The 144,179-nt window shown below is 39.1% G+C and overlaps 3 protein-coding genes across 4 annotated transcripts; all 3 read right to left on the reverse strand.

The window, feature by feature from the left end:
• Window positions 1-1,854: 1,854 nt before the first annotated feature.
• On the reverse strand, window positions 1,855-96,703 carry st6galnac3 (ST6 (alpha-N-acetyl-neuraminyl-2,3-beta-galactosyl-1,3)-N-acetylgalactosaminide alpha-2,6-sialyltransferase 3). The gene is made up of 5 exons (XM_056264396.1): window positions 96,486-96,703; window positions 66,846-67,040; window positions 40,683-41,092; window positions 5,422-5,529; window positions 1,855-2,205 (listed from the first exon to the last, which is right to left on the reverse strand). Exons 1-5 carry the CDS (start codon window positions 96,501-96,503, stop codon window positions 2,016-2,018), a joined length of 921 nt encoding a protein of 306 aa, XP_056120371.1. The 5' UTR covers window positions 96,504-96,703; the 3' UTR covers window positions 1,855-2,015.
• A 27,493-nt stretch (window positions 96,704-124,196) lies between these two features.
• cope (COPI coat complex subunit epsilon) lies at window positions 124,197-128,570 on the reverse strand. Its single transcript, XM_056264404.1, has 10 exons — window positions 128,417-128,570; window positions 128,168-128,230; window positions 127,846-127,946; window positions 127,203-127,355; window positions 127,065-127,118; window positions 126,401-126,482; window positions 125,532-125,687; window positions 124,723-124,791; window positions 124,517-124,591; window positions 124,197-124,387 (listed from the first exon to the last, which is right to left on the reverse strand). Exons 1-10 carry the CDS (start codon window positions 128,516-128,518, stop codon window positions 124,340-124,342), a joined length of 903 nt encoding a protein of 300 aa, XP_056120379.1. The 5' UTR covers window positions 128,519-128,570; the 3' UTR covers window positions 124,197-124,339.
• A 1,866-nt stretch (window positions 128,571-130,436) lies between these two features.
• slc25a24l (solute carrier family 25 member 24, like) lies at window positions 130,437-141,557 on the reverse strand. 2 transcript variants are annotated; one of them, XM_056264334.1, is made up of 10 exons: window positions 141,256-141,557; window positions 140,996-141,122; window positions 139,420-139,507; window positions 139,018-139,129; window positions 138,469-138,627; window positions 135,461-135,598; window positions 135,274-135,381; window positions 133,674-133,841; window positions 133,390-133,528; window positions 130,437-130,642 (listed from the first exon to the last, which is right to left on the reverse strand). In XM_056264334.1, exons 1-10 carry the CDS (start codon window positions 141,370-141,372, stop codon window positions 130,458-130,460), a joined length of 1,341 nt encoding a protein of 446 aa, XP_056120309.1. In that variant the 5' UTR covers window positions 141,373-141,557; the 3' UTR covers window positions 130,437-130,457. The 2 variants fall into 2 exon arrangements, with proteins under 2 accessions (XP_056120309.1, XP_056120301.1); XM_056264326.1 differs by having other exon boundaries at window positions 141,250-141,556.
• Window positions 141,558-144,179: the final 2,622 nt, after the last annotated feature.

The following is a 144,179-nucleotide window of genomic DNA, read 5'->3' on the forward strand; positions in this document are numbered from 1 at the left end:
GGTCAAACATACACAGATTGGTGCATAAGAAGAAAGGCTGTCCGGGCTGAGCTGCCAGAAGATGTCAGAATCACAAGCTGATACGAAAACTTGTTACGTTACAGTACCGGCGACGATGAACGTTCTTGATACATGCACAAAAAAAAAAAGAGTGCATGCTGTGTTTGATGGGGAAAACACAACACGACAAGCTCAGAGGGAGTCTCAAAGCAGTAGGTGATCCCCAAGGGCGCTGCATTGTCTGCTGGTTTATATGATGCTACGACACTTAGCTACAGTAGCTGATCAAATTAACCTGCTGACCTGACAACAGGGACAGTGTACCTTCATCTCTCGGGAATACAGGATTCTGACGGGGTGGACAGGAGTGTCATTTTTAAATAAGCAAATAAGGCATAAAAATGAAGGATAGGTTGCTGAGTTGCACCGAAATGCTACACTTCATACAGGCACAGTCTTGACATCCACATTCACTCGCTCTGAATCGTTCCTCGTGTCTTTTGTCGACAGTAGTCCTGCATATCGTAAGCAACGGCTGCTTTCTTGTCATGGCACATAACAACAGAAAATCACTTTATATTCTACTGTCTCAGATCAACAACCACCTGGATTCTACTCAGGTATTCATTTGCACAAGTAAAAACAGGAGATAATAAGTTCTGAATGACCTATTAAGCGGTTTAAAGGAAGTTATGCGAGTCACTTTGGGAATTTTTAGGATTTGAGGCTAAAGGTTTTTATGGGTTTTGTACAGGGGTAAAATGTTTGACAAAAGAATGCCCTAAGATTGGTTTCAGTCCAGTACTTGTCTATGAGACGAAAATAAACTAGGGCTGGGAGATATATATCAAATTTTCACAATATATTCATAATTTAATGTGCTTTTAATTTAGCCATTGTGTTTCCTAAAGACTGTGTCATACTCGAGTATGACAGTGTTTATACAGAAATGTTTTAATAGCATATTTGATTTAGACTTTAGTGGCAAAAACTTCATTCGTTTCTGTAAATCGGTTGATTTAAAATTCTGATTCTGCAGTTTGTTTGCTATTTGTTTTGTTTTTATATATATATGGTTAAATATCGTTCTAATTTGGGTTTATTTGGTGAAAAATTTTGCACAGATTTTTACAGTATTTTACTTGCATTAATCATTTGAATCTAATTGCAGCAATGGCTGTCTATAAAAAAATATATATGTAGATAAATTGGTTCACATGAATTATTAACATCGTTAAATACCATTTTTCCTTAGGTTTTAGAAAAAATGTTTAACACAGATTTTTACTGTTATTTTGAGTCTAACTGGCTACAATCGCTGTTGAAATAGTTTGATATAACTGAAAAATAATAATAAAATAAATTCTCCCTTGAAAAGGGCTGTTCATACACGTTTCCAGGGCGTGTTTGGCCATTGTTCTTACGTCTTTTGCAGCGTCTCGCACGTGACACGATATTCTAAAAACAATTGAACAATTTCAATTTAAAAGTCCCGTTTTTTCTTCCACTGCCGTGTGCTTCAAATTTGTAAACTCAAAACATGATTTGAGTGGATGACCTCTAAGCCATTTCAGAGCACATATATGTATAGAAATGAATAGAGAATATCATCAAAAGGCTGAACAATTATTTTCTAATTTGTATGTATAATTTGGTATATCGGCCAGCCCTAATGTGAGGTGATTTAAGATAAAACAAGGACGTGATTTTCTACTGAGCCCATTCTTTCTGCAATAAGTGTATGTACTCTGAAAGAAATATACTACTTGATTGTGAACAACATGAGAACATGCTAAATCCACTATTCGATCACACCAGGATTAACACCAGGTTCATTAGAGACCTCTCCTCATGGTCACGATGGGACACTTGGACAGCTACCATTTGAAATCGCATTCGAATGTTTCGTTTAGACACTGCATGACAAGTTTCATGTGTGTTACTTTAAGATGGAGGGGGAAAGAGCCAACAAGGCCGTAGTGTTAAGGAATATTCTGAAGGAATGGGAGTCTTGGTCATGACAGCTGCCATTCCGGACTGAAAAACTTAATGGGGTGCGTCTTTGCCCACTTGGCAAAAACAGCCTTCTCTGTGATGAAGCGGTGCCCGCCGTAAGGAGCGCTCTCGTGCAAGAGGTATTCGGCACATTCGTCACGACTTCCTGCTTCATAGTAGTGGTAGGGGACCTTCCGGTAGCCTTCTGATCTAAAGTAAAAAAGAAAAGAATGGAAGAAATTGTTATTTTGTTATTTCATGACAATTAAAGTGCCATTTTCACTATCCTATATTTTAAAAGGCGTTAACAACTATTTTAAGTTACTCTTTATTTCGATGGTCCACTTTCGACGTTCTACTGACTATAAGTAACTTTGCCACTGTAAGGGCCTTTCACACTAAGCGTGACGCGACACGAATGTACGTTGCGATGACGCTCTTGAATCAAAACAATAGATCCCTATGGAGTTTTTCACAACTGGCGCGATCAATCGCAGCGCGACAAAGCACGACTTTTTTTCCGACCAGTGTGTCGATTTTTTCCCCCGTGGCCCTCGAGTAAACAAGCCGTCCAATTAGATTTGAGCTTCCCCGAGCCGCTACTGTTGCAAAAAAATGTTAGAGTGGTGGCACTGTTTTTAAATCCTGTGTAAACACAGAAGAAAAGAATTCCAGAAGAGAATGGATTTTGAGTTATTTTAATTATTGGTGTCTGAGAACAGATTCATGCTCACATGTTCTTTATACAGATGATCATTTTCTACTCAATTTTCCCCCGTATGATATTATATGAAGAGCTTGAAATGGTGTTTTCTTCTGCCCGTGTCTGTTATGAGTCAAAGAGCTCATTCGCTCTAGAGCTGTCAGTCGTATTATGTGCTCATAACTCCTGCCCTTCCGAATGACGACGTTGTGTTCATTTCCTCGTTCTGAGTTCCGCACATAAACAACTATAAGAGAAACATTTCTACAGATGAAATGTAAAGCCAAATAAATATATGAGTATGACGATATATGCTCTGTATGTGTTTTTCATGTATTTTCATGTCTTACATGAGAAATGCTAAGCAGGTGTAAACGTTCAGTTTATTATAAAAATAATAATGCACGTATGCCCATTATTTAACCAAAATCCACTTTAGATCGCAGTCTGAAGTTTTTACACGCACTCGATGATGGTTTCTGTGTAGTACCAAACTTTATTTATCTTAATTTACTGTTGTATGTTGTGCAGGTTAAAGCCAAATAGAAAAACCTACGAGATACACACATGAGGAAAAATGTATTCTCGGTGGGTAAACGGTCTATTGTTCAGGCGTGAATTAGCTGAAGGCAATCAATCGTTTCACATTCAGTGTGAATGTTCCGTTTGTCTGTGATTCGCTTAGCTTTATTGCGTCGTGCTCAGTGTGAAAGGGCCTTTACGTGTTTGATCAGTTTGGTTTTGTTTTCTCTGTGCTATGTTCCTATTTTGTGTGTTTTGTCTCTACAGCCAATTCACGTTACAGCAACTACAAGTCAGTGTATTCTACTAACCCGAACCCTGACCTAACAGCCTACTAATACTCTAATGAAAGTTAGTTGACATGTAGTTGACAAGTTATTTAGTGGAATGTTTAAAGTGGACCATCGGACAGCTTCACGTATCTCTTGAGTGAAACTGAAAAAACCATTAGGAAAAAAAAATATGAAAAAAGAAAAACAAGGACATTTTTTCCTGGAATGCACTGATGAATCACGCACAATAAAGTCTATGAAGCACGTACTGTAGCAGTTTTGATTTTGCGGAAGCTTTAACTCATTGCTACTTTTTAATTCAAAGACTGAGTCCATAAGGAGAATTCCCGCTGAGAAATGGTAGCTCTGAAGACTTTTTTTTTGCTCTCAAATAGATTCAATTTTTCTCTCCCAGTAGCACCTGTTGAATTTTAATTACAAGAGATCCAGCAAGGTCAATTGCAACAACAGCTCAGCACATTATGCTAAAATAGATACTTCCCAGCTGAACTGCCTTTCATGAAAATGACTTTGTTGGAGCCACTGTTTTCTCATTTGCCAGTCTTTACAGGTGACTGGGAGTTGCTTTGGAATGAAAATTGCTCATTGTTTTGAAAGGGAGAGCGAAATGAATAAATGGTTGGGAAAACAGACTATAATAGCTACTTTACAAACACTCTAATCCCATTATTGTGTGCTTTGCTTATGTCTATCTGCAGTAGGGGGGTTGTGAGGTTGTTAAGGACACTATCATCAAAATGGAATCATAGTGAGAGATTCATGATAAAAGGGCTTTTATGCTGCTAAAGAACTATTGAATAACAATGTCAGGACTCAGGAGACATGCAGGGGAATGTGTGAGAAAACAACAGAAGGAACATTTTGAACACCAAAAATGAGTGCAGTAAATAAATAAATAGTACTAAATAATGTGTTCAGACTTTGCTTTGGTGTTCAACATATTGCAACGTTACAATGGTCCTAAAGGGGGTCATGACATGAGAAATCAAATGTTGTACATACAAAAGGTCTTTGTACCATTACAATATCCTGCAATATAGTTTAAAATGTCCTCCACAGTACAAAAAGCCTTTATATAACCAAGGTCCAAAAATGGCTTGTTTGTTTGCGAGATTTGTAGAAGAGTTGGAAAGTTGCAAAGAAACTTCGGTCCCGCTTTATATTAAGTGTCTTTAACTACTATGCAGTAACATTTAAATGAATCATTTGATACATTGCACTTATTGTGTCCATACATTTTTACATTGTACTTATAGTTGAAAAAAATACCAGCATGTAATTACAGCTGTAATTCATACATCCATAATTACATTGTTGACCTTCTCTTACCCCTTAACCCACCCTTACCACCAAACCTTCATAAAATTGAGGCTAAACCACTGGAGTCACATGGATTACTTTAATAATGTCTTTACAATCTTTCTGGGGTTTGAAAAAGGTAGTCGCGTATGCTGTCAATGGAGGGATAGAAAGCTCTAGATTTCATTAAAAAGATCTTCATTTGTGTTCGGAAGATGAACGAAAGTCTTACGTGTCAGGAACAACACGAAGGTGAGTAATTAATGAATTTTTATTTTTGGGTGAACTAACTCTTTAAAGGAGCCACCCACTTGAAACAGATTATTTCAGACAGTGTCAGAATGAAAGTTAAAAATAATCTTTTTTTTGCAAATATTTGATCGTTTTTTTGTGCAAAAAACTTCTAAGTGAATCTATTGAACATATTAAGATAATTTAAAAAAAAATACACCTCATGACTCCAATTTTGAACCTAAGATATTGGTGTGTATGTTTGTATTATTACAGACAACTGCTCTTGTATTAGCTCTGCTGTCCTATTACACCCTGAAAACAGGCGAAACTGCTTTAAAGACCACTGTCAAGTGATAGATTGCATGTCAGTCTTACTTGCAGTATGTGTCATTGATCATGCCGTAGACTCGGATCTCCTTGCACATGTCCATGGCCAGAATGAGCGTGAACCAGCCGGTGCTCAGGTACGACCCCGACTGAATCCTGGCAACATAAAATCATGATGTCAGTACTCAAATGACCCTATTTACCCATGGGTAAATGTCTTTATTCCAAAAGAAGTGGTTGATAAAACATCCATTCAAATAATCCACATTATAGGTCCCCAAAAGCTAATATCTCTTTCAAAAAGGGAAATGAAGCACCTGTGTGTAGAACATAATCTGGGTGTAGATAGATAGTGAGAAAGACCAGGACTAACAACATAGAAGATGCTCTATATAGAACAGAAACAAGCTTTACAGGTAAGCAATGAATAGTTTGTGTGAAATGAAATCCCTAAATCAGAGATGAGTTTGAAGTAAATAAAGTCCCATCACAGTTTAAATGCACACATGCTCCCATGCCTTATATAAAAGCACCTCCACAGCCTCAGTACCGTCCTCCATCTCACAGTCCTGACGCTTTTATTCCCTGCAGCTTGAGCCTGTGAAACTCTCCCCTGCAGGGCTCAGGAAAGTGGTCAATCATCAAGACATATTAGAGCACGTGGCCATTTAGAGAAGCTATTGGCACCTGTGGAAAAATCCATTTTCCAGACGCTTTGTAAAGAACACCGGTTTCATCAGAAAGAGCAGACCCGCTTTCAAAGTGCAGGCATTAATTCCCAGCCATCTACCTTCCTCTGCTCTGTGCACCATTACATTACCATTCATAGAGTTTCTGAGACATTGTTCAGCTGAATATACTGTAACAACCCTTAATGATGACTTCTCTGCTGAGAAACCTAAAGGGATAGTTCACCGAGAAATGAAAACCCATATGCTTTTCTTTTTTTTTCAGTGGAAAACAAAAGAAGAAAATTTGAAGAATATTCATGCGGCTCTTTTCTACATCTTGAACATGACTGTCAAACTAAAATAGTCCTATAACCCGTGTGCTTCATTCCAGCTATCATTTGTGTGACAAACAGACTGAAATTTAAGCTGATATTAACTGAAAATTCTCTGCAATAGCCCACATTTCACTGTATTTGAATACAATGAATGAAGAATTCTAGTTAATAATTTATGGAAATTTAATTTAGTTTCTTTTCAGAAGACTTGGAAATACAGTTCAGCAGTCATTCTACTTTATAGAAATAGAACATGTATGGTCAGCGGTGGTCTATGGAAAAGAGTTGTCTTCAAAATGTCTTCTTTTGCGTTCCATGGAAAATATATCAGCATATGGCTTAATGACTTTATCTTTTTGTCTCATTTTATATACAGGTGGAGCTGGGGAAGGTGGAGGGCTTCTGAAAGTGTGCTGCACTGTTAAGGCAAATGCTAACTGAGCATTTGAAGGTTGAACAGAGAGCTCATTGGCTATTGATACAGCAGGAACCAATCATCTGTGCCCTACAGAGAATGATGTGGTTGCAAGCAGATTGAGTTAAGGACCCATCATCACAGAACATTGTTTATTTTGTTATACTGCAAAAAGCATATTTTCCACTTATTTTAAACTTGTTTATGCTTAAAACAAATGTGACAATGCTGTTATACACTTGCATTAGATACATTCAATGATAACTAGAGCCTCAATATGTAATGCTGTTTCTGCAGTAATTATAACTCTTTTCAAAGATTCTGAACTTGAAAATAAATCCACCCAAAAAAACGTAAATTCTGTCATCATTTACTCAACCTCATGTCATTACAAACCTGCAATGAAACACAACTATGATATTTTCAAGAACTGTTTTTGTCCATACAATGGAAGTCAATGGAGTGAGGAACAACACTGGACTGCAATGACTATCATTTTACTGTATAAAAACATTGTAGCATTCTTTAAAATATATTTGTTTGTTTTCTGAAAGTAAATGTGCAATTTTTATTATTATTATCCCTTTAAGAAGATCATTTTTGCAATGTTGGAACAACAAAAAAATATATATATTTTGGAGGACACAATTGTTATAGCTAAATATAAATATAAGCTCATCTGTGCTATAGAAAATAATTTCGAATTGTCTTTCATACATTAGTAAATGCAACCTAAAATCATGTTTACGATAATGCACTTACAATGGCAGTATATGAGGCAAGACACTGGAATAAACCTTCAAATAACACTATTTGGAATATATAGACTTGCCCAACATTATACAATGCCACAAGTGAGATAGAATAGCTTAGCAACTTGCGGAAATGGAGATGCACTGCTATTCTTTACCTAATTGATTTATCTAAACAGCTCATTTTTTATGGTGCGGTTCTGCTGACTAACACAACTGAACAGTGCTTCCCTAAGATGTTTTAAAATATTTCTTCCCCTGGGATGAGTTTTTCATTTAGCCAGAATGGTAGAGTTTCCTAGCGCTCTTAGGCTGTGCCAATTTATCTTTGTGAGGAAACTAAGTACAGCCATTATTACCTGGCACATTAAAGAAGACAGACAGTACCTCCAAGCTAAGGTTGTGTTTACTTTCATTTCGGCAAGATCTATTAATAACCCAGAGGCTGTCAGCAGTTGCTAGTAAATGATAGGCCTTTAGTAAGTGCACCAGCTCCTGTTTTTAAGTGGTTTTACCTGGTCAGCACAACTTCAATTTATCCACCAGCAGCTAATGGTGCCGTGTCTGGTTTCAGTCAAGCCAATATAAAGAGAGTTCGTCACTTCTTTTTTTCAACTTTTTACCTCAATCATTGCTAAACTCATTCTTGTGTGTGAGTAATAAAAGGTTTGAAATGACAGATAAATTCTGTATGCCAAGATGGGCAGATTTTTATTTTGCCACTTGTTATTGATGTACTTGTATTTGTACTTGTAAACAAAAACAAATACATATTTTAATTTGATTAAAAAATATATATATACACTCACCTAAAGGATTATTAGGAACACCTGTTCAATTTCTCATTAATGCAATTATCTAATCAACCAATCACATGGCAGTTGCTTCAATGCATTTAGGGGTGTGGTCCTGGTCAAGACAATCTCCTGAACTCCAAACTGAATGTCAGAATGGGAAAGATTTTCACGCACATCCGTTTCTAGGGTTTACAAAGAATGGTGTGAAAAGGGAAAAACATCCAGTATGCGGCAGTCCTGTGGGCGAAAATGCCTTGTTGATGCTAGAGGTCAGAGGAGAATGGGCCGACTGATTCAAGCTGATAGAAGAGTAACTTTGACTGAAATAACCACTCGTTGCAACCGAGGTATGCAGCAAAGCATTTGTGAAGCCACAACACGCACAACCTTGAGGCGGATGGGCTACAACAGCAGAAGACCCCACCGGGTACCACTCATCTCCACTACAAATAGGAAAAAGAGGCTACAATTTGCAAGAGCTCACCAAAATTGGACAGTTGAAGACTGGAAAAATGTTGCCTGGTCTGATTAGTCTCGATTTCTGTTGAGACATTCAGATGGTAGAGTCAGAATTTGGCGTAAACAGAATGAGAACATAGATCCATCATGCCTTGTTACCACTGTGCAGGCTGGTGGTGGTGGTGTAATGGTGTGGGGGATGTTTTCTTGGCACACTTTAGGCCCCTTAGTGCCAATTGGGCATTGTTTAAATGCCACGGCCTACCTGAGCATTGTTTCTGACCATGTCCATCCCTTTATGGCCACCATGTACCCATCCTCTGATGGCTACTTCCAGCAGGATAATGCACCATGTCACAAAGCTCGAATCATTTCAAGTTAGTTTCTTGAACATGACAATGAGTTCACTGTACTAAAATGGCCCCCACAGTCACCAGATCTCAACCCAATAGAGCATCTTTGGGATGTGGTGGAACGTATATATATATAAGTATATATATATATATTAGGGCTGTCAGTTAAACGCGTTATTAACGGCGTTAACGCAAACCCATTTTAACGGCGTTAATTTTTTTATCGCGCGATTAACGGCCTTTTTGGCCTAGCAAACTTTGTAGTTTTTTTTCACATGCTTTTTATCAGGACGCGGCATGTGCGGCGCGGCGCGGTGCTTTGAAACCCATTCATTTAAATGGCTTGCGCGACGTTTTGTTGCTTCGTCGACCAAAGCGCAAGCGTATCTAGCTAGACCGGAAACAAAACAACAGGCACGACGCCGCACACACTCGTTTGGGCTTGCGAGCCGGCCAAATAGTTGGTTAACGTTGCGTTTTAAGTGGATGACGAGCGCGAGACGCCGAAATGGATGCCAATAAGATTCTGAATTGAAAGTTTACTTTTAAAAAGTTGCCAAATGGTTCCATTGACAAGACCAAAGTGATCTGTGTGTTTTGTCGTTGTGAACTGAGCTATCATCATCGCAGCACGTCCAGTCTGAAACATCCCTTTTCTTTTTTTTTCAAAATTATATGACATAATACAGTTGATATAAATGTTTCACATATACTGTTCTAAATTATTACAAATCATCATAAGATATGAAGAGCATTATAGATAACATTCATATCAATGAAATTTAAGAACATTCGAATCACATATTAGAAACAAGAAAAAGAAAGAAAGAAAAAAACAATGGAAAGGAGGTATACATGTATAATTAAAATAAAGAAGAGGAATTTAATTATTTTGAAACACCACTTGATGGCCAAGCACACACACACACACAGCTGATGCGAATTCTCCGCCCCCTCGTCAATATCAGTACCTGTCAGTATTTCTTTCACCCTTTTATTGATGGACAGTGTTACATTGTGTGAGAGATTATTTGCTCCAAGTGAGAATGTTAGTGTGAAATTGAACACAGTATATGCCAATGTTGTTTTCAATAAAAAAAACATGAGGGCTTCAAATACTTAGGAATCAATATCTGTAGCACTTGTGACAAAATATATGAAGAAAATTACTCCTCATTGCTTAATAAATCAAAAAAATAGTTACTTAGATGGATGGCCCTCCCCCTATCCCTGATTGGAAGGATTAACACAATAAAAATGAATCTATTACCCAAATTTATTTACCTATTCCAGTGTTTACCACTGAAGGTCCCTATGCCATTTTTCAAGGAATTAGATAAATCACTTACTTCCTTCCTGTGGCACAACAAAACACAGAGAGTCAAACTCCTTACCTTACAGGCACCTTATTCTAAAGGTGGCTTGAATCTCCCAAATTTTAAAATGTATTATTTGGCTGCACAACTTCGTGCCTTGTGGGGTTTCATTGCAGAGTAGATGAAGTAAAATGGATGTCAATCGAACAATTTGAATTACAGGATAATACATTAACTATTATACCATTTTTGGAATCTAAAAAGAAACTAAAAACAATCACACAAAATTCAATAATTTCTGTTACATTTGACGCCTGGCAGCAATTACATGCATTAGTCGGACAAAACATAAAATTATCGGTTTATTCACCTCTTACAAATAATCCCAGCATTCCAGCAGCTCTAGCTGATGGAATTTTACAAAACTGGGAGAGAAAAGGAGTAAAAATTGTCAGTGATCTTTATATTAATAATGTCTTTTTAAGTTTCAGTCAAATGTCAGAAATTTATGATATAGATAAACATAACTTCTTCAAATATTTTCAAATTAGAAGCTGGATCAAGAGTCAAACTAAAGATATTTTTCCACACAGACCCGAGGAATCTTTGCTTGAAAAATGCATCTTTAATCCCAAGCACAACAGAATTAAAGGGTTAATATCTACAGTGTATAAAACTACAATTGAAAACTTGAGAATCTGATCTTGGGTGTACCTATACAGACGAGAATTGGAACAGATTATTGGAATTGGCACAAACAAAATTGGTGTCTACTAAACACAGACAAATTCAATTCAATATTTTTCATAGAACATATTTTACACCATACAGGTTAAGTAAATTTGGAAATGACATCTCCGATCAATGTCAAAGATGCACCATTTCTGTCGGAACTCTTGTCCATATGCTATGGAGTTGTTCCCGTTTGAAACTATACTGGGCTTACATCATATCAGTAATTTATCGGGTTTGTGGACAGCCTCTGGATGCTGATCCCAGGATTTGGTTACTGGGGGACATAACCCTATTGAAGCTGAACTCAAATATGAAGCATTTTGTGTTGTTGGCAGCAACGGCTGCCAAAAAGTGTATACTGAAGGATTGGAAGAGTGTCACCCCCCCCAGCCAAAAACACTGGGCCAATGAACTCCTGTCGTACTGCACACCAGCAAAAAAATTTCACTCTATCCGAGGAAAACTAGATGTCTTTGAACTGACTTGGACTCCTTTTCTGAACATCCTGACCCAACTTGATATGACCACAGACTAATTGTAAATCTATGTTTATTACTGCTTATTTTTGTTATTTTTTTTTGAATAGCCAATACCTTGCTTGTGGAGAGAGGGCTTTTTTTTTTATTTTATTTTTTTACTTTTTTTTGTAATAATGTAAAAAAATTATAAATAAAATGTATAAAAAAATAAAAATAAAAAATAAAAACATTTGCACAAAGCAAGCCGATCCACTTTTCCATGTTGATAAGAGCATTAAAATGAGAAAAAATAATGGGACAAAAAGAAATCAAGAGACATTTAGAATAGATAAAAATGTGCGATTAATTGCGATTAATCGCGAGTTAACTATGACATTAATGCGATTAATCGCGATTAAATATGTTAATCGTTTGACAGCACTAATATATATATATATATATATATATATATATACATACTTATAAAACAATCAAAGTTATTAAAAAAAAATTTGTTTTATTAATTTTTGATTTGGCATAGCACTTTCATATGTTGCCCTCTAGTTGATTTAATTTCTTCTACAGTTCTCATTTGTAAGTCAGTCGCTTTGGAAAAAAAGTATGTTAAATGATTAAATGTGAATAATACTAAATCAATTATAGCACCAACAATGTAACAAAATATATTCATGATTCATCACAACTTTTTTTCCCTTTTGTCAAATCAACTTATTTTCACTAATGTTGTTCAGAAAACATATTTTGAAATTCCACTGATTAAACTAATCTCTTTCTTTGTATTAACTAACATTTTTTGTTTCAGTGAAGTTTAGGCAACCAGGTTACTTACTTTTTAAACCAGCAATCATTTACAGTGAACTAAAATAAAAATTAATTAAAGTAGCACAGATGTAATAAGGCTTAGTTAAACAAACCTAATAAAATTAATTTGATCTTACTATACATTAACCTAATCGCATTGACCTAATCCAACTAAACATTGACCTACATTGACCTAATCCAACTAAAGTGTGTTGACCCAATGGAGCTGACTTAATCGGAATGAAATGAATTAAATTGTGTGGAAAAACGTTCTTTAATCAATTTTAAGTAGGGTTAATTATCATTTATTTATTTATGTATTTGAGTTTAGACAGCCTACAGCAGATAGTGGACTGGAAATGTGTTGAGAGAAAAAAGGAAATTATATCACGACTTGCTAAAAGCAAGAATCAAACTTGAAACTATTTTCCAAAATAACCATTGTTAAATGGCATAGTTGCCATTTACAATAGTAGCAGGAGAGACTATTCGCCTTGGCCAACTGAATACATCAACAACAAAAGCATCTCCAATTGCTTGGCAGGAGTTTCAGTTTGTTAGTGTGTGTTTTGAGAAGCAATCTTTGTCCAGTTTTATGTTTTTATGAGTGGTCGTTACAGTTGTCATCTGTGACGGAAAGCGACAGTGTTCTGTGCCGTGCACGACTCTTAGACACGCTCTCTGCTTCTCTGTTGCTTGTTTGTGTGCTTTAAAGTGAAATCAGATAGACATTCTGTGATGTGGAGCTACAATTTTATTTCATTAAAACAAAAACTGGTAACACTTTACAATAATGTTTAATTTGTTAACATTAGTTAACTACATTAGATAACATGAACTAACAATACTACTTATATAGCATTAATCTTAGTTAATGTCAAGCTCAATATGTTTTTAAGGTTTATAAAAGCTGTAAAAAAATATACTGATCAATGTTAGCTCATATTAAATTCCTGGTTGCATATGCAACCCCTGAAGGAGGGAATGGAGGACATAGTCGACGTCGACTGAATGAGGATCAAGCTTAGGGAGCCTATCTTCTTCGTACTACTATTTAATCAAGCCAATTCAACATTGGTGTGCGTGATTACACGTACCGCCCCACAGCGCGGGTATAAACGCGGAAGCACCAGTTGCTTTTTTCGCTGAGGAGTCGATCAGCCCCCAGAGTCAGAGGTGGTCCAGCAGAAGTGGCGAGGGGACTACGTCCTCCGTTCTCTCCTTCAGTCGAGAACGTCAGACGTAGTCGAAGTCGACTGAATGGGGATCTAATGAAAACGCCACTAGTGCTGCCACCCTCCAGTGCCTAGACAGAAGCCTCCTGATCCCCCTGCATTTTAAGGCGGAGAAGGGACAGGGCTTTAGGCCAGGGAAGTCACTGCTGTTCCTACAGGACCACTGAGAAAGCGTTCCCTGTACATGGAAGGAAGGGACGCAGCGGAAGCCAAATCCTGCCCAAAGGGAGGTAACATGTGTAGAATACACATATGAACTGGGTGGAAGACCGGGCAGTACAACATATGGAATGTCACTGGTGTGACTCCAGCCTGTGACAGGGGGAGACCCAACCGGACAGTGACTGCAGAGCAGGCTCCTGCCGAGGGAAGACACGAGCTCGCCGCAGGGAGCCGTACTGTGGAAGAATACACATGTGGGATCACCATAGGGATCGCAACATATGGACCCAGCCTAACACAGGTTCCACAAGGCCTGGCTTCGGATGCTCCGCCGCGTCCGTCGCCGGAGGGTGTGGAGGAACTCAACAGGGTTCGGTTAAGAGGGAACTCTACTGGAGCAAGAATTGTGCACGTATCCAGTCCATATGAGGGGAATGGTGCAGCAAGCCGACACTTCGAACCGGGCTCACGGTGAAACTGGCTTCATGAGAAGGGAGCCCACGGGAAGCAGCGGTTCAACTATGGGTGTCGCCCAGCCCCAGCCCCCAACTCTAGAATATCTGTTAGCGAAGCACTCTGTGTCAACGCCTAGGCGGGAGCACACACTCACTTCAGAGGAGCTCACCACCTAAGTGGACACGTGCATCTTGGGATTTTCACCAAGATGAAGGCAGCCACCATTCAGTGGGCCAACCTCGCTTGGAAACAGCCTTCCCTTTCTGCTTATTTCCTAAACAGACAAGAGATGGTCTGAGGTCCTAAGGCTTGCGTTCTGTGCACCTATAACCGCAATGAACGGACGGACAGAGTTCCAAGCTTGTACAGTCGCTTGGTCGCGCCTTATTGAGTTGCGCATTTTTATGTTCAAGGTTGACAATGTTGACAAGGCTATGGATCCAGAATGATTCCACACACATATCCGGAGTAAACCAGTTTTTCAAAATTGTTTTCTTTGCAGAGGTAAACCTGGCAAATACCATTTTGAACTGAATTCGCTTCATATCAGAATTATCATTAAGGAGACAGAAACCAGGATCAGGAACATAAAAAAATGTCAAGTATGTCCGTTCCAACTGAGTTTACATGCAACCAGAACTTAGAGATAACTGTACAATCCCAACACATGTGTAAAAACGTTCCAGGTGAAGCAGTGTTACATATATGACAGCTGTTAGTAGCTTGTAATTTCATCTGGAATCTCTTATAAGGTGTGATGTAGGCTCTACAGTATGTATGGTTTTGAAGTGAATTAGTTGGTGAGCTAGGTTCTTAGAAGTCATACTTAGATTGCACCATATTCTCTCCCAATCTAGGTTTATATTTAAACTCCCCAACTCCCTGTTCCATATGGATTCAATTGGTAGAGCCTTGGCACTGTGCTGAATTAGTGCACTATATAATAAAGAGACAGAAGATCTGCCCAGTAATTGTGCAATCCATTGTAACATGGGATGCGAGGGGAGAGGAGAATTCCAGGGAACTCCACAAGTTTTTAAGGCTGATCTTAGCTGAATGTAAACAAAATAGGAGGACACAGGAAGAGAAAAGTGTGTTCTTAAGTCTTGTATGGAACAAAGACATTGAGTGTCATATACAGTATATTACCTAAAGTATTCACTCCAAGAGATGACCAAGATGGTTGATTAAATGGTTGATTAGATGTTCTGACAGAATTTAGAAGGGCCGCCCATCCAATTTTCTGCTTTCTTCTACACTTGTATAGAGTTTGCAATGATGGGCCCAAAATTATTTTTAATTGTTTTATTTGTTACACTAGAGAATAGGATTTCTTGCAGCTTGTGTGGTAATATCTTAGATTCAATCAATCTCCATGCAGTGGTAGACTGTGGGTCAACCCATGTGCTGAGTGCTCTGATCTGAAATGACCAATAATAAAGTTCAAAGTTTGATACTGCCAAACCACCCAGCAATTAGGGTCGTTGCAGTGTATTCAAACGAACCCTAGGCCATCTCCCATCCCAAATAAAACCGTCATGGAGTGAATGTCTTTAAAGTAATTTGGAGGGGGGCAGAGTGGTAACATAAAGAAAAGGAAATTGAGACGGGGCAATATGTTCATTTTAACTGTATTAATTCTACCTTGAAGAGACGTCTTTAGATTCCTCCATCTATGAATGTCTAATTTTATTTTGCTTAGCATAGTGTTGAAGTTGTCTCTGTTAATTTTATGTATGTTTTTATAGATTGTAATGCCCAGATATGTAAAAGCGCTTTTGGTCTGGATATAGATGGGAATAGGAGCATTTGTGTGCATATTATTTAGAGGCATAAGTGCAGATTTTGTCCAATTAATTTTGTAGACTGACAGGCAAATTCCCTAATGACTGGGTGAATAGAGGTGTCAACGTTATCTAAGAACAAAATTATATCATCCGCATGCAGGGATATAATATGACTATGGTGACCAATTTTCATAGGGGAAGCTGAAGATTGCCTAATGGCTTGTGCTAGAGGTTCCAGAGAAAGACAAAATAAAAGTGCAGGTTAAAAGGAGAAGAGATTATGTCACCTGTTAGAACACTTGCTGAAGGTGAGTGGTATAGCGCCTTGATCATTGCTATAAAATGATGCCTGAAACCAAAACGTTACAATACTGCCAACATATATTTCCACTCTATCCTATCGGAGGCTTTATCTGCGTCAAGTGAAAATCCACCACAAGGATTTGGGTGTGTCTCTGCCACATCTATAATGTGTAGCAGTCTTCTCATTTTATCAGATGCATAGCGTCCCTTGATAAAGCCTGTTTGGTCTTCATTGACTAGAGATTGAATCACTTTTTCCAGGCGCAGAGCAAGTACTTTGGCATATATCTTAAGATCACTTGTAAGTGAGGATATTGGTCTAAAACTAGAGCACTCAAAGGGATCTTTTCACTTTTTCAAGAGTAAGGTGATGAGTGCTATTTTTTGGTCTCTATGAAATATCCCACTCTTGATTGCAAAATTAAATGAATCCAGCATGAGTGTGCCAACCATGTCCCAGAGTTCTACATAAAGCTCTGGTGGGAGACCATCCAATCCAGGCGATTTGCCTTTATTGAGACATTTCACAGCTCTATGTAGCTCACCCAGCCCTAATGCAACTTCCAGATCATCTTGGTCAGTTTGCTTGAGACAGGGAAGCTCCAATTTGTCAAGAAAATGTATACTGGTAGCATCGTCATAAGAAATCTCTGATTTGTATAGATTTTCATAAAATGTTAAGAATGTATTATTAATGGCCTGCGGATTAGTTGTGATTTTGCCATCAAGTGTATTTATTGCTGTCTAGTTCTATGCAGGATAAATTCCGCCTTTGATACGGCCACTATATTGTATTCATCTTTCAAAGATGCCAGTAGTTTAGACTGATCATCTGAGAAGCTATGTTTTTGTAAGTTCTCTAATGATTCTATTTTGTTTTCAAGATTTGTGATCTGGGAAGCTTTTGTTTTAGCTAAAGTTGAGGAGAATGAAATACAGAAACCACGAATAAAACACTTTGTGGCCTACCATAAAACTTGTGGATTAGAGCATTCCTTTCTGTTAAAGCAGCACTAAGTAGGAATTCCGTTTTTGTCAAACAGCGACCCCTAGAGTCGCTGTGGAGTACATGTACTGTCGTGAATAGCACTCACGCAGAGATGGCTCGCACTCACGGCCGGATCCCCTCTCCCTGTACACCGGTACCTGTTTAGTAGGATGGACGCTGTAACGAGTGGAAATAAGGTATGGCCCCTTTAAGAGCTGTGAGCGCCCTGCGCCTCGAACACCACATGTATACGGCGCCGGGTTGTTTCTGTTTGATGCTCATTTTATCAGAATTTTATCAGATCTGTTTTTTGCCGTAAAGCAATTCGTTACCTCGCGAGACCGGATATCACACGATACTTCCTAACAAAGAGGGCGGCGGCCCGCCGGCCCAAAGTTGCAAGGGTGGTTTTGCGGCTCACAGGCACCAGGGGGGTGCGAGACGACCACCATTCAACACGAAATCAGTTATATAAACATTACAATGACTCCAAAGCTGTTCGGTTAAGGTAAAAAAGTTACTTAGTTCACCTTTAATATCCAAAAAATCTTTTAATTGTCCTTTAGTGAACTAAGAAATCCAGAGTTAGTTAGTAAAGATGTGTTTAAACGCCACCTGGGGGCCTTTGTCTTAATGTTGGGCAGATCGATGTTGCATAATAGTGCAATCTGAGTGATCAGATAGTAGAATTGGTATGATAGTAATAGACGTATGTCCTGCAATTAGGGTTGGGCTAATTGGGCTAGTTTAAGATAAATATAGTCTATCCGGGAAAATGACTTATGTCTGTTGGAGAAAAATGTGTAATCTCTAGCAGAAGCATTCTGCATACGCCAAATATCAACAAGATTTAGATCTTTGAGAAGCGTATTCAATAATGTTAGATGAAGGAGTGGCTATTGCATCTGAATTAGATTTATCAAGAGATGGATTAAGGACTGCATTGAAATTACCCCCCACCACTAAAGAACAGTCATTTTGTTCTAACAGTTTGTTTCCAATGTAAGAAAAAAAGTCTCTGTCAGGCTCATTTGGCAGTATATGGATGTGAAAGCTAATTTATAATTGAGTATGCAAACTCGGGCAAAAGCAAGTCTTCCATTCTCATCATTTCCAGTGACATTTACATTGCAGGATGTTTTCCGGTTAAGAAGGATGCATACTCACTTGGTCTTATTTAGGGCGCACGATGATGCAATTAATCTGTAATGTTTATTTTGAAATCGTGCCACATTGGCTTGTTTTAGGTGTGTTTCTTGGATTAGGGCGATCTACCTTTCTACGATATAGATACTCAAGAACACAAGTGCGTTTGATAGCGGGATAGTGTCGAACATCTTTTTTCCGCCTTTATACTGCAGTGTAATCCGCGTGGGATAGATGAGGAATGGCTCCAGGCCAATGTCTTTAGCCTTCTTCATGGCAGAACTGAAGCTCTTTCATTTTGCTGTTGTCGCTGGACTGTATAGGGGAAGAACAGGATAATGCTATAGCTGTTGGTGCCGAAGCGGTCAGAGATCGGGTGGCTCCATTGGATGCGTACTTCACTGGATAAACTTGACGTGCCCCTTTAAGGATAGCTGATCTGTCTTGCCAACGCAGTAATCTGAAGATGAGGGCGCACGGCTTGTTGAAGTTAGCCTCTCCTCCATCATACACACGATGTGCCCTTTCAATGACAATGTCTCGGTCCACCAATGAAGGGATCCACTTAGGGAGATTATCTTTCAGGTAGCCGATTGCATCCGAACCCTCCACTGATTCTGGTAAGCCAACCAACCTACCAGAGGGAGATAACACAGTCGAGTCATCATCTCCAGAGGCCAGGTCACCCTCAGATGCTGCAATCGGCTTTCTGTCCTCTGAGGGAGCCCCTGGTAAAATGGCCGACCCACCCATTACAGATGGACTAGCACGCTCCACAGGGGACTTCAACGGCTACGGTGGAAGGGAGGAGTGAGGAGCCCACAGGGAATAGTTACCGGGCGAGACATCCAACACTATCCTCCTATCACCCACCCCACGCGGCACCCGAAAGCGGGGCATGGTAATGGGGACTCGCACCTCGCGGACGAAGGCGAGTCTCGACCTCAACACCGCGACAGTCATATTCCTGCAATGGGAACATGAACTGTCCACAAAAGCTGCTTCAGCGTGCTGTAAGCCCAAACACGTGATGCAACAATTGTGACCGTTTCAGAGAGACAGGGAACGAATGCATCCAGAAACGCACGGGTGGAATGACATCTTTTTTTTTTAAAAGAAGCAAACGCACCCGTGTTGCTCTTTTAGGAAATGGGACCGTCACCAGTGCTGGAGCACACAGGGAATGACCGCAGCAACACTGAACAGTGAACTGAAACAGTGAAGCACTCAATTCTTGCCCTCCAACCAACCATCAAACACATAAACAAATAGAAATGTGATGCTGTTAACAGCAGTTAAGAGCTTGAGAAGCTCGCGATCACCGCTGCACTCGCGCAGTAAACACCAACACTGGGAAGTCTTCCCGCAAGAACACCGACACTCTTGTTTAAACAATGGTACTCTTCAGAGACATACAATCAGCTCCGAAGCGAAAAGGCAACTGGTGCGTGCGTCCACTTCCATGTTTATACCCGCGCAGCGGGGCGGTGCATGTAATCACGCACACCAATGCAATGGCTTGATTAAAAAGTAGTACGAATAAGACAGACTCCCTAAGCGTGATCCCCATTCAGTCGACGTCGACTACGTCTGACGTTCTCGAGTGAAAGGGAACTAATGCATTAACATTTTAACACATGGACCTTACTGTAAAGTGTTACCCAAAAACTTGTATCAGGGCAGGTTAAAACCCTGAACTCCATACATTTTATTGCAAAAAGGTTATTTTTCATGCAGTCGTGCTCAATAATTCATGCATTTATGCATTCGCTTACAAAAGTTGGCCAATTGAATTGGTCAGCAAGAATGATTCCTGCCTAAAATCACTGTAATGAGAGCATTATAATTACACAAAATTGATGTTGAAATTTTTACTTTAATAATTGCATGTTGTTAATACATTGTTCACATTGCAGTTTTATCTTGGAAATAGCAAATACTTTACGGACCTGATCTCTGATCAACACATTTAAATAATAAACATAACTTCATTAATATTCATAGGTCAAGCCTTTGTCATCTTGAGAGATTGCAATGGCACATATGTAGCCGCTTGAGTAAATCCTGATGGATGTCTTGGCCCACTTTGCAAAAACATTTAAGTTAGCCATAAGGGATGCTTTCATGCAGGAGATACATTCATCAAAACATCATGCTTCATGCAATGGCATATTCCTGGATGCTTTGAACGCTCAACAAATTCTCAAAGGAAATCTAGGCAGACATAAGTTTTGTTTATGCATTCTGTAAATAGTGCTCCATAAAGTATCAAGAGCTAGAACTCTTTATGAGTCATAATAGCTCAGTCTGAGCAGTGAATGAATGGCCTCAAACGAAACAAGTGCACGAATAAGGTGAGCTCAAATAATACTGCAATTGACTAAGTTTCTGTGCATACATGAAAAATGGAGAATTTCAAAATATCTAATGTGATGAGTTGATGCATTAACTGATTTATCACCCTACTCAGTTGTTCTACTTTAGACTGCTTACGGAACAGATTTCATCTGCAGAAATATTCATTTATCTATAACAAGCTAAAGCCTTATGCTCTGATCTCTATCAGCTCAGAGAAACAGCATTGCATGATTTTACCATCTTTCACGGTTGGAAATAGATCTGATGTCTTTAACATCAGTTGCAGCTCATCTTGTGCATTTAAAGCAGGGAGAAACATTTCTGGATTTGATTTACTGTGAAGTTAAGCAGATTCATTTCATAAACGTGTGCAGATTTTTGCATCAAGGCATACTAAGATCATCTAAGATGTCAATGATTGCTTATTATTCTTTAAAAAAATCAAGCTATCTTCATTTACAGATAGAGATTAATATTGTAAATAGATTAAAATTGATTAAAGATTGATATTATAAACATGTCTTTTATGAATTTATATAGAACTCCGTATATCTCGTTGTAATTTACAGAAACATCTGGCAAATGAAATAATTATATCTAACTTAGCAGGTTTTGTCTGGTTCATCTCTTTGTAATTAATTTATCGGCACTTGAATAAACAAGGAAAAATTACACTTCAGTTCATTAATTTTTGCTTTTGAGTAGCTGATGCATAACAGTTAAAAATGCATCTATTGTACATAAATGCAAATTGTAGGTCATATAACAGGTCACCGTTTATTTTAGGTTTTCTAGGTATAAAATAAGTAAAATACTATTTAAACAGTTTTAGTTAATCTATCACACTGCAGGCTGTTACCAGTTTCTGTTACCAAAAGCATGCACAGTTTTTTATGTGTTAAACGCAAGCAAAATGTCTTCTTTCTATCATTTACACATCAAAACAGATAAAAAAAAAGTTACAGAGACAGCCGGAATTGACATTTTTTAGATCTAAAATCAATCTTCAAGGGCTAAATTGACTTTGTTGAACTACAAATCTAATCTAGGCATAGCTGCATTTGCTGCAGGGAAAGAATATGAGTGAGCAAGAGAATGAAAAATTTCAATATTTGAATTCTGCTCACATCCCATCTCGGTAATGTCTCTTTCAAAGGCTCCAGGATCTGTGATAATAGCCAATGAATGATGAGGCCTATTGCATGCATTAGGACTTTTATTCCCTCGCCCTATTCAGAGAGTTTTCCGGCAGCGTTTCGATTCATGGACTATAAAGCCATCTATCCCAACACTAGGTTGATTCAACAGAACTTTCCCAAGAATACACAAACGGCGGTGCCTCAGGAAACACTCTCTGGATAATGGTAGGTCATTTCTGTTATTTTGCTGACATTCAGCCAAATTTAATAAGGACCTGAAATTACAGTGGCTGCTAAAAAAAGAGGAAATGGATTTCCTAATACCATAAGCATGTAATATGTCAGATAGGTGCTAGCTAAGTCAATATAGAATATATTTATTAAAATTATGCAGAGCGACTTTGTGCAGCCGAGCAAAATAACAAATAAATGAAAAGATAAGCACATCTCAAAAATCCTCCGTGAGCATTCAGAATGGAAACAGTGAGCTGAAGAACTAATCAAAATAAATACCTTTGTGCCTTCAGTATGAAATAAAGGATTAGAGTTGAAATAGGGGTCAATGCTGTTGACATGGTAAATTTCAGACTTCAGAAGGTATTTTAAACCAAGGTGCAGTGCGACATATTCACACAGAGCCTTTCCAATACATTTCAACGTTTAATAAATCAACTAGAAACATACGCATCCGGATTCAGAGGAGTCAAAATGTGTTAATTACTCTATTATCTTTTATTACTTTTTTTGTTTTTTATCAGTGGAACTGTCATATTCTAATGAGCATATAAAAAACGACATATTTTCAAAAAAAAAAAAAAAAAAAACATTTTATACTTGCTGAGTACTAGTTAACTTCTCAATCCTAAAGTAGCCCTACACTCTTAAAAATAAAAGGTCCCAAAAAAAAGATGTTCGCAGTTGATAGCCATAGAGCCAGAAGAACCAATCTGTGTTCCCTAAATAATCTTTCAATGAACAGTTCTTAAAAGAACCATTTATTTTTCTTAAATTGAAGAATATTTTAATAATTAAAGAACCTTTTTCCACTATAAAGAACTCTTTATGCAATGGAATGGTTCCATTGATGTTAAAGTGTCTTCATGAAACCATAGATGGCAATAAAGATCCTTTATTTTTAGTGTATAATCACTGTAACCCGGTTTCGGGTTCACCCAAAGAGGTTTATATTGGAGCAGAACAATTACATCAACAAAGTTTGTCACAGCAACATAAAGCTGAATGGCCGTCAATGGGTGGTGCATTTACAACTACCACCAGGGGCTAATAGTGCCATGCTAAGTGCAAAACTGCTAGTATATATTCAGTTTAATATAGTTTTCATTTTGACCCTGTTTCCTAGCGTTCCCTTGATTGATTATTCCGTTCACCTGTTGTCTCATTAATAATTTCGTTAGCTCCTGTATTTATGCTCCCTGTTCTGTTCAGTTATTTGTCTTCAATTATTCAGTTCAGTTCAGTTATTTGTCAGTGGTTTGTTTCTCCTGTGATTCCCTGAGTTTTTCCTGCCTGTACTGTGAGTTTTGAATTAAAGACTGTTCCAGTGATATATGTGTCTTTGTGTGCTTCGTAACGTGATAGATGAATGGAGCTCAATGGAATAGACCAGAACTCATTTTTAAAAGAAGAACTAATTTTAACTTAACATGCTGTCTTAAAAATGCAACAATCATGGTGTAAGATGCTCAAAAAACAGCATGAGTCACATTGCAATAACCAAAAGAAAAATGTAATTAACCAGAAAGGAATTATCAAGATTAGAATGATGATATATGGCTTATCATCTCGGCTGTATTAAACAGCATTCAAAGAATGAAGCCTGATTTAATGCAGCACATTTCTGAATGCTCCTAAGCCAGCTGCGTTTTATTCTCATCCTCCATAAGTAAATAAGTCAAGCAAAGCCTGAAAGGACTATTTATAGTATCATTTTTAAAATGCCTCCAAGCTTCCAGTTCCAATTAAAACTACTATATGTACACTTTGAGTCATTAGGACCTGAAAGAGCACAATTGACTCTTACAACATGGTGTCTACAGTGTTTCAAATATGCTTTTGTTTTTTAGAGCTGCATCTTGGCAACTTGCTCATCGTGGCTACGTTTAAAGTCCACTCAGTGTGTTTGAACATAAAGTGTATTTAGCCTAATTATTTCAAACCAAACAGTCAGCAGATCTAATCATCTCTAATGCCATTATACTGTCACTTTATATTGTGTGATGTGCAGGTGCACTCATTAATATGGCGGGTAAAAGGGTCTGATTCAATTAGGCATAGAGCGGAAGCCGACCAATGATTTCCCGAGACAGAATTGTGACTACTTGACAACTGTTGATGAGAACAAGAGTCTTTCTAGGCAATTAAATGTAGCATTTAAACCTGCCTGTTAAATGATGATATAAAAATGGACAGTTTAGACTTCAAATTCTGATAGGACTATAGGTTAGCATTCTGTGAAGGTAAATTAATTATGTACTAATACGGCAAGTTTCTACATTGCTTGGTAACTAAAAAGCCAATAGACCAGTACATATCCACTGATGCGGAATGTGTAATTTCTCTTCATTAAGGGGCTTTAATTTCAGTCTTTTTGAACAATTGATAGCAATTACTGTTCATAATAAAACAGCCACCATGATGCATATTTTATAGACACACACAGAAAGTACAACTAAGTATTACAGTGTAATAAAGTTGTAATAAAGCAATTAAAAAGATGTAACAGGTAAAATGGTGGTGGCAAACAAAGTGAACAATCCACAAAATGGAGTCTCCGATTATCAGTAATATCTGCAGTGACTTAGCAACACAGAGGTCAACAGGACTATCATGGCAACAAGGTAATGTGACAGTGTGATTTAGTAGGACTGTCCTCTGTTATCTGCACATAGTTTACCGGGCCTGCCCCACACACAGCATGACAGTGAACCGGTAAATGTGCGACATTTAAGATAAAAGAACTCAGTCTGGAAGATTCTGCCTGGCCCAACGCACTGCAGGTACTGTTCAGATACAGAGATTAGGAAAAAAAGGTTTACACGTGGTCTGGGAGGAAACAAGGAAAGGTGAAAAGGCAAAAAAAAAAGGGTAGAAATAAAGGATAATGAAAGCAGAGAGGAAGAAAGATCAGAAGGAACTAGTGCTGGGCCGTTATCGGCGTTAACGTGCTGCGTTAACGTGAGACTCTTATCGGGCGATAAAAAAAATATCGCCGTTAATCAAAGTTGGGTTGGGATCATAAATAGCTTTTTCGAATATCGTTATATTTTCGCGCAATTCTAATGTGTAGTATGACGCCGCGCCTACTGTCACAGATCGCGCAGCAGGGTATTTTCCTGTCAGGGACACAAGGTGTACTTTTACTTTGTTACGTTGGGCGACGTTCCTCTCGTTACTTTATTTTAATGCAATACGTTGTTAAATGAGTTTATTCCAAGCGCGCTGTGTCCTTTGTATGGGCATGAGCGATGCTCATTTACAAATGAATCACTCTTTTGAGTCGATTCTGTTCAAAGACTTCATCAAACAATTCTGTGCTCATTGAGGATAAAATAAACGTTTGTGTTGCACCAGCAATTTAATCCGCGTCTCTCCCTGACAGATGGGGCTTAAGCCCTGAATGTTTTTAGTAATGTCCCGAATGTTTGGTTACTTTGTCTTTTTCATAGAGCTGAACAATTAATAACAAAAATAATTGTGAATACAATTACAGCTGCCACAATTAGCTAATTGTGAAAAGTGAAGATTATTGCATTATATGAGCCAAAACTCAGCACTGAGTGCATGCTTGACTAATATAGTTCTGACCAATAACTTTTTTCGTTTTCAAGATAAGTTCTATATACAAAAAAAAGGCACTGCCATTTGAAGTAAAATGGCTCCTAACTATGCCTGCTTATATATGGGTCTCTTTGAAAACCAATTTGTGCTGCACCAGAGAAACCCATTCCATCCTAAGATCTTATTCTACAAGCAGTTTATCGATGATATTTTTCTGATTATTGACTGCACAGTAGATTGATTAATGGGCTTCCATGCGTATCTTAACTCTTGTATGAACATTTGAAACTTACTTTGGAATACAATAAACATTGCATCAGTTTCCTGGATATTCAGGTATACAAAGATGGCACGACCATGAAAACTGATCTTTTTCGCAAGCCCCACGGATCGCAATACTATATTGCATGGGGATAGTTTTCATCCCATGCCGTTGGTCAAAAGTCTTCCGATCAGTACGTAGAATATGCAACGACAACACATCTTACTCAACGCAGGCTGCAGACTTGACAAAAAGATTTCTCAATAGAGGTTATAAACAAGATTGGGTTGATTCGGCCATAAAACGTTTTGATCAGATAACACAAGATGAGTGTCTTCCATCAAATAAGCGCACTAAAAATCCAAACACGTCCCCTTTATGTTGCGTAAAATATTCCCCACTTGTGTCAGAATTTATTAAATCTTTCTACAAGCATTGGCACATTATTGATTCAGACCCTAAACTAATGAGTTTTTCCAGAAAAACCTAAGCTTGTTTTTAAGCGTGCCCCTAACTTAAAAGACGACCTAGTTAAAAATTATACACATCCGCAACCTACGACGTCCTTTCTTAGTATGCCAGCTGGTAACTATAAATGTGGCAGTTGTGTCCAGTGCTCGTACACGCATAAATGCAAACATTTTAATCATCCACACACTGGCAAGACAACATCCATTCGCGGTGTCATTACATGTAGCACCACATATGTTATTTATTTAATTCGCTGCCCATGATGTGGCTTAGCATATGTGGGCAAAACAATGAGAGCGCTACGGATCAGAATCAGTGAGCACAGAAATAACCTTAGAACAGGGGATGAGCGCAGTCCTGTCGCCGCTTATTTAAAACTAGCCGGGCATAATGTTAGCGCCCACAGATATTTCGGGGTGGAGTGGGTCAACAAACCGTCTAGAGGGGGGAGATCATGATAAAAGGCTTCTCCAACGGGAAACTTTTTGGATTCATTATTTAAAAACAATGTCTCCCTGTGATCTTAATGAAGAGTTTGATATAAAACCATTCTTATAAATAAATATATTTCTGTACTGACTACATTGCAGCAGGTTTTATGAATATGTGTAGTAATGTTCTTTAATTGTTTGGGGTTGTATATATGGAACTGATTCTTCCACTTATTGTTTTTCCTTTTTACTCTTTTTTTTTTTTTTTTGTGAATAGCTCTGTTATGTACTACTTTGGGGATATTGAATTTTAAATGCCCCCTTTTGAGATGTATAAGTTTGTTAATACCCGTATGTAAGTGTTCCCTTAATTGAGTTATGTGTGGGGCTATTAGGCTTTTTAGACCTAATCAAACTAATTGAAATCACATGGTGGGTCAGTTGATTGTAAGGCCTTCATCAAATGTGTCCACCATTTTTTTCACTTTAGTAAGTTCCTTTTGTCCTGCACCTGCCAGAAGGTGGGATGTGCACACAATTACTTTTACAAATACTAATTGCAATGTGCCTTAGCAGTGTTGTGCAATGTAGCCAATACCAGACATGTCTTTTGAGACACAAGAGTCATTGTGCTGAAGATGTGTTTAGCACGTGCTCACTGAGTTCTACACTTTCGCAATCATGTCATTATAGCCTTTAGATGCAAATAAGAGATTTACCGCAAACTAGTCTTCTTTGATTGTAGAGTTTTCGAGAGAATGCAGGTCCCGTGAGCTCATACTGAAATGATTGACAGCTTCAGATTATAAACCAATCGCTTTCAATTCAAAATTCCCATAAAGGCTTTATTTTTCATCCTGCTAAGAGGACCAATGGCCATGTACACACTGCAAATTTTGTATCAGCTGCATGTAAATGCGGCAGTAAATCGACTTTATTGTTCCATATCACTGACAGGTTTAATAAGCAGCAAATATCACACATAAAGTGGAATATACACAACACAAGCTCTTCAATATCTTTGCAGTGTTATTAAGACATAACTCTGCGATCTTCGCAAACTTTAGTAATTCCAGCAACTATTTTTACTTTTACTTCTACTTCGGACTGACCTATTTAAACAGCTTAATAACTTAAACCTTTGAGTCAGTGGGTAGGCATTAAGGGGATTGTATTAAAGTGGATTTCATCATATTTACAGGGGAGAACCCTTGCTCCTCCCATTGTTTCTGGGGTCCCTCAAGGTTCGTGTCTCGACCCTGTCTTGTTTTCCTTATATATGCCCCCTCTAGGATTAATCTGTCAAAAGCATGGTGTAGCATACCATTTTTATGCAGATGATATCCAGTTGTATTTTCCATTGAAATCTAATGACATCTCGAAATGGTCAATTTTGCTTGCCTGTCTGGACGAAATAAAGCTGTGGATGGCATCAAGTTTCCCTCGACTGAACGAGTCTAAATACGAAGTGGTGATTTTTGGCCCATCAAAGGTAGCCAATCAGCTTTCACTTGATTTGGGCCCTTTAGCCTCTGATGTTAATACTCAGGATTGGAGCCTTTGTGTGATTTTCAATTCCGAATTGAAATTCGATAATCAAATAAATGCTGTGGTATAAGGGTAGCTTTTTTCAATTGAGGGGTATTGCCAAATTGAAAGGCTTCCAGTCTTTTAAAGAAATGGAAATTGTGATCCATGCATTCATTTCGTCCATATTGGATTACTGTAATTCTCTATATTTGGGGTTGTCTAAGAAGTTGCTTTCACAGCTGCAGCTGGTGCAGAATGCTGCAGCCAGACTGTTGACTGGCACCAGGAAATGTTCCAGTATCTCTCGAGTGTGGCTTCATACGAGTGTGGCTTCATTTGCGGTGGCAGCACTGCGTCTCCCTGCTTTGGAATAGTCTCCCTTTACACATTAAATCCAGTCATCTAATTGAGTGTTTTAAATCTATGTTGAAGACCTATCTCTTCTCTGCTGCTTTTAACTGTTGTTAGTTACAAGTGGTTAACTCGTGTTGTTTTTTTAAACGTGCTTTAGAAATAAAATGGGTGAGGGGGTAAAAAATATGTAAAAACATTTTGGTAAAAAACATATTAATGTCATAGAACCCTTGCAAAATTATTGTAAATAGATTAAGAAAACCACCGCTACTGGTAACATCTACGGTTAGATTGATTTGTTTAGATCCAGTGAAGTCGTGTCATAGGCGTAATTTGCGGGTGGGACGGATGGGTCATGTCCCCACCACTTTTTCTCAGGATCGATATTGTCCCCATCCACTTTTTGAGGCACGGTCGGATGTACCTAATACAAATAAATAAAACACCTCCAGTTACCTAGCAGAGCATTCATTTAGTTCGCTATTAAATAAGAGATCTAGCGCTTAAATCTGTTGTTTTTGAAATCAAGCTGAGCGCTCGCTCATCAGTTGCATGGGTTCAGTGTTCTCTTGTGGCTCGCGCACAGTCTTCACTCGGACGCGCTCTTCAATCTATCGCCATTGCGGAGACTCTCTATTCGTTCCGGTGAGATCACAAAATAAAATGCACACAAACGTGTCCCTGCTTGATATAGACTTAACCACTGATGAACATATTTGGTTTTGATGAGAGAGAAAAAAAAAACTATACGAGTGCGGATTAGAACCCGTAACCTCTGACACGCTTGGCAAAATATCTACCACTAGACCATTGAAGAACTCAAACAAGATTTGCGGATCGATGCATTTATTATCTACACAGTTTGACCAGCGGGCAGCAGCCGCACACCAGGCCGCCGGATGGTGTTTTGCTAAGAACTTGCAATGTATAACTATTATCAGACCGGCCCTCGCGAAACACTACCGGCCCACTGGGAAAAGCCCCGACTCTCCCGATTGCCACTCCGCCCCTGGGGATCTTAGGCTTCTGGACGGAGTGTAAGGATGAACAAGTACAGAGAGATAGGCAGGAGCTATGTTATGTAGAGATTTAAAAACAAAGAGCAGAATTTTAAAATCTATTCTCTGTCGAACTGGTAGCCAGTGTAGAGATTTGAGAATTGGAGAGATGTGATCATATTTGCGACACTTATGAATAAGTCTGGCCGTAGCATTTTGGACTAACTGAAGACGGGCAATTTGAGAACTTGATATACCGCAATATAAGAAATTGCAGTAATCTAGCCGACACGTAATAAATACATGAACAGCCATTTCCAGAGTTTTCGGAGTGAGAAAGCCTTTGATTTTAGACAGTAGACGAAGTTGGTAGAAACTGGAACTGATTACGGATGAAATGTGTTTGTCAAATTTTAAAGGCAGGTCAACAAGAACACCTAAGTTCCGCACTCCTGGGGATTTAAAATCAGAAAGACTCCCTAAATACACTGAGAGTTTTCGTTTGGCCCAAAAACGATGACCTCAAGTATCTCCAGAATCAGTAGAGAGATAAATATCGTTTAGCACTCTCAGGAGGGCGGACTCAGTGCTATAAGCAGTCCTAAAACCAGATTGAAAAACCTCATTGATACAATTATTTGACGAAGTGTTGGAGTTGATCCAGCACAATTTTCTCCAATAACTTAGAAATGAAAGGTAAGACAGAGATAGGCCAGTCATTTTTTAAAACAGAAGGATCCAGTGAAGGCTTCTTGGGCAGAGGAGTGACCGTAGCCACTTTAAGATTGGCAGGAACAGAGCCCATTTTGAGACACTTGTTGATAAAAGATACCATGGCCCAACCGAATCAATGATTCATTTTAAAAATCTCGGGTGAATGATATCAATGGGACAAAATGAAGGTTTGAGCTTGACAGTCACGTCCTTCAGTGTCTGGAGGTTGATAGGATCAAAAACCTCCCAAAAACCAGAAACAGGTGTCAAGATTGGGGGGACAGTTAAATTAGGGCAGACACTAAGTCTTAATTTAGTGATTTTGTTAATTAAAAATCTATGGAAGTCTTCACATAGAATTTAAATAAGTAAATACATAAATAAGCCTGTGGCTACAGACAATGTGTTAACAGATAGATTTACAACAGACTGAATGACTGAAAACAGAACCTTTGGGTGATTGGATTCAATTAAGTTAGAAAAATAAGCAGCTTTTGCAGACTTCAGCATTCTGGTATGATATACGAGAGTCTTTGAACATTTGAAATGAGACAAGTAGCCTGTCCCGTTTCCATTTGTGTTCAGCCTTTCTACAAATTTGTCTTTGCTGACGAGTGTCAGAGTTTTGCCACAGTTCAGATTTTGGTTTGCACTTGTGAGGCTTAAGGGGAGCAGTCACATTTGCTACCTTAAGCCAAGCAGAATTTGAAAGGCTAAAATGTTGATCCGCATCCAGGTCAGATAATGGTTGATCCAAGTGCAAGTGTGAGCATAGTTCAGCAAAGCACAGTTCGAAGTTTGTGCTAAACTGTGGAGAGTAGAACTGCGACAATGTAACAGGTGCAATAGTGAGTTGAGAAAGCTCCGGAAGAGACAGTGAGAATAAGGCCATGTTTACACGGAAACGATCTGAAGAGAAAACGCAAAAGTGGCGTTTCGTTTTCACTTTTTATTCTGCGTTTAGACTAGCGTTATGGGCGGGAAATCTGCGTGCATATGGAGACGCAAAAGTGTTAGAAATGCGATGTAGTATGCACTCCAGGCGGCTAGGTGGCAATGTGAAGCACTGCCACACAACAACAACAACAAGTCCGTGCGCCTGCGTACAACCTTCCTTCTACTTCTCTCCCTAGTAGCGCGAAATTGAAAAGACTCTTGGACGTTTATCAGAGCTGCTAGGGCAACTTGAAGGTCCGACGTATGGAAATAATCCGACATGTTGGTTGTTATTTTCCTGTACTGGCGCATGCCTGTGACGTAAATGCGTACGCGACGAGAGCCGCCATGAGCAGATTTGCGTTTTTACCCGTTTAGACGGAAACGCGACGGTGGAGCGTTTTTAAGATTTCCACTTTGGAGGGTGGTTTCACTTTTTGCGTTTTTAAGCCCCAAAAACGCCGTCGCCGTGTAAACGAAAGGCACATCCGATAAAATATTATTACGTTTTCACCCGGAATCATTTTGGTGTAAACAGGGCCTTAAATAGGCTTCCGGACAGAGAGCAGAAAATCTGAGAACACAATATCACTGACATCGATAAGATAGTACAAGATCCAACGTGTGGCCCTGAATATGAGTAGAGTTTTTGATCCACTGTGATAGATTAAAAGCATCTATTAAATTAAGAAACTCCTGCGACAAGGAATTTGAGAGACAGCAAACGTGAATATTAAAATCGCCCACCAGTAGGAAGCGATCATAGTTTGAGGCAATATTGCCGATAAGCTCAGTAAATTGCTGTATAAAATCCTTAGTCGAATGTGGAGGGTGGTATATCACCCCTAGACAGACAGGACCATTCCAGTCTAGGTGGAGAAGCTGAGCTTCAAAGCTGGGCAAGGCCGTTACAGGGACAAACTGGCAGTGTGAGGAGAGAGAGTTATTTAAAATTGTTATAATCCCACCCCCACGTCCATTAGGACGAGGAGAGTTAGGAGAGTTGGCTGGAACCAGTTCTGAGAAGGGAGTTAAATCACCAACCTTTATCCCGGATTCTGTGATAAACATTAAATCCAAGTTATGTGAAGAGTAGAAGTCATTTAATAAAAAGGTCTTATTCACCACAGAGCGGGCGTTTATTAATGCCATCTTAGGTGGAGGAATAGTAACGTGAGATGAAGACGCTTTTCTCAATGAGTGCAGATTTCCGTGATTAACTCCGTGCTACCGGAAGCAGAGGCCAACACTGTGGAGATCAGGCCCGAGTGACATGACTCAGCAAAACAGCATCCAGCGGGCACCGAAACGAAATGCCAGCTCTTAAATAAGCCTTCAGTTTTGCGATTAATCCTCCGCGGGTTCCTCGTTTCCTCCTTCGCTTTCTCCGCGAGGTGTTAAGTGGCCACTGGCGGATATCGTGCAGGATGACCGTTCGGAGTGGCTCGTGCAATTTGTAGAAGGGGCAGTCCACGTCCAAGGTGTGCGAGTTTGTGAATGAGTCCACAACAGAGAAACGGATGTCTAGGAGAGCTTGACGGGCGTAGACTAGTCGCGTACAGCAGTTTACAAACACAGCAAACAAGCAGAGAAGAAACAACGAGAGCAACAGACGGCAAGCCAACACACAGGCGCCATCTTGAAAGATCAAGAACACCATAATATTATAATAACGGTCACCTTTATAGCTATTTGTTCTACAGAAAGGCTGCAGGGACACACTTCTTGTGTTCTTTTTTTAAATAGCAAGAAAACGTTCAGGTATACCTGATGCTGATACAGTTTTTGTCTCCAGACTCCAGTGGTATTTTAAAGTATATGGCAAAATTTCCAACATTGAATCAAAGGAATGCTCCATTTGCATCCACAGAGGTCTGGGCTAAAGCCTTGAGTATCCAATGGCCATTGAACCCGTGGTGCTTGCATTGTATCAACAATATCCAAGAATCTTCTACATTCATATTACAAATTACATTTTCACAGCTGAAATCATTTTTCACTTTGACTTCCAATATTGCCTCATTGGCATTTGGCAATGCATGCCTCTACCTACGCATAACTCCAAAAACGTACCTATACAAAAAATTCACTGCAGAATTGAACACTATTGGCAGAAAAACACCAACAACTTTTATTCCATTTGCAGATGCGCAGTGCTTGGATTTGAGTCCCGCAAAACACTGATCACAATACAAGACTCCAAAGACTTGTAGAAGCAAGCAAATAGTGGCTTCAGTTATGTACTGTTATCTCACGTTTTCTTTCGTTAAAGGTGCCCTAGAATGTTGTTTTTTATTATTTTATAATGTTTCCTGGGTTACCCTTATAATGTTAGTATGTTTTTTAGATAAAAAATATTCATAATTTAGAAATAAATGGCATTTTTCCTAGCCTGCTTTTAGCCTCTGATTTGAACACTCTGTTTGAAGGGGCGTGTCTGCTGTGGGATTCAGTGTAACCGCGGCCACTGCTGTGATTGGCTGACATGCTTGCATATGAAATAGCAACGCATTACATGTGAAACTCTCTCCCGAATACTTTTACTACTGCTATTATACGTTTTTACTATAACAGCTATCGAGATGAACGAATCGTGAGATGTTTTTAAAGTATTTAGATCTATTCCCATCACATAAAATGTTGCCATGGTGAGCATTGAGCAGATGACAGTGTGTTGATCGCGAGAATGAAGATCTTATCATTGCAAAGCAGTTTCTGCACTCTCTCTGCTTTCACCAATGCAAACACGATGATGTAAATACAGTAAGAGCTTCGTTGTGCAGTAACGTGCATCATTGATTTCATAACGAGTTTGGCAAGTGTCCAGATAAACTCGCGCTGTGTGGAAAGATTGTTCTTTGATCGCTTTCTGTATATAATTTGTTCACAATTTAAATACGATTATTTTCATCCTACTAAAAGAAACGATGTGAAGCTGATATTTTAGTCACTGGCTTGACTTACTGATGCATAAACAGTATTGAACGATTTTGAGAGAAAGATTACCTGTCTGAACTTGAACAATTACACATCAGAAAGTGTTGCTTGGTAGCTCGATCCGAGGCCAGCTCTGTATTGGCCCAAGTTGAGGAAACACTCGGTGAAATGTTTGGAAATTTCCAGAGAAAATAAAATTGACCCATTGTTTGTTCAGAGGCTCAGATGAAGGAACTAAAAAATACTTTTGTGTTCATGTGTACATCCACACTGAGCAACTGCCATGCTTCGGCTGCGCAGTTCCGCCTGGCATTGACGGCTGGCATTATGCAAATATTTGGAGGCGTACATATTAATGATTCCGACTATTGCGTCACAGTCGGTATTGTGTGGAGAACCGACCGTTTTTCAGGGGTGTTTTTCATAAACGTGAATTAAATGAGAACGCCAAAACAGTCCAGTTTGAGATTCACTCTATGTCATGTCCATGCACTGAACTCTTGTTATTTGACTATACCAAGGTAAATTCGATTTTGAATTATAGGTCACCTTTAACACTATCGGTTAGGTTTCATGTAGGGTTTAGTGTAGGTGTACGTTATTTACGTGATAGAGCATTAAACTTTTAGCGCCATTCACTGGACATTTCTTTCACGAACTGCCACGATAAGTGCAACAGCTAACATAGTAATATGTTACAAGATTCACCTTCATCTGTTTAGCGATGCTCACAGGACATTTGTGTAAGCAGCAATGATATATTATTTCGCAAAAATGTCGCCACGTTTTCCCAATGAGCTGGGTTGTTTACTTCCTGTGTTAAGTCTGATTAAACAGTGATCTTACTATAGCACTTTTTTGTAATGTCTACTGTTAGAACTGACAATCAGCCTCAGATTGCTTCCACTTAGAACAGTAACGTATCAGGAGAGCTCGCAATTGCTCAAACTGAGTGCAATCATTCTCCTGGAACCTTAAGCTTACATTCATCATGTGCAACATTAGAGCTGCCATCACACATATCTGAAATGTCACTGCTGCTCACAATCAGATGGGTGGATGTCTGACACTCAAAATAATGGAGTGTCTGCCGCTCGCTTCCCCTGCTGCTGGTTCACACTGTTGGCCTGATTGATTGTTCACACTGGACTAATGAGACAGAAATGGATGTTCTGATGTACTCTTGGGATTTCATTCAGTGTTTGACAGGCATTCAAAACTGGAATTAGGTGCTGAACAATGTGAAAACTGATATTAATAATAAAGAGAGATTAATAATAAAGCACACAAATGTCCAAAGCATATAATGCAAGAGCAAACCATCAGTGTTTTACTAGAGTTTTACATTTTCTGAAGTCCAAAACTTGACACGATGATGCTAGAGTCTTATGGGTGGTTGCCAGGGTGTTGTTGCAAAGGGGTTTTGAGAGGCTTTTAGCATGTTGCTTTGCAGTTGCTAGGGTGTTCTGAGTTTGAGCTTGGCGTCACTTTTCTAGTCTTCCATCACAAATCATGTGAGAGAATCATTATTCTATCTATGCCTGAAGGGCAATGACAGATAAAAGTATCCATGTTAAAGAAGATGTATAAAAACGTTTTAAAATCTAGTTTAAAACACGTGTCAAGTTCCTATAATAGCACTCTTTGTATTTATTTTGGTTTTATACAGTTTAAAACATTTACACCATTAAATGTAATGACTCTAAAATTGCCATGTGACCAGAACTAACCTTGACTTCTCATAAAAAAAGGTCAATGATCTAATATTTTAACAGATTTGTTGACCTTGACGCTGTCACGAGTCACGACTGCACCGGGTCCTTTCTTACCACTGCACTGCCTCACTCAAAAGCAAAACTCATCTTAATACCAGGTGTTAACTCACTATTCAAGCCCAGCTTCTGCATTTGCCACAGAAACAGCTCCTGGTCCTTGTTACTGGGGATATCTCTGTTGTAAAAGACTCTAATGTGAAGAAAACCGGTTTTCTCTGTTTGGACTATTAACTTTAGTCTTGTTTTCAAGTACAGAGTGATTAGTTTTGCTTTTCTACATGCATGGAATTTCAGCACATGTGTGCATTAAGTTTTTTTATTGTGAAAAATAAACTCCTGCACAGGATTAGGGTCCATATTTCTTATTCTCCCTTGCATTATTGTTATCGTTACAGACGCACAGCCAGGAGGATAATTTTGAGGGGTTTTTTCCCCTGTATGTTGACTGGAACTCATGAATTTTATTCCATGGACAAAAGTGTTTCAAATATTAATTAGCATAAACGCAGCTTTGGATTTTTTCCCCCCTAAGAATTACACTACTGTTCAGAGGTATGGGGTCAGTAAGATTTTTTGTCATTTAAAATAATTATATAGTTTTTAGCAAAGATGCATTAAATTGATCAAAAAGCATTAAGGCATTTAGGCATTTGGAATGTTACAAAAGATAAATGCTGTTCTTTTGAACTTTATATTCATCGTAGAATCCTGAAAGAAAAAAGTATTATGGTTTCACGAAATTATAATAGCTATAAATCCCGATATGTGAGTGGAAAGGTTTATAGATCAGGCTTGTCTGTGCGGCACAAATGTATTTTGTGTTCCATGCATGAATTAAATTATGAAGAAAGATGGATTGAAGAGGCGTTGTAAGACTTCTGCATGCTAGTTTTTCAATAGCTTTCAAAAAGTAGCAGGGACAATATTGACTTTGGCAAAACTTGGTGGGGACGTACATTAAACATTTGACACTTAAAACTAGAGTAATGGCTGCTGAAAATTCAGCTTTGCCATCAGAGAAAAATAAAAATAAACAAGTAGCATAGAAAATAAAATTGTAATATTATTTCACAATATTTACTGTATTTTTGGTAACACTCTACAATAAGGTAGTTAGCATTAGTTGACAAACTAATAATTAACTGCAGCGTTTATTAATGTTAATGTTGATTTCAACACTTACTAATATATTTTTAAAATCAAAAGTTGTATTTGTTAACATTAGCTAATGCACTGTGAACTAACATGGACAAACAATAAACAACTGTATTTGTATTAACTAACGTTAAAACAAAGATGAACAAATACAGTAGCAAATGTGTTGCTCGTGGTTAGTTCACGTTAGTTAATACATTATGTTAACAAATGAAACCTTATTGTAAAGTGTTACCGTATTTTTGGTGAGACTTGAGCCTTGGTGAGCATAAGAGACTTCTTTCAAAAACAAACAAAAAAGATTAGCATCATGTCATTGACCCCTAAACCACAATCCTAAATCTGACATCAGTCTGTATGTGCAGAAATGAATCCAGTAAAGACATATACCGATACACCAAAAAGACAATCAATACTGTTTATTTCACACTCCCCCCAAAACCGAACAGCCATTAAATCCATTACCGTCTGAGTAGACCTCAAAAGGATTCAGAAGTGTGTGAAGTGACAGGTTGCAATCTCTCATGTCCATACCCTACTCTATATTGAAGTTCTCAGGAGAACCTAACCAGAGCGTGAAACTGGTCCCAAACCTTACCCGCATCCCACCTCAATACCAGCAAGTGTTTTACAATACAACATGAACACAATAAGTGCAAAATATAACATTATTTTATGCACGTACATAGTAGTTATTAAAGACACCTAATATAAAGTGGGATTCATGGTTGCCCTTTTTAACGGTTTAACTCTCAGTATCTGATATAACAAGTTCTTCTTTTGAATTCTCCCACAGTCCTCTGTGAATTTAGACTTTGTTAGCGATAATTCGCTGCCTCTCAACTACACAGTCCAGTCGCAGGTGTTGTCTGCGAGCGAGGTTGCTCCTAAAATGTGATTCAAAACAAAAGCTTCGCTGCCAACTGTTTCCTGACATGCCGATCTGCTCTATTAAGGCTGATTTATTACTGACATTACACACACATCTGCTCATGGCCACGCATTCACTCACACTCACGCTGTAAGTGGCTCTTCTCTATGCGATAAATGGCCGCATCTCACCTACCGGATGTACAAACCGCAGCACGCTGTTAGAGACATCACTATCTGCTTGCTTTTCTGCTAAAGGAATTGATGTAGGATAAAGGATAATCCTCTCCAGCCCTCCTTAGGAATATCTCTTATCTGTGCTATAACACAACAGCATTAGGACTATCATGTGGGGATTACTCTTGAAAGGCAGAACAATCTCAGCATTTCAGTCGGACTGATCAAATGCAATCTAAGCCTCTCCATGAAATAGAGATTTTTTGGCGACTTTTTAGAGAGTAACAGCGAACCTGCTGACTTTGTGAGCGCTCAACTTCAAATGAAACATTCATGAGGCTGTTATGTTATGGTCTGATGACTGTAATGAGTGATATCAACAGCTGATTAATTCCTGCGCTACGAGTGCACAGTGTGCCAGACTCATTAGCACACAGCGAGTGCTCTTCAGAACTCAAATAACCTTGAGAATCCATTGATTTCTTCTGACGGCATCTCACCTTTGGTACCGCGGGGATGTTGACGACAACACAAGGAAGATGTTTACCTACTCTGCCTTCCTGAGAACATTGAATTATTGAAGTGGCATTTTAGAGAAGGCTACAGATTTTACAGTTATTGCGTATCTAAAGAGGACAAAGAACACATCGGTTTCAGACGTGTGAAACGGTCGAATTAAATCACCGGGATTCATGTTGGTGCATAAGTCTGTCTCAATCAATTTATCCATGTCTGCCAGTAAGTCCTATAAAAAAAGAAGACTTTTTTTTCTTCAAACAAGGCTCTTAAGCCAATATATGAACTGACTTTTTAAAGTAAAAACACTTTCTAATCTTTGTATTCATGTTGGTTTCACATGGATTAAACAATTTAATAATTCAATTTAATAAATAAAATGTCATGCGGTGTAACCATCAAATTGTATTAATTAATAAATGTCAAGGCTGTCAAGCGTTGATTTTTTAAAAATGTAATTAATTACACGTTGTGGCGATTAATTAATTGCAAATTAATCACACATCAAATCTGGCTGATAAATTACCCCCAAAAGATAATTTAAAGTCATTATTGTGTTAAATTAGAAAAGCATCAAATAGACATTACAAAAAGTAGCTTTAGAAAAAAAATATATTTGATTTGATTCAATATAGAATTTATTACACACAATCTTTTAGGCTTCAACAGCCATGAGGGTGAGTAAATGTTGACAGAATTTAAATTTTGGGGTGAACTATACCTTTAATGGGTTTTTTTTATTAATATGGAAATTAATTAAATGATACTCTAAATAAGAAACTAAAACTGACAGTACGTGACGGTAAATGATTCACCCTGAACCAACTTTGCCATAAAAAAAAGTTAATACACTTATTGATTATTATTATTTCCTGTTGTATGTTTTTTGTTCATGTCTCAGCGTGTTAGTTGCACCACATGACTTTGAATTGGTGGACAAAAGCTTTCCAAATATTATTAAGCAGGTTTTTTTTATTACAGAAATTCGTAAACAAATGTAACCTTTTGTAAATTGTCACCAATTTATTTGCACTTCCTTAAATTTAAATAACAGATAAGAGCCACTGCCTGAAACCTCCTAATGTACAGTTATGCAATACGTTTTACGGTTTTAAGGCTACGTTTAAGCTGTCAGTGTTTGGGATTGACAACCGCATTTACTTACACATGTGTGTTTCGAGATGTCCCATTCACACAGCAATTTAGCCTCTCGAATACTGTCTATTTTCAAATCTATATTAACCGACAGCAGCTTTTATATCTGGGTGGAAAACGGAGCATTTGAGTCGCGCATAGAACACAAAACTGACAGGAGACGCTCGAGTGGAGAACAGAGACTGGATCTAAAACCTTCAGTAAGATACTAAAAGCAACACAAGGTAGATAGAGCATCTCTCTCACACTGTATGACGTGACGGATAACTAGTTGTCAAGTCCAGTTCTGTTAACACAGTGCAAGTTTTCAGAGAATGCGGGTTGTGAGTCCTGAAAATGTATGTGTGTGAGGTCGTCACTCCTGTAAATAGTTAACTGGTCTGTGTGTGAATGTAACCATATTAAGGACTCAAATACAGGACTCTGCTGCTATGTGAACGTGGCTTGATGTTTAGAATCCGGGCCAGATTTATTACCTCCTCCATACGCACAGTGCATCACAAACATGTCGCCGACTACAGGAGGTGGTTACAAAACTCTCACCTGTCTTTGCCTGTCTCCTTTTTGAAAACCGTGTCACAGTAATTCATGCGCTCTTCTGTGGTGACGTAGATGCGAGCCTGTGGGTAGTTTTCCACCGCTTGCCGCAGCATGTTGTACACAATGCCCTTGCCATCCTGCCTCATGTTGCGCAAGGGTCCCCAGACCACATAGACGGTCTCGTTCCCCTGGCCGAAGAAGTGCTGGGGCTTCTGGATTAGCAGAGGAACACTAGTGTGAGACACCACTCTCAGGTCCGTCCTGCGGCCCACGTCCCTCTCAAAGCCCCGGCTGGGTGCGTTGTTCATTCTCCATATGCAGGAGGACTGGTCGATCTCAGTCCCTGCCTCACGCCCCAACATCTGGCCAGAGCTGGACACGATACTGCAAACCTCACAGTGCAGCTTCAATGGCTAGAAGTAAAGAAGAGAAATGGGGTTAATTAGCATTAGAGGTTCATTTAAATCATGAATCGCAAGCTTTCATAGTCTATTTTACTAAATAATACAAAATAATTATATACAAAATTGTATATCATAAAACTTGAATTTGAACTTTTTTACTAAAACAATGTTAAAATTTGACCATCTGTCTTTTTTACTCAAACGTCTTTTTAGTAAAGCATAATGATTTAACATACAATTCACTTGTACATTCTGAGAATCTTTTTTATAACTAATTTAAAAAATATAATAAACAGTAAACTTAAAGTGGTGCAACATTAAAACAAGATAAGTAACCACAATACAAAAACGAACCATCTGTCTTTTTTAACTTTAAAAATGTCTGTATAGTAAGTTTGATCATTTAGATTTGATATAAAATTCACAAAAGAGTCCCCAGACCACATTATATAAATTATTCATGTTTTGTTAGAAAATAGTTTGAAAGCATATCAAAAAGGTCTCACAACAAAAAACATCTATGCCACTGGCTTTTAAAAAAGAGTAAAGACACAAAAGGTTTTTTTTCAGCAATAATGAGATATAACTTCCCATTGAATTGTTCACCTAAATCTCGGTCTTACAATCTATTGAGTGGCTCTATGGATACACGACGTTGAGGTGATGCAGTGTGTTTTCAAGTGCAGTCAAGTGTGGCATTATTGTGAATGTCGCAGCTATATTTGGTTCTTGTTAGTGTCATGCAAACCGTACTGGATGAGCATCCATTCTATGGTGGAAAGATCCACCTCTTTTTTTTTCTTTCTTTTTTTTTGAGAATCCACTTTAATGGCTCACAAATAGTCAGGTGGTCCATGGTGCATTTCTGAATTATGTGAACAAAAATCTTTTTGGAAAAACACGGAACGATTCCAATTAAGGCAAGTTTGATGAGAACCCATATGCAGTCTATTTACAAATATGTGAACAAATGTAAAAATAAACAAAGACGTGACTTGGCGATAAACATGAACAAACCATGACCTTGACCACGCCAAATAGCAGTAACAGGGAACAAAGCTGGACAAAAGAACAATGGGAACATGACATGGACTAATGACTTAAGACACACCAATGAAAGTAATCAACCAATGAACCAATTACAAAACAGAACAGAGAAACACATGAACCAAACAACCAATGAAAACATGACACATGAAACAAGGAGGCACATGACAGGGTCACATAAGGAGCAAGGGAAACACATGATAATGGGAAAAAGACATGAAAACATGGACATGAAACAAAACCACAACCAATTGTGATACACTATATGTTGGAGTGCTGCAGTGACCATCTATGAAGCATACTGGACCCCAGTAAAGCAAACAGCATGTGAGAAATAAAAATCTCAATCTGCATGATATTCAATTAACATTCGCAATTAAAACATTACCGATTTGTACAGATTACATTTTAGATCTGATTTGATTAAAGTGGTACTTATCCTGAAAAGTTTGAGAAGCACAGTAAAATATAACATCTGCTTAGTCTGCTTAAATATACAAAAAATTTGAAAAAGTGTGAAATGCATACGATGTGTTCAAATTTGACAGCGGCTGGATGTAACCGTTCAACGAGTCGGTGAAGAGCTGAAACCGGAGACGTGAAGTCGGACACTTTCTGCTTCCCGTAGTAACGCTCCTGCTGTGTTTGCATAATTTACCACAGCTGAAGTGAAATAAATGCAATATTTGTCAAATTCAAATACTTTGAAGACGTTTTCATTCAATACTTGTACTGCTTAATACAGCGTGTGTTTGTACAACATAAGCATACTTTTTAAATACCAATGTAGCAAGGTCTACGTTTTTTTTTTATCAGTTTCATTTTGATAAGCATGACACAATATAGCATCACGACCACATTAAAAGAGCTTACTGTTATAAAAATTCTGATTTGTGAGCATTAGTGGAACTGCAGGTTTCAGAATTGTGCAGCCGCTCTGGAAAAGCTGCGCCGGCTGATTCGGCCGACTGCTCTTGAATCGCTCTCGCTGTACTTTGATGCCATACGTCACAGTGACGTGGCGTCTGCGATGTATCAAGTCAGACAAAATTTCTAACCGGCATGCACTGCTTCAAGTCATGCGCCGATCGGTCTGCGCAGCGCTGTATGAAGTCAAACAAGCCTTTTGACAAGAGCCTTAAACATTTACTCCTTCTAACCAGCAGTGTAATGACTAATCATCAACACCATGGCATTAAATCTATCACCCTGGTCTTTCTATTTATCCACCTAGAATACCGAAGGGATGCTGAGTGCCATGAGATTGCCCTAACAAATTAGAGCATGTTTGCCCTGCTTGGCTGATCTGCAAATCTGAGAACAATTTACTATTGCTCAAGACAGGATAATGGTGGCAGGGGCCGATCAATAGCTTATGGCTGACCAGCAGATCAGTAACAATTAGTAAGTAATTTGAGTTACTCCTCCTTAAATGTAACATTACTTACATTATTCTATTGGGAACAAAGAACTGATAAGACAACCACTGAATCACTGTGACAGTGGAAAAAAAAACAGCAGTAAGCCTTCAGACACACTTAGTGCTTGGCAAATGATAGACATTTGGCTTCCAAAAATGGAAATGAGATTATGTGTATCATCAGACCAAATAAATGTATGGAAATTAAAGTAAAGAAGATGCACAAGTTATTTCTGGCATTTCTTCGATTTTCTAAAGCCCCTTTCACACAGCAAGTTGATCCCAGAAGATTGCCAGACAATTTCCAGAGTGCCTTCTGTGTGAACACAAACACGTCCCGGCATCTTGAGTCCGGCATCGATCCCGGGATCGGGACCTAGTAACATTGCAGGGACCAGTCCCAGAACCTGTGTGAACAAAAGGCAGGATCAATGCCGCAAAGGGCTGTGCCGTGGTGATGAAGCTGAGATCCTTCACCAGCTTAGTGAAATGGTACGTGATGCGCTAATTTATGATCGAATCAGAAAAGAATATGCACAAGCGTGGAGAGAAATCGCAGATCATAAGCAAACTTTAGACGCTGCAGAGACATTACACGTCACACAGATGTCACATGTCTTTACGGGATGTGTGAATGCAAGGCACGCACAGTTCCGGAAAATCACTGGCAGTGTGAATGAACCTAAATCAAATGATCCCTTGACAAATTCCGGGGCACATAATCAGTGTATTTTCCGGAATCTCTGTATGAAAGGGGCTTAATTTGCCTCAAATATAAAATAAATACTTTTATTAAGTATTTAAATAAAGGAGTAGAGAATATATTGGCTAAAGCCATACTGCATTGACTAATATAATAATTAAGTAAATTAAAGTAAAATAAAAAACAGTAGATAGTATATATCACTATATACAGTAGGTATTAGAGCATGACCCCTATTTAGAAAATCCAGTCATGTTCAAGAACAGTCAACTTCAGGTCTGTGGGGTAGAAAGATGACCGGAGCTACCTTGAGTCGTGCCTCATAAGATAGCCAAGGTTTCTTGCAGGACTGTCTAAATCACGTCAACTAACCACTGGGGTACCTCAGGGTTCAGTGCACAGCCCCCTTCTCTTATCAATATACACAATATCACTATGCCCAAATAATCTTTGTTTTGATTCCCACCTCGTGTCTTTTATTTTGAAAGTTACTGTCTCTCTTGTCTATGGTGGCTCAGTGGAGAGAACTGTTGCCTCACAGCAAGAAGGTCACCGGTTTGAGTCCCAACTGAGAAAGGAGGCCTTTCTGTGTGGAGTTTGCATGTTCTCCCTGTATCCACGTGGGTTTCCTCCAGGTGCTCTGGTTTCCCAACAGTCCAAAGACATGCAGGTTAGGATTGGATTGGTTGCTGTAAAATTGGTCATAAGAGTACGTGCATGTGTGTCCCAGCACTGGGATTGCATACGTTTACACTCAATGCTCGCTTGCATCAGGAAGCATATCACACAACACTGAAGTCTGATTAAACCCACCAGTCCTTATTATTACAGAAAACTGAAGGACAGCTATGCTCCAGCCAAAACTTTATCTTAAACATTAATAAATAAACATTAATATTTGATTGTTCCTTACAAAAATAAGCTAGATGTCAAGGAGGTTTTTAACACTCATGGGTATCATAGTGTTTTGCAAAAAGAAAATGGACCAATTTAAATTACTTTAAATTAACCAAGATTCAAACCAAACTAATAATATGCCCCCTGTGTTCCAAGACAGGATCTCTTGAGCACATCTTGAGCACCTGCCCCTGGGCCCTAAGCGATGGCCGTTATCGCTGAAGACACGATCAAGTCCTCAAGACCACAGCTGAGGCGATCAGTAAGGGGATCACGAGAGCAGATGCACCAACACTACAGCCAGGATGATTGCATTCATGAAGGAGGGAGAGCAGCCCATGAGGAAAAAACAACCCTGTTGGCTTACTCTACACAGCAAGAGACAGGGTGATGACAGTGGACGTGGATCGGCAGCTGACAATTCCAGCAAACATCCCCCAGACCAGGATGATGTCTGGTCTATGAAACAGCTTATCCTACTGGAGCTAACTGTGCCTTGGGAGGAGAGAATGAAAGAGGCGCAGGAGAGAAAGAAGGAGAAGTATGAGGGACTGGTGCATGGAGGCCTGCCGTTGTAATGGGTGGAAAACCAGGTGCATGCCAGTGGAGGTGGGTTGCAGAGGATTTGCAGGTTATTCCCTCAGCAAGTCTTTTGGACTGCTGGGAATAACTGGTGCAAGCCGGAGAAGAGCCAACAGCAACAGCATGGAGGCTTCAGAGTGGGCATCAAGATGGCTATGGTTGAAAAGGGGTAACGTGTGGGTCCGCAAAATGCCACTTGGGACACAGACAGAGGTTTGATCAACCTCGGTCAGGTCGCCTGGAAGAGGGTGTCTGTTGAAAGACCCGAAACACTCAATGACGCCATGAAACAACACTGATGATGTGTTTGTGCATCAGAGGTTGTATGAATAACTGGGAAAAAGAAGGGTCCTATAATACACCCGGAGCAAGAATTCAGTGCCAAGAATTTTTTGCTAATTTTAGCTAGTTTTACGTTGTTTAAATAGCAAATGCATTTGCGCCCATTTGTGCGCCCATGGGCGTGCTGGTCTGAAAACAAGGTGTGTTCAGGCGCATTGTTGGCGCGTTGCTATTTTGAGGTAACTGAAATAGACTGCGCCATTGACCAACAAAAACCTGGTCTAAAGTCAATGGTGATATATATATATATATATATATTCTTTTGTTATTTAAAGGGCGCAGTTTTTCCGCTTGCAAATTCCACCATGTAAATAGCGAATCCGCCATAGCACGGGAATGGGAGATGAGACTCCAATTGGTTTATTGCACGTTAAGCCCAATACACACCCATTACTCATTAAGAGAATAGGGACAACCCTTTTAGACCGTTGTTAAACTAGCAAAAGTGTCACAAAGCAATTTTTTCCCATTCTATATTTTTTAATTCAATGTGAGTTCAGTTTAAAACCTTGAATTAAAAAAAAAAAAAAAAAAAACATTCTAAACTTAATCCAAGTTGCCACATTAAATCCCTTTTGGACTCTCTCCAATAGTTATCAGTCAGCCTGCATCAAATTCAAGGGTCTCAGCCTTTATTCAGTAGCACGCCTGGAACACAACCAGCACAAAATCATTTTGGGGAGATTGAGGAACATTTCAGTGCAGCCATAGACTCTCACTTGTTCTTCTAAACCCAGTCTGTCTCAACCTCCTGCTGCTGGACTCACAACTCACACTGATGTACACATATTGATTGGTTGGTTGGAGCAGGAACACACCGTCACATCATAGTTAGTAGTCATTAAACCGTTCTGGAGCATCTGGACTGTGCCTAGTTTTTATTTGCCAATCTGGGCAGAATAACAAATAATATGCTCACATGGAAAAAAAACACAGGAGTGTGATTTGATGTAACAGATGAATTAATATGCACTGCTATTCAACATCATATTTTCATCTACAATAGGAAGTCTTGTGCAGCAATATACAGTATATTAAGCAATAGGTTATCATGTAAAATATAGGGTTACTTAATGTGCACCTAATAAAATATTAAGCTAAAAATATCAACAGCTAAGCCGCCCTTCAGAAGGAGATTATGCACGTTACACAAGCTTTTTCTGACAGTTACAATAAAACATGTTGATAAGTGAATAGCATAGTTTATGTGTAATGTTTATGCTATCACTTCATTGTTTTGTTTTATGACTAGGCTTCATGCATTAGGACTTTTGATCTAAAGCCTCATGCAGAGTTCCGCACCTCTGGATATGTTAAACCAGACTGAAAACAAGGTCATAACAAAGAGAGAGACATCAAATGCAAATAGCAATGACTAAGTAAGTGTGTTACAAAGCAGACCAGAGCTTTTATCATAAAAATAGTCCAGCTGATTAAAGACATACGCATATTTGTCCTAGATTTCTCAGTTCCAACCTCGGAGACAGTGTTGGGTAGTTTATTAATATGTAATAAAAGCAGTGTTAATTAATGCACTTAAAATTGACTTTGTTTTTTAGACTGCCACTTTGTCTTGATGCGGTTTATGGAAAATGTTCCTCTTTGCAATTTTTTTTTAAAATCAAAACATTACAGAAATCTTCTTGTGCAGGATTTCATGGGAGATTAAAGTAACAAGATTAAATTACCTAAATCTACCCAATCTAAATCTAATCTACCCAACATTGCTGGAAGACAGAAACAAATGGTTTGCATTGTGGGATCCTCAATTAGGGATGGATACACAAACACATACATTTTACTAAGAGAATGAATAATGGGCTTTTAAAAATATGCACACGTGTCAAGCCTGGAACCGTATTTGAATCAAATTTATTCATATACATACTCATTTAATTTTGTTCGGAAGAAATGGTGTTACTGTAATTACTGCAATATTCAATGCACACTGCTTATACAATGCTGATAGACAAATGAGAAAGAGAGAGAAGGGGGAGAGAGAGAGAGAAAGAATTAATTATTCATTTGGTATTCAAGAGATGGAAAACAATACTTCAGACCACTGCAAGCCTTGATAAACTCTTCAAGGTTTTTTTTTAGGTTTTTTTTTTTAATGTGTGGCATTTTAAGCACAGAATTAACGTTGTCTCCCACACTCAGCATCCTAACTCCAGTAAACATAATAAAACCAAAAACTAGTCCCGATTCACCTGTCAAAACAAACAGTCTCTGTGACGAGGTAGAAGAGATGATGCATACATTACTGGCTACAGGACTGCTGGATAACCTTTATTTCCCATAAGCTCTATTTGTCAAGACTAAAAAGCATAAACAACATTTACCAAACAAGTGAAAATAAAGATAAACTATGATGAATGGGCAATTACTAGCTAAGAATGTTACTTTTGCTAATTTAGTTCAGTTGGTCCATATGGTGAAGCATTATTTAGTTTTCCACGCTTGGAAAGGCAAATTTATTTTCCAAATTTAATTCCACTTTCCTTTAGAAGGCTTAATACATTTTATATCCATGTTTAATTAGTAAACATCTCGTTTAGAGTAAAAATGTGCATATTTTCTCAGCAATATTCTGACGGAATTGTGTAAAAAAAAGTTAAGCAAATGAATCTTTAATGAGAGAACTGCTGAAGACAAATGCTTATGCCAATCTGAGATCAAATTTTTGCTTCAGTTAACAAAATCATATTGATCTTATGACTGCTTGACTGCTGAATCAGATCGTCATCATTCATTTAAGGGATATAAATATTTTATTGGGTTTTACTCTAATCTCACATGTTCTTATATCTTACATGAATAGAGCATTATACATACATCCTTGAAGAAAGGGCTTCAAAATAAGCGTTAAAGACAATATGAACAGCATAGAACAGCATAAAGTCATACTAAGTGATAACGTACAACAATAATAATAAATCTTACGGGATTACATCTAACCCTGAAATTCATCAAGATGCTTCAGAACTGTTCTATAAATTATTCATAAAGAAAATTACATATCTATTTGTGCCAAACAGGGGCCTCCATGGGATTCTGTTCCACCACTTCATTTTAGGCAAAAAAAAAAAGTGATCTTGATATGCATATGTGAAGGTAATATTTTGCACAAAAGGTTGGATAAAATGTCCTCTGCCGGCAGAACCCAGTTTTTAAGAGTATAGTATGTCCTTGGCATGGCTATCAGCCCTAAACATCGCTCATTGTTAAAGGGCAAGTCGCATATTTCTGTCAAAATAAATGTCAGTGGAGGCACATTTATGGTCTTTGATAAGATTAAGTCATGTAGGAACATAATCCTGTGCTGATAATATACACTAATGACATACTCAATCAAACTCCCTGGGTTTCCTGCAAACAAGGAAAAAAATAGAATAGAAAGGGACAAAAAAAATAATAGTTACCAAAAACAGGCTCAACCCAGACAATAGACTAACACAACCTTTTCAAATGTATCATGCATCATGCGTGCCATGATGCCAACATAGGGGACTACAAAGGGAGAATAATCATTGCTGACCCCAAACCACTTCAAAGGGCACTTTGATATGAATGCTTTCATAGGTTTCAACTGATGGACACCTTGAGAAACTCTCTGCCTGCATCACTATGCTGTAAATCCCTTTGTGTTTCTAATAGAAAAGAAGTTTATACACTTTATTTTTGTCACGATTGTGTTCAGCTCTATGGACTCTTATTTTGATATCCTGTTCTGTTTCCCTTAGTTCCTGTTTCCTTGCACCCTTAGTTTCAGTTTCCTTGGTTTCTGAATATGTCCCTATGGTTACTTATAATTATCAGCTGGGTCGTATTTAGTTCCTTGTTATTCCCTACATATATACTCCCTGCTCAGTTTTGTACTCTATCGGGTGTTGTGTTATTTCTGTGTTCATCATTAAAGTCTAGTTTGTGTTTAAGTCTAGTTACAATTTTAAGGTGTTACAGTAACACTTTATTTTCCAGTGTCCTTGTTAGATATGTTACATGTACTTACCATAGTAATAACAGTAAATTATGCATAATTTAAAAATAAAAGTTTAAACCCTCATGAGTGTGCGTGTTTTGATTTCCACGTGTTATTGTTCAAGAAATTACAGAGGCTGTAACATTTCTGTCGTAAAGAAGTGACCAAATATTAAAGGGATGATCTTCCGTGGGTCTGCCAACTCGCATTTCCAGCGTGTTCACACATTACAATAATGCTTTTAACCAAAGACGACGAGCTTCTTGCAGGGCAGATCATAGGGTGCCCCACGTCCACATTCAGTTCTGGTGTGTGGATTATGGTCAAAACAAATATCTTGCATGTATTTTTTACGCTTGAAAAAGCTATTATGGCACACCCTAACTGTGCAAAGGACGCCGGTCTGTCTGTAGTCCACATTAAAAAGTAGCTAGCCAGTCAAAACTACACAGTCGACGCAAAACTACGGGTTCACAATACAACTACGATTAGCGGATGTGGCTTACTGGAAATCTAACACATTATATTTAAAAAATGGCGGCGCCCGCTCTTGTGTGAAAAATAAGGTGAATGGTAAGTACATGTTGTTAATTATTGCTACTCAGTACTTAAATGTATAATAACATTGTAACAATGACACCTTCAAATAAAGTGCAACCCTTTATTTTACAGTGTCCAAGTTACAATGTAATTATACATTTAAGTACTGAGTAATATTAATAATTAATTACATGCACTTACTATAGAGTTAGGGTAGGATTAGGATTTGGTTGAGGCACTTACTATAGGGTTAAGGTTAGGGTGTGGTTTAGGTTAGTTGCATGTAATTAAGCACAATTAATAGCAATTACTATAGTAACTACAAGTAAAGTGTGCAACAAAGACACTGTAAAATAAAGTGTTACCTAATTTTATTTTCACAACTGGTGTTATAGTTGCCCTTGACAGATTAAAGGGGTGATGAACTGAGAAATCAAAATTTCCTTGATCTTTTGACATATAAGAGGTCATTATACTATAAAAAAATATCCTGTTTCAGAACTCAAAACTTCCTTGTAAGCCTAAAAACAGCTTTTATTGAAAACAACTAATTTCGGATTGATGGTGTGACGTCATAGTGCAACGAAAGACCGCCTCTGCAGAAGATCAACGCCCACTTCTACATCATTGCCTCTTTAGCCCCGCCCACTGATTCACGCATGTAGCAGGAGGTGAGTAAATACGAGAGAGATGTGCAAACACAGGATTACTCCAGACACAACAATAGAGATGCCTCTGAGGATTACACGTGGTCTTAAAGTGCCAAGTGTTTGCCTTTGCCTTCCTTCTGATCCTACTCTAAGTTCGACGTAGGCTTTTTTAGAGAGACTGAAAATAAAAGAGGATTCAATGCTGAGGCTACTGGATCCGACAGTAACTTTAAATTCGAAAGCATTTTAATTTGAGACAGCAGAAGCAAAGTATTGAACAATGTTTTATACAAAATGTCTTCTCAGAAAAAGGGTCATCCCTTGTGCAACTGTCCTCTGTTACAGTCACCCCTGGTCTTCCTTAAGTAAGTCCATCATCCAGATGAAATGCACGCAAGAACGTGTGAGAACGATTATTGTGGAGTTACTGACAGCTTACACAGCAACCTGTCTGAAAGCACACAACCTGATAGAGGGCAACAATCTTAACCTTTCTGAACTCATGGGACACCATGAATGATTCATGGGACACACTGCAAAAACTTTGCTGACACTTGGTCTTATGTTACCTGCGGGTAGGAAAGAGATGTACTGATGTTGGACATTTTTCCAAGAGCTAAAAGCCTTCACTCGCTCCCTACGGCTTTGTGAGACAGATTGAATAAAAAGCGCTCTGAAGTCTGGGTTGCTTTTAGAACAGTGATTGTGTTGTTTGCGTGGCAGACGGGCCATTGTGGACCGGGTCCCTGTTGAGCCAGATCAGTTGCTTGTTACAGTTATTGTGCATATCGCCTTTTTCCACCTCTGTTGCCATTGGCTTGGCTTGCTTAGTTGGGGATAGACATGTGCCGGTATTTGGTAATGCGATAAATCGCGGTAATAAATATATGCACGATATTGTTATCGCGGGGACTTCAAAATACCGTGAAAAATAATAGATCCGAATTTAGATTTTTAGAACGCGCATCAGCTTATTTTCCATCAACCGCTTAAAAAACAATGCGTATATGCTGCGCAAAACACGTGCGCACTTTGATGTAAACAATCCCCACATGTATAAGCACTGTGTGCATGCAGTGCGCACTCTAGTCTAATGTAAACAATCCTCACATGGAGAAGAAGCATGGTGGAAGGAGGAACGCTGGCGACGATTTATCCCCCTTAAAAGCAGGGCTGTCAACTCTCATGCATTCAGCTTGAGACTCACGCAATTGACACTTTCACACGGTCTCGCGCCACACATCCATTTTCTCACGCAGAGAAAAATCGCGGAGCAAAGAGGACACTGACACCGACAGACTAGACAGAGCAGGTTACTTTTGATATGAAAAAAATATCAGCTCTCAGGTTCTGTCCATTTTATAACGAAATTCAGACAATAAATACTGTTTTGGTGCTTGTAAATGTGACGTGACAGATCGCTGCGCCTCAGTTCAAGTAAACCGATCATCTGTTACTTTTTATTAAAGATACAGTACAACCCACCGAAAGGTACGTAGGCCTACTTTCGATCAATCAGTGTTTTTCAACCACGGAAAGAGGTCAATAAAACTGCAGGAGAACAATTATGTCACAGAACGTTACATTTACCTCAGGAAAGCCATTTAATGTTAGTTGACTATAAAAAAATAGCTATAGAGAGGAGTATTTTGCTAAATATGTGCACTATATTACATATTTTAATATATGTTTACTTGTCATTATATAATTGTTATTATAATGAAAATTATATTACATTTTTATATTTATATTATTATTATATTTATATTGTATGCATTATATTTAATTTCTCTCTGTATGTTTACAGCATTATGTGAGATATATTTTTTCTTGAGAAAAATTTAAATGCAGGCTATTTACTGTAGCCTACCTAATATTAATCCAAATGAGTCAATATTGAATCAAGATTGAAATCAAATCCAAGAATTTAATTGAAATCGTGAAAATTGTGCAATAATACAAACAGTAGCCTCAGTAACTGTACCATGTAAACATTGTAACATGTTGTCACTAAAAAATAAAATTATTTTTAGTTACCCAATGTGGTAACACTTTACTTGAAAGGGTGTACATAAGACTGACATGACACCTTCATAACCATGACATGACATATGTCATGAATATGAAGTAGGGTTTATGCATGTTTATGACAACTGTCATAAAGTGTCTTTCGCTCAATAATGACATTTTGAATGCAAATATGACATTGTTTAAGATGTCTTTGTTATGACACCTTGACATAAACCATAACATCATAACCTGTCAGTGTCTTTGTCATGAAAACTTGACATTAAATTAAGTTAAACTGTCATGTGGTTGGTTTTGACAAAGAACATCTCATAACAAAGACATCTCAAACAATGTCATATTTGCATTGAAAATGTCATAATTGAGCGAATGACACTTAATGACAGTTGTCATAAACATGCATAAAACTTCCTTCATATTCATAACATGTGTCATGTCATGATTATGAAGGTGTCATGTTAGTCTTATGCACACCCCTTCAAGTAAAGTGTTACCCCAAAGGTTTTGACAATCACAATTACACATTGTGATGCAAGTTTTTGTTTTTTTAGATACCCCCAATCCATCTGTTTCTCTTGTGCAATTAAAATATCGTGATAATACCGTATACCGTGATAAAAGCTCAATCAATTAATCGCAGCATGAAAATTTGATACCGGCACATGCCTAGTTGGGGACATTAAATGTAACATTCAATTTAATAGTCAACAATAACATTGATCTGCCTGTATTGACACTATTACACAAGAACTGAACTGAGCTGGACGATGACATCACGGTTTAATCCAGAGCGGCTGTATAGATATATAAATGAACTAAATGAATAAAAAAAATTAAATCAAAAATTAAACATCACTGAACTTACTTAAGCTGGACTGTGATGCTATTTTCTTCTGGATACAAACTTTTTTGCATTATTTTCCTGTTATCACTGTAAAGCTGCTTTGAAACAATCTGTATTGTAAAAAGCGCTGTATAAATAAATGTGACGTGACTTGACTTGTGGTTCATGTATGTTTCTAAGGGCTAGAAAAGCAAAGTTGCTTGAAATGCAAATTGATATGGTTAGGCTCTGGGCAGCTGTTCAGACGGTTCGGATGTTAGAATACGTTAATGTTCATTGGCGCTGCTATTGTGAAACTCGGGAAAGAAAGTGAATGATACACCACATTAGTCCAACAGCCCAGAGAAAATAAGACAGCATTTTTTCATTAAAGCTGAGATGAGGAAAAACAAGAGGAATATGCTGCATCTCTGACTTCACTTTGTCAAGCTACACCAGGACTGCATGAGCATGCAAACAAACAATATTTGAAAAATACTGTGCTTTATTTCTGTGCCAAGAAAATGTTGAGGGAAAAAAAAGTTCTGGTCAGCAAGGTGCATTTTCATTTTGATATATCATGAATTTTTTTTGTTCTTGCAGTAATGTTTCTTAGATATTGTCATTTTTACTGATGAACCAAAATCTCGGCGACTAAAAATATTCAGCCGGAAAAGTTTATAGGACCGAAATAATAACTGACGATTAATTACTGCTTCTCCATATGTGTGTTTTGACTGTCAGTCTGACAGTCTATTTCAAGCACACAACGTGGATAAGCTGCCTACAACAATAACAAAACTTCACTAATCATTCCCAATTGTAAGCCTACCATCCAATAATCACAAGCTTTGATGTGATTATTGGATATGGATATCCAATAATGACACTGAATTTTGATGCCCTATCTACCATAATAATATTTCACCTGTTTTTTTTTTGGGGGGGGGGGGGGCTGTTCAAATTTGGGTAAAACGCAGTGCTTGTCACTGTCACTTTTCATCCAGCCGTCCAATCACAGTGGAGGAGGGGCTGAGCAAATACCTCACTGGCCAATCATCCAACTTGTACAACAACTGAACAACAATGGAGTTATTATTGCTGGGTACTGCATACCACATTACTGACTGGCATATTATGTATCGCCACCAGCTGGCCGTTTTGAGATGAGCGCCTGCCTTTTTTTTAGCTGGCTAAAAATGCTTTGGCAGACACACGTTAATTGAAAGTTTATTGTTAGGCATTTGGCCAATTAGTCTCTTTAGCATTATCCAATGTTCTGGAGCCAATCCTGAGAAGGGAGTCCTGAAGATTCCACGGCGTTCCCGGACACGTAAATTACGTTTTTGTAATTCATAGATGGGGATTATGCTAATTGCGAATGAGCGTTCACGCGCTCACTATTTACGAATGATTGGAATTCATTAACATACACACATTTAAATATCAAATCTGCTGTTTACGAAGCGTTTGCAAATCCATAGGAGAGTTTTCGGGAAGGTCCATTTTAGGCGCTAATTGCAAATTTACGAGAGTTTCATGAATGAGGCCCAATAAACTTTTTGATGCTCTTTAATGTGGCGTGACAGATCGCTGTAGCGCCTCAGTTTAGGCGAAGTGGATAGTCCTCTTTGCTACTAGTTATAACACAAAATAACGTGAATGATCATCGGAAGGTATATTGAATGAAACTGTACAACTTGTGTAAATGTATTGTGTCCTATACTCGTGTTTACACCTACAAAGTGTTTCAACTGCAGAAAGATGTCAATAAAAATGCTTGTAAACAATGTCACGTAATGTTACATTTACTGACCATAAACTGTATAGTTATCTAGAAAAAATTAAGAGATATAAATCTAGTGAAAAAAATATGTATAATATATGCACTTTATTACATATTTATTACTTCTTAACTTAACCTGTTGTCTTCATTATTTAATGTATGTTTGAATAAATATGTCATAAAACCCCATTTTTATTGCAGACACTGTTTATTTCAACAATGCTTTGAAGTAGAAACATAATTATATAATTAAAAAGTTGATGTGAAACTACATACAATTCAAATTCCATTTTAATTTGAGTGCTGATTAGTAAATTAATTTGATTATTATTATCGGTTTTCAGCATCACTAGTAATTTTAACTCTTTCCCTGCCAGCGTTTTAAAGTTGCCAGCCATCAGCAGCAATATGTCCCCCAGAATATTTTGTTGTATGAATATGTAAACAGTGAATATATACTGTTGAATTTTTGGTGATCACATTAGCATATTTGAGTGTAAGCAACTTCTATCCACCCTCTACTGTATAGCAGTGAAAACATGGATTGCCATTGTGATGGCCACAGCCATGGCCTCACAACCAGTCTAAGAGCGGTAACCTCATACACATTATACATTTGTTGCAGATATTTATTTAGTTACAAATAACTCACAGGACACTTAGTTCATTTCACACACATTATACTTTATTTAGTTGATCATATTTAAGTATCTTTTTGGGAGCACGCAACATTAGTTACTTTTGGATTGCCATTCTGTTTCTATAATTATTTTGTTTCTGAGCTTACCAGTGTTGGATTCCACACCCGGGAGAGATTCAGGAAGTCGGCTGGCTTAAAGGGGTGGCGTTTGGAGCAGGAGCAGCTTTATAGGGGAGGTGGCCTAATTGGACCCTACCACTGCTTGTTATGTCTGAGTGGGGTTGCTTTATTCTCTGTTTAGATATTATGGGGGTTAGATTTATATTATATTGAGTATTTTTGTTTAGTTGAGGATAAGTAAAAGCATATTTCTTTTGGAATAAGTTTTTAGGTAGGTTTTGTTGTTATTTGTAGTTTATGTAGTAGTGTTGTTGTTAGTCTTCCCTTGTGTGTCAATTGGTTTGGTCAGCCAATATATAAGTCCCCTTTGTTTCTTTTGTTGAAAGGTCAGTTGTGTTTTTTGAGTCTGTTACGTTCAAAGCTTTATTTACCGTCTGTTTATTTGACCTCTTTTATGGGCCCAAACCTTTATCTTTATTTTTGTTGTAATGATTTATGGGAAATAAAAACCCTTACTTTTGGAACTTCCCTTGTGACTCCTCTTGCTTAACTGCTTGGTCCCTGACATATGGTGGCAGCGGTGGGATTAGCCAGTTGAGGAGTGCAAGGTTTTTTTTTTTTTTAAGCATGCGAGGAGGGAGAGTGACAAGAGGCGGCCAGACAGAGAATAAGAAGACTGAGTCAACCCATATAGAAAGAGGACACCGGGCAGAAGGTGAGGACACAATGGAAGGTGAAGCACTAAAGGGAGCATCAAGTGGTGAGGGTGAAGATGGCAGAGAGCCAACGCTGAGTGACCTGGCCGGGATCATGCGGTCATTTATGGGTCAGCAGGAGACCAGGGAAGTAAAATTGAGAGAGGAAGCTAACCGCCAGGAGTACCAGTTCAAAGCACTACAGCATCAGTTTCGCCTTCTGCAGCAAGAGGTAGAGGTTCGCACATCTCCAGTACCAGAGCCTGCTTCCACAGTGCCAGATCCTTCTGGGGACTATGATTGGAATGTGGATCATCCAAAAGCCCAAGCCTCACCCTCTATAGAGTCAATCCACCCCACCATGTCTTCAGCAGGTCAGTCTCGATCTTTTCATGAGCCTAGACTGGAAAAATTAACAGAAAATGATGATGTTGAACATTTTCTAATTACCTTTGAGAGAATTGCAGTGGCATGTCGGTGGCCAAAAGTGGACTGGGTGTTTCGTCTCCTCCCACTGCTGACGGGTAAGGCCAGAGGAGCCTATGTGCATATGGATATAGATGATGCTCATGATTATGATAAAGTGAAAACAACAATTCTGCAAAAATATGATATTAACCCTGAGACCTACAGGCAGAGGTTCAGATCCCTCTACGTGGAACCTGAGGAAAGCCCCAAGGAGCTGTATGTGAGGCTAAAAGAGCTGTACGTAAAATGGATCCAACCGCAAGGTAAAACACTTCATGAAATTGGTGAAATCCTGATCATGGAACAATACTTGAGAATGCTGTCCCCTGAGCTTCAGGTTTGGGTAAAGGAGCATGGGCCGAAATCTGCTGCTGAAGCTGCCACACTTGCTGATGTGTTTGTTGCTGCCCGGAAAAAAGGCCAGCCATGGAGTAATATGGGTGGGAAGGCTGGTAACGATGGCCACCAGCCAATACCCCCTCAGTACCAACAGAGGGCGGCGCTAGGAGGAAGTAAACCTCCCATGAGGGAGAGCCAATATGCACCATCTAGAACTCCTAACAGAACGCCCATTTGCTACTTGTGTGGACAGGAAGGTCATATTAAACCAATGTGCCCGAAGAACCCAGCCAAGCTGACCCAAATGTGTTTTGTTCCACGCCAGAATGCTAACCCTGAACCCAAAGGTAACCACACCATGAAAATGGCTTGGGTTAAAATCAATGGGGAAAATCTCAGAGCCCTGATTGACACTGGCAGTACTCAGACCCTTGTACAGAGGAAATATGTACCAGCTAATGCTATCTGTACTATTGAGACTGTCCCTATTTGCTGTGTTCATGGTGATGAGAAGCATTACCCCACTGCTGATATTTATCTGGAGATAGAGGGACAGATGTATCTGTTAAATGTGGGAGTTGCGGATCACTTACCTTTCTCGGTAGTTTTGGGTGAAGATCTGCCAGTACTCTATGATTTGATAAAGCAGGTGCAAAGTTGTAATGTGGTCACTAGAGCACAAGCTAAGCAGGTAGACGCAGACTCCATAGCCCTCAGTGCCTTGCCCTTCTATAATGAAGAGTTTGAGACATGTCCCGGGAAAGCTCACAAGACTCGTAGTCAGAGGAGGCAAGACAAATTTCAGGGCACGGCTATACAACCATCAGCTGAGGCTACTCCAGACATGCCCCTGGGGTTTCAAATACCCACAGATATAATGCAAATGCAGGAAAATGATTCAACCTTGTCTACCCTTTTGCAGAGAGCACGAGGAAGGAAGCAGGAGACTAATACTAATGGTGAGCAAAAGGAGTATGTCCTACAGAACGGTGTTCTTTACCATCAGAGTGGCCAGGTGAAGCAGCTAGTGGTCCCACAGGTGGCCCGAGAAATAGTACTTACCTTGGGTCACTCCATTCCCTGGGCTGGCCACTTAGGGAAACACAAGACCACTGCTCGTATTAAGCGCCATTTCTACTGGCCAGGTTTGCAAACTGATGTCGCCCAGTTCTGTAGAAGCTGCTCTCAGTGCCAAAAGACATCAATGAAAAGTCCCTCCAAAGCTCCACTCCAACCTCTCCCAGTTACAAGTATCCCCTTTGAGCGTCTTGGGATGGACATTGTTGGTCCGGTGGAGAAAAGTAAAACAGGAAACCGTTTTATGTTGGTAGTAACTGACTATGCAACCAAATATCCAGAAGTCTTCCCATTGAAATCAATTAAAGCAAAAACTGTGGCTTTTTCCTTGGTGCATTTTTTCTCAAGAGTTGGTTTCCCTTGTGAAATTTTAACGGACCAAGGCACTAATTTCATGTCTGAACTTTTGAAACAGGTTTACCAACTCCTTGGCATAAAGAGGGTGCGCACTACACCGTACCACCCGCAAACAGATGGGCTGACAGAGCGGTTCAATCAGACCCTCAAGCAAATGCTCCGTAAGTTTGTGAATGAGACTGGATCTGACTGGGATCACTGGCTCCCCTACCTCCTCTTTGCATACAGGGAGGTACCTCAGGCGTCCACAGGTTTTTCCCCTTTTGAACTACTCTATGGTCATGAAGTGAGGGGTCCTCTGGCCTTATTGAGGGACACTTGGGGAGGAGATCAGCGGAAGGAAGGGACCATGAATGTAATCTCCTATGTTGTCCAGATGAGAGAGAAACTGCAGCGAATGGGGGAACTAGCCCAGACACACATGCTGGAGGCCCAAAAGCACCAAAAGACTTGGTATGACAAGTCAGCTCGACAGCGAGGCTTTCAACCGGGCCAGAAAGTCTTGGTTATGTTGCCTACCAGTGAGAGTAAGCTCCTTGCAAAATGGCAGGGGCCCTTTGAGGTGAAGAAAAAGTTGGGGCCCACCACCTATCAGGTCTCCACTCCAGGACATCAGCGTTCTAGCCGGGTGCTTCATGTGAACCTCCTTAAGGAGTGGGTCCCAAGAGCTGAGGTGTTCCTGATTCAGGCGGTAAAGGAAGAGGAGGAGGCAGATGACGAGTATCTGCCCTTGCCAGTGTCCACAGAGCTTGATGTAAGCCATCTGTCAAAGGAACAGCAGTCTCAGGTACTAACTCTACTTCACTCAGACATATTTCAAGAATATCCAGGGCGCACGAACCTGGTGGAACATGACATTGTATTAAAACCTGATGCAACAGTGAGACGTATGAGTTACAGGATACCAGAGCGCCTCCTGGTGTCCCTGAAGAAGGAAGTTGACCTCATGCTGTCTCTGGGGACAATTCAGCGATCTAAGAGTGAGTGGTGCAATCCTGTGGTGCTGGTTCCGAAGAAGGATGGGACAATAAGGTTTTGTATCGACTTCAGGTATCTAAACTCAATTTCAAAGTTTGACTCCTACCCCACCCCACGAATTGATGATCTCATTGACCGCCTTGGAGAAGCAAAGTATTTAACCACCATTGACCTCTGTAAGGGTTACTGGCAAGTGCCCCTAACCCAGCAGTCGCAGGAATTGACAGCCTTCCGAACTCCCTGGGGGCTTTTCCATTTTACGGTGTTACCATTTGGGCTGCATGGGGCTCCAGCCACGTTTCAAAGACTAATGGACCAGGTTCTCTATGGATTGTCTGAGTTTTCTTGTGCGTACCTTGATGATATTGTCATCTACAGCACAACATGGGAGGAACATGTGGAGCATCTCAAAGTGGTCTCTGACCGACTACATTCTGCTGGCTTGACAATCAATCCAGCTAAATGTTTCCTGGCCAAGAAGGAAACTGAATATCTGGGTTTCACCATTGGAGGTGGGTTAATTAAACCCCAGGTTCAAAAGATCCATGCAATTGAGTCATGTCCTCTCCCACAGACCAAAAAGCAGCTCAGATCTTTCCTGGGGATGGCTGGCTTCTACCATCGGTTCATCCCCAACTTCTCAGCCAGGGCTGCTCTACTAACGGATAAGACGGGCTCAAGATGTCCCAACCAGATCCAGTGGACGGGGGACGCAGTGGCAGCTTTTAAGGACATTCAAAAATCACTGAGTAAAAGCCCTGTTTTACATAGTCCAAACTTTGAGGAACTGTTCATATTACAAACCGATGCCTCTGAGAGGGGTGTGGGGGCGGTACTTCTACAGGGACCTAAGGAGGAACGACATCCTGTGGCATATATCAGTCGGAAACTTCTACCCAGAGAGGTCCGCTATTCAACAGTGGAAAAGGAGGCCTTGGCAGTCAAATGGGCCCTGGACTCTTTCAAGTATTACCTGATGGGCAGAGAGTTTACATTGGAGTCTGACCATAAGGCACTGCAGTGGCTGGAGAGGATGAAGTATACCAATGGGCGGATTACCAGGTGGTACCTTGCCATGCAGCCGTTCCGGTTTACAGTCCAGTACATCCCTGGCAAGGTCAACACCACTGCAGACTACCTCTCTCGCTGGCCCAGCAGCAGCTCTGAAGGGGGGGGGTGTGTGATGGCCACAGCCATGGCCTCACAACCAGTCTAAGAGCGGTAACCTCATACACATTATACATTTGTTGCAGATATTTATTTAGTTACAAATAACTCACAGGACACTTAGTTCATTTCACACACATTATACTTTATTTAGTTGATCATATTTAAGTATCTTTTTGGGAGCACGCAACATTAGTTACTTTTGGATTGCCATTCTGTTTCTATAATTATTTTGTTTCTGAGCTTACCAGTGTTGGATTCCACACCCGGGAGAGATTCAGGAAGTCGGCTGGCTTAAAGGGGTGGCGTTTGGAGCAGGAGCAGCTTTATAGGGGAGGTGGCCTAATTGGACCCTACCACTGCTTGTTATGTCTGGGGGGGTTGCTTTATTCTCTGTTTAGATATTATGGGGGTTAGATTTATATTATATTGAGTATTTTTGTTTAGTTGAGGATAAGTAAAAGCATATTTCTTTTGGAATAAGTTTTTAGGTAGGTTTTGTTGTTATTTGTAGTTTATGTAGTAGTGTTGTTGTTAGTCTTCCCTTGTGTGTCAATTGGTTTGGTCAGCCAATATATAAGTCCCCTTTGTTTCTTTTGTTGAAAGGTCAGTTGTGTTTTTTGAGTCTGTTACGTTCAAAGCTTTATTTACCGTCTGTTTATTTGACCTCTTTTATGGGCCCAAACCTTTATCTTTATTTTTGTTGTAATGATTTATGGGAAATAAAAACCCTTACTTTTGGAACTTCCCTTGTGACTCCTCTTGCTTAACTGCTTGGTCCCTGACAGCCATCAATGGTCAATGGTGGGAAAAAAGTTAAAGTTAAACCAAACTTAAATGATTATGTCCAAAGAGTAAAATCCTAAAGAGTATTAAAGGGACAGTTTGCACAAAAATAAAGATTTAGCAACATCATGAGGGTGAGTAAATTGTGACAATGTTGATATCCCTTTAGAAATACAGGAATTTAAACAATAGCTAAATATCATCTTAAAAATGTGCTCTGTGTCTCTGTTGATGTCAGAAGGTCCAATTTAACTTAAGCCAACAGACAGACATAGTCTGTCAGACACAGTCATGATCAAAGTTTAATGTAGCAAATCATTAAAAGAGAAATTAATTAAAAGAAACTATTGGCACATCAAACCAGGTGAAATTGAAATACCTCCTTAAACAGTCTGCTTCAATAAGTATTAAAACAGAGACACATTTTGCACATTTTTTAAATTTCACAGCCATTTTATAAAGTGGAAAAGTTTGAAAAATTTTAACACAGGATTAATGAAATTCAGTTTTTTTGCCAATATCCAGAATATGTTATCACCAAAATATTACAGGGAATAGAAAGTATAACATTAAAAAATAAAAGTGGAATTTGGGTTGCACACTTAATATGAAATTCTAACCTAGTGCTAGACTAATACTACAGCAGATGCCTTGATTTCAATGAATAATGATAGGAGTGCTGGAACAAACTTACCTACCTAATTTATTTCACTGTATGGCAGAAGTTCAGAGCAAAGTATTGACAATAACATCAGCAGGGAGATGAGAGGCATTCATCTCGCTCTGAGCTGACAGACAGACACTGATCTGACAGGTAAGCCTGCTCCACTGTGAATGTGAGACGCTTGACTACAACGCCCACACTCCATCATTTCAGACCAGAACATACAGCCGGTGTCTAAGTTCTATTTATGAGTACCAAAAAATGTCAAATACAAAAAAAAATCATAAGGATAAGGTGAAGGAACGTGTCGGTGAAGGAATGCCTTGAATATGTATTTTTTTTATGTCTGTTAGGGTGCCAGTTTTGTAAATGTAAAAAAAGGGGGGGGGCTACAGTAAAAGTATAAAGTACTAAAAGATCAAAAGATCAAGAAATGTTTAGCTTCACTATCTCTACCTATATACACTCACCTAAAGGATTATTAGGAACACCATACTAATACTGTGTTTGACCCCCTTTCGCCTTCAGAACTGCCTTAATTCTACGTGGCATTGATTCAATAAGGTGCTGAAAGCATTCTTTAGAAATGTTGGCCCATATTGATAGGATACCATATTGCAGTTGATGGAGATTTGTGGGATGCACATCCAGGGCACGAAGCTCCCGTTCCACCACATCCCAAAGATGCTCTATTGGGTTGAGATCTGGTGACTGTGGGGGCCATTTTAGTACAGTGAACTCATTGTCATGTTCAAGAAACCAATTTGAAATGATTCGAGCTTTGTGACATGGTGCATTATCCTGCTGGAAGTAGCCATCAGAGGATGGGTACATGGTGGCCATAAAGGGATGGACATGGTCAGAAACAATGCTCAGGTAGGCCGTGGCATTTAAACGATGCCCAATTGGCACTAAGGGGCCTAAAGTGTGCCAAGAAAACATCCCCCACACCATTACACCTCCACCACCAGCCTGCACAGTGGTAACTAGACATGATGGATCCATGTTCTCATTCTGTTTACGCCAAATTCTGACTCTACCATCTGAATGTCTCAACAGAAATCGAGACTCATCAGACCAGGCAACATTTTTCCAGTCTTCAACTGTCCAAGTTTGGTGAGCTCTTGCCAATTGTAGCCTCTTTTTCCTATTTGTAGTGGAGATGAGTGGTACCTGGTGGGGTCTTCTGCTGTTGTAGCCCATCCGCCTCAAGGTTGTGCGTGTTGTGGCTTCACAAATGCTTTGCTGCATACCTCGGTTGTAACGAGTGGTTATTTCAGTCAAAGTTGCTCTTCTATCAGCTTGAATCAGTCGGCCCATTCTCCTCTGACCTCTAGCATCAACAAGGCATTTTCGCCCACAGGACTGCCGCATACTGGATGTTTTTCCCTTTTCACACCATTCTTTGTAAACCCTAGAAATGGTTGTGTGTGAAAATCCCAGTAACTGAGCAGATTGTGAAATACTCAGACCGGCCCGTCTGGCACCAACGCTCAAAATTGCTTAAATCACCTTTCTTTCCCATTTTGACATTCAGTTTGGAGTTCAGGAGATTGTCTTGACCAGGACCACACCCCTAAATGCATTGAAGCAACTGCCATGTGATTGGTTGATTAGATAATTGCATTAATGAGAAATTGAACAGGTGTTCCTAATAATCCTTTAGGTGAGTGTATATATATATATATATATATATATATATATATATATACAGTATCTCACAAAAGTGAGTACACCCTTCACATTTCAGCAACCATTTTAGTATATCTTCTCAAGGGACAATACTATAGAAATGAAACTTGTATATATTTTAGAGTGGTCAGTGTGCTGCTTGTATAGCGGTATATATTTACTGTCCTCTGAAAATAACTCAACATACAGCCATTATTGTCAAAATAGCTAATAGTGTTGTGATGGTTTTCATGTTGCGATAATTGCTGAAGCTTTTATCACGCTATACGGTATTATCATGAACAGTGTTGGGGGAAAGTTACTTTGAAAAGTAATGCAGTATAAAATTGCGTTGCTCCCTAAAAAAGTACGTTGCGTTACTTTTTCTCACCTGGGCTGGGCTTGCTTGTTTTGTTTTTTTTACACATTATTACACACACACAAAGACAGGCAGAGAGAATTGTTCACTACACAAGTAACAATAAAAAAGTTGATGTGACACTTTAAAAACTATCAACATTCAAAAGTTTTCAAGATTATTATTTCAAAGAGTTATTTTCAAGAGAAAAGTAAGTTTAATTTAGAGCAGTCAAGGATAATAATAATAATAAAAAAACATTGTATAATAAAGCCCATTTCACTAAGATTTGATTCACTGAAGCGTTTCAAAATTGCCTTGTAGCAATCTGTGGTGAAATCGCAGGTGTTTTCTGTGAAATTACAGCGGTGTAGATTTCAAGCAGCTTTAGTTATTAATAATATTTTCATTCTGGTTTTCTATGGTCTAAAATAAACAGGGTTTTTTTGGGTGTGGAGAGTTGTGTGACTTGTGAAAGAGCTCAATTAGTTGGAGGTTAGAGAGGCTGCTCAGCAACTAAAAAATCTTTCATTCAGGCATGACTGTTGTAGCAGCACTTTGTAACCTTGACCAAAGTATTCAAACACAGCATTAGTATTAGGACCTTCTCTGCCCCTGTTTTTGTGCATAAATCAGCACAAAAGGACAAACAACTAAATAATTCCAACCCTCCTGATGCATTTCATGTATACTAAATTGCTTTCAAAAAGCTGGATGCTTTTAAGAGACCAGACAGGAACAATAAATTCAATTTATTAACTTCCTCTAATTTCTTTAGTAATTTTGTTTGTTCTTTTGTAAGTAGGAGAACAAGCCTGCCTCTCAGCGCTAATTGTGGCAGTAAATCACCTGAGCAGTTGAAACTACATGAACTTGGCAGTTATGAGTCAAAGCCTCATCTGTGCGTGGGGAAAACTCTTCAATGACCTTGAATATGGGATAGATGACTTGGCAAAACTTCACTTCTACAGATTCTTTCATCATCCACAGATCCTTGAAAACATCTTGAGGCAAAATAGACTAAAACTATTGTTAACCTCCTCATAAATATGTATGCTAGTACTAGAATTCAGTCTTAACAACCAACTCATTAGCACAAAAAAACATATATTTTTGGAAACCCTTTAAGTGGAAAAAGTCACCACCTATGAAAACTCTCAGCATGAGCAACTCATTACCTGCTATTCATTTACAAAGTATATTGAGAATTATATGACTGACCATAGTGCAATTAAATTAAATATTTATGAACCACAATATATATTTTTTTAAATCCACCTTCCAACTTTTGAAACAAAGTGACGGTCATTGCAACAAAACAAAATGAAATTCACGTTTCCACATTTCATTGCTTCAAGGCAAGCAGAATAGCACAAAGTCTCTTTCTACTTTAATAAACTGTTTAATGAAATGTTACTTGCCGTTTCTAATTAAATTTACAAGCTATTTCTGAGTGAAAATTGTTTCAAATCCAATTTAATTTTTCAGTGCAGTTGAATTGGTGAAATAAGTGAAATGTACAGTATTTTTATGCAGCTTTGACTGCAAGACAAGCCAGTTTGTACCATTTGAAATATAATGCAGCTCAAAAGTGTAAAGCAAGGACAAATCACTAAATATTTTAAGTGTGCTCTAGTCTCACCTCCTGGTTGGGGACGCTGAGGTAGCCGCGGTGGGGTTTGAAGGCTTTATGCGGTGGCCGAGAGAACATCCAGTTTCTACTGAAGCTCTGGCCGAAAACAGGCTGCAGCAGGAAGTAGGGTTTCTCTGAGTAATTAATCACCACCAAAAACAGAGACACCACCACAATCAGACTGGTCACTATCACTGACTTCTTCTGCGAGGAGGGAAAGAAGAACAGAAAACACGATCATTTAGCTTTTCTGATTCATGGGTAAAATTAAGCAATGAAACATTCAGGCAAATTAGTCATAATCACAGTCAAAAAGCCGTTGGTTTTCTTTTTGAAAAGAGGTGCTTAACCATCAAAAGAATCTCAAGAGGTCAAATTAAATAGATTATCAACTGTTTTCATTTCATTGAAGGTAATAAACCACCTTTTTTTTCAAAGTAATTAACATTAAATAAACATCAGAATTATTAAGTGGTATCGTGACATTCTGCTTTAAACATGCTGTGGTGCAACCTCTTCTAAAAATGAAAAATCTGGATCCGACAGTGCTAAATAATTATCGAACTGATCTCAAAACTGTCCTTTTTTTAATCAAAAATCCTAGAAAAGGTTGTTTATCATCTTTTAATTTTAATTGAAATGGCATTTTTGATAAATTGCAATCTGGGTTCAGAGCACTTCACAGCACAGAGTCAGAGTCGTGAGGTGTGTCACAACCTGTTGCTGGCTGATGAGTTAGGAAAGTGTGCAGTTCATGCAATTTTGCTGGTAAATTCATGACAATGGGCAGGAATTTAAGGAACTTTTTGATTGGTTTCCTTCCTATTTTAATGTAAGAACTTTCTCTGTAGAATTGGGAAATGGTTTCCTATTGAATCCTATTTCCCCTGAATCTATTACTTGAGGTGTTCCACAAGGCTATATGTTGGGCCCAGTTTATTTTCTTTATATATGCTTCCATTGGCTCACATTTGTCCAAAACACAATAAATCCTACCATATTTAGGCTGATGATATTCATCTTTATCTCCCTCTAAATCTATGGTAAATATGTTACTGTTTTAATGAAATTTAAAAAAAAAATGGATGGCAACAAAGCTTTTGAGACTAAATGTTGGTTGGTATATGATGGGAAATATTTTCCACAAATTAAAGACAAATAATGATAGGGTTAAAAGGTGCAATGTATAGTCAATGTTTAAATTTTTATTTAGAGAGGAAGTCATGAGGTAAAATGGTTGCATGCAAAATGTAGGATACATCTAAATATTATGTTGTTGGTCATACAAATTAAATACTGTATCAGTTCATATCAGATTGTTCTAATAAAATATAAAGTTGTATTATTTTAACTGTTGAATATATCATCGAAAAGTTCAATACCTCAGGTGTGAAAGAATGTATTTAAAACAACCTATTTATCATGCTCATTTATTTATATGTTAGATAATACTTTATACAACCATACAACGAAACAAGTGATATGATAAGCCAAATCAATAATATCTTAATAGAACAAAGCTCTTATTTCTCAGTGCATGTCCTAATGGTCTAAGCCAGTGTTTCCCAACCCTGCTCCTTGAGGCACACACCAACAGTGCACATTTTGGATGTCTCCCTTTTCTGACCCATATATTTCTGGTCTTGGAGTCTCTACTAACGAGCTGATAAGTTGATTCAGGTGTGATCGATTAGGAAGAGTTGGAAAATGTGTAGTGTTGGTGTCCCTCCAGGAACAGGGTTGGGAAACACTGGTCTAAGCTGTGCAAAAATTCAACCCTTGCAAACAGAAGTCAGAAGTACTGCAGAAATCTTTCTGTATTCCTTAAAGAGGATTAAACTTGACAGAAACTAAAGCTCTTTTCTCTGTTTTGCACTCGACTGATCAGAAGACAATTCACGCCAATGAATTGTTCAGTTTTTGCCCATTAAAACGGAATATTCTCCTCTTTCACGTTTATCTGATATGACACATTCTCCACAGAGTATTCAAAAGTCAGAAAGCTCTTCAAATTTGACTTTTTACATTCTCGGTTCTCTTTTCACAGTGAAAGATGGAAAACTTTCAAAGCTGTCTCTGCGTAATGATGTGCCCGCGGACATAATGCATATGGGAAATGTTTAAAACTCTGAGAAAAATTATTCAAAACATGCCTTTCTCGATTAGACTGAATGCATACAGTTCCTTGACAAGTACTTGGAATATTATGGACATCCCTATGCTAGACATGACATATTATGTAATATAAACAGGGTTGAGTCATTTCTCTTAGAAATAACACTTGTCTACACATCTTATACAATAAAAGTTTTAGCAATTCAACTTTTAAGAACCCTATGAAGTAAAAGAGAAATGACATTTGAACGTTTCATTTGCAACATTTTGAGGGCAAAAGTGTAGTGTAGTGATGTATGAAGCACAGCACGCAAGTCCATTTCAAACCAAAGTAGCCTGTCAATGTTACGAATTTTCATGACCAACTGAACCCGATCACCAACCTAAATCTGCATGGTGAAATCTTTCATGGACAATTCCAAATGCAGTGGATTCCTACTGAAATGACTTGGTTTTCCCAGAGAAAATTCACCAAACAACACTAGATACGACTGCATCTTTAAATGGGATTAAAATTATTGAATTATTGGTTTAAGTGCTTATCTTTGCATCATGCCTCAAGCAACTCGTGTGTTAAGCAATGAAACGGATGCATCTCCATGCAATTGGGACAAGTAAAAGCAAAAGCACCTTCTTTCACTGCTAAGGTGTGGATGTCTATGTTCTTTGATGTAGTTTGATGGCCCTGAAATTTGCCATCTAGAATAGAATCGTGTCTGGAATAATAAGGTGGCTGTCAGCAAATCTTTCTGAGCCAGTGGGGCTCAAATCTGGCACATCAAACATCTCAGGGAGGCTGTTTGGGTTTGCACTTCACAGGACGACATCAAACATGAAGAGTTGATTTAAAAAAATGACCATTTAAAGCTCAGACTAAAAAGATGGCATTGCATAGATTGCTTGAATGTTACATCATTATCAATGGTCTCACATTCACGTCGTGTCATTGAGATGAACAGTAAAGATTCAAAGGAAAGGATGCACCTTGGATAGAATCTAAATGTGTGTGTATATTTATTTTTTGGTACAGGGTTTCTCACTAAAGTGTTTTGAAATTATAAAAGAACACCATTTTAAAACACTTTCTAATATCCCTGTTTAATGCCCCTTCCACTAGATTTTTGCATATGTATTTGATTTGATTTTGACAATCATCCAAGCATCCAAGTCATAGAGCAAAACAGATGTACCCCCTAAAGCACTTCAATACTCAACCAACAGAGAGAGAAAGGAGATGAAAAAAAAACCATTTGCTTGACCACTCATCTCATCTGTTCTCATGGCAAGGGGGAATAAAAGGAAAATATCCCTCCACCTTGATTTGAATCTGTGGCCACAAATCTTGGCAAAGTGATGTGTCAGATTCGGGAAAAGGCTTATGGGAGAAGGGAGTAAGTCGAAGAACTTCCATCAGCAACAGCATATGACTCATCTCATCGTTGTACTATCCATCAGGATAATCATTGCACAGGCCTTGTGTTCTGCACAATTTCACCCATTTCGGCGGAGAGGAATTATTCAAAAGCAGGGACAAACAGAAAGAGATGAAAGAGAGAGAGAGAGAGAGAGAGAGAGAGAGAGAGAGAGAGAGAGAGAGAGAGAGAGAGAGAGAGAGAGAGAGAGAGAGAGAGAGAGAGAGAGAGAGAGAGAGAGAGAGAGAGAGAGAGAGAGAGAGAGAGAGAGAGAGAGGATAACAGCGCCATCATAGGACCATTATGATACTCAAAATAAAAGGGATCAATATGATCCAATTATGGACAACTGAGTGATCATTAATAGAAAAATCCTGAATGCTACAATGCTACCATTAGGGAGCAATTACAGACATATAAAAGAGGAGAAGAATATAGTGGTGAAGTGGTAAACTAGATTTTCATGTTTTCTGAAGAAAATGTGAGTGGTGACAATGTAAAAATGTGATTGAGAGGCTATGTGGTTCCCAGGGTATTGTGGCCGGCTGCTCCTGCTTTATAAAGTGGTTGCTAAGTGGAGTTAAATAAAAAAAAAAAAAAAAAAAAAAAAAAAAAAAAAAATTCTTTGGGGTAGCTATGGCATTCTGGGTTTATACAAGGGCATTCATATATGGTTACTAATATTTTTTTGAGGGCTTGCAATGTGGTTACAAGGTTATTCTGAGGGACTGCTGTGGTGTTTTGAGTGTTTTATTACATTGCTATATGACTGCTAATGTGTTGTGGGTGATTAGTGAGTAGCTATGCAGTTGCTAAGGTGTTCTGAGTGGTTGCTATGGTGTTGCTATGATGTTATTAATGTGTTCTGGGTGGTTGCTACAGTGTTGCTATGCAGTTGTTAAGGGGTTCTGGGTGATTTTTAGGACATTGGTATGCAGTTCTTAGGTGTTATATGCACATTGCAATGTGGTTGTTAGGTTCACTCGGCTGTTGTTGTTTTGTGTAGTTTCTTAGCACATTGCTTGTGGTTCCTAACAGTGTTCTGAGTGGTTGCTATGGCATTGCTATAAGCAATTTTAAAGTGTTTTGCATAATTCTTTAGCACAATGCTTGTGGTTGCTAAGCTGTTCTGAGTGGTTGCTGTGGTGTTGATATGCAGTTATTAAGGTGTTCTAGGTGGTTGCTATGATGTTGCTATGCAGTTGTTAAGGGGTTCTGGGTGTTTTTTAGGATATTGGTATGCAGTTCTTATGTTGTTCTATGCACATTGCAATGTGGTTGTTCGGTGTACTGGACTGTTGTTGTTTTGCATAGTTCCTTAGCACATTGCTAAGAAACTATGCGAACATTTCTGGGTGGTTTATAGGGCTTTACTATACAGTTATTAATGCACTTTGAGAGGTTGCTATGGTGGGGTTTTTTTTGTAGTTGTTAAGGTGTTCTAAGTAGTTGCCAGATTGTTTCCATGCAGTTTCTATGCAGTTCTATTGCTATGTGGTTGCAACGTGTATTGAGCTGTTGCTATGGTATTGCTATACAGCTGTTAACGTCTGCTAGGTTGTTGCAAGGACATTGCTATGCAGTTGCTAATATTTACTGTGAGGTTTGTGGTTGTAAAGTTGCTTTAAGTGTTTGCGGGTGCCATTGCATTTGCTAAGGTATTTTGGTTGGTTGCTAGGGTGTTGCTGTTTGACTGATAAGGTATTCTGTGTGAATTTGTAGTTACTAGAGCAACTGAATAACATTCACATACAATCAGCAATTTTTTTGCTATGAGGTTGCTATGCAATTCTGGGTTATTGATAGGGCATTGCTAGGGTGCTTTGGACGGTTTCTAAGTGGTTGGTTGCTTAAATCAAAAAAGCACATACCCCATTCACTCTTTTTAATAACCAGATTATTCAAATTAATGATTCATTGACTCACTCATAAATACTTCAATTGTTTCATTACTGGATAAATCAGCATTTTTAAACAAATCTCTTGAATGAATGATTCAATGACAAATGTATTCTTTTAACAGCCACTTGTCGCCACCTAATTGTGTAACAATGTAGTCAATACAATTGTTATTTTAAGCTCCACGATAAAAGGTGATTTGCTCCATCTTGATAATTTCCGTAGATATCAGGGATTATATCCGAACTATAAACTTTTATCCCAGCACTTCTGTGATAATATGAATTTTTGTGACACTGAAATAACGTAAATATGCGGTTGAAAAGACTGTTTGTGAAGTGGTTTCATACATGGCAACTGCTTTCTCTGGATCAGCAGCAGCGCCAACTCGGATTCGAATGTTCCAGTGTGATTTTGTCAAAGGTTTAATACACAGGCGAATCGTTGTCATTTAGGAATGAGATCAAGTGGGTGTTTGAATCGAGACCGCCATCTTTTAACGATTAATCGTGCAGCTTTAGTGTGAATGTGTAGATTTACATGACATGTTGACCTATAGAAGTATAAATACACACTGAAAGAAATAATTACTTATTTCGAGGGATATCCAATCACCAGACACCATAAAATTCAAGGTTCCACTACAGGGCTGGACCATCGGTTGGATATATTCTGTTTCTTTTTATGAAGCTTCTTTACGACTGGGTCTGACAGGGAGTTTTACAGTGCTGGAGATTGCAGCTGACACTGTGGCTAACAAAGCTTTCTCTGTGGAACATCTCTCTGCTGAGGGCTATTTCTAGAGCCACGACCAGACTCATTTCACCAAGTATTGATCTCCGTTCACAGACTGAGCACTAGGCGTCACAGCAATCCCATACACTGACTAGAATCATCCTGTCAGCCTGGTAAGTATGTGTGAGAAGAGAGAGAGAGAGAGAGAGAGAGAGAGAGAGAGAGAGAGAGAGAGAGAGAGAGAGAGAGAGAGAGAGAGAGAGAGAGAGAGAGAGAGAGAGAGAGAGAGAGAGAGAGAGAGAGAGAGAGAGAGAGAGAGAGAGAGAGAGAGAGAGAGAGAGAGAGAGAGAGAGATTGGATTTGGATTTCTCCCAGATATATAAGGTGGGAAATTAAACACAATTCTGGGGGAGCAAAAACATGGACGGCATGCTGAGATGCATGAGGAATTCTGATGGGTACATTTATATTTCTTTTATCATGTGTTTGAGAAATAGAGAAATATTTATGTACGAAATCTTAGAAATCACGAAAGTTCAAATCTTTCTAATAAAGCCGCTATAATGAGAATGAAAGGTGAACTTCAAACACAAAATGTGACGAAACAATGTACCGCTACAAATCACATTACTGATCAAATTAAAAGCACTGGCTCTAAACCAGTGGTTTATTCATAATTAATTAGGTATATTTATTACTTTGTTTAGGTTCTTTTACAGTTTTGCTCTGCTCATAATTAATAAAAAGTCTAAGCCTGTTGGATGCTTTTTGTATTTTTTATATTATTGTCATTTGCCATATTTATTCATTACTTTTCTTTATTCATGGAATACATCTGACTAACAGCTGATTTTAAATTAAATTAGCTGCTCGAGTAGGTTCATGGTGTTACATTAGATATCTAGACAAAGAAAGAGCACAAGCTTTACACAGAATCTATTTCCAGAACTCTTCACAGTGATAGTAAGAAATGCGATAGCAAGCATGGAAATTACATTTGCAATGCAAAGATGTTTCCCCCGGCAAACTGTTTCCACACCCATGGCAGAGTGAGCCATTAAAGTCCAATTTCAATTAATAATAGATTCTCAAAATATTTAGTGAGTGTTTTTGAACTATCCTCTCCTCCAGTCCCCAGCTAGTTCTCAAGAATCATTACTAGCCCTCAAAGGAAATGAGACGGCACAACTCGCAAACAAAAACCCGTCTTCTAATGAAGTGGATTTAATGACGTGATTTCATTACAGAGATTGATCGAATACACATTCTCATTTCATTACAAACCCATAAGATTTACTTTCTTCTGGACCACAAAATGAGATGTTAGGGAGGATGTTCACCCTGCTTTTTTATGCAATGAAAGTGAATATTAAGACTTTGAATACAGCGCACAAGAACAACTAAAGTAGGTCTTTAGCCCCACCATTACTAACAGGTATCTGTTTTTTTACTGTGTCTGTTTTGCCTATATGTTGGACAAGATGTCAGAAATAGTAGAGATTGAGAAATCTGCCCTGAAATACAGTTCTAAAGCTGTGTACAGTGCAGTAAATGCCCGAGTGCTGTACTGACAGTGATCAGCAGAGGGAACCCTGCTCTGCCTGTATGTCATGCTTTGCTAACCAGAGAACACAAGCAGTGTTCAGTTTTTATTCCATCTGAGACAAAAGAGGAGAATATCTATGCCTACTTTTGCTATTTAAGTTTAGTTTGTCATTTTTAGTAAAAGAGTCATGTGGATAAAGTAGAATGCTGGAAATTATTGCAAGATTGTGTTAAAGGACCTCAACTTTGGCGTTTACTTTCACAGAGCACACAATTAAAACGTTAACCGTACAAAAACTTAACTTTTCAAATTACAAATAATTACAAAGAAACAGCAACACATTGAATCAAACATGAAATGTTTAAAGTAGAAAGACTGAAATAGTTTTTTCTTGTATTAACATGTAACATGTTTGTTTGTCTGTCTTCCTTGTCATCTTGACCCAGTTTCTAGTTTGTTCCTTTGATTGTTGTAGTCCTTCATTTCACTTGGTGTTAATTAATCATCTCATTAGTTCCCTTTGTTTGGTCAATGGATTTATACCCCGAGTTCTCCCTTATTCTCTGTCCGTCTTCGCTTCCACTTGAGTTTGGTTGTTTTAAAAGCCTTGCGATTCCTTCTTGCAACCAACACGAGACAGAAAGACGGATCAAACTGTAAAATGGACTTAATAGACAGGAGAAGAATTCCCTTGAGACTCACAGCCATGCGTTTCTCGATCGGACCCTGACCAATTGCTGAGTGTCTTCTACCATTCAAGCCTCAACGCGAAGAAGACAAAGGCACGCCTGCATGGTGTGGGTCCAGGAGGGAATTTCCTTGAGTACGAGGAGTGGGTGCTTGTGAAGTGCGGTTTGGCATGCACCATTGGCCCGGCTGAAGATTACATCATCACCAACCCCACTCCAGCACCGCCAGAGACCAGCCATCCACCACAAGCGAGTGAAACTATAGAGATGTTGCATGAGCCCACCGCAGACCAGGGAGAGCAGCCTGCCATGATTGAGGATCCGAGATCAGGGAGAGGACGGGTGGAGACATCACCCCAGAGCCCGAGCCCCTCGAAGTGTTTGACCAGGTGCGCGAGCCGGCAACACCGTGGATCATTGAGGGAGTATTAGTGGAGTTTGAAGGGATGGAAGGAAGCCCCGCTTAATACCCCACCCCGGTGGACGTGATGGATAAGACCGTTGGAAGCTATTTAAAGGATTTTATGGACCAGTTTGAGGAGGTAATCCCAGTGAATCCCCTATTTCCTATGCTCCTGCCTAGTCCTAATTTGCCTGATTCTCCAGCATTTCCTGATGCCCCAGAATGCCCGCCCAGCCTCCCTCTCCTGCCTCCTCTAACTGCCAGTTCCTCATCCCGCCTCCGCTGTTTCCCTCTAACCCTTCTGCATCTCCTAAACCATCTTGTGCGGATCTGCCGCAGTGCTCCAGGTTACCAGCTACGCCTAGCCCAGAGGACCCCCTGGCTCCATCTCAGCCTCTGAACCCATCGCTCCACCTCGGCCTGTCGACACATCGGCTCCACCTTGGCTCCTCCCTTACTCGGCTTTACAGGAAACCATCGCCCTTACAGCTCCACCGGGCTTACTTGTCCCTCCGGCTCCGCCTTGGTCAGGCGTCGTCCTGCCTGTGCCTTCGGCTCCGCCTGGCTCTACCTTCCCACCGGCTCCGCCTCAGTCTTCTGGCTCCTCGGACACTTGTCTCCACCTCGGTATCCAGTGCCATTGGTGTTGTGTGAGCTCTGTGGCTCGTCAGCTCCGGCTGGGTCTCCATCAACAGTAGCTTTATCTCCAAAGGTCGTCCCAAGGTTTTTATCCATCAAGTCTCCACCCTCCCTCCCTGGATCACGACCTGGCTTCTCCCGCTCCTGGCTCCTCCCACCCTCCACTCCCCCATGGACTGAGTGGTTTGCCATGGACTCTCTCTGTTTCTCTCCAGTTTCTCGCCTTCCTCAAGAGCCCCTGCCCTCCCACCTCTGTTGGACTATTTACGGCGCAAGGATGCGCCTTTTTTGGACTGCGTTTGGACAAATGTTTACTTTGTCTGTCTTCCTTGTCATGTGACCCAGTTTCTAGTTTGTTCCTTTGATTGTTGTGTTCCTTTGATTGTTGTATTCAGTAGTCATTCAGATCATCTGGTGGTAATTAATTATCTCATTAGTTACCTTTGTTTGGTCAATGTATTTATACCCTGAGTTCTCCCTAAGTCTCTGTCCGTCTTCGCTTTCACTTGAGTTTAGTTGCTTTCTCATTGTTCTCGGAGTATATATCATTAAAGCCCTCGTGTGATTCCTTCTTGCCAACACACGTGACAATACTCAAATTATCTTTGTTTTATTTAGAACTTCAAAAAGATCTGCTCTACACTGAAAAAAACTTTTTCACTAACAATTTTCACTAGCAAATGTAACTATTATTTACACAGAAACAGCAAGTAACATATTGAATTAAATGTTTCCATTTTGAAGCATAAAGATTCAAATAGTATTTTCTTGTAAAACTTACTCCAATAATAACCTTATTTACGACTTTGTACCTTTTTTAATGCAATATCACAATATTAAGTTTTTTTACTTTGTGCTTTAGTTAATTGTGTCTCTTCAGTGTCAGTAGCTGAGTCTACATGCACTTATTTTATGCAAATTTTGGGATAAGGCATACAAATTCTGGTTTGAAACACCATGATGTGTATTCCAAGTTGTGCTTGCTTGAGATGGATGTATTTTTTATTCGATAAGGACATGTGCATAAACTTGAGAGATGTGCAAAATTACTCTGAATCCCTAGATGTGCATCAAAAAATCTCATTGCACAGCATATCAAAATGTTGCTCTGGTCCTTCAGATATGCCAGAGCCGAAGCTTGTCATATATATATATATATATATATATATATATATATATATATATATATATCAATGATAAAAAGAAACCCTACAATTATCAAAACTTAAATTGTAGTTACAAATATCTGGCATCATGAGTGAGATAAACTGAGGGGGATTCTGAGTAATTTGATCAGTAGCTCATCAGAGCATTTTGTCTGTGCACTATAAATGTATTAAATTTAATAAAAGAGACAATGACTATCACTTCTATGTCATGCCAACTTCCCTGGAAGTGGTGAGATGGAGATGCCGCTTTTCACATAAATTATATTAGCAAATTTGAAAACATTGTGTATTTGTGTAATTAATGGCCTAATGTGGTGTGTTCTGTAATAATTGAAAAATCAGGGCTGATCAACACATTGCATTGAGGCACAAAAAAGGTGTATATGAAAACTTTTAAATATTTTTGACCACAAAGGATTTCATTTGGTATTTTTTTACACCATGGTTCATAACAAGAAGGCTACAGGAAGACCTTAAATTTATTTAAATTAATGCATTGTTAGTAATTTATTCAAATAAACTCTATATTAAAATCTAAATTAAAATGTTAAATAAAATACATAAAATCACGCAAACATGTTTCTTTTTTAACTATTGTTCTTATTGAAGAACATACAGTTATTGATATTTTTGCAATCACAAAATCATAGTTAATTAAATAAATCAATACTTCCAGTTCTATTATATATATATATATATATAATATGGCTATGGCTATGATCCGCTCTTATTCAATAACACACACACAGTTATGCCAAAATGTCAGTTGTGTCGCGTATGCTCATAACATAACTTGGCTAAATAACTTTTGTAGCTTTAATAAGGATAAGTCTATATTTAATCTATAATTTATGCCGTGCAGACTGTTTTATAACTTTATTTAATTTCTTTATATTGTTCTGTATATGTTAGACAGGTAGCAAGTTAGTGACACTTTGTATGGGTTTATGTGAGGATTGTTTGAAGCTCACTTGTTCAAATGTTTAAAAAAAATTGATAGCTTTCAATTACACTGTAATGTTTAATGGCTAATTAATGTTTAAAATTGGGGGGGAAATCATTTTTTATCCAGACATCAATAGCAGTATTAGCATCAGTGATACTGAGCTTCGTTCATAAAAAGATGCCATTAAACAAGTATTTAAAATATACTGTCTTTATGTTGTCTCTACATTAATTTGTAGATTAACTGTGAAATGATTACACTATAAAATATACAAACTAAATATAAACCTATAAAATCGCGATTAATCACAGAATTATTTTTTGATTAATCGAGTAAATTTTTTTAATCGATTGACAGCACTAATAGATTAGAATAAATAGAATAGAATAAAGATTTGTCATAATTACAGCAGAAACACCGGAAATATCTTCCAACCTTTGAGTCCTGGCCATTTTTCTTTGCAAAACTGCTCAACTGCTTAGTCAGGTTGCATGATCCAAAGATCCAAATTTGTCCAAATTGTATTTTTCTGTAAGAATTTCTCTCGCAGAATTCCTTCTCCTACATGCATTCTAGCAAACTAGATGACATACAGATCCTCACCCGGGCAACAATTGTCTTCTTCAGAGAGGTCACTGGTTTATTGGTGGCTCCCTCAGTAGTATCTTTATCACACGGTCACTCAGTTTTTGAGGACGGTATGTGTTCTAGATATACAGCTGTGTCATACATTTTTACCTTTTGTTAATTATTTGTTTTAGATCACTTTATAAAGAAAAAAATCCAGTGATTTAAACAACAAAAGATGAAGTGAATACATTAATACTTTTATTTATAACCATATAGTCTCCAGTGACTGCATCAAAGAGTGTCTGTATCCCATGGACCACTAAACCCCTTTTAAACACCCCAGGAGGCCAAACTATAAAAGAAAAGACAGTCTATATTAAAAAGTTGTTATTTTATTTTACACTGTATTGTGGGTTTAATGGTAACATTACATTTACAATACTGTTAACAGGGATGTTAGCTATACCAATGTAAGTCTTTTAAGAAGTGACAAACCCCTGGTAAAGACTGCAAAACATTGTCAAACTGAAGACACCCAATGCATTTTTCTTCCTTTATTTAATTATTCATATCACATTCTTTCATAGACTGAATGCTCAGTATGACACCCATGAACTGTTTAGCATTTAAAGGGCTTTCATAAACGAGGTCACTGAAGATGTAATCCTGGTGACATGACACATCACTATAGAGCTCTGAGCCAGTCTGTCACAAATTCTCCACCAATCAGCCGAATTAAAACTTCATTGGGGGAGTGAAATTGAGAAAGACTAGAGTATGTGGCTTTAGGCTTTCAAAATATAAAACACTATAAACTATAGTTCATTGGTTACCGTTTCGTACGGATCATCACAGTAATTGACGTCAAAGCATAATCATTATAATAGAGATGCCTAAAAATAAACGTATTTAAAATTCCGATTATAGTGTGGAACAAGTTTAATGATTTATCTTCTTAGGTTCCAAGAATGTGTGATGGCTGGTTGCTGGCAAGACAGTATTCCCAGTCAATGACCTTGAGATGCTCTTTCAAAAGTTTAGTTGTCCTGTTGCCACAGTGGCGCCATATATCCATTTTGTATGTCTTCAATGCACGCTCTAAATGTTGTGTTGTGAATGTTGTGTATGATGTTGTTTATTAGGCATTATGCGTGCATTTTAACGCATTAAGAATACCCTTATGAGGCATCATAAATGCAGGCTTCAACTGGTGTTAAAATGCATTGTACTCTCTTAAAAGTTATTACCACAAAAAAGTTAAGAATTATAATGTATTGTAACTGTTAATATGATTACGTATCAAATTATACAACTTATAAGGTTGTTTATAAGGCATTATGCATGTATTAAAATGTACAATTATAATGCATTATAAATACAAGCTTCATAGAAAGTGGTTCCTATTGGACTATGTACTTACTATAGGGTTAGGGTTAGGAATAGAGCATAAAATAACTATAAAGAGCACGGTTATGGGGAGATGGCAAAAGTGGAAGAGATGCTTGCGAGCTATCTCTCCCCCGAAGCGGCATCTTCCCTAAAGGCACCGGCATTACCCACTAAGCCAGTCAGAACCACATCATCACTAGTGGGTAAAGCTTATTCAGCCGCTGGTCTGGCTGCAGCATGCCTTCAGAATTGTCTTATGGATGTGCCCCTGTCACCTTCTGGTCTCTTCGGCGATGCTGTTAATTCAGTCATCGAAAGAATGAGCCACAGAAAGGCTGGGGACAGCGAGGGCACTCTCATCCACAGCCTTCGAAGGGTAAGACGGATCTGAGGACCATCATTATCTCTAAGAAGGCTGTGGGGAAAAGGTCCTGATGCCCAAGGGCTCAGGCCAATGAGGGCAGTCCCCCCCGAAGCGGAACGGTCAACACCTCATTATACGGTGCCCGTCTCTCTTCTGTGCCCTCAGGGGACCGAGGAGGGCTCCAGAGCACTCAGTTCGGTCGTTCCCTGCCGGTTCGCCGTTACAGGGCGTCCGGCTGATTGCACAACAAAAACCGGAAGCCAGTCTCTAGGGCAGAGGTGCCCAACTCTACTCCTGCCGATCGACTGTCCTGCACAGTTCATCTCCAACCCTAATCAAACATACCTGCCTTTAATTTTCAAGTGATCCTGAAGACCTTAATTAGTTGCTTCAGGTGTGTTTGATTAGGGTTGGAGATAAACTATGCAGGACAGTCGATCGGCAGGAGCAGGGTTGGGCACCCCTGCTCTAGGGGCTGGTACCACTAGTAGAATTTTTGGCAGCGTGGAAGCTACTGCCAAATGTATCAAATGTATCAAAGGGTATCAAATACAGTTCGGGTCTCGCCCGCCCAGGTTTATGGGGTTCCTATCCACCATGGTGGGCCCCGAGCAGGTTCTAGAAATGGAACAAGAAGTGGAAACCCTGTTGGAGAAAGGGGCCATAGAATATGTACCTCCCTCCAACAGGAAAAACGGGTTCTACAGCCGGTATTTCATCGTTTCAGTGCTAAACGAGTCTGTCATGCAACTAAAGTTCAGAATGTTAACACTGAGACAAATCGTGCCACAGATCAGATCAGACCAGCCGATAGGGACAGGTCTCTCAACTGAGGTTGTAGAGACCATTCTACATTCCAGAGCTCCCTCCACAAGGAAACTTTATGCCCTGAAGTTTTCACTTCATGGTGTAGTTACCGTCAGTTGGACCCAGTTAACTGCTCGGTTGGTACAGTGCTGGAGTTCCTGCAGGAGCGGTTCACTGCAGGTCTATCCCTGTCCACTTTGAAGGTTTATATGGCGGCCATAGGTGCTTACCACATTATTTTGGGTGGAATGTCTTTGGCTAAAGATCCGTTGGTATCTTGTTTCCTCCATGGTACTCTGAGGCTAAGGTCTTCAGCTCGTACCAGGGTGCCAACATGGGATCTGGCCATTGTCCTTCAAGGCCTTTCCCTGGCTCCCTTCGAGCCACTGGAGGAGGTTCTGGCTAAGTTCCTGACCCTAAAAGGTTTGTTCCTCCTCCCTATCACGTCTCTTAAAAGGATAGGAGATTAGCAAGCACTGTCGGTTGCACCCTCGTGCTTGGAATTTTCACCTGGCATGGTTAAAGCGTTCCTTCATCCTAGACCAGGTTATGTTCCAAAGGTCCCCACTAATGTGGCCAGATCTATCATCCTGCAGGCATTTTGTCCTCCTCCCTTCCAGAACTCGGACCAGGAAAAGAATAATCTGCTATGCCCAGGCAGGGCGCTAGATGCCTATGTCCACAGAGCTGCCCTGTGACGTAAATCTGAACAGTTGTTTGTATGTTTTGGGCCCCTTAACAAAGGGTCTCCTGCATCTAAGCAGATAATGAGCAAGTGGGTGATTGAGGCTATCTCACTTGCTTATGAATCGGTTGGACAGCCTTCACCTATGGCTGTCCGTTCCCATTCTACTAGGAGTACGGCGGCCTCCAAGGCCCTTATAACAGGAGTTGCTCTCCAAGATGTTTGTGATGCGGCAGGTTGGTCCTCACCGCACACATTTGTAAGGTTCTACTCTTTGAACTTGGACTCTACACCAGGGTCCCAGGTGCCCAGGGTCGTCCTAGTGCTGCTCCTCCTAATTTCACACTGGACAGACACTTGTCACTCTGGTGGCGTTGGTATAGACGTTCCCTTACCGTCAATCGACGTAGCGCGAGTTCCATTGAAAGGGAACGCCTCGGTTATGAGGTGAACCGAGGGAAGGGAACGAGACACAGCGTCACCTTGCCATATCTCCTACGTGCCTGTCAGCGACTACTTCAGACTTTTACGAAGCTAGCTGGTTTGGGCAGGCATTATAGTTTCCTGGTACATGAGGTCAGCCGCCTCTGATGTTCCGTCACACCATTGTATTGATTTTACATTTGCTTCAAGACGTCATAAAGCGAATCGTTTCCTTAGTGTCAATCGACGCAGCATCTCGTTCCCTCTTCAGGGAACCGAGGTTACAGTCGTAACCGAGGCGATTTCCTTGCATAACATTTAATAATGAAAGATGCATTTAGTTTTTGACATATACACATATGTGTGTGTAAATTAGAGTTGTTCCGATTCCGATACTAGTATCGGAAATGCCGCCGATACCAATAAAAATGCTGGCATCGGTATCGGCGAGTACTTCTACCCATGTATCGATCCGATACCATTTTCTTAAACAATATCTAGTTATCCATGCTAGCTTTGCATAGGTAAAAACGATATAAATACTGTTCATTTTCTCACACAAACCGCTCGTTTCGTTTCTTAGGCCATCAATGTGTACTTACATTTACGAGTCATTAAATCATGTTTAATTTGGACTTCTTTGTGCATGCTCTTTGAGGTGGTGACCATAGACCTGCATTATATGACTGACAGACAAGAACGGTTTGACCTAAAAATATCAAAATTGAAACTACTGCGGAAACAAAGACACCTACATCTTGGATGCCCTTGAGGTAAGCTAAAACATATCAAAAATTAATTTCAAAGTGAACTATCCCTTTAAGAAAGATAAATAATATATTGCTGGGAAATGTATGTCAGATAATAAAAATACTCTAGTAGTTCACTGTATGTATTTGTTCATGTTTAATTAAGGGATAAGTCTGAAACACGCCATAAAATAATTCTATCAATTCATACAGTGCTAGTATGAATTGCAGCTGTATAGATACTGTACACACCCAGGTATCGGATCAGTACTCGGTATCGGCCGATACCCTGAGTCCAGGTATCGGAATCGGTATCGGGAAGGGAATCGGAACATCTCTAGTGTAAATCAATATTTTTTTATTGTATGTTTTGAAAACAGACACTCTACTCAATATATGATATTTTTAACAGAGGGATTAGAGGAGGAGGACAAAGTAATTGCTTCTAGAGAATGTTAACAGCCCATTTACACGAGACCGTTTTCAACTAAAAATGGAAAACTTTTTTATGCGCTTTGGACGTTCATTTACATGTCAACAGCAAAACGCTGTTGGGGGCCTGAAAACGCAAACTTTTGAAAAAGTTTCAAAGAGCAACATCATGACGCATGCCTATTACGTGTTCAACATAGGTGAGTAGTGTTTCTTTACAAAGTGACATCGCCAACTACTGGCCTGGCATGAATAATACAATGTTTTAGTTGTTTTCTCGGATCCGTGGTAACGGGGATCGCTTTGACAACATTGTCGTCTTTATGCGAAAAACGCAAAGAAAAAACGTTTCTGTTTTTAATACATCGTTGTAGTGTAAGCGTACCATAAGAATGTAAGGGGATAAACTGAAGGTCGCTGCACAACGGAGGATAAGGCATGCATGTAAGGTTTATATTCTGACTGATAAGTATGGAGATGTTGTAAGTTATCTGAGGCACTCAAATGCAAGATAACTACCAAACACAAGCCCCCTCCTTCCATCACACTCTTGGTAGAAGCCTCAGATATATTGCCCCTTTTATCTCTTTTTTTTCTCTCTCTCTCGTTTCAAGTTTTATTGCAAATGTTGCGAGAAACAACTTGTGAATAATGCTTCTTTCAGTAGTCAAGGTCAGTAGGCCTGGGAACAGTCTAGGGTGTCAGATAAAATGTTTTCTATTAAAAAATATTAATGTACAGTACGTTAGGTGGGCATATTATGGGATGTTGAGGAAGACCAATGTGGATGAAGATGAACTGCAGAGTGTACATATATGATAAAAGGAAGTAGGAGGCCTTATGAGAATATGTTAATTTGCTTTTCCAATCAACTTTGTTCAATGATAAATAAATATGTATGATTTTACTGAATAAATACTCTTTTTTGCTTAGAGCTCATTTTGTAGCTCGGAGAGATATGTTTCGGTTGTAAGAGAGACTACCCTTGATCTTGATTTAAGAAAAATACATTTTATTTCATTTTTACCATTGAGTGGGCTGACTTTAATTTTATTGGTGAATTTCCACCACAGTGTAGCAGGGCTCTCAAGTGTCACTCATTTCGGTCTTTTGTCACGCACTACCACCACACATTGTATTTCTTACGCTGAAAAACTATTTATAATATATTTAATATGCCGCAGCGCCCCAAATTTATCTGGCCGCGGCCGCGTCGCTCTCACTATATGGACCCGGCAGGAATCAAGCGCGTCTCCCCTGGAGTTCTTTGTCGAGCCTGCCAACTATCAGCCAATCAAAAAAAAAAGAGAAAGGGGCCACACAATAGCCAATCAGAAAATAGCACTATTGTATCTGGGTAAGATTCAAGATAAGTCATGGTCTCCTGTTTTAATGTTACAAAAAATTCACAACTTGTTTGACACAAACAATGACAACTTGACTGCTGTTAGAGAACGTTTCCCAGATAATTAGCATCAGTTTTTTAATGAGTGTCTGTAACTTAGCCAACAGTTTTACAGCCTGTTCACTAACAACACCTGCTCAGAACAAGTAGTCTAGGCCTAGTCATATTTTCGTTATCACACGATGACTGACATATTGTCACATTAAACATCTCTCTCCAAATACAAATAGGCTTAATAATTTTATAAGCACTACATAAAATAAAGTGTATTGCATAGTCGATGTTATAGGTCACTTTTAAAATCATGTCATATTTTATAATTATATCCGGGCCATGGATGCATTAATCATTGCATCTGTCTTTCAGAGATGTCAGGTATAAAGCAATTAAGCATCCTCTCATTCTGGGATGTCACTCTTGCCCGTCTTTAAAACTTGAGAGCCCTGGTGGTGTAGATTTGGTAAATATATTTCTACTGGAATATCTACTCTAATTATTACAATTCTGTTTGTTTTCAAACTTGTTTGGTATCAATTTATGATGGTCCCCTTTAGACATTCTGTTGACTTTAAGTAACTTTGCAACTACATGTCACTTTGCAACTTATTAGTAGTTGTATTAACTTATTAGAGTATTAGTAGACTGTCTGCTTAATATCTGCTAACTCTTTATTTTGATGCTCCCTCAACAGACAATCTACTGACTATAAGTATCTTTGCAATCGCATGTCATTGCCTATTCTACTAACTCTTAACCCCTTATTCTACTAACCCTTAAACCCCTTATTCTACTAACCCTAATCCTACCCCTAAAAGTCTACTCAACTAATACTCTAAGAAGAGTTAGTTGACATGTAGGTGCAATGGTATATGTATAGTCAACAGAATATCTAAAGGGGACCATCAAAATAAAGAGTAACCACTTGTTTTATTAACAGAAACTTAAAGTGTTGTTAATATATATAATCAATGATGAATAGTCATGGGGGGGGGGGGGGTGATGTGAAAAAAATGATAAAATGGTGTGAAAATTGATGTGAAAAAAATGATATAATGGTCATTTTCATACGCAGCAAAAATTCATTGACATATTTCCCGATTCAATCAGCCTGCAAAGCACCATTTTACCCTAAATATATAATATCCACTGCATTTGAACTTTATTATTTGCCAATTTCTGCAACAATCATTCCACGTGTGGTAGTCCTCACAAATCAGCTTGTAATTTATTTATTGGCTTATTCATTTATCTATTTTATGCATATATTTAAAAGCAACTTTTTGTTGTGTAGCCTAATGCAGTCAGGTTGATTTAGTCATATTAAATAACATTTTAGCTAATATTTTAGTAAATTTAGATGTAACCATGTGATTTTAGTTTGCCTGACAAAACATTTAGCAGTCCATGACATTTTCAGGGTTTAGTCTAAATTTGACAAAACAATTTGGAAATCCAAAAGGGTTTGCTATAGCCTTTTTATGTCTTGTTCTGTAAGATGTTTTGTCAATCCGCCACCTACAACAATCTCAGTCACCTTATAACTTACTACAGCCGACACAGTCAGTGATTTCTGTGCTGTGCTTTCCAAGGCCAAGACAATGTCTGTCAGCTGTGTGGGTGATTAATGTGAGCACTGAGCTGTTCTCTGACACCCTGCACTTAAAACAATTGAGCACCATTATTCCTGGTGAGGGTCACACAAAAAAGGTTCACGTTCACTGATGTGCTTCCTAGGCTTTGTGTTTTGGTGTGACCTGGAACTTTGCCATGGACACATATCAGCTCAGATGCTGCCTTGTGAAATTATCGTGGCATTTTTAGATCTAGGACGCTGTGTACTCGAGGCAGGTCCCCGGCAATGACCATCTGGTTCAGGAAATAGCTACACTGTCAGAGAGATACTAAGCCAATACTAAAAACACTGTATGATATCTGGCAAAGTGCAATGCGATATCAAATGCTTCTTAGTGCAGGTTTTGAAATCTATGACTTTTTCCATGACCAGAAATAGATATAGAAAATTTGAGTGAATAAGACATTTAAACATTATAGCTTCCCATTGTCACACTATGTAGCCTTCTAGTAACATACTGACCCTCACAAAAATGTAAAAATGTCAAGACTAATTTTATCCAAGGTAAGTGAATCAAGTTTTTTTTTTTTTTTACATTATATGTGAAATAGAGGGTTAAGTATCAACTAAGAATGGCTCCAGCCAATCTTCTATTTTCTTACTACTAAACGATTGAAAAGTCAAGTTAGTAAATCTATTTATTATCTGAGGGCGAGATAAATGCTTGAACACCACAACATCTGGGTTTGTTCTGAAAAATTCACATGGTGTCACTGCTTAAATAGACATTTCAAACTATTCCTTTGAAAAATAGTGCCATGTCACTTAGGAGCTTGAGCTACAGTACAGTAACAAACACCTAGGCATACGTACTGAATGTTAAATTCAAACACACGAACTGGCATTTTTCTCTGTCAAGGTCCAGGTATTAGATGTCAGTCTAGTCAATGAAGTTATCTAACCCTGTGACTATAGAATTACACCGTTTTCTTCCTAAAAGACTCCTTTCATTGAGGACTCAAGGACAGGTTCTATAGGATGACCACAATGTAGACAAAAATACAGCTTATCAAGTAGGAAAAGGAAATCTCAACTTACTCCCTGATATGAGCTAGTTTGGCATGGAATGATGGAGTATAGCCTAGCTGATCTTAGTTCAATAACACAATGCAAATTTAAGTCAGAACGTCTTGAATTGTGAAAATTATGCCCTCATATTCTATAAAACATTTTGTACCTGAAGAGATTTAAACTAGTTTAATAATTTAATGCATTATGCAATATGTTTAACACCATAATGTGATTTCTAAAAATCGGTTCTGATCGGAACTTTCAGAACTGTTTTTGGATTGGGGGAAACCGGAGCACCCAGAGGAAACCCACCCAGACAAAGTCCTCTGACTCAGTCAGGACTCGAACCGGAGACCTTCCTTGCTGTGAGGCAACAGTGGAACCCAACTGAGCCACCGTGCTACCCAGGGCAATATATATATATATTAGTGCTGTCAAACGATTAAAATATTTAATCGCGATTAATCGCATTAATATCATAGTTAACTCGCAATTAATCGCACATTTTTATCTATGTCTCTTGACTTCTTTTTGTCCCATTATTTTTTCTAATTGTAATGCTATTATCAACATGGAAAAGTGGATCGGCTTGCTTTGTGCAAATGTTTTTTGATTGAAAATATACTGTGTTCAATTTCACACTAACATTCTCACTTGGAGCAAATAATCTCTCACACAATGTAACACTGTCCATCAATAAAAGGGTGAAAGAAATACTGAGAGGTACTGATATTGACGAGGGGGCGGAGAATTTGCATCAGCTGTGTGTGTGTGTGTGTGTGTGTGTGTGTGTGCTTGGCCATCAAGTGGTGTTTCAGACTGGACGTGCTGCGATGATGATAGCTCAGTTCACAACGACAAAACACACAGATCACTTTGGTCTTGTCAATGGAACCATTTGGCAACTTTTTAAAAGTAAACTTTCAATTCAGAATCTTATTGGCATCAATTTCGGCATCTCGCGCTTGTCATCCACTCAAAACGTAACGTTAACCTACTATTTGGCCGGCTCGCAACAAGTGTGTTTCCGGTCTAGCTAGATCCGGTGCTTTCAGACAGGCCACGGAATGCGCGGCGCTACGCCAGTTTTCAAAACTTTTTGGATGCCAAAACGTTTCTATTGGCCGCGCTGGTAATCGTCACAGCGGCAAAAGTTGAACTATTTTGACAGCGGTGTGCGCGCCACTGCACTTGCGCTTTGGTCGATGAAGCAACAAAACGTCCTCACGCGGCGCAAGCCATTGAAATGAATGGGTTTCATAGTTTGCTAGGCCAAAAAGACTGTTAATCTCGCGATAAAAAAAATAATCGCGTTAAAATGGGTTTGCGTTAACGCCGTTAATAACGCGTTTAACTGACAGCCCTAATATGTATATATATATATACAGGGTAAAAAAGAACCAAACTAGAAACAGGGGAGCATAATCAACAAATAAAAGGTCATGATGGACTGACAAACAAGAGGAGAAATTTTAAAGGCCCACTGAAGTTGCTATGGATAAATGCATTTGCTAAATGAATAACTGAATTAAAGTAGTCCATATGACTCACTAATATTCCAAGCAGTGAAAGTATCTTAAATGTAATATAAAAGTAGAAAAATCACAGACAAAGCTCGAACGTAGCATTTATATATATACAGTATATATATATATATATATATACAGTATATATATATATATTTTTTTTAAAGGCACATCAACGTCTCACCAGGAACCACATGAGACTGAATAAGTAACACATTTTCTGTAAAACTGCTTTGAAACAAGTATTGTGAAAAGCACAATACAAATGAATGTGAATTGAATTGAATTAAATCAATGAAAATAGGCCTGTCACTAACGGTTATTTTGGTAATTGGTCGAATATTTTGATGATTAATCGAGGAATCTGATATTTTTAGTGGTAGTAAAAATAGACCAAAGGGAACAATAACCATTAAAATGACTTAAGGCCAACATACGTATAATAATAAAGGTTTATTCGGTTACTAAACATAAAACAGAATATATACAACAAATTCATTACAAACAAAGAAGGTAACCGAACAGGTGTAGGCTGAAGCCATGGCTTATTACATAATAACAATGAGGAAATAATAATTGGTTCAGATAAAGTATAAAAAGCAAGTAATCATATGGTTTTATTGAACAACACTTAAATAATGTAATAATAAATAATACAAACATAATCAACGTATGTACATTACATATTATAACAAATGCCTGCAGGCAGTGCCAACTGTGATTGTTGTTGTTACAATTTAGAGAATGATCAAATCCTTGTTTAATATTGGCCAAACAACATTTCATTCAAACATCCACTTAATCTTTAATATTTGGCCACTTCTTTACGATAAAAATGCAACAGCCACTGTCATTTCTTGGACAAGAACAATGTGGACATCAAAACATGCAAACTCAGAGCGAGGGGTTCAACTTTTATTTTGAAATCACGATAAACAACAGTTTGCATATTTAGAAACATATTATTAATGTATTCTCTTGTGTTGGCGTAGGTTTATAAATTAGTTACCGTACGAATATGATGAAATGGCGCACATTGCGTTCCCAGATGAACGTCATAACCAAACTCACATCATATACAGAGAAGGAGTTTGTTAGCCGAGCTGCTGAGCTGCGCTCCATGCATGTAACAGTGCCGCACTTTACTATGAAACTCATAGCGCATCAGACTTTATGCGTTTCCAAATGCATGTTATTGGGAACCCAAACAAACAGCACATGCAGAGACTGAATCGTGTGGAGCAGCATTTACTGTGAACGGAGCCGCTCTGAGACAAAAGAAATTGATTGTATTAAATGGTTTTAATATATCGATTCATGCAGCCTTTGAAAACGGTCTAATAATGCGGTTCATGGATTCTTGTACGTGGAATACGTCACTTCCAGTATTTTCCCGGTTAATTACACCACTTACTATGTTGAGGCAACATGAACTTCATCAAAATAGCTTTATAAAATTCCAGATTTTGAGAAAACATTGATTTAGCACAAATGAAAAAATTGTTGGTATCCAAAAGCCCAGCATATAGAAAGTCTTTCTTTGCCTGTCTTTGATCTGAAAGACTCCTTGTCCAAATCATAGGCATGCAGGGACATTGAGTAATACCGTTTACAAATTCATCTAAATCAAAAGTGACACTTGGGTTGACGGTCCAAGATGTCACCATAATTCATCACATACTGTTTATAATTATGTGGATGGAAAAATACAGTACAATAACAGCAATAATAACTGATCTGCGTCATTCACTCCATATTATAGGGTTGATTAATTGAGTCAAGCCACGGAGGAGAAGAAATATTTAAAATCTCATTTTTATTAAATGAATATTTGATTTGCATCTTATTAAACAATAAAAGTGAGCGGCAATGTCAACAGTAAATGATGACAGCAGATTTGCATATCACAATCCAAAATTATCCATTAGAAATGAAACTTTATTAAAGAAGGTAAACGAAATTCGGTCTGGATTCACATCTGTTGTGTGCACATGGATCAGAAGTGTAAATCCTCAAACAGCCACACAAGCAGATGCCTACAATATCTCTCCCTGGCCTCCTCACATTCCAGCTAAGCTACTTACCCACATCAACACTGTTACCATTCCAAGCCAGATTACCAGTCAAATGAGATGTCATTCACTTCCTGGCCTAGCTGTTTTTCTCCACCTCCTAAACAAAGCCGAGCTACCATTACATAACTAAACACACCCAGACAACAGAGAGTTCTCGTTGGACATCTCAATGAAAGAAGGACCAAAGTGGACTTACTAACGGGTAAACCGTCTTCTTGGAAGGTTAATGTGTAAAGTGCTTGCTAATCCGTTTTACCTGCAACCTTTTAAGCTTGGTTTTGTTAAACAGCTAAACAAGTGCTTTGAAGAGTTGCACAGGCCAAACCCATATATATATATATATATACAGTATATACTGTATGTATATATATGTATATATTGTGTGTGTGTGTGTGTGTGTGTTTTGTGTGTCTCTGTTTGTTTCTTTGGTGGAGACAGTTTGATGTTACCATAGGTAAAAAATGAAAATTATTATAATTGTAATACACATTATTTACATATACAGTGTTCACCTTTTCCATGAATAACAACCTTAAAATATCTGTTTATCCCACAAATCTATCACTTGGTTTTAGATCAATTTGAATAGAGCACGCAAGTTTTTTTGGTCATTTATGGAGCTTGACAACCTGCATGGGAAAGAACTATGTAATGGTTCTTTAAAAATGCCTTTTTTTTGTCTACCACTGAAAATATTACAGAATACAGTTTTGGGACAACATGAAGGTGCGTAAATTTTCATTTTGGGTGAACTATATAGTTTGCGGTCAGTAAGATTTAAGAAATTTATATATTTAAGCATTAAAATGATCAAAAGATTTACAGTAAAGATTATATTTAACCCTCAAAGAATCCTACAAAACAATTATCACAGTTTCTTCAAAAAGCAGCACAACTATTGATACATTTCTGAGGGATCATGTGACTCTGAAGACTAAAGTAATAATGCTGAAAATTCAGCTTTGCATCACAAACATACATTTAATTTTAAATTTATATTAAAATAGAAAACTTTTTTTGACATTTTAAAAAATATTGCAAATTATTACAGTTTTTACTCTATTTTTTATCAAATAAATAGGACATGGGTAGCCATAAAATACTTTTTCTTACCAACCCCAACACAGTGCCATTAAAATGTATAATGCACCAGATGGACAGTAAAGTAATTATATGTACATTAATGGGAGCTGGATTAGTCCCTAAATTGGCTATATATATAAACTTTGCCAACTTTAATATATTATAGTTTGCAATGCTGAATAATTTCTGAATTTCACAACTCAGAAGTTAAACCTCTTAAAATTAGCCTAATAGAATTAAGTGTAATCTCATCCAAACTGGCTGTTTCTCATCATCTTACTGATAAGCTCTGGACTTAGATTCTTTGGGTCTTTAATACTTTCTGAAATGTTTAACATGTTTGCACCCAGTTTGATTTTGTTTAAGTCTAAAAAAACTCATGTCTAGCAGCATACATTCTTTAGAGTAGATAAACATTGTGTTTAGATAAAGATCCATATAAGACATCCTTCCTATTTGAAACACATTACAATTTTTGTGTCTCCATAATCTACCGATTAAGATCAGTGGGTCATTACAAGCAAATTAGTCAGAATAAACACAAAGAAAATAATCCAATATGGATTTGCTACACCAGTGTTTCCCATAAATTACCTTGTACCATAACAGTTTCTGTTTTCCAAACAGAAAATATATAGCCTACAGATCTCAACAAAAACTAAAATTAAAATCACGATATGGCTTAGTGTAATAATCAAATCACAAAAAGGCTGTAGTTTATTACAGGTGAAACTCGAGAAATTAGAAAATCGTGCAAAAGTTCATTTATTTCAGTAGTTCAACTTAAAAGGTGACACTAATATATTATATAGAGATATTTCAAGCCTTTATTTGTTATAATTTTGATGGTTATGGCTCACAGCTATGAAAACCTGTTCATATTCTAATTTTGAATTTGGGGTTTTCATAAACTGTAAGCCATACTCATAATCTTTCTAAATAAAATATAAGTCACAGTATAATATTCTTGCCAAAGGAAAAGTAAAGTTGTTGAGAGATCTCTTTTTGAAAAGACAGATTGCAAAAGAGCCAGGTTTGAGTCCAAAGGATAGACTGACCTGTACAGAAATTGATCTCTCTCTTATGCAGTTACTTAGCGGAACAGAGCCAAGTTCCTCTTTCCATAGTATATTGCAGCGAAGCAGCTCCATGAGACATAGATACATATGAAAGAAACATATCTAGCTTTTCCCGTTTCGCACCCTGGGTGAGACCATATGTTGTTGTTCTGGACCAAATCAGTAAAATCGTTAAAAAATATGAGTGATTAAATGACAAAACAAGACCTTTTTCTGATTCATCAACAACTAAAAAGAGGTTTGAAACCACTTTAAAGTCCAGATCAAAAGTAAATGCAAAGACTCTATTTGTTCAATTTTCACTGCAGAGGGTTTGGAGCTCTTGATTTTGCTAAATACCCAAATTATTATTGAATCAACCTAAATATATTAAGTTAAAGTTACACCAACAAAACAAAATTAATTGGTTAGATAAAGTAGAAATTGCTCCTTAAGGTCTCGATTGCAGGTCTTTAGAGCAGACGTGGAGAACTGACCACTGGAGCCATGTGAGGTGGACAACACTGGAACTGATTCTCAGCGATTACAAAGAGGCTCTCTCTCAGTGGCACACTGCACTCTGACCAGCTCTTGAAGGTTACATTACCATCACAAAACCGTCCAAACTGTCCAGAAGTACAGCAATGTGCTCCTACAGAACTCCAACACTTCACATCTACATACTGTAAGCAGGAACATACATTTTATATGAGCAGCTTTAAATAGTTAATCTGTCTCTCTTCTCTGTTTACTGAATGCTGTCTGATGCAGACGTATAGATTAAGGGTGATGATAAAGCGCTGACAGAAGCAGCTCTTTATCAGACAGTACAGTCAACTGAGGTACACAAATCTCCTGATTATATGTCTTCAGCTTCCACCAATGGCATAAAACATTGTAATTTAAACCGAAATTGTTACTTGTTGAACATGCTTGCTCTGTGCGAGCAACCCTTTGCATGCAGGACATGTTCCCAACACAACAAACCCACAAACTGTCTGAGTTGGTACAATATTTTAATCTGAATTACTTAACGACCGTTAAAAAGTATATAGTATGAATATGGGTAGTATGAATGAATTTCCGTAGGCTACTTCATCCGCCATGTTACTGTCACGTGACCTAGCATCAGTTGCGTCGTTTCCATAGACAGTATAAGAAGTGGACAGAGCCATCTCATTGGAACTCAGTTGAGACAGTTGAAGCCCATTTTTAGCGATTTTTGAGCACTTCCGTTCCTGACGCGCAGACTCAAACTGACTCAAACTAAGCTTGATGACGTGAGCAACCTGTCTGACAGACGGAAATCTTCTAGTAGCTGTGCGTGAAAATTGCCAACGTTAATCTTGCAGAGACGGGGAACTTGAGCAAAGAGTTCTTTGGCGTGAGTGAGCAGGAGTAAGTATTCCGTTGCTTTTATGGACTCATTATCTATGGGCTTGACGGGACGCCCCCCCGATCGCCTGCGAGCTTCTCCTCCTGTCTGTACGGTAATTTCTGTACAGCGCGACAGAGAGTCGAGTGGTTATGACGCAATCGTTAGCCTATTTTTACTAAATCTGTTTCTACGGGGCCATAATGTAACATAGAAGGTAATGGAGCCCTTTATACATTGTCGTGTTTCTTTAGAAATAAATAATAGACAAATGGAGTCTTTAAACGCCTCAGATGTAAAGTTATTCGCTGTCAAAGTGACGCCAAAATGAATGGGAGTCAATGGAAATGCTAACGCAAGTAAAGTTCTGCTACAAGATGGCGGCACCCGGCCGGCTTCAACTTCCGGTCGATGGATTACCCCCTTGGTCGTTTCACCACCATTCATAAATCCTCTCCCGTTGCCTCATGGGATAGTGGAGTCTATCGAAAGGACACTTCAGAATCTTTTTGCGTACTGTTTTTTACTATATAGTAGGAAAGTATTTGAGTTCAGGAAAATGTGTTCTAAAATCGGCTCAAAATAATAATGTTTTCAGACAATGGAATTATAGTCTAAAGATGAAAGAAATCACATGATTTTCTGCAAAAAATGTCAACTTCGACTGCTGAAAATTCTGATTTTTTGTTTTGTTTTGTTTCATCGATGTGTCCAGACTCAAGGCAAAAGTTGTGTAGTTTATTTCAGCCTTTAGTTGAATTAATGTTCTTTTATCTTTTTTAAAGGAATATCATAATTTGTTTGGTATTAAATAACTAACTTTATTCAAACTATTTATTGCCCATGTCAAGTTTCACAGTTTGCAAAGAACATTTTTTACAAAGCAAAAAAATTTGTGTGTGATTTTTTCTTCTTTAGACTGACAAAACACGAACAGAGATTCGTTCGCGATACTGTCCTTTTTCAAATAACATTGAACAAAAATGATTCACCCTAAGTAAACAAACCCTGAAGCCGCATATTTTATGAGTGGTGGTCTCATGATCCATGAAGGTCTTCATTTGTTTTTGAATAGGTTACAAATCCTCCACAAGACGATATAAAAAGCGTGACTTTACATCACTGGTTGTAATAAAGTGCATGTAACGGGGAAACTTTGTTGCATTTGATGCCTCTTACAACGATGGTCTTTGCAGAATCAGACAGTCTGTGTTTCTGGATACATTAAGTCTCATCATTGCATAAACCAAGTAAATGTGGTTGTAAAGTGTAAGTGAACTGGAAGATCACACGTGTCGTCGCACTTGAACAATGTTCCAAGACATGAAGCTTCTACAGTTACATTCAATAAAAAAAGCACCGAGACATTTGCATTAACCCTCCGTTTCTCGCTGCACACTTCAGATTTTAAAATACCAACATTGCGAATAATGTAATCTGAGCAGCACATTAATGCGCATTCATACATTACTGAATATAAAGCGAGGCAAACAATCAGCTGCTCGACTTACCTTCCAGATCCAGGCCATTTTAAGACTGAATAAATAGCTCGTAGCGTTGAAGTAACGTTACTCGAATCAATCTACACACGAAAAGGCCAGTATTGGCTGTTTAATGGTTTAATTATATGCGCCATGGATGCCCGACGTTGGTGAGTCGATGAAACATTTCAGTAAATATTGTGGAGTACCGTTATTCATGCTCTATTCCCTGATCTACAGAGCTCGGGTTGACGTGCGCTCCTATTGGCTCGTGGCTTCGAGAGCCCCGCCCCCTTTATCATGTGACTGTGATTTTTCATCCCTGTGCTATTCAATGTAAGGGTGATCAGTGATGTACTTCACCATTGTTACAAAGAGAGTGTTTATGCAGTACTCAAGAAAATATATAGTCATATAACAATCATTGTCTTTTTTTGGTGACCATTTTTTGTTGCTGTTACAAAAAACTAATGTGCTCCCAGCATTACTGCTTGTAAATACAAACAGTTGTTGTTATAGTTCAAAAGCGGTCAAAAGCATCATGTCACAAGGATATTCAAAAATGTTTTGTCAGATGTGGATACATTATAGATAAAAGTAATTTAAGTTTAGAATCTAAAACTTACCAGAACCATCAGTTACATATGAAGACAATGCAGCTATAAAGCATGCTGAAAATAATTCAAAATGGTGAAAGTTTCGATGAAATGTGCTAATGTTTATTGAGGCTAAACTAGGTCACAGTAACATGAAACAGTGAGAATTGTGGTTGATTCTACATGATTACACAGCACTGAAGGTCATGAAGTGCACAGCACAATGTACCTCTGGCTCTGCGTTAATTCGGGCATTGTGAGGCTGTGTGAGATGGATTCTGAATGATGGTCTCTCTTGGGCTCTGTAATTCTCTGCCTGCACTGACAGGCTCAACAATGCAGCCAGACCAGAAAAACTTCCCTTCTTAAGTTTTCAGGCCCTTCTTAAACAAACAGTGCACGAGAATGCTCATTAATATTCAAAATACTCTCTCAGTAGCAGCTTGCACAAAGTCGAGTGTGTTTGTGTGTGTTAGATATTATTAGATTGGGTTGGCACAGCTCACATGGCTGGCTAATTCTAATGTAGGCTATTTTAAATTTGGTTTCATTATGCACTTTACATGATCCAAGAAAGTATGTATCAATGTGAAAATCTTAAGCAAAAACAAATTCACAGGAATTGCATTGAATCATGTCTTAATCAAGATTTAAAAGCAAAGTAGAAGGAAACTCTGTACTGAAATAGAAATGTTCAATTACCCACTCTATCTCACTTAAAGTCAGCATGAAATCTATTTTATTTATCTCAGTGATATTGCATGTTTAAAGTGAGCATGAAGCAGAAGTTGCGATAATCTTTTCTTCCCTATATTATGATATGTTTCTGAGTGAAACGGCTTCTGTAACAAGAAATAAAAAATGGGCGGGACTGGATTTTGTCCATGGGGAGTTGATTGGGTCATTGGATGGTTGTGGTTTGCTATTGGTCGATCTCATGTGAGTGACAGGTTGTCCCGCCCCTGGTTTATTTAATCAAAATATCATAACTGGATCTTCCAGTGAAACGACAGACTTCTCTCTGGTGATGTATGGCAGACTTGTTTAGTCAGTTTAAACCCTGCACCTTTCTTATAATCAACTACAAACTCAGATTCATTTCTGCCTCCATGCATCCAATAACAACGGGTGGATAAAACCAAGATCCCACCCATAATTTATATATTTTTAACCATCAGTTACACTCGGATGTACTACAGTATGTTATAATGCGTAAGAAATGTTCTGTTCTGTTACATCATGGCTTTAATGTGCTCAGGGAACCTTCCGTTGCCTATTCAAGTGGTCCTAACCCATGTGGATGGCGTCCCATCCAAGAAGCCACTGTCTCGGTCGACAATATAAGCGCTAGAATCTTTAGTGCTTCCCTTCCTAAGGGAAGCTGCGCAGCATCATAACACCAGCCACAAGTTACTCTTTACAGGAATAAGGTAAGGTTTATAGGGGCTAACAGAGAGTCACTTTAAAAAAAAAACTAATCTGCTGCAAAAAATAACCCATATTTACAATGTATGGTTGGAAATGCATTAAAAAAGCAAGGTTATCTTCCGTTTGATTGGTTATACTCACCTCTCTACCAAGCATAATAAGCAGATAAAATTCCCCATTATTAGTCACAAGCCTACTAAATCATAAGATAGTCTATATCTTTTTTAGCACATACTTGTTCCATTTTCCTCTTCGGCTGCGCAAGTACATTTCAACATTTTGGCTTGCAATATAAGCACATAACTTAAGAATATTGCAATTGCTCAAACTAATAAAAGAAGGTGTCTTTATTTATATACTCTTACATCAAAAAAAATGTTGATACAATGTATTTCTTGTGTTGATGTTGTATTGTAAAACACTTTTGCTCCTGTTGAGGTGGGATACGGGTATGGTTAGGGACCGGTTTGGTGGTATGAGTAAGTTTAAGGTTGGTTAAGGTGAAGGGAAGTTCAACAGTGTAATAAATAACAGCTATAATTACATGCAGGCATTTTTAATACAGAAATTTAATCTAAATTGGGATCAAAAGAAATATAAGGCTTTTCAAGTCAAGTCAAGTCACATTTATTTATATAGCGCTTTACAATACAGATTGTTTCAAAGCATCTTTACAGAGATAACAGGAAAATAATGCAAATAAAGTTTGTTTCCAGAAGAAAATACAAGAATCCTCCAGAGTCTTTTTGGTAGAAGTTCAGTGATGTTTAATTTTTTTAATTTATTTTTTTAAAGGTATTAATTTAGTTAATTTATATATATATATAGCCGCTCTGGAGTAAACCGAGATGTCATCGTCCAGCTCTGTTCAGTTCTTGTATAATAGTGTCAATGCAGGCAGATCAATATTATTGTTGAATATTAAATTAAATGTTAAATTTAATGCCCCCAACTAAGCAAGCCAAGTCAATGGCAACAAAGGCGGAAAAGGCGACAGTGGCAAGGAACCAAAACTCCGTTAAGTGACAGAATGTAGAAAAAAAAAAACCTTGGGAGAATCCAGGCTCAGTCAGGGACTAGTTCTCCTCTGGCCAATTAACGAAGAGTGTATGATTATGATTTAGGCAGCATTACAGGTCAGAAGTCAGATTGGATTGGAACAATCAGAATATTATCCAGTTCCATCTGGTTCAAGATCAGAGTCATCACACCGGGATGTAGACAGGTTTGTTGAGGATCAGTGCTGATGGCTGTCGTGTCGATGAGGCCTTCGATGAGAGTCTAGTTGACACAATCTCTGCTAACACTTAAGGGATGCGTTGTGGTCGTGTCTAGGTGCAGGTCCTTCATCTGGTCTGGATACGGCCCGGATCCGGCTGACTACATCATGCGTTGTGGTCGTGTCAAGGCGCAGGTCCTCCATGTGGTCTGGATATGGCCTGGATCCAGCTGATCACAGTAAACCTCGGAATAAGCAGAAAGACTAACATTAGCGTAGATGCCATTCTTCTTATGATGTAATGAGTACATCGGGTGTTATAGGAAGTGTTCCCGGTTCCGGCTGACCTAATTTATGCAGCCTAATAATCATTTAACTGATCTGAATATTAGGAATGTATAATTTTCTATGTGTATGCCAGGTCAAAGAGATGTGTTTTAGTCTAGATTTAAACTGACAGAGTGTGTCTGCATCCCGGAAGATGTTAGGAAGACTGTTCCAGAGTTTAGGTGCTAAATAGGAAAAGGATCTACCGTCTGCAGTTGATTTTGATATTCTAGGTATCAACTGGCCAGAGTTTTGAGATTGCATTAAATGTGAAGGATTATAATGCGTTAAGAGCTCGCTCAAGAACTGGGGAGCTAAACCATTTAGTACTTTGTAAGTAATCAGCAATATTTTAAAATGTATACAATGTTTAATAGGGAGCCAATGCAGTGTTGACAGAACCGGGGCTAATATGGTCATACTTCCTGGTTCTAGTAAGACCAGCTGTAGTTTGTTTATTATGCGTGCAGGGCAACCACCCATAAGAGCATTACAATAATCTAGCCTTGAAGTCATTAACGCATGAACTAACTGTTCCGCATTTTTCATTGAATGCGTATGTCGTAATTTAGATATATTTTTAAGATGGAAGAATGCGGTTTTACAGATGCTAGAAACGTGGCTTCTTAAATGAAAGATTGGTATCAAAGAGCACACCCAGGTTCCTAACCGACGACGAAGACTTGACAGAGCAGCCATCAAGTGTTAGACAGTATTCTAGGTTAGTACTTGGAGAGGTTTTTGATCCAATCATTAGAAACTTTTTTTTTCAGAATTAAGTAATAGGAACTTACTAGTCATCCAATTTTTTTATACCAGCTATGCATTACGTTCATTTCTTGAATTGGCAAGTTTCATCAGGGCGCGAAGAGATATAGAGCTGAGAATCATCGGCATTACTGTGAAACCTAATCCCATGCTTCCTAATGATATCTCCCAAGGGTAGCATGTACAGAGTGAACAGCAACGGTCCTAGTACTGAGCCTTGTGGTACTCTATACTGAACTTGTGATTGATAAGATATTTCTTCATTTACTGCTACAAACTGATAACTGTCAGATAAGTTTGATTTAAACCATGCTAATGCAATTCCACGAATGCCAACATAATTTTCAAGTCTATTTAAAAGAATGTTGTGGTCAATGGTATCAAATGCAGCACTAAGATCAAGTAACACTAATAGAGAGATGCAACCACGATCGGATGATAAGAGCAAATCAATTGTAACTCTAATGAGAGCTATGGTACGGTCTAAATCCTGACTGAAAATCCTCGCAGATACCATTTCTTTCTAAAAAGGAACATAGTTGTGAGGATACTGCTTTTTCTAGTATCTTTAACAAAAAGGGTAGATTTGAGATCGGCCTGAAATTGACTAATTCTCTAGGATCAAGTTGCGTTTTTTTAATAAGAGGTTTAATAATAGCCAGCCAAAAAGTTTTCGGTACATATCCTAGTGACAAAGATGAATTAATGATATTAAGAAGAGGATCTATGACCTCTGGAAGCAATTCTTTCAGTAGCTTAGTCGGTATAGGGTCTAACATACATGTTGTTGATTTAACGATTTTATACAATTGTTCCTCTCCTATTGCAATGAATGAATAGAATTTTTCCTCAGGGAGACTACAATGCACTCCCTGATGCGATACTGTAGTAGACGGTTGCATAGTTATAATTTTCTCTCTAATATTATCAATCTTGTAAGTAAAGAAATTCATAAAGTCATTACTGCTGTGCTCTTTGAAAACTTTAGAAGTATAAGCTTTATTTCTTGTTAATTTAGCCACTGTGTCAAATAAATACCTAGGGTTATGTTTGTTTTCTTCTAAGAGAGTCGAAAAATAAGCAGATCTAGCAGTTTTTAAGGCTTTTCTATACGCAATCGTGCTCTCTCTCCACGAAATTCGAAAAACGTCTAGTTTTGTTTGTTTTCTTCCAGTTGCGCTCCATTTTTCTGGCTGCTCTCTTAAGGGCCCGAGTATGCTCGTTGTACCACGGTGTTAGACTTTTTTTTTATCTTCTTTAAGCGCAAAGGAGCAACTGTGTATAAAGTGCTGGAAAAGAGAGAGTCAAAAGTTTATGTCGCAATATTGAGTGCTTCTAAGCTATCTAGGATGCTGAGGAGATTAAACTGATCAGGAATATCATTAATAAAGCAATCTTTAGTGGCAGAAGTGACAATACCCAGTGAACAATACAGGTTTACTGTGCGTGTGTCACATAAGGTGGCCTTCTGCTGCTTGCAAACAGACTCTTTTGAGGAGACAGTGGATTTCCAAATTTGTTGCCCTGATTCCACGCGCAATGCACGAATACACTGCAGGCTCACTCTCGCTCGTATCCAAGGTAAATCATCAACACTATAATCCCTTACAAGTGTTTTATTTAATACATAACAATAAGCTAAAACGCATGCACAAGTTACTTTACTTCCTGAACAAGTGCGCACCCGAGTCCGTGTTGCTTTCACATTCACGCGAACCGCAGCATGGTTCGGGAGCAACCGAACTCAAACCACCTCCTCCAGGTAGTCTTGGGTTCAGTACCCCAGTGCGCACCCGGGTCCCATGACAGCGTTCACATTAGCGATTTTTCATGTGAACCGTGCCCTGTTTCGAACTAAACTGCCAGTGTGAAAGCCCCCTCTATTGGTCTCAAACTCAGCTCCTGGAGGGCCACAGTCCTGCAGAGTTTAGTTCCAACCAGCTCCAACTCACCTGTTTGGAAGTTTCTAGTAATCCATTAGCTGGTTCAGGTGTGTTTAATTAGAGTTGGAGCTAAACTCTGCAGGACTGTGGCCCTCCAGGAACTGAGTTCGAGACCACTGCTCTATATGATGATATCTAGGTGAAAGAGTCTCTATGTGATGGGATTTATCTGACCTCAGTGCCCCGTCATTAACATTTTTATAAAGCCTATTAGCAATTTAAAGCATGTTAACATCACTGCAAAAAGACATAAATATTTATATTGACTTTATATTAGATGTCTTTTTGCAGTGATGTTAACATGCTTTAAATTGCTAATAGGCTTTATAAAAATGTTAAAGGGATACTCCACTTTTTTTGGAAATAGGCTCATTTTACAACTCCCCCAGAGTTAAACTGTTGAGTTTTACCGTTTTTGAATCCATTCATCCGATCTCCGGTTCTGGCGGTACCACTTTTAGCATAGCTTAGCATACATCATTGAAGTGGACAAGACCATTAGCATTTCTAAAAAAAAATGACCAAAGAGTTTCAATATTTTTCCTATTTAAACCTTGACTCTTCTGTAGTTACATCGTGCACTAAGACCGACGGAAAATGTAAAGTTGCTATTTTCTAGGCTGATATGGCTAGGAACTATACTCTCATTCCTGCGTAATAATCAAGAAACTTTACTGCCGTACCATGAGAGCAGCAGGCGTAATGATATGACGCAGCGCCTGAAAATAGTTCCGTTGTGTTGACGGAAGGTAGCCTATTTTCAGGCGCTGCGTCATATCATTACGCCTGCTGCTCTCATGGTACGGCAGTAAAGGTTCTTGATTATTACGCAGGAATGAGAGTATAGTTCCTAGCCATATCAGCCTAGAAAATCGCAACTTTACATTTTCCGTCGGTCTTTGTGCACAATGTAACTACAGAAGAGTCAAGTTTTAAGTAGGAAAAATATCGAAACTCTTTGGTCATTTTTTTTTTAGAAATGCTAATGGTCTTGTCCACTTCAATGATGTATGCTAAGCTATGCTAAAAGTGGTACCGCCAGAACCGGAGATCGGCTGAATGGATTCAAAAATGGTAAAACTCAACAGTTTAACTCTGGGGGAGTTGTAAAATGAGCCTATTTCCAAAAAAAGTGGAGTATCCCTTTAATGACAGCGCTGACCGAGGGAGAGAACTTACTATAGCTATACTAGGTGAATAAAAATTCTGTCATCATTTATAATAATATAAATAATTGATTTTATATTAATGCCTTTTTGCAGTTATTCACCTATAGTATAATAATATAATATGAATTAATATTTAAATGTTGCTAGTAGCCCACTCGGCTAGTTACCGGCAACGTGGCTACGTTCTCCGTAGCAACGCCTAAAAACAAATGCCGCAGCCAGCAGCTGTCAGAGTGGTAGAAAGAATGTGTCCAATCAAAATGTACACAAGTTTCGTGGTTTTTAATGTGTCCAATCAAAATGCACACAAGCACAATTACAGGCTAAGGCAATTTTGATATCAAAACACATTTAAACATCATGGCGGAAAACAAGAAGAAGTGCAGAAAGTATAGTGTTGAATACATTAGGTATGGCTTTATTCCCTCACCAACGAACATCCAGCTCCCGATGTGCCTGCTTTGCCAGCAGGTTTTCTCTAACGAGGCAATGAAACCGTCCCGTCTAAAGGAGCACCTAACTAAAATTCACCCCGATAAGGGATTCAAGGATGCTGCGCATTTCCAGAACCTCAAGTAGCAACTTTCAAACCAGTCCATCTCCAAGATGTTCGCTAGGAAGGTAAACCAGACAGAGAGTGGGTTACTGGCCTCCTATAACATCTCTCTCCTGATAGCGAAGTCGGGGTTGCCATTTACAGTGGGAGAGAAGCTGGTTATCCCAGCCATTAAAGAGGCCATCACCAGTGATGCAGGCCATCCCACTCAGCAATGACAGTGTGGCTCGGAGAATAAAGGAGATGACGCTGTATACAGAGCAGCAGTTGTGTGCCACACTGCATGAAAATCCATTCAGTATCCAGCTGGATGAAACCAGGACAATAGATAATAATGTTCTGCTGATGGCGTATGTGCGTTACATACAGTATCTGAGAGAGATGTGGCCGAGGACGTTTTGTTTGCCAAATATCTGACACACGGGGGAGACGATCTTCAGGGCTCTGAGTGACTATCTGCTGGAGAACTGTATTCCGATTGCCAACATCCTCGCCTGTGCCACAGATGGAGCTCCCGCTATGGTTGGCAGGTACCGTGGCTTCGCAACTTTGTTAAAGGAGCGTGTGCCGCAGGTGTTAACAGTGAACTGCATGTTGCACCGTCACAATTTAGTGGCCAAAAATATAAGTCCTTCTCTCCACCAGTCTCTGAACATCGCTGTCAGGGCCGTAAACAATATTAAGGCCCATGCTCTGAACGACCGGATCTTCAGGGAGCTGTGCGAGAAGAACGATGAAGCGTTTCAGCGCTTGCTGCTCCACACCGAGGTACGCTGGCTATCCAAGGGCAACTGCATGGCTAGGCTGTGTGAGTTGTTCACAAGTGTCCTGGAGTTTCTTGCCGGTGCCGGCGCAGCTCTAAGGGACGCGCTGTGGTCCTGTCGCGGTGACATCTTTTACCTGGCAGATTTCTTCGGGAAGATGAATGAAGTGTCACTCAAGCTCCAGGGAGATGCCGTGACACTGGTCCATTCAACGGCCACCATCTGCAGTTTCTTCGCCAAGCTGGAGCTGTACAAACAAAATTTGAGCAGGCTCCAATTTAATAATTTCCCTCAGCTGGCCAAGGTAGCCTATTATTATTAGTAGTAGCATTATTATTAGGTATATTTTAATTTACAAAGGCAGCCTAAAAATAATCTCAATAACGTTAACTGCCTTTCTGTACTTACATCCAGGTGGTTGATGAGCTGACCGATAACCACCTGCTACATTACACAGATCACTTGAGGGCAGTGAAGGCGAACATGGAGATCCGATTCAGGGACCTCGACCAATTGGATGTCCCTGAGTGGGTGATAGAGCCATTTCAAGTGGATGTGTCCAGGAGTGAGGGTGAAATTCAAGAAACTCTCATCGACCTCCAAAATGATGAGGAGGCCAAGGCAACCTTATGGACCTGTGGCTGGCGTGTCATGTGGGCCACGCATGGTCAGCGTTTCCCTCTTTTGTGGAAGAGGATTCGACTTCTGCTCCTTGCTTTTCCGACGTCATACCTTGTTGAGCAGGGGTTCAGGAGGGATGAATACCATCTCTTTTCAACAGGTCAGGTCTGCCCCCCAAAATTTTCCAATTGTCTATGAACCCTATATTATTCTGCAGACACCACCTAGACAGCCATCCATTGAGTGAGGACAGTCTACTAATTATCTCATCACTCCGGCAAACAGGAAGGGGACCAGAGCAAATTACAGTGCCTGACATCATACTTGTGAGTTCACACACCTCTTTAAAGGAACACTTCACCCATTTCAACATTAATCTTTATTGAAAGTGGGTCATATATGTAGTCGACATGTAAAAGAAATTTTGAATTTGGTGCCCTCTTGACCGAGAAAAGACAGAAAATAACTTTAGGGCGCATTTGTATGAAAGACAACAACTCCCACAATGCACCACATTGCACAGCTCCGCAAGCCACTCCCACTACTCCAGAACAGCGCAAACATCAGATAAATCACTCGTCTACAAGGCTAACGTGAGCTGCCACCAGAGTTAGAAATTCATTTCACACAAAATGTATAGTTAGTTGGCTGTGGCGAGCAGGACGAGGGATGTGAGAGCGGCGCGAGGCCGGTGGCGTGAGTGATAATGATCGACATCTGTAAGACACACCGGTCTCTCTCGCGTCTCTCACCGAGGAGCGGACGCATAAAACGAGGAGCGACGACAGTCCAGATCGAGAGAGGAACAGGCCTGATTTTATGGTGTGTTTTGTTTCTGTTGTGTGTGGCCAGCAGTGAGGGGCTGCTGGCTTATACTTTTGTTTTGTATTTGTTTATTTTACTATTAAAATGTTTAAATGTTCGCCGATTCCCGTCTCATTCTTCCCACAACAACGAACCCCGTTACATTGGCAAACTCATTAGCGAATTACTCCTCGTTTGTATTTCTTTCTATATGGTGAATTATTGCATGATACCTGTATGTTCCAGTCAGAACAAATGCGGTGCGACACTAGGATTGTTCACATCACAACACAAACGTCCGTGTGCTCGTCTGATCCAGAGATTTCGTCCAGGAGAAATTGCGATCGTTGAAATTCTCTGCAGCAGATGGACTCTGTCCGTAGCGCACAGCGAGAGCACACGCACCAGCAGCCCGCCTCAGCTCGAGCCAGTCCGGGCTCCTCGTCCGCTTCAGTCCGCCTCAGCGCGAGCCAGTCCGGGCTCCTGTGCTCCTCCTCAGCCTCAGCTGCTCTTCACTATACTGCGGCTCGTAAAGATAGCCACGAACACCGGATTCGAGCAGCAGAATTTCAAAATCCTCTTCTTCCATATCATGTTTAGTTTCTTCTGTCATTGTCGTAACTTCCTATCTCCACAGCGCTTGTCAGCTTAGCTTCCAAACAAGATGGCTGATATTGCTTTCTGTATCTGCAAGTGAAGTCCCACCCACTGATCTGTAATAGGTCTGTAGCGTGAGTGAGTCCCACGCCCTGAATAAATGATGAGCTTGTGTTTGTAGTCTCTACACTTTTCAATGAAATGGGACTTCCTGCTTTTTATGACGCAAAATGACGATTTTTACGTCATAAAAAGCAGGAAGTAAAACACTTAAATCCTTATTTCTCCCATCTCAGGGAAAAATAAAGGAAAAATCCACGATCATTACAATATATGACTGGGTTTCTAACAATACAAAGCTTAATGCAAATGGGTGAAGTGTTCCTTTAAGGTTAATTTTAGTGATCTCCAACTGGCGAAGTCAAACATCATTAGTGCTGACGTGAATAATAATCTTAGAGAATTTACGATTAGTATTAGCCAGCACTATTAAATTTGCTTTGATGTCAGGCGCTCTGGCTCCCGGCAAACATGTGACAATGGTGGCTGGTGTCTCTATTTTCAAGTTCTGTGTAAAAGAATCGCCAATAACTAGGGCACATTCAGATTCACAATGGGTGTTTCACTGAGTGGGGATAATCTATTTGTTATGATAATCGAAACAGAAGAGCGGTGTTTTGTCCCGCTACTACAGCGTCTCACAGTCACCAAGTTACCCTGCTGCACGGGCTCTACAGCCGGAACTGAACAATGTACAGAGTCCACTAAGCTAGTCGCATACAAAGCAGTTCTAAATATTAGTTCTAATCTAAAGCCATTGCAATTTTACTAATTTTTACAATTTTACTAAGAAATATAATTATTACAATAAAAAAGCATCAAATGTCAAGTGTCACAAGGAATGGTGGGAATGCCAATTTACTGTAAATTATAAGATGATTAGTTATTTTTTACTTCCAAAACTGTGCATTTAATGGTATTTTAATGTAAAAAAAAACATGAAAGAAAAGTTATATCTAAATTACTTTTTTTCCCTGTACAGTAATGAAACTTACTGTTAACCAGTTAACAGGTTTTTACTGTAGCATTTTTACAGTCTTTCCCAGTAAAATTACAATAATTATTTTACAGTGTATGTTTTCATTTGGGTTTGGATTCTTGGATAAAGGAACATACATTAGAAACCACTGATAAAAATAAAACAGCATATTTGTCAGGTAATATAGCAGAAAGAGATAAAGCGGATTTTCTAAGTGAAGGCATTATCAGACACTTTGTGGCCTGAAGTATAGTGTTGTTTATTTGATGTTGGGAAACTGGATTATCCAATAAACACTATCACTTTGAACTTTACTTTGAAGTGATTCATCCACTAATTAGGACTGCATCCCTAATCCGTCAACAACAATTAAAGGGATGGTTCACCCTAACAACATTCTGTCATCATCTATTCACCCTCGTGTCATTCCAAACCTGTATGACTTTCTTCCTTCTGTGGAACTTTCACTCTTTTCCACTTAATAAGGACTAAAGTTTTGGAGCTTCAAAAAGGATGCAATCATATTAAAGGTACTGTACTTCAGTGGCTTCAGTCATGCCTCACTGCCAGATCGTTCACGGTTTCATGGAGAGAAGGGGTGTCTGAGTCACATCAGCTAATCACCGGGGTGCCTCAAGGTTCAGTGCTCACTCCTCTTCTTTTTTCCATCTACACAACCTCGCTGGGCATGATTATAAAGGAACGTGGCTTCACTGCTATGCAGATCAAACACAGCTCTATATATATATTTTTTTAAACCTGATTACCACACTGTCTCAACTCGTATCTCTGCCTGCCTTTCAGACATCTCTGTTTGGATGAAGTAGCGTCACCTGCAGCTCGACCTTGCGAAGACAGAGCTTCTTGTAATCCCTGACAACATCACTATGCAACTGGGGTCTACAACACTAACATCATCCAGGACAGCAAGGAACCTGGGGTAGTGTTTGACGACCAACTGAACTTTTCCACTCACATCTCAACAATGGCCCGGTCATGCAGATTTGCGCTTTACAACATCAGGAAAATCAGACCCTTTCTGTTAGAATACGCAGCACAGCTACTCGTCCAAGCGCTTGTAATTTAAAGACTGGACTACTGCAATGCTCTACTAGCTGTACAGCTCGTCTAGTCTTCCATCAGCCTAAGATAATCCACGTCACACCCCTCCTGATCTCACTCAACTGCCTCCCAGTTGTGGCCAGAATCACATTTAAAGTTCTAATGCTAGCTTTCAGGGCTACCACAGAAACAGCTCCCCCTACATCAACTCACTACTATGTATGCTCCCTCCCACCAGCTCAGGTCACTGAATGAGCAACGTCTTTTGATCCCTCACAATTCGGCAAAGTCTAATCTAGTTGCCCAATAAACCTGGAATTGTGTACTACAACGATTGTTGGCTCCTTGATGGATGCTTTGTTCTTCTTCTGTAAGTCGCTTTGGATGAAAGAGTCTGGTAAATGCATAAATGTAAATCATTAAACAAGTCCATACAAAATCTAAAATTTATATTTCTAAGTCATATGATAGCTTTGGGAGAGAAGTAGCGATGTCCGTGAACGTAAAGTCATATAATGCGATTAAATCATAACAACTGTTGAAGTAGTTTTGGCATTTTAATGAATATGACAATGTTGATGTATTTGGTCTTGGCAGACTATGAACTTGCTACTGTCAATAGATACTGTACACGCTGCTGTGATCATGTAAGACCTGCTGCTGCTGCTGCTGCATGAACGGACATGCATAAATCCTATAGCAGATCTAGACAGGTGGAGCTGGGGAGGTGGAGGGTTTAGAGCAACTCTATAGCAAACACTGAACCAGACTATTTAAATGTTGAGCAAGCAATCTGATTGGCTGCAGAATCAGCGAGCATGAGATGTGGTTATGGTGTGATTGCTTGCAGATTCAGCCTGCGCCATCAACAGTTTCATGACTGAACTAGACATTTGTTCCAATAACAGCAGGACTTTGATTTTATACAACAGCTCGGGAAACAATAAGCCAATATTGACTATTTTTAATAGCTAATATTAACTACTACAATTTGGAGACATCTTTTTTTTTTTTTTTTTTTTATCCCCTAATGAAAAGTTACAAATCCAGTCAAAGCTGAATGGGAAAAAATAAAACAACAAAAAAACAACAAACCAGGTATGAGATCAACATAAAAGTTTCACACAGAGACCTAGGGCATTGTGCACCTATATTTCAAGCCAAGAAGTAATTCAATATAATATTTCATTGCCATCTTAGTAATATTGGGTTTAGTCCATTTTTGAAAATGTATATAGTATTTGCTCATAATTAAGGATGGATTGATAATGAAAGCCACATTAGGTTGTAATCTTTGTCTATTGAAATAAAAAATATATATTTTTTCAGAAATATAAACTCGCATACCTAAAGGCTCAGAGATTGTCTCCCAGATCAATCCAAAACGGTTTTCCTATAAAAGCAGTTAAAAAATAAGTCTTTTTATCTGAACATTTGGTATCTAAATTTAGAAGAAGTGCTTTAACCCTATCATACAGTATTTGATACATAGAAAAAACTGTACTCAATATAGGCCTACTACATGCCTTCAGATGTCTGATTAGTTCATACTTTTTTAGTTGGTAAAATGTCTTTTAGAATAAAAATGGCCCCTCATGGTACACGTATTTTGCTGTGAAATCTTTAATGATCATGGCTTTAGTGTCATGAAAGCGAGATCTACTGCCCTCATGTGACGGTAAGAGGAAACACGACCACTGCAACCAGCCACTTCAGCTGAAGGAAATAATCACCTACATTAGTAAGCAGAACTAGAACCAGGACTAGCAAAATTCAAACCTGTAATATGATCATGAAGATTGTTAGAAACATTACATTTGAATTATTTGGAGAAACAATAAGTCTATAAGTCTACCAGTAATTTGTCCCATATGTCATCATGTGAGTTTTTTTTTTTTTCATAACCAGCTGTTAATCCATTAACAAAAGTACTGACAAAGATGTTTGTTGACAAAAGTTTTAGTTTTACCAGTGATAAAGTGGACAAAAAAGGTGGATCATGATGATAAAACTAAGGGGTGGAAAACTTTTTATGAGTTTTGGCCGTTCATTCACACGACAACGCTGAAGGGGACCTGAAAACGCAAGCATTTAAAAACTGGTTTCAAAGTGCATGCTTTTGAAAACGATACCGTTATTGTCTCTCCGTGTAAACTAAAAAATGAAAAACAGTGAATTTGTGATAATGGTAACACCATGTGCATGCGGATTATGTGTTCATACTTGCACGAGCACGAGTAGCCTACTTGACAACCAAAACAACAAAGTCTCATCGCGAACTACTGGCCTGGCATGAAAAACACAGCGTTATACTTGTGAACAAGGATCGTTTTGATAACGTTGTCGTCTGTACGTGAAACTTTTACGTTTTTAGTAGCCTACATCGTTGTGGTGTAAACACACCCTAAAATTATATGCCATTTCAGTCAGAGTACAGTCGGAAGAAGACCCAGGAGCCAGGAAGAAGAGGATTTTTTCAAAGGCTGGAGAAATTATCTGTAAAAAAAGAAGTAGGCCTAGGCTAAGTCCTTCGACAGCAGAGAAATTAATATTTTTGAATAAAAATCTATAAAAAAGTGAGACATTGTGGCTTGATTTCTTTTATTAATATTAATTTTTCATGACCAAAATAAGATTAAGCACAGTGAGAAGCCTACAGGTTACAAGCTTCACATATTAGAAAAATACAATAATAAAAAAACAACAAATTTTTTAATGGCTCGTCAAGGTTGTTTCAGATCAACACCTGCAAGTGACCACTAGGTGTCACCGTTGAGACGGGTGTCGGATTGTTTCGAAGCCTCGACACAATATGGCACATTTGAAGCCTCGATCTGCCCACCACTACTGATAGCAGCTGACACGAGCGCTCAGCTTGAGTTCAAAAACACATTTTAGCGCTAGATCTCTTATTTAATGCAAAAAATGCACACTATGCAAGATTTGTTCCTTAATATAACAGCTTCCAAGGGGTATCAGGCCGTGAGTGCAGAAACCAGTCTATGGCAGAGACGCTCTGCATGAGTGGTATTTACGACAGTAACGTTAAATACAAGTACTCCACCGCGACTCTAGGGGTCGCTGTTTGACAAAAACGGAATTCCTGCATAGTGTGCTTTTAACTCTCAAGTTGATCCTTTAGGGTGTCATGGAGGGGTGAGGTGTCTATGTTGCAACGTCTAACTACTGGGGTGCCTCAAGGCTCTGTGTTTAGACCACTTTTCTTCTCCATGTCATCACTAGGATCTGTCATTCAGAAACATGTTTTTTCCTATCACTGCTATACGCTGATGACACACAACTCTACCTCTCATTTCAGCCAGATGATCCAACGGAAGATGCTTGCATCTCGGCCTACCTGACAGACATTTCTTGCTGGATGAAGGACACCACCTTCAACGCAACCTTACGAAGACGGAGCTGCTTGTGGTCTCGACCAACCCAACCCAACACTACATCACAACTTCTCCATTTAGCTGGGTTCGTCAACCATAACTCAATTCAGGACAGCCAGGAACCTTGGAGTTGTGATTGACGATCAGTCACAGACCACATTGCTAAAACTGCCCGGGTCCTGCAGATTTGCCTTGTACAACACAAGGAGAATCAGGCCCTTCTTATCGGAGCATGATACACAACTCCTTGTCCGAGCTCTTGTTTTATCCAGACTGGACTATTGTAATGCTCTCTTAGCAGGCCTTCCAGCACCAACTGTCAAACCTCTGCAACTGATCCATGCTGCTGCAAGAGTGGTCTTTCTTTAAAGGCCTTACTCGCAGTTGCGTGTTATAGTCAAAATTGTGAGAAACGCAGTAAACAAAATGAAAAAAGTTTTTTTTTAAAATACAATCTGATTTTCGCGTTTATATCTCACCATTTAAACTTCATAACTCACAATTGCGAGTTTTAGTGCTGTCAAAATGAATGGGTTAACGCACGTGATAAATTTGTTCAGTTTAACACGTTAAAAATATTTAACGGAATTAGCACAGTATCCGTTTTGATTTCCGTCAACCTTTGGCTAGAGTTACAATAGCCTACATGATCACGCTCTTATTCATGCAAATGCTTTTAAACCATTCACACACGATAAGACCACAGTCTATGGATAAGACACGAAAGAGAAGGCATCCTCTGTGAATCTCCTGTCTGTGTGACACACAACTCGTGCACACAGAAAGCTGCTTTAGACAGCGCTTGAATGGACAAAAAAAAAAAAAAAATATATATATAGATAAAGTTATCCCTGATATACTGAAGGGCACAGGTGATATTTATTATAATGAGTTTATGTGAATATTGTTTCAAGTTCACTTAAATTAAAAGTTGTTATATTATTTAAAGCTTAATAACGACTCGGTTACTAACGTAACCTCGGTTCCCTGAGAGGAGGGAACGAGTATTGCGTAAGCTTACCCTATGGGAAAACTCCTTTTCTCGAGAAATATTGAAGTCTTTATGTAAAACGCATTGCAGCTGCACAGCATACAGCAATGAGCGAGGCAGCTCGGTCATTGGCTGTGCTGCGGCAACTTGCACGAACCAATGACGGGGCGACTCTGAACCCGCTTCCAATGAGCGTGCTTCGCGCCCACGCGCGTCAGAGCCCGCCAAGATGGGCGTGGCCAAGGGCTATATATTGGGCGCCCCGTCGTCTGAGTTCTTTAGGTTCAATCGACTGAAGCAAACTGACCAAGCACAAGCACGGCAGATTACGCAATACTCGTTCCCTCCTCTCAGGGAACCGAGGTTACGTTAGTAACCGAGTCGTTCCCTTTCGAGAGGTTCCTCCTATTGCGTAAGCTTACGCTATGGGAACGCCATGTAAAACGCCGTGCGTGCTGACTTCGCTCTATTAAGCCGGAGGCAGATGTCTGAGCCTTCGAGCAAAGTAATTAACCAACGAGCCAGCCAAAGGCGGGCTTTATAAAAGGACAACTTGGAACGGCCCGATGGGCGTCCAGAGACACACACACAAGCACATTTTCATGTACTGTTATGTGTGAAAATTCCTCTACATCAGTCAAAGACGGATTCTATGAGGGAGGAGACAATGCTCAGCATGTACACACCTCAGCCTATGCATAGTTAGACCGACAGTATGTTAGAGTGCAATGAGGGGACCTGTAGGTTATAAAACCTGATAAATGTGGACGGTGAGGCCCAGCCTGCAGCCGCACAAATATCTTGAATGGGTATCCCACTCGACCACGCCCACGAGGAAGCCATGCCTCTCGTAGAGTGAGCTCTGATGCCCAAGGGGCACTGAAGGCCCTTGGCTTCATAAGCCAGCGCTATAGCATCAACTATCCAGCGCGATATTCTTTGCTTTGACACAGCCAGACCTTTAGTGCGGCCGCCAAAGCATACGAACAACTGCTCTGTCTGTCTGAACAGGGCAGAACGTTCCAAATATACTCTGAGTGCCCTGACCGGGCAGAGTAAATTAGCGTCACTTTCGTCTGCTGGGGACGATAGCGCGGCCAGAGATATCACCTGTGCTCTGAAGGGAGTAGAGAGCACCTTAGGAATATACCCGTGTTTTGGCCTGAGGACAACCCTGCTGTCGTTAGGTCCAAACTCCAGGCAGGTAGCGCGTGATGACAGCGCGTGCAGGTCGCCCACTCTCTTGACCGAGGCGAGAGCCAGCAAGAGAGCAGTTTTGAGCGAAAGCTGTTTAAGGTGCACAGTTCGGAGGGGTTCGAACGGGGCATGCTTAAGTGCGTCCAGGACGGTGGCCAGGTCCCAAATCGGCACCGAGGGGGGGCGTGGGGGATTCATCCTCCTGGCGCCCCTCAGGAAACGAACAACTAGGTAGTTTTTCCCTAGTGTGCGTCCTTCGACCGGCTCATGTGATGCTGCTATGGCAGCCACATATACTTTGAGCGTGGAGGGGGTGCGGCCTGCCTCCAACAGCTCTTGTAAGAAAACGAGCACACTCGGCACTTCGCATGTCTCAGGATTCAGGTTCCTGGATTTACACCAGTCACTGAACACCTTCCATTTCTGGGCATATAAGCGCCTCGTAGAGGGCGCTCGCGCCTCATGGAGCAGTCATGGCCTAATGGTAACAGAGTTGGACTGGTGACCCAAAGGTTGCTGGTTCGATTCCAGTACCGGCAGGAATATGACTGAGGTGTCCTTGAGCAAGGCACCTAACCCCCAATCGCTCCCCGGGCGCCACTCAAGGCTGCCCGCTGCTCCGGGTGTGTGTATCCACGTTTGCAGTGTGTGTGTGTGTTCACTACTCACTACTCTGCTCCTAATGTGTGTGCACTTACTTGGATGGGTTAAATGCAGAGGTCAAATTCCAAGTATGGGTTACCATACTTGGCCATCACGTGTCACTTTCACTTTCACTTTCACTTTTCAGTGATGGTTCTCAACACTCCACTGGGGAGGTTCCCGGGAATCCGTTGAGGGGCCACGCATGGAGGGCCCACAGATCGGGGCGGGGATGGAGGATCATCCCGTTGGCCTGCCTGAGGAGATCTAGCCTCAGTGGAATCGGCCATGGGGCAGATTGCGTCATCTGCATCAGTTCTGGAAACCACGTCTGGTTCTTCCAGAGTGGGGCTACCAGGAGCACTGCACATTTTTCCTCCCTGATCCGACTGATGACCTGAGGTAGCATCGCGACCGGAGGGAAGGCATACAGCGGTCGGCTCGGCCAGACTTGGGCGAGCGCGTCTGTGCTCTTTGAAAAGAAGAGTGGGCAGTGCGCATTTTCCTTGGAGGCAAAGAGGTCGACCTCTGCTCTGCCAAAGGTTTGCCATAACCACTGAATCGTCAGGGGGTGGAGAGACCATTCTCCTGGGAGAACTTTGTCTCTGGACAGCATGTCCGCTCCCTGGTTCAGAACACCTGGCACATGCGCTGCTCTCAGCGAGCGCAGGTTGCGCTGGGACCATAGGAGGAGCTCCCTGGCCATCGAGTGCAGGGAGCTCGATCTGAGTCCACCCTGACGATTTATATGCGAGACTACCGTCATGTTGTCCGTTCGGACTAGGACGTGCTCGTCCTTCAGGTACGGGAGCAGGGCTCTGAGAGCCAAAGCGACCGCTTTCAATTCCAGACAGTTTATATGTAGGCGCTTCTCCGGGTTTGACCACAAGCCGGAGACAGGCCTGCCCTCGTAAAGGGCCCCCCAACCTATTTTGGAGGCATCTGTCGTGATCATTTTTCTCCTTGTGTTCACGCCCAAACTCGCGCCGGACTGATACCAGTCGACAGCTTTCCAGGGCGTCAGGGCTTTTATGCAGCCGTGATTTGCTCTGATTAAAAAGTGGCCCGAGCGCCACGCGTGAGTGGGGACACGGCTTTTGAGCCAGCGTTGGAGAGGACGCATGTGCAACAATCCTAGCTGGAGTACAGCTGATGCTGAGGCCATGAGACCGAGCATCCTTTGAAATCGCTTGACGGGGGCGCGCGCACCCGCTCTGAACGATGTTGCAAGGCGCCGGATAGTGAGCGCGCGCTCTGACGAGAGGCGCGCCGTCATCTGCACTGAGTCTAGCACTATTCCCAGAAAAGAAATATTCTGGCTGGGGGATAGCATGCTCTTTGCAAAATTGATTTTTAGACCTAGGCACTCTAGATGACTGATAATCCAAGACCTGTGTGTCACTAACTGGCTCTCTGATTGTGCTAGTATTAGCCAATCGTCGAGATTAATTTAGTATTCGCACTCCCCGCTGTCTCAGGGGGGAAAGTGCTGCATCCATACATTTCGTAAATGTACGGGGTGCCAGTGACAGGCCGAATGGTAGTACTGTGTACTGGTATGACTGTCCCTCGAAAGCGAATCTCAGAAATGGCCTGTGATGAGGCGCTATTGGAATGTGAAAGTAAGCGTCTTTCAGATCCACTGACAGAAACCAATCCCCCGGGCGAACTTGCGCGAGGATATGCTTGGTTGTTAACATTCTGAACGAGCGAATCATTAAAGCTTTGTTCAGATGTCTGAGATCTAGAATGGGGCGGAGACCGCCATCCTTTTTCGGGACGAGAAAATAGCGGCTGTAAAACCTGCCTCGCTCATAGAGGGGGGCACTGTTTCTATAGCGCCTTTCTCTATCAGTTTGAGCATCTCGGTGCGTAGAACATGTGAAACATCTTTTCTCACTTTCGTCTCTACCACTGCTGTGAAGCGGGGCGGTCTGCGAGCGAATTGGAGCGAGTAACCGTGTTTTATTATGTTCAAAACCCATTTCGGCATGTCGGGGATATTTTCCCAAGCTTTCGCTCGCACAGAAATGGGCTGAATGCTGGCCGGGGGCGTGTCGCAGTGACGTATGGCTCCCGCCAGCGAATCGTTCTGTGTAAATACCGAGCTCACAGCTGTCAGCGGCGCGGGCGCGCGCTGAGCAGCTTTGTTGAATGCCGAGTGCAGGGGTGCGTGTGAGATTACAGAGTGAGATGGGGAAATGTTTAACACTGTGTGTATAGTGCTTATGGGTGGGGGTGCATAGACTGTGGTAGGCACGCGCGCCACTTTCATAAAACTTCCCGCTCGTGGCGGGAGGTTTTTGGCCATATAAACAGTGTTTGTGAGATGGGGTGCGTGCATAACAGCGGGCACACGCGCTACTCTTATACAACTTCCCGCTTTTACTGGGGAAGTGTTTATAACTGTGGGAACAGTGCTTGTGTGTAGTGGTGCATACGTAACAGTTGGCACACAATCTACATTTATGGGGCGTCCAGCCTGAGCTGGGAAAACATTTGGCACTGAGTTTACAGTTTTGATATGTGGGAATGCGCACTTTGGTGTGGACACGTGACCCTTTAACGACACAGGCAGAAAATAGCTCTTTATGTGATTTCTGTGTGTCGCCGTAAAAACGGCGTTTGTTTGCAGGTGGGCGAGCTGTGTGGCTGGCACATTGGCTGCTGTATAGACATTTCCAGCCGCCTGTGAGGGGACTGGGTAATGCTTTAAACGTTTTGGAGAGAACGGTCCGGCTCTTGCGAGACACGCGCTCTCCCTTTTCCTCCCTGTAGCTAGGAGGACTTACGAGGCTCTGGGTTCAGCACAATCCTGGGCCGAGGTCCCCGTCGCTCGGGCGGTTGTTTCCTGTTGGCGGAGCGCGAGCGGCGTCGAAAATCCGTTTCAGGTTTGGGCTGAGAAACGGGGGGCGCCGTCTTAGCTCGCTGCTGCTGAGGCGGCCGTTGGCGGCTCTGCGATGAGCTAGATCGCTTGGGCAGGAAGTGACGCATAGCCTGTGAGTCCTTACGGGCTTCGGTGAAGCGCTCGGCGAACTCCTTCACCGCTGGTCCAAACAGGCCGCTTGGGAGATAGGCGCGTCGAGAAATGACGCCTTATCTGCATCCTTCATCTCTGTTAGCGTCAGCCACAGATGGCGCTCAAGGACAGTCAGGTTAGCCATAGCACGGCCGATGGATTGGGCGGTGGCTTTTGTAGCTCGCAGTGCTATGTCAGTGGCGCTGCGTAGGTCCTTAAATGCCTCAGGATCGGGTCCAGACTCGTCCATACTGCGGAGAAGTTTGGCTTGAAATACCTGGAGGACAGCCATAGAGTGAAGCGCTGATGCAGCTTGGCCGGCGGCGGCGTATGCGCGACCGGCGAGAGCTCAAGTAGATCGGCAAGGCTTCGAGGGATGAGAAGCTTTAGCTTTCCATCCAGCGTTGGAGGGTGGACACAGATGATTGGCCACAGCCTCCTCGAGGGGCGGAGTCCCCTCATAGCCTCTTTCTTTTGCGCCGTCCACAGAGGAGAGCGACAAAGAAAAAGAAGGCTTCAGGCGAGCGGAGTGCGGGGCTTTCCACGACTTGGTGAGTTCGTCGTGAACTTCCGGGAAGAAGGGGGAGGGTCTTTGTCGAGGGGCCTGTCGGCGCCCCTGCAGGAACCACTCGTCCAGTCGGCTGCGGGCGGGTTCTTCCGGGGAAGACCAATCGAGCCCGAGGTCTTCCACGGCCTTAGAGAGAATGCGGACGATCTCAGAGTCCATGCTGGAGCCCGCGCTCGTGCCCGCTAATGTCGATGGCGCGGGGTCGAAGGACGAGCCCGGCCAATCGTCGGATGCAGCATCACAGGAAAAACTGTCATCCTTGTCATCGTCATCCCCTGACGCGCCAAACGAGACGAGCCCCATCGCTCCGCTGGAGGGGTGCTGGTCCGCCTGTGTGAACTGGACTGGCGGCGGGGAGTCTTCGGGTGGTGGTGAAGCACGCTGGGATTGGCCCGGCGTGACATCACTGCAAACCGCGTGCTCCGGCGGCCTCTGCGAGCGGCGTTTTTTCTTTCGCGGCTCGACTAGAGGAGATGGCAGCACGGAAGAGGTGGGCTCTTTCGCGGTGAAAACGGCGAAGCGAGCGCGCAGCTCGGTGAGGCCCAGGGCGTCACACTCGGGACATCCGCCTCGAGTAAGGGCAGCCTCTGCGTGGTCCGGTCCCAAGCAGCGGGCGCAGATGATGTGACGATCCCCGTCCTGAAGAGGGCCTCGACACGAGGCGCAGGAAGGCATTTGAAACAACGCCTTGTGAAATTTGCTCTTTTAGAAAAAGTGTCGCGGGGGCGAACACTGATAGCTTTGAAAAAGGATATAGATGGTGCGCGCCGGATGGCTTAGCAGAAGGGCAATCGAAGGCGGCTGAAGGCGCCGGCGTCCTCGAAGCAGTCCTGCTGTAGGCTTGTCGACGGCGGCGGCGAAAAGACTCCAACAAATCCGGAGGATCCAGCGAAGAGAAGGTTCTTTGCTGAAGGAGATTAAATCTAAAGAACTCAGACGACGGGGCGCACAATATATAGCCCTTGGCCACGCCCATCTTGGCGGGCTCTGACGCGCGTGGGCGCGAAGCACGCTCATTGGAAGCGGGTTCAGAGTCGCCCTGTCATTGGTTCGTGCAAGTTGCCGCAGCACAGCCAATGACCGAGCTGCCTCGCTCATTGCTGTATGCTGTGCAGCTGCAATGCGTTTTACATAAAGACTTCAATATTTCTCGAGAAAAGGAGTTTTCCCATAGCGTAAGCTTACGCAATAGGAGGAACCTCTCGAAAGGGAAACTGTTAACATTGAAAGCTTTCAACTACACTGTAATGATGAATGGCTATAATTAATGGCTAAAATTGAGAAAAAAAAATCTTTTTCATAGAGACATCATTAACAGTATCGGTGATAATGTCCTTCATTCATAAAAAGATGCCATTAAACAAATATTTAAAGCTGTCTTTATGTTGTTTCTTCATTAATTTGGAGATTAAATGTGAAATTATTACAATATAAAAATACATTAAAAACGTTAATGTTCGGTTTCATTAATCGCGAATAATTAGTACATTTTTGTTAATTGATTGACAGCACTAGCGAGTTTATATCACCCAATTCTAAAACAAAACTCAGAAAAAAAGTCAGAATTGCAAGATTTTTTTTTATTCTGTGGCGGAAAGCTTTCATAAGTAACGACAAGTAACGTAACCAAATGCGTTCTCAACATGAGTCCTCAAAACCCATGTAAAGCAGTCGGACAGTCTGCACTGATATTTTTAAGAGTTCATTGAGTTCATTTCAAACAGACTACTGTAACTACTGTCAAACTGTGGTTCCTTCTGCAGTTTTACTTCTGTAGCATGTAACTACTACAAATAGTAATGTCCTCTACTGACCGCATCATTCATGAATAGACACTCAGCAGTTGCATACTGAACAAACAAATCAATGCATGACACCACTTCTCCAGCATTGCAAACAGCCCTTGAGCTGTTCATACATATTCTGGGATGTGTGTACTGATTTATTGTCCAGCTCCACCTTCAACATTATAAATACGTCAAAACCGGCCTTAAAACTTCCATGGCTCAGTAAATCTATCTGAAACTGGGCTCTTGACTTTTTATCAAGCAGCCTCCAAGGTGGTCAATATATGGGAAACATAATTACAGGAGCACTTAAAATGTGACCCACGCAGTGAGAATGACCTGACATTTAGTCATTCTTGTCTTACAGACACGTGTATTTCCAGATTCTAGTGTTATTTTAGCATCATTGAGATTCTACAGTATTATAGTTTTTTTTTTTTTTTTTTTTATTAGATCTTTACATTTTCATTTTTATTTAATTTAAAGGTTTAATACATTTGTTGAGTTTTTTTGTCATTTGTATACGTTTTTTTTTTTTTCAAGGTTTTCCCATGGTTTTAGATTTAGTCTCAGTTATAAAAATAACCCTGCCAGGTTCAATACAAGTTAAGCTCAATCGACAACACTTGTGGGTAAGGTTGATAGGCTAAATCTTCACCGGTTGTCAACAAAACATCATATTTTGTCTCTTGACTGGGTTAAGCTGTGTTCGTGTCTTAGATGTTTGGACCCCACTGTACATCCAAACCCTAAAATGAGAAATATTTTGCATTCACATTCACTGAAATATAATAACTACTATGAAAATGCGTTCTGTTTTTAACCTGAGTCCTAAATACCAAAGAGATGGTCATTTTGCTCAGAGCACCTGCATTGCACAGAGCTGCTGCCTCAGCTATAAATAATAGCTTCTCACTATTCACCTATGACTGAGTCTCCACTTCAGCAACCACATCATCAAATTTACTGATGACAACACTATTGCTTGTTTCATCAGTGATGAATGAGGTGTAAAACAGACTTGGATGAAATTATTTTTGGCCAACTCGCTATTTTGGAATCCGATTACATTGGACAAAATTGTAATACGAGAGATTGTCCTTCAGAAATCGTTACTGCGATTAGATAAAAGACAAGATATAATTTCCTCTTCGCTGTGAGTCAGCATTGTATCCTATAACACTTTCTGTTCTGCCTACAAATAAGGTCACACTACATTTAGTCATATTTTTCATATGTAATCGAGGCCCTTGCCTCAAGAGGCGTGCTAGAGGCTGCGGTCTTTAGCTTCCTTTTTAAGCGCCCGCCCCCGATGCCGGTCAAGCTGGTTCATCCCACTCGGAGCGGTGCGAGTACTAGTCCAGGGGTGTCCAATCCTGCTCCTGGAGGGCCACTGTCCTGCAGAGTTCAGCTCCAATCAATTAAACACCCCTGATACAGCTAATCAAGGTCTCACTAGGCATATACTAGAAACTTCCAGACAGGTGTGTTGAGGCAGGTTGAAGCTAAACTCAGCAGGACAGTGCAGTTGGAGCACCCCTGGACTAGTCACATTGGTGCCGTGACCCGGATAGGAGTGAGGTTTAGGGGGGGGGGGCGTTTAGGGTACCAGAGACTGCGGTCTTAAAGCTGGGGACACACTTAACGACTGTAAGGCCGATTATGAATGTAATTTAATACTTACGCACTAACACAGTTGCGTTCAGTCGGGGTTCCCAGTCGGTGTATAAAATCTGCTCCAGTCATTGGAAACAGTCTGTGAGTATGTTCAGTTCAGTCTTAGAATGTTTCAGCTAGTCATTAAGTGTGTCCCCGGTATAAGAGTCCTTGTTAGAACGCCCACCTCCCATGCTGGAAACACCGGTTTGAATCCCGCTTGGAGCGGTGGGAGTAGAAACAGTTACACAAAGTTGATAAAATATGGACAGCCGTGGCCAAAAGTATTGACAGTGTCATCAATTTTAAGTTCCGCAAAGTTTGCTGCTTCAGTTGTTGTTGTCAATTCACATAGTTTCTAGATTTTTAGTTTTAGTTGATCAGATGCATTAAGCTTCATTGGTCTCAAAGTGACCAGCCAACATCATTTCTCTAATCATATCATCAGGACCTGGGAAAGTGTGAACAAGAACTTGTCAGGTGAAATCACTATTATTCTGATTGGATTGTAAGAGCAGACCGATTGCTATAAAAGGAGGGAAGAAGTGCTTCCAAATTATTGTGTTCTTGTGTTAGAAATGGTTACCTTCAAAAAAGACATGAAGCCAAGACTTTTGAACAACCTGGTGTCAAGAAGGGAAGCAACGAAGCCACTTCTCTCCAAGGAAAACACCAAGGACAGACTGAAATTCTGAAGGAAGTATAAGGATTGAACAGCAGAAGACTGGTACATAGTTAGTTTCTCAGATGAAGCCCCCTTCCGACTGTTTGGGACATCTGGAAAATTGATTGTCCGGAGAAAAAAAGGTTAACACTACCATGAGCCCTGTGTCGTCCCAACAGTGAATTATCCTGAGACCATCCATTTGTGGGGTTGCCTTTCATCTAAGGGAGTGGCTCTCTGCCCTAAAACACTCCCAGGAATAAAGAATGGTAACAAAACGTCCTCCCAACAACCCAAGAGCACTTTGGTGATGACCCGTGCATTTTCCAGCATGATGGAGCACCATATCACAAGGCAAGAATCATAATGAAGTGGCATGGAGATCATTTCATTAAAATGTTGAATCTGTGGCAAGGCAACTCCCCGGGAGAGCCCATAGAAACCCTGTCGTCAATCCTCAAAAGGCGAGTTAACAAGCAGAAGTCCACAAATTGTGATCAACTCCCAGCACCAATAAGGCAAGAATGGATTGCCATCGGTCAGGATTTGTTCCAGAATCTGATATCCAGCATGCCAGAGCAAATCGCAGAGGTTATGAAGAGGGTCAACACTGCAAATATGGACTATTTGCATATATATTGAATATTTTTGCCAACAAAAGCCTTTAAAATGTATGAAATGCTTATTGTTTTCCAGTATACCACAGAAACCTGAAAAAAAATGTACAAATACTGAAGCGGCAAACTTTGCAAAACACGTAATTATTTTAATACTTTTGGCCATGGCTGTAGTGACCAAAAAATTACCACATATTTATATATACCCTTTCTATGAACTGGCAATTAATAAGGTGAACTGATGTGTTATGAAGGCTGTTTACACCTTTTTTTAAACACAAAATGAATATTCAATAAGGCAACAACACCATGTAAGATAAACATTTTTATTTAACCATGATACAGGAATGTTTGTAGAGCATCAAAATGAGTTTGTTTAAAGGCATTGAAAAAAAGAAGAGGGGAAATAACATTGTGTTGCAGCGTAGGAGCCATAAATAGAAACCATAATTCTTTCAGGCACTGGGTGCGTATTGCATGGCAAGTCTGTCAAATTCATTCTCCTGTGGAAATGATTGAGTTTACATTAAACTTAGTGGTTATTTTTCACAGTTACTTAGATAATGCTCTCACAATACGTTTTCAAAATAGACAAACAGAATGGTGTCCCGTAACATACTAAATAACCTTACCTTAGCAAGATAATCCTTAATAAAAGGATGTGACTTGTGTGCATCTTTCAGTTGAGACAGATATCGATTTGTCACCTGTGCAGAAACACAAACACAGACAATATAAGCATCTGTGTTGATTTCTCAAGGGTGTAAAATGAAACTCAGATACATTGAATACCGCAATAAAATCTTGACATGTTAACATTTACATTTTTGGAGCTTACCTCAGGAGGTTTGCCCAAATGCTGTGTCAACACAATGAGGTTGATGAGTGTCTCCGGGTGGCTGCTGTCCTATAGAAGATAAAGGACAGATCATGACATTTCTCTGCAGTTAAACCTGGACCACTGACTGATCTGGACACATAACGGTAATTATTAGCCATTATTTATTTACTACATTATCAAACAGCTAATAATGTGTTGCTATTGAGTCAGACAGCTGCCATCTAAAAATCAGTATCCTAAGAAACGCTTTGAAATACTTAGAAAGTCAGTGGAAGGCATTTAGCTCATCATAACATCATCATATACATAATTCACCCACTATATTGCTAAATGTACATGATTTTTCATATTAACAGAAAAATATACCAGGATAACCTGGCTTCTCTTGAGTCTCCCGTGCTTCAAAGCATAGCAAAGTTATTGATATGCGAAAGCCCGCCTGTACGTTCACGTGATTGGTTACAAGGTAGTTTGTGTTGCAAGAAGGGTGAGGCGGGTGTGACGTAAGAAACACCGGCGATTTCAAACTGTGTTTTTAAAACTTTTCCACTGCAGTTTTAAGGAGAAAATATTCAGCAATGGTGATGACTTATGCGTTTGCCCATGGTTTGTCTTAAGGCATATGAAAAAACACCACTATGAATGTAGTATGTCTAAAGTGGACCATGAAAATTAAGTCTAACCATCAATCTATACTTGTCAAATGTATTTTCGCTATGCAGACTCTCAGGACCTAAGTTAAACTTTTGTTTGCAGAGAGAGACAAAACTTCCTGGCATTTGCTGTGCTGAAATCCAGGCTCTTACTTTGTCCAGAGCGTCCTGTAGTACTGACTCAGCCTCATCCCACTTATTCTGAGCCATGTGACTGGCAGCCTGACCGTTCAGCAGCAGCAGTGTGGGCGAGTACTTGTCTGACATTTCCTGGAAGATGTAGAACGCATCCTGCAATTTCTCTCCCCCCTGTTGGTAGAAGAAGGAGAAAGACATTTAATTCCCAGTCGATAAGGAAAAAACATCACTCAGCAAAACAAGCAAATACTGAATAGGCAATAGGCATGCAGAGATTTGAAAGAAAATCATCTCAAATGTTTCAGCTCGCTACAACAATGCATACGTCTATGCAAGAATGTACAGTAAATGGGTGTATTTGGATCGCATACATGAATGCATTTGTTCATGATTAAGGCTATTGAACCTCAGGAGTCAAAACAGATTGAAGACAATAAATAATAATTTTTTTAATCAAATTAATGCACAATATTTTGTTTTAATAGTTTAATATTTTGAGGCATAATCTTTTATGGTACTAGACCATGATCACCTTTAAATTAAGCAGCATTTGTCTACACAAAATATTACTTTGTTTACACAAAAATATAGCAAACGTATTAAAAATCCAATGCATGCAAGACCATCTGGTGGGAAAAATAAAGAAAATCATAGATTTTAGAGATTAGATACATAAAATTAGCAAAAATAATAGCTAAAATATAAATTTGGCAATTAGTTAACTTTACCCAATAGCCTGAAAAGTTATTTCAGAGGAAAGTTATTACATTTTGATGAAAGATAATGAACAAATAAAACTTTTTTTTTCTTTAGGATGACATGCACCAAGGAATGCCCGTTAAGAAAGTAAATTATTTTAATTTCACATTGACTTGTATACTCGCCATGGCAAGGTTGACCCAGGCAGTAGCAAGCTGAGTCAAAGTGGCATCTTCATCTTGGTCTTGCATCTTCTTTAGCTCCTTTCTGTGAACGCAACACATCCATGAAAATAACACATTCAAAGGCATTAAAGGCACAGTGTGCAAGTTTCGCCGCTAGAGGTCGCTTATTCGAAACAATAACAAAGGCGTAGCTTGATGACACCGTGAAAGAGCTTGGAATCATGGGAGTTGTCGTCTTCACCTCCGCAGTCGATGGAATGCAAAATCATGTTTATGTTTTAAAGTTTTGCTGAATTACTACTTGTACAGGTCAATTTATTTGACAAATAAAAGTTGTGGGGTAACACAGCGCTGTTTTACTTGGTCAAAACAATGATACTAAAAAAAAGTTTGAGTGTGTTATAACATAATACGTGCGTTAGATCGGTGGCTGATCGGTATCATATTAATAAAAAGCTGGATGACTTGTGCTGCTAAATGGCATGCGATTAATATTAAAACATTATATGGTGGAGAAAATGCTGTATTACTGTTACTACAAATAAAGCTCTTTCTGATTATGCTACGTTACATTTTTTTTTATAAAACATGCAAATAGCTAAGCATTTACGCGTGCGCACACACATATAAACCTAAAATAAATGAATGAATAAACAAACAATACCTTGCCATATCAACTCTGTCCAACTTTAAAAGTACCTGGACAGTCATGGCCATGCTATAAGAGACATACAAATTGACAGTGAGCAACTTATACATTGTAATCCCACTCATAAACTATTAATGAGAACTCCAGCCTCACCACTCCAGACTCTCTCCCTGGTGCAGGGTACGTAACGCAGCATCTGTGTTCATCTCGTGCAGATAGATGGAGGCCGCCATCAGCAGGAAGGTGGTGTTGGAAACATCAACACTCTTAGCCATCTTTTTGTCCAGTTCCGCCACTATTGCATCCCTGAGAAAAGCATTGTATGGTATAGTTCACTTCATGCCTACAACATGCAACATGCAACGTCTGCTCTCGCGTCAAAACAACGGCCATGCATCGTGGTAAGTAAATAAAGTGGCGGGGGGGTTTTCTCGCAAACAAGCACTTGCGTCACTTAATAAAATTGAGGTTAAACCACTAATCATATGGATTACTTTAATAATGTCTGTACTACATTTATGGGGCTTGAAAGTGGTAGTTGCATAGGTTGTCATGGGACAGAAAGCTCTCAGATTTTATTAAAATAATCTTCATTTGTGTTCCGAAGATGAACGAATGGCTTACGGGTTTGGAACAACATGAGGGTGACTAAATTATTGATAGAATTTTCATTTTTGGGTGAACTAGGCTATACCTTTGATTGATAGACCAAATGGCTAACCTGTATGTATCTAGGTTTTTAGTTATATATAGCTTGAAACAATAAATAAAAATGTGACAGTTTTACTGCACATACCTCTTGCCTACATCGGACAGGTACTCGGCAAACATCCTAACAGCCTGCATCTCCTCAGAGGCGCTGGGCTTTATTTCATCCAGAACCACACCATACTTCCTCTGAGAAGACAACAGAAATCATCATGTAATTAGAACTCAAAATTAACAGCACTAAATCAAAAACATGAGTATATGTGAACATACACACACACTGACACACATATATACACACATACATACATACACACACACATGGCTTGGTGTTCGACTTCGATTAGTTTATTCTCATCAACATCAAACCAACATAGCACCACAACAGACTGATGCTAAACAGAACTTACCTGAGCAATATATGCTCTGTACAGGAAAATGTTCTTCTCTGCTTCCTTTTCTGGCCCTGGTGTCTAAAAGAAATATAAAACATGTAAGTTACACGTGGTTGGTTGTCATTTGTTAATTACAGTCTTGTTAAAATATAGAAAACCTATAATGAATTAGCCGAATGCTAACAGACACAAGTATAATCTATAACGTTAAGCGTTTCAGTAAGAATGCTTTTGTGCCATGAAGAATATTTTCAGGACACTCACCTTTACTTTTTGGGCTTCGTTAATGCAGTGTTGATAACTGCCGATGTAAAAGGCATTTTTTACATCGAACAGCTCATCCACTTCATTCTGCTGCGACGCCATGTTTGTGAAACGTCAACTCTGTCGACGACGTCACTATGGCCACGTAACCAGAACAGTTTGCTTCGTTTCGCTGATGAATGTGCATGGTGTCCTCTTGTGGCGTCGTAAGGAATGGCAACCAGCTACTATTCCGTCTTTTTATATATATAATATAAACATTTTTTATGATTATTAAAAATGTACTTACAGAATACAAAATAATAATAAATAAATAAATTAGGAAATATTGATTAAACAGATCAGATAAATATAACAATCCTCCCCACCAAACATAATATTAAATAAAGATTATACAAAAACCTCAAAAAGTGAGCATACATTCAAAGTTTTAGTAGCCTAGTCTTTTTGTTACAGGTAGACAAGGATTTATATAGACCTTAACAGAAAAAATGGGGGTCACTTTCATAGTTTTACATTTGTGGATAAAGCCACTGTTCCGTCCAGTGGTTGCTCGCTGTCTGCAAATGACGCTATTTTAAAGGATTTTGGAAAGTAATGTAAAAGTGATTTTTAATTTAGGCCTAGTTTTTGTATAATATTACAATTAAACTTGCCCCAAACTTAAAGGGATAGTTCACCCAAAAATGTAAATTCTTTCATCATTTACATCACGTCGTTCCAAACACAAAATTTCGTTCATCTTCGGAACACAAATGAAGATATTTCTAATGAAATCTGAGAGCTTTCTGTCCCTCCAATGACAGCTACGCAACTACCACTTTGTAACTTCAGAAAGTTCATAGAGATATTAAAACTATGAATTGAGCGGTTTAGCCTAATTTAATCCAAAGATGAACGAAAGTCTTACAGGTTTGGATCATGAGGGTGAATAATTAATGACAGAATTAAAATTTTTGGGTGAACTATCCCTTTAAATGTATGACTGTTATTAACGCAACTCGTAGTTGACTCTCGTCTGAATGTACTGGTTTTATAGTGCTTATTGTGTTGATTTTAATTTGAGGACAGAATTCACACAAAAAAAGCCCTATAAATTAAGACAAAGTACCAAACATAAAAAAAAGATAACCAGAATTTATGTAATTGGACTTTTGTCTTAAAACCATACTGAGATTATATAGCCTAGCCCTTGTGACTACTAGCCCCAGACTCCCCTATATCTCATCTATAAAGACTCATTTTTGTCAAAATAATTCTAAAAATCTTCAGAAGTATGTGATTATATTACAAGTTTGAAATTCGCTAGTCCTCATTCTTTTTTCTTTTTTTTGCTCATTGAAACTCATTGAGACTCACTCCATCTACCATCATCCATCATCGCTCTTTCGTTTCAGTTAATTAACTGTATAGTTTGGTTCTTTGTGAAAAAAATGGAAAATTGACATTGTTTGGGATGTTTGAATACTGCCAATTGTAGATTTTTATTACAGTTGTAACACTGTGAATATAGGCTATACATAATTAGATTAAAAAGGAAAAGCAACAATTTGAACGTTTGCACAGTAGCCTAAATGCAAGTTAAACTTACTCACAGCAAAATTAATATTTGCACATATTCCGCAGAGGTGTCTCAATACTTTAGTGACGTCCAGGGCTTAGACCACAAGCAAAAATAACAGAAAATTATAAAGAAAAAAAAACACTTTTTCACTTTATCACCTGTGTCATAATGATTAAGTACATCATAAAGCACCAAGCAAATAATGATTTTTGATGTCAGGAAGGTTGGTAACATGATTAACATTTCATGACAAAAAAACATGGTTGCAGACTATGAAATATTAACCCAAATGACAACAAGGATGAACAAAATTCTGATATGGTGCTTGTGTACTTGTTAAAAGGCTCAGATATCAAAAACTGATACCATATACTAACCATAGTCATATGTCGTCACCATAACACAGGAATGTACGTGATCTGACATAATTCAAATAAATAAAAAACAATAAAAAAAAACATTGACTCAAAACCATTATTAGGACAATGAAGAAAGCAATGTCTCGAATTTTGAGGTCAGGGTGTAATTCAGCAAAGCACAGGGAACAGCTCTCACAAAGCTAGCACCCATTCCGTTATAAAAACCTCGGACTCCATTTTTCTCATAGATGCCGACGAGTCCTTGAAGAGCATCCGCAGTCTTCTGCGAGGTCGAACAGAAAGCTGAGGTTGTGAGAGAAAAGACAACAGCACAGTGATCAAATTACTATGGAAGCTTGTTTCCGCCATTGCATAAAAAAATAAATACAAATAATTGCGACTTTTTATCTCACAATTGCGAGATATGAAGTCAGAATTGTGAGAAATAAAGTCGCAATTGCGAGATATAAAGTCGCAATTCTGAGAAATAAAGTCGCAATTGCGAGATATAAAGTCGCAATTATGAGAAATAAAGTCGCAATTATGAGAAATAAAGTCGCAATTGTGAGAAAAAAATCAGAATTGTGACTTTGTATCTCACAATTCTGACTTTTTTCTCACAATTGTGAGTTTACATCTCGCAATTCTGACATCTTTTCTCAGAATTGTGAGATATAAACTCGCAATTGCGAGTTATCAGGCCAATTCTAAGGGGAAAAAAGTTAGTCTTTTTTCCCCTTAGAATTGGCCTGATAACTCGCAATTGCGAGTTTATATCTCACAATTCTGACTTTACAGCATGCAATTTCGACTTTATATCACGCAATTTTGACTTTATAACACGCAATTGCGACTTTATATCAATCAATTCTGACTTTATATCTCGCAATTCTGACTATATCTCGCAATTCTGACTTTATAACACGCAATTGCGATTTTATATCACACAATTCTGACTATATCTCGCAATTCTGACTTTATAACACGCAATTGCGATTTTATATCACACAATTCTGACTTTATATCTCGCAATTCTGACTTTATAACACGCAATTGCGACTTTATATCAATCAATTCTGACTTTATATCTCGCAATTCTGACTTTATAACACGCAATTGTGATTTTATATCACGCAATTCTGACTTTATATCTCGCAATTCTGACTTTATATCTCGCAATTCTGACTTTATATCTCGCAATTCTGACTTTATATCTCGCAATTCTGACTATAACACGCAATTGCGATTTTATATCACAATTCTGACTTTGTATCTCGCAATTCTGACTTTATATCTCTCAATTCTGACTTTATATCTCGCAATTCTGACTTTATATCTCGCAATTCTGACTTTATAACATGCAATTGCGGTTTTATATCACGCAATTCTGACTTTATATCTCGCAATTCTGACTTTATATCTCGCAATTCTGACTTTATATCTCGCAATTCTGACTTTATAACACGCAATTGCGATTTTATATCACGCAATTCTGACTTTATATCTCGCAATTCTGACTTTATATCTCGCAATTCTGACTTTATATCTCGCAATTCTGACTATAACACGCAATTGCGATTTTATATCACGCAATTCTGACTTTATATCTCGCAATTCTGACTTTATATCTCGCAATTCTGACTTTATAACACGCAATTGCAATTTTATATCACACAATTCTGACTTTATATCTCGCAATTCTGACTTTATAACACGCAATTGCTATTTTATATCACGCAATTCTGACTTTATATCTCGCAATTCTGACTTTATATCTCGCAATTCTGACTATAACACGCAATTGCGATTTTATATCATGCAATTCTGACTTTATATCTTGCAATTCTGACTTTATAACACGCAATTCTGACTTTATATCTCGCAATTCTGACTATAACACGCAATTGCGATTTTATATCACGCAATTCTGACTTTATATCTCGCAATTCTGACTTTATATCTCGCAATTCTGACTTTATAACACGCAATTGCAATTTTATATCACACAATTCTGACTTTATATCTCGCAATTCTGACTTTATAACACGCAATTGCTATTTTATATCACGCAATTCTGACTTTATATCTCGCAATTCTGACTTTATATCGCAATTCTGAGAAATAAAGTCAGAATTGCGAGATGTAAACTCGCAATTGTGAGAAAAAAAGTCGCAATTACCTTTTTTATTTTTCATTCTGTGGCGGAAACAAGCTTCCATAAATTACAGATATATATTTAGTAAATGCTTAAGAAATTCACAAGACAAATACTGATACGTTCACACAGTCCGAGATGAATATCCTCTATATGTTCAGAGAACATATTAACACAACATAACACAAGTTATGAAAACGTTTTTCTGAATGTTTCATTTAGTCAGTTTAGTTTGTTTAAATGCTTTAAAAACGCTTTTTTTCATAGTTATGAACGTTAAAGTTCCCATGAAAAAAAAAAAAAACAGTCTCTCACTTCCATCAATATGGATCAATGATTTTGATGACGCTCTTCACCTCAGCTTCTCATCAGATTTTCTGTCCAATCAAATCTCTCTAGAATCTAAAGTGTCCCGCCCCTTACACTATAAAATGTAGCCGCCGCTAAAATCTGTCACTTGTTCACACAAAATTACTATTTTCTACATGGTGAATGGCATATAGTGCACTATATAGGTGATAGGGAACGATCCAGACAGTGTAAATACGCTTTACACTGGGGCGAATGAACGCTATTGGCTATTTAAAAAGTGGAGGGGTTGTTCAATATGTCCCGCCCTGTCTTCCTGTTTCAGTGGAAATGACATCAACACATTGAATAATGCTGCGCGTTTCACGGCACTTCAGCGCGCCTTTAATGGAGCATTCCTTTTTTATCATTCTTCATCATTACGGGAACATTACTTTTAAAACAAGCATTAACAAATAAAAAATGCTAGACAAACGTCCAACTTAATTTCCGGAAAAAGTTCCATGAGAAAGGTATAAATAGCCAGATTTTTGTTTTGATAAAGGTTGATGAAAGTAAATATTATCAGTTCGGGTTTAACGTTCACCTTGAGCTTGCTGTTGTGTTCTAATGACAGCAAGTGGGTAACTGGTGGCCTGTCCCGATGCAAACGCAGCAAAACTGAAGAGGAACAGCTTGGAGTCACTGACTTGCTCTGGATCCTGTCTTGCCCAGCTCATGATTGACTGCAAGAGGAGAAAGGTTTCATGTTAATGGCTGATGACTTTTAACTTGGTGAGAAGAAAATAAAGCCACACTGCCTGAAAGTAAAAGCAGTTGTGTAGTCTCTTCTTAAATGAATACTCAGATGCCTCCTCTCGTCTGGAATACCTGATGCACTGCACATTCCACTCCAGCATAAGGTATCATGCAGAGTATGCTGGGTTTGAACCCTCGGTAGAAAGCTGCCACGGACTCGTTCTGGTAAATCAGCTTGGCACATCCCAGTACTCCATTGTAGGTGCCGGCCGGCTGGAGATTGAGTCTCACTTTCAGCACCTGCCGTTGGAAAAAAGAAAGAAAACGTCAATCAACTTACAGTATATGTACTGTATAAGTCAAGGAAGATAACCGGGTTACTCTAATAGGTTCTGAACGTTAACTAAACACTTTGTATTGTTGATGAAAAATTACTAATATGGAAAGTACTTGTACTGTATATGTATGAATTCTCATAATTGCAACTTTATTTCTTGTAATTCACAGTCGCGACTTACTAATGTGACTATTTCTCATAGTTACACTTTTTTTCACTTATTGTGACTATACAGTATATCTCACAATGTCACTTTACCTCACATTTCTAATAATTGTGAGTTGAAATGGCATATTGTAACTTAATATTTTGCAATTGTGGCTTTATTTCTTGCAACAGCAACTTTATTTCTTGTAATTATAACAGTGACACTTTACAATAAGGTTTCATTAGTTAACTACATTAGTTAACATGAACTAATGAACAATAGTTTTACAGCATTTATTAATCTTAGTTAATGTTGATTTCAACATTTACTAATACATTATTCAAATCAAAAGTTGCATTTGTTAACATTAGTTAATGCACTGTGAAGTAACATGAATAAACAATGAACAGATGTGTTTTTGTAAACTTGTTTAGTTCGTGTTAGTTAATACATTAACTAATGTTAACAAATTAAACCTTATTGTAAAGTGTTACTGTTATAACTATATACCCCAAATTTCATTTTAATCCTTATGTCACAATCGGTGTTATTTTAGTATAATTGAGATACTATAGGTTTATTTATTTTGAATTAAATAGAATTTTAATTTTAGTTAATAAAGTATGTCTTAAGTCTTAAATAATGTTTCTGGTTAAATAATGTTTTCTTTTTGCCATTTTTATTATTTAATATGTCTATATAGTTTTTATTCATTTTTATTTTGGCTTTGGTTTTAGTTGTTTTAATACATCAAGATAAACTAAATGAAAATGAGAAGCTAGCTGAAATAAAATTAAAGTTCTTTATGATTTTATTTTAGTTAACGTTCATTTTATTTCAAGTAGGATTTTTTTTTAATGGTTTTCGTTTTAGTTAGCTATAATAACCCTGGGTCGCTCGCCACGATTACAGACAATTATTATCATTTTAATTTTTTTAATCTGAGGCAAAAGTATTTAGCCATTTATTTATGCATTTAGCCATTATATAACGCAACAAGTTCGTGTGACAAAATTACATTTGCCATCATTCTTTTTGGGAGCATGAAAATGATACAATACAAAGATAAAAAATTAAAAATGTTGTTGTATTAACACTAAAAAAAGCTTTGCCTGTCTTTGCCGGAAAGTAAAGAAGGGAGAAAGAAATTTTAAATTACGCAAGGTGTACTGTACTCTGAAAAACGACATATTTGACAGACAACACCTAACAGTAAGGAGCTCCAACCTGTTGTGTCACTGTGATACCTCTAAGGGGTAGAACACAGCATGTGCCACAGCCCCTGACACACAGCCCAGTCCAAACCTCTGATGGACCGACAGACTGTCCCTCTCGCCCAGAGTGCTCATCCTCATCTGTTGGGAGGGTGACATAAAGAATGTTTGAACATCTGTGCACATGTGACTGAATGCTTGTGCATGTTTGAGTGCTCACCTGGGCATAGATGAAGCACTGAAGCGTTGATTGAGGCGTTCCTTTAAGAACATTCACAGCATTTCCTTGCCACAAGGATCTAAAACCTCCAGTCTGCAGCTCTCGGAGTCCCAGAGACACAGCTTTGGATCCAAAAACCTACCCAGTATATTGCAGTGTGTTAGTACTATTGTTAGATCACACACTCAGTTTTACAAATACATAACACATTTGGTATATACTCCTAATTTAACTGAAATAGTAATATCCAGTATCATATACTGCATTATTGATTTGACTGCACCTTTGGATGAGAACCAAATCTCGAACTGAATTGAGCTGGATGACGACACTACTGTCTTCATTAGAGCTGCTTAATGGCTGAATCGACTATTTAATAAGTGACCAATTTTGCAACATCAACATTGTGTAAAGTTCAGTTTTAGTGAAGACGGGCTTCAATGTGCAAATTTTTTGAAAACGATACCGTTATTGTCTCTGTGTAAACTACAAAACCATGAATTTGTGAAAATGATGACGTCATGCGCATATGTTACTGTTCAGTCTATAGGCGAATAACGAACTGACATCGCCACCTACTGGCCTGGCAGCAGAATATAGCGTTTTTAGTCGTTTCTTAGTCAGATCCGTGTGAATGTAATCGTTTTGACAACTTGTCGTGCTTGTCGAGTTAAGCCAGCTCAAGACAGAAATATATAGGTTTCTTATATAGAACAAAAAGATTGACTGGCCAAAGTTGTATTTTTTTCTGGCTGTTGAGTGTATTTTCTAATTTATGGAATATCCAAAAGAGAAATCCAAAATCCCCGCTGTAAAAACCATTAACTCAACAAACAAATCAACAAAATGAAACATGAATTTTGAACCTGTTTTTTATTTCCAATGTTTAAATTTCTGTTCTGGAAATGTACGCAAAGAAGGGAATATTTAATTAGATAATGCCTCATTTGCATAATTAACCCTCTGGGGACCAGAAACGCGCTGGCGCGTTTTGCTCGTTTTTTTTCACATAGCAGAAAAATAGACTTAAAGTACTACCATCATTTCTGTTCATATAGAGTTAAGAAATATGAAAAAATAATCTGGTAAATGTCTACTTTTTTTATGTGCCCACATACAATCGAAATAAAATATTGTGCTTTTGTAAAATAAAGAAAATAAACAGGGTGTGCCTTCTGCCTCTCAGTCACTGCGAACTTTTTTTCTGGAGCACGTCTCTAATCTTTAACACAACTCAGCTAATACTATTCACCCAGCCATAAGCAATATATCTTTTAAATCATTTGAGTTTGTACTTTTAAATGATCCGATTCGAAACTAAAATTAATATTCTCCGTTTATGTCATCTATATAAAAAGAGAGACGTGTCAGCCCGTCTCATTATCGTTCTCGAGCTGATTATCTCTGGTAATGTGACACGCCCACGGAGAGCACGCGCTATTCAAACGCAAATATGTGAAGCAACACATTGAGACGCGTTAACGCCCATAAACTCTGAAAACACACATTATTTTTTAGTCAGATTAATCTACTGTCGTCTTGCGCGGCTATATGAGGAACAATCCTGGGACATTTACCACTGGGTTTATTTTCACTGCGAGGATGAACAGATTCAGCTGAGAAGTAAGTGTTTTTTGCAAGTGCTTTGTTCTAATCGCGATATAGAATAACGTAGTGTCTGTAAACGGAAAAATAGCATACTGTTTAAAAATGTGAATCATGTTTGTGTGTGAATGAATGAATGAATGAACGCACAGATACGCACTGTTACAGACTAAATAACAGACAACATTTCGTTGACTCGTTTTGGATAAAGTTTTTACTCTAAAATAGACATCAAATAAGCTTTTTTTAGGAGTTTCTGCTCATATGTTAAATATATAGTATGTTTTGTCAATAAACTAATCAACTAAGATGTTATAGTGTTTGTTCAAGCTATATCAAAATAATGAATCCTCAACTTTGAAATATGTATGATCAAACTAAGACATTTATGGAGAAAGACAATTTTCTTTTCAAGATGTTTCCAACTCTAACTTTGAACTGAAATAAAACCATGTCTATATGGTGAAGGGTGTGTGATAGAAGTGTCCAGACGTATGCACCCTGTATTTTCCTTATATAAATCCAAACAATCTAAAAGCCATTCTTTTTTAAATCTCCTCATTCTTTGTGCAAGGCTCCTGTAATGATATGGCCTGATAGCACCTAATAGGGCCATTATGGGGAGGGTCTTTGTCTTTCTCAGGTGTGGAATGCCACACATATTAATGAGAGATCACGCCTCCTGCATAAAGCTTTCTCAAACAAAACAGGTCATTAAAAATGTAAAATACTTTATTGACTTATCTGAATGAGTAGTCAGGATGATTCTCACATAGTTTTGGATCAAATATTCTAGGCTATGTGATACAATTTTCAAAAGTCTTGTGAAGAAATAATCAATATGTGTTTTGTGGTCTTATTTCAGCAACTTTCATTTTTATTTTTTTCAATAACCACACATAAACATTATTCTATTAAAAATACAAACATGTACATACATGTTGCTCAGATATCATGGTAGCCAAGTTTGTGCTATATAGAGTGAATTTACACCTTTGCCATTAACATGTTTATAAATAACTGAAAAAAGCACAAATGTCAGTGCATGTCAAAACATCCCAAGGGCCCCAAAAACACTCTGGTCCCCAGAGGGTTAAACAACATTTCAGAAAACCTTTAATGTTTGTAATTCTTAATGTAATCAATCAATTGGGGGAGTATGTTAATATTTATTAGTTGTTGTTTTTTAATTGTATATGTAAATTATCTTTCTTTACTGGCTAAATAAACCAATATGAATGAGTCATTTTTAGCAATCATTTCTCTAAGGTGTATCTTAAGTTGTATACAACAACAACACTCAAACTTTAATTTCTTTGGATTTTAAATCAAAGACATTTAAGTGAATTTAACAGCAAGTGTAAAAAAAAAAAAAAATTAGTTTTTGACTGACAAAAAAATACCTGAAGTCGTGTCTTTAACAGGTCGATTGGTGCTGTCACAGTTCTGGACACTGCATCTGCCAAGCCTGCGGCCAGTATAAAGTTCCCCCAGATCGACAGGTCAGTCCCGTCCTGGGTTAACTCAATAGACAAAGAGCGACTCTCTCCTACATCAAACACCTAAAAAGTAAACATCCTTTTATAAACCTGATGATGAACAGTTCAGAATAAACGTACCATATGTGCAAAAAAAAATGTCTCCCCCTCATTTACTCATGTCATTACTCACATGTCTTTATGTAAAGTATGATTTTCTCTGCGGAACACAAATATTTTTAAAATAATATCTTAGCTCTCAAGGTCCACACAATGCAAGTGAATGGTGACCAAAAGTTTGATGCTCCAAAAAGCACATAAAGTATAAAAGTAATTAATATGGCTCCAATGGCATAATCAATGTGTCATATCTCACAGCATTGGGGTGAGCAAATAATGAGATAATTTCCCTTTTGGGTCAATTATTATTTTAAAGTTTAAAGGTATTTTTGAAATAGCTGATTTTGTTTTTACCAGGTTATGTTTCCAGGAAGATACTAATTCTCCAATGTTTTCTGCTGGGTTGATTATGACATGCTGGAGGAATTCATCCCAGTCTACTGTCATAGAGTTGTCTTCATCCATCCTAAAGACAATCAGAGTTTAATGTTAATAATAATAATCCAAGCAATACATATTCCTAAGCATTTCATTGATTTCATGCATTTATTATAAACTGTATCAGAACACAAGGTCTATTTAAGATTTACATAAACCTGTAGATGTCAAGGTATCTGCCCCCATAATACAAAAACATGGAGTGATTTTGATGTGACATTTATTTTCTATGGCATTGTTACCAATGGCATAGAAATGAATATCAAATATCATTATAAAATATTGCAAATGTGAAGGCAGCAGCATCAGGTCTCTTACATTTGAATGATTCTTTTTGCATTGGGTTTTGATATGACCAAACCTAATTCCTTAAACAGAGTCATGATATCCTCCAGGTCAATTGCCCCTAATCAAAGGGAAAGAACTTTCAATTAAAGTCATATTTATTTGTATAGCGCTTTTCACAATACATATCTTTTTCAAAGCAGCTTTACAGAAAATGCATGTTTAATTACAGGGTTTTTTTACAATCGCTATACACATTTCTCAATAGCCTTAGGTCAAAACTCCTTACACAGTATGTGAGCTAAACTGTAGATCAATTATCATTGCTTTGCCACAAAATGCATTCACTAACTTTCAATTTACATTAATTCTTTTCTCACTTAAACTCAAATAGATACCACCAACATTTTTGCACATTTATATAATCTTTTCAAAACTGTTAAACTTACTGTAATGCAACAGAAATCAATCATGTAATCCCAAAACAAACGGATTAAGTAAACTTCAATTTTACATATATTTAAGTAGATTGAACACAGTCAAATTAAGTTGACAGAATGTACAGCAATTGTGTTGCTTTAGCCCATTTTTATTAAAGGGATACTCCACCCAAAATTCTGTCATCATTTACTCACCCTCAAGTTGTTGCAAACCTGTATGAGTTTCTTTCTTCTGATGAACACAAAGGAAGATATTTTGAAGAACGATTGGAACTTTGGCACCATTGACTTCCATAGTATTTTTTTTTTCTACTATGGAAGTCAATGGTGCCAAACAACTGTTTGGTTCCAATCGTTCTTCAAAGTATCTTCCTTTGTGTTCAGCAGAAGAAAGAAACCTTTTTGGGTGGAGTATCCCTTTACGCAATTTAAACAAGCAGCCACTTTTTTTTTTTCGCCAGTGTTATGGTGGAACGAGCTTATTTTGAGACATAGGCTACATGAAGTGTTTTGTTGGTCTGAGTGAGTTTTGCAGGTGAGATTAACTGTTTGGCCAAGATTCATCTTTTACAAAAGAAAACATTGTATAATACTCCTGTTGTGTGTGTTTTTTTAGGTTGTTTTATGAGTGACAATGTTTGTTGGGGGAAAACCTTTGCGAGTGTTATGGAAGAATGACATTTGAAGTGTTTTGATAGATTTAGTGCATTTTGAATGTGAAATTAACTGCTGTGCCAATATAAAAAACAGTCAGGAGAACTGTGTGAAGAGATTTGAAAAAGTGTCCTAAGTATTGAGAAATGTGCCCTATAGCGATTGTAAAAAAAAAAAAAAAAAATGATGTTACCAGAGGTGACTATCAAAGTAATATCCAAATTGAAATGTGCAGTTCTAAGACAACACAGATCATGTTACATCATATACAAAATACAAAAATAGAATATCATTTAAATGTATATATTATGATAGAGTAGACTATATAAAAATAATACGATTAATATATTAATTATTTAAAATATATATATTTACACTGTTTTGGTACTTTGTTTTGTACAGTAGTTGAGAGAACATTGTACACCACTGCACAAATGCCAGTTCTAAACAGTAGGCCTACTGTAAGCTGTTTCAGTTAAAACATAAGAATGATAGGCTATTTACAGACAACTTACCACATTTATTTCTGTCAAGGGCATGGAAATCTATTTTCCATTTCTTCTCTCTGTCCATTATGTAAATAAGAAATTCCTGATAGCTAAGACGTCCATCCTCGTTTTGGTCATAATTTGACAAGATTGCCTGAACGAAAGAATTGTATAGGCTGTTAATTTGTTCACACAGAAAATAATTGTATCTCCAGATAGGCTACATAAAAGAATGATTCCTTGACATGATCTCTGCAATTGATATCAGTAGAAAATCTTACTTGAACCTTTTCACACACTGGTTCCACACCTATCCTTCGCATTTCACTCTGCAGCTCCTCACGAGATATAAAACCGTCTTTATTCCTGTCGAGTTTATCAAACAAACCGCGGAAGCTATCCATGATGTAAAAGACAAACAGCTATTTAAATAGAACGATTCATGCGAGAAATAGTTTTAAGAAAGCTTACTACTTAATTTGTGGTCTGTTGTTATATTTTGAGCTCATTAACGCTGAGTCATATCTCTTGCCAGAGGATGGAGTTCAGTGGGGTGGTTTGTCCTCCTCTCACCGGGAAATGTCGTGCAGTACCGAGGCTAACCAGCAGGTGGAACTGCGGCGGTGTGTGTTACAGTGTTTTATTGCTTACACACACTTTTCTGAAACTATGGCTTCATTTCTCAAAACTCTACACACAATAACGCACACAAGATGCAAAACGTCACACATCTCTTGCAAAAGCAACCACTTCATTCAAAAAATGTAAAACACTACTATCTTGTGTCATTGCTTGTTCAGTGTGCAGTGGAGTGCATGGGAGTGTGTCACATGTAGGCTACATGTAGGCCTATGTGCACACATACACACAATTGATACACTTTATTGAACTGAACTGAAAAAATATAGCCTAATGAAGTGACTTGAACTGAATAGTGACACTTTTGGCTTATTAGAGCTGTTTTATAGCAGAATTTGAACGTGTTACTATTGTGAAGCTGCTTTGAAACAATCTGTAGGCCTATTGTATAAAGTGCTGTAGAAATAGAAGGCCTATTTGACTTGTGCATTCAGGATTTTTACAAATAAACTGAAATGTAAGGGTGCATTTTTTCCCCCTCAAATTGAGTTTTGATTTCTAAGTGATCAAATTTTACACTTTAAACAGAAATGAAGAGGGTAAAAAAATTATTTCTTTCTGAAAACATTGAGGTTTGATTTCTATAAGTGATCAATTTATAAGTATTTTCACACATGATCGTTGGAGGAATGGGATATTAATTATTGAATTATGTGTGTGTCTAATGTAGAAAACTGTGTTTAGCATTTTGCAAAAAAAAGAGTTTGTTTTACAAATGTGCTTGCGCGTTTTAAAGACTTTGTCTGAAGAGATGAGTGAATGGTTTCACTGTGGGCCTCAAGTACCACTTTTAGTGTGTACGCAATTCTAAAAAACTATGTAGGCTAGTGTGGATCGGCAATATTGTTCACAGACCAAACATGGTCATTTCTAAAAGCAAACCTGTGGGTGCCTGATCACATTTTACAGTGTATTCAGACTCGTTATCTAATATTTTTTCAAAGATAGGCCTACTTCAAATATGCAAAGTCGGTCTGGGTGAAGGGGACAGGTTGGGATAGAGAGGAAATAGGATATTTTGATGGCAGGCTGCCACTACTATACTTAGAGTGCTGTCTGTTAATGTCAGATTTTCCATCTATTTTCAGAAAATGACGTGTAATAGCCTGCATCAACTTTGCTTAGCTTCTGATGTGCTTTACAGTTGTATCTTATTGAGCTAAAGCTTTACGCTATAGCCTAAGGGCTTTCACTTAGGCGTTATACTTAATAATAACCTTGTTGTCTGCATGTAATATGAATCATAAAAGTCTCCCATATTAGACTAAAGGTAATCTAAAAGACAGATTGTTTAGAACTGGTGTTAATGGCAGGAGCCAATAATATAATAATTATAATAATTGAAGAATGATGACATCTGTGTCATCATTCAATGACATCATTGAATGATGACTTTCAATGATGACATCTTTCAAATTATATCAATTCATTTCTCACTCAGACACAAACCACCAAAACTCTATGAACCTACATGAAAATTTGCAAGTTAACTTACACTTTTCAAAACTTTTAAACTTAAGTTAAAAACATAATACTGCATGAGACAGCAATTTGCTACCATATTTAAATATATTCTGAATCTAAAACTGAAAAGGAATTGGATGAACTCCTACACAGATGTTAGTCTCTCAATTTCAGTACCATCTATTCAAAATGGCAACAATTAGGAAATATGTTGTACTATAATGTAAACATTCTTGTTTTGCAAAGAAATTTTACAAAAGAAAGCTGTATAACTGTTGTTAGTGTTTTAGCTCGTTTTATGAGTGACAAAGTATGTTTGTTGGGTGAAAACATTGAAGAGCAACCTAATAAATTGGTAAAGTTGAATGAATGATAATAAATTATAGTTAATATTGTCAACAAACAAACAAACACACTTTGTCACTCTTAAAACAACGAGCTAAAAACACTAACAACAGGAGCATTATGCAATGTTTTTTTTTTATGTTTTCTTTACAAAACAAGAATGACATTTTCTACTGCCTAATTTACTATAGTGTATGTTAGTCCATGCTTACACTACAGTACAAAATTATTACTAAGTTTCCCCTTTTAAATGCATGGTAATGAAACTCAAAGACTAACACCTGCAGGTGTTCAGATACATCTATGTGCAGTGTGTGTGTGTGTGTGTGTGTGTGTGTGTGTGTGTGTGTGTGTGTGTGTGTGTGTGTGTGTGTGTGTGTGTGTGTGTGTGTGTGTGTGTGTGTGTGTGTGTGTGTGTGTGTGTGTGTGTGTGTGTGTGTGTGTGTGTGTGTGTGTGTGTGTGTGTGTGTGTGTGTGTGTAAAATTGTGTTGAGTATATATCTCTACTGTGTCTGAGTATTTCACAATCTGCTCAGTTACTGGGATTTTAACGCACAACCATTTCTAGGGTTTACAAAGAATGGTGTGAAAAGGGAAAAACATCCAGTATGCGGCAGTCCTGTGGGCGAAAATGCCTTGTTGATGCTAGAGGTCAGAGGAGAATGGGCCGACTGATTCAAGCTGATAGAAGAGCAACTTTGGCTGAAATAACCACTCGTTACAACCGAGGTATGCAGCAAAGCATTTGTGAAGCCACAACACG

The sequence above is a fragment of the Rhinichthys klamathensis genome, unplaced genomic scaffold, assembly GCF_029890125.1.
Source record: "Rhinichthys klamathensis goyatoka isolate OS25496 unplaced genomic scaffold, OSU_Roscu_1.1 h1tg000011l_1, whole genome shotgun sequence".
Taxonomy (NCBI): Eukaryota; Metazoa; Chordata; class Actinopteri; order Cypriniformes; family Leuciscidae; genus Rhinichthys; species Rhinichthys klamathensis.

What these genes read in the sequence shown, in the direction of transcription:
- slc25a24l (XM_056264326.1), bottom strand. Translation starts at nt 141,372, where the DNA reads ATGGATAGCTTCCGCGGTTTGTTTGATAAACTCGACAGGAATAAAGAC. An exon ending in CCTTGACAGAAATAAATGTG is followed by an intron (nt 139,508 to 140,995) that starts GTAAGTTGTCTG and finishes CCCTTTGATTAG; the next exon opens with GGGCAATTGACCTGGAGGAT. An exon ending in CTGTGTTCTACCCCTTAGAG is followed by an intron (nt 133,842 to 135,273) that starts GTATCACAGTGA and finishes TTCCAACGGCAG; the next exon opens with GTGCTGAAAGTGAGACTCAA.
- st6galnac3 (XM_056264396.1), bottom strand. An exon ending in TCAGCGTCCCCAACCAGGAG is followed by an intron (nt 41,093 to 66,845) that starts GTGAGACTAGAG and finishes CTTTACTTCTAG; the next exon opens with CCATTGAAGCTGCACTGTGA. An exon ending in ATCAATGACACATACTGCAA is followed by an intron (nt 2,206 to 5,421) that starts GTAAGACTGACA and finishes TTTTTACTTTAG; the next exon opens with ATCAGAAGGCTACCGGAAGG.
- cope (XM_056264404.1), bottom strand. Translation starts at nt 128,518, where the DNA reads ATGGCGTCGCAGCAGAATGAAGTGGATGAGCTGTTCGATGTAAAAAAT. An exon ending in CTGTCCGATGTAGGCAAGAG is followed by an intron (nt 127,356 to 127,845) that starts GTATGTGCAGTA and finishes TGCTTTTCTCAG; the next exon opens with GGATGCAATAGTGGCGGAAC. An exon ending in TACAGGACGCTCTGGACAAA is followed by an intron (nt 124,792 to 125,531) that starts GTAAGAGCCTGG and finishes TATCTTCTATAG; the next exon opens with GACAGCAGCCACCCGGAGAC.